Source organism: Varanus komodoensis, unplaced genomic scaffold, assembly GCF_004798865.1.
Source record: "Varanus komodoensis strain SLA01 unplaced genomic scaffold, ASM479886v1 scaffold16, whole genome shotgun sequence".
Classification (NCBI taxonomy): Eukaryota; Metazoa; Chordata; class Lepidosauria; order Squamata; family Varanidae; genus Varanus; species Varanus komodoensis.
The window spans coordinates 21,961,921-22,106,099 of NW_025335468.1; the positions used below are offsets into that span (position 1 = coordinate 21,961,921).

The 144,179-nt window shown below is 42.8% G+C and overlaps 1 protein-coding gene across 1 annotated transcript; it reads left to right on the plus strand.

Annotated features, from left to right (window-relative positions):
- Positions 1-56,484: 56,484 nt before the first annotated feature.
- On the plus strand, positions 56,485-58,479 carry KCNA4 (potassium voltage-gated channel subfamily A member 4). The gene has a single exon (XM_044425887.1). It carries the CDS (start codon positions 56,485-56,487, stop codon positions 58,477-58,479), a length of 1,995 nt encoding a protein of 664 aa, XP_044281822.1.
- The last annotated feature ends 85,700 nt before the right edge of the window (positions 58,480-144,179 follow it).

The window sequence follows — 144,179 nt, forward strand, 5'->3', positions numbered from 1 at the left end:
CATCTGTGGAGGTCTCTGCAAAAGACGTTGCCTCCAGGGCTGCTTCTTGAGATGGTCCAGAGAAGTTGCTTCCTGATCGTCATCCTTGAAGGTCCAGGACACCCTCTGAGCTGCAGAGTCCTGGAGTCCTGGCATAGGCCAAATTTGCCTACATAATGCCTGCTCAAACACCGATAAGCAGTGATGTTACTTTTTCACTGGCTGTGCATACCTAGCTCCTCATTAATGATCTTGGTGACAACCATGATCAGCAACTTTTATGGACTATTACAGTGCCATCTAGTGGTGAAGGCTGATGACATGCAACAAATAGTCCACTCTGGTTTTAATACCTCACAGGACACTTCCGGAAGCTTTTGTCCTGAAAGAATTCTACCACACATGGGATTTTACACCAGAATATGTGCTTGCATGAGTATTAGTATCTGGATCTCATCATCTTCCATTTAGGACCTTCCAATGTTTTTCCACTGCTTCTCTTTACCATGGTGGAAAAAATCGGTTAGTGTGGAAAGGCCAGAATAGTTCCCCAGTGTCTTCTGTTTGGTATTCTAGGAGCCTTCAGTCTGGAAGCCTGAGCTACCTTCATGCCCACTTTTTGCATTACCTGCTAAGGGTCTCTTTACATTTTACATAGCATACTTGCCTGTGATGGATTAAGACTTCAGCACACAGGGAAGGGAGAAAACCCTTAATTTGGGTCCTTTCTCAATAATGCTGTATCCCCTTTATGTTCTGAAAGCACAGCAGCTGCTGCTGCTCAGCTCCTGATTAGGGTCAAATAGCATTTTCCTGCATGGATCCATCAACTTGGAGCAGACTCAAAAGGCAATGCTTGATTATTCCCCCCACCCCCCTTCAAGCAGTAAGTAAAGGAAAATTCAGACTCAACCCAATCGTCTTGTGTTACCATCAGAAGTTTTTTTCAGTGGTCACATTTCTAGCTGTTACCAACACTGGGGTAAACTGAATGGCAGGCATGAAAATAGAACAAGTTAAATAAAAGCACACTGTTATATACAGTACAAGGAATCCTGTAGCTCTAAACAAACCAACCGACCAACTAACCCTTAAGTAATTGTGGCATATATGTTCAGGGGCGAGAGCCTATTTCTCAAATGTCCTTTTTGTACACTTCTATGAAAGTAGAAGTTTAATCTTGAAATTATGGAGAATTGGGCAGTAAAGAATTGGGAGATCCAGTGTGGTGTGGTGGTTATATGTATGGGACTGGGACCCAGGCGATCTGGGTTCTTGTCCCTGTTCAGCCATGGAGCCAACTGGGTGACTTTGGGTCAGTCACAGCCCAACCTACCTCACAGGGCTGTTGTGGGGATAAGCTTGAGAGGAGAAGGATTGTGTAAGCTGCCTTGATTTCCTTGGGAGGAAAACAGGGGGGTGGGGGCTATAAATATAATAAATAAAGCATTAATAATTACAAGAATTGCCCCAAACTTTGGGCACCTGTTTCATTTCTCATCTTTGGCAGGTAGGTATCTTCACTCCAGAATTATCATTTATTTTGCTGCTTGTATTTCTCTCTTATCTTTTACATTTTCTGCTCCATGCCTTCTTTTTCTATATTCTATCATTATTTGTTAAATGGTGAGAATCACTGTGAAATGTCTAGCTGCAAGATTAGCCTGATCTCACCCCACCACTCCAGATTATTAATTTCCTATCTGAATCAACACTTTATCAACTTTTCATGTTGCTGTTGCAGCTGTAATCCAAATTAAAATGCATGTGAATTTCCTCATGTGACGGAGACATTCTGGGAGTAAGAAGAAGGGTACTAGCAACACCTGTCAGATGTGGAGGATGTGTTGAAAACTCTTGCCTAGAGCTTTAGAACAACAGCTATTGGGCAGATAGCAGGAATGTCTGGTTTCTAAAATTGTGTGCAGTTGTATATCATGGTGACCCTTTGGAAACAACAAAATTTTGTTCCATATACTGATTCCCTAAAAGACTGACACCTCTGTAATAAAGTGAGAATGACTGTAGATTTAACTCCATCTTTGCTGTGGGGCAGTATAGAAATGAAACAACAACTTACAATGGTGAAAGGGACCAAACGAAAAAAAAAAAAATCCCACAAGTTTTATCACAGGTTGATTTGGAAACATGGATTACATTTCTGGTGCATTACATTTTTAGTAAAGTAAAACAGTAAATGTTTTTATAATATATTTTTAGTTTCTTAAAAAAAAAACTATTATTATGATTATTCTCTTTAGCTGCAGAGGCTCCCGAAATTGCATCTAGATCAGCATAATTCCTCCCTGATGCCTATGAGGAAATGGAGAAGAAAGAGGGGAAAAACCATCTACTATGTTACAAAACCAGAGATGGAAAGAAGTTTAGGAATGGGGAATTTTAGGGAAGGAGGAGCCCAAATCAGGTAGTCCTCAGAATTTGCTGTCAGAGTGGCAAAGCTTCTCCTCTCTACCTCTGTTGTAGCCTGAAGGAACAGTAAGTGAAATGGTTGTGCTTTGCTTCAGAATATGCCTGGATATCTCTAGGTTAGGTTAGAGAATATGGAAAATTCTCCATTTGAAATTCCTTCTGATCACAGAAGTACTTTTCCAAAGTTTCCTCCCCAAAACAAGTGTTTGTTAAACCACTTTAACACATATTTAATCCCCCACCGCCACTTTCCCTCTCCCCACATTCCCTTGTTACTGTGGTTTTAATCTGCATGTGTTTCATATTCATATGCTTTTATTCCTCCTGGAAGTACAAGCTCAAGTTTCATTTCTCCCCTCTCCCCTCTGATAGTCAGATGTTGCAGAATTGTGATTCTTCTAATAAACCTAAGGGAAACTGACAAAAGGCGGGCAGGGTGAACACTGAGACAGAATCCTGAGGCAGGTGAGTGGAAACACATTTGCAGAAGAAATCTGGAGGAATCACTTTGGCCATTAGTGACACGTGCAAATGCAGGAAGCACAAGCAAGTCATTAATGCCCAAATGGGAGCTTGTGCATCTCTCCTGCAGGAGATTTGGATATACCTTATGTTCCTCTCTGCAGGAGAGATGCACGTGTCCACGTTTCAGATGTTAATGAGATGTGCGGATAGAAGAAGCACAACAGGAAAGCAAGCAATTAAACAGAAGGGACCGTACAGTGCCGAACTCCCGCTGGCACTAAATAAAAGTTAAACTGCAGCATTAGTGTTCTCTTACTTCTAAATATGTAACAGCATGTCATTTATTACAAGAGCTTGGGAGAATATCCAAAATGAGTGGGAATTCAGAAATACATAAATTCTGCTATAAATAATAAACAGCAGATTCAGATGATTAGGGGCCTATAAAAATCATCTTAATGGCCGACAACCAGATGGAGTGTGTGCTGGTGGAGGTGGACTTACCCCCTTGCTGTGACAGCCCCTTCGGTGTCTTTACGTCACAGAGGGACATGGAATCTACAGAATGATGTGAGATGTGGTCCCACTGATGCTGTTCTGGGAAATTGGGCATAGGCACCTTCGGTGGTGATCTGTCTATCCTAGAAAGCCTGTCAAACTCACTGATAGCCCCACTGTATCCAGCATCATGGACACAGCCTTTCTTGCCTTCTTACCCAGGATTCCTTGGCCCGATCGTACAAAGATGGCAATTGGCTTTGCGTGGCAGAGAAGTGACTTTATCCCCTCACCTTCTGTCATGCGAGACAGGAGGCCGATTCGTACTGAAGGGTCGTTTGTAAGATCTGCTGCCCCTCCAGCAAAGTGCAGGGAGAAGAGCCTCTGCTAATTTGTGTATAAAAGTAAAAGCTTCGCCGTGAAGAAGAAGCTTCTCATACGTAACATCAGCTTGCGGTGCTGTGGTGGGACAAAGGCCTGTTCTTCTCCAAAGAAAGAGAATCGCCAGTCCTTACTCATGAGTGTAAAGACAGGTTCATGTCCATCACTGAGATAATGATCCCTTCGGTCGCCGTTGATTGAATGGCTCTGATAGAGGTGGGAATTGCACTGTGGATTAAAAGATCAAACGGCAGAGAACTCCCTTTTGCTATCTCTACAACAACCAACATGCATGCTGTCCTTACGGTTTTTCTTGCTCAGAAGTGGTCATTCCCAACTTCTAGAGATGATCATAAATGCTGAATGAGCTGCTTAGCTGAGCAGAAGTTTCAGTGATAGCATCTAATTCCCACCTCTGTCTGTGAAGTTATTTCTCTCTTAGAGACAGCAAACATGGTGAAGATCGTGCTGGCACAACAGTATCCGGGACAACATGGTTTCTGTTAACCCACAAATGCAACCGTGAGGCATCAGGAAAGCTTAGGTGGCTTTTTGTGTGTGTTCTTAGGGAGAAGGACAGTCTGAATTCCCAAGTTACTGAGAAGTGAAATCAGGTTTCAGAGTAGGGTTTAACTATTTGTAAAATGCATGGTATAAGACACAATTGTGGTATAAAGTGTCAACAAAAATGGATTTTCAAAATGGCATGCTATGGAGTAAAATATATCATAATTGTGACGTATTAATCAGGGTTTACAGCCATAAAATTGCAGTCTGCCCGTCCTCAGGGTCACCCGCATTAACTCTAACCGTCATCCTAAGCTTAGCTGCGCATCAGGTCTGTAATGAGAATATAATAAAAGATGATGTCTCATGCAGTGCCCGCTCGCTTGGGAAGACAGAACAGAAAGCGCAAACAAGAATGGGGAGTGGTATAAATGCTTCAGAGGACTGAAGATATAATGTTCATGTGATTTTCTTAAATGAAGTGTTTGATGCAACTTTGGAGTCTGCTGATGTTTACCTGCCTGGGCTTGGCTTGCTTTTAAATGAGGGTGTCTCAAACCCATCTGGTATAGATTCTGAAGCTAAACAAGACAGGGCAACATGGTAACTCACAACATTGTTGTTGTAAATATTATTAGATTTTGTGAAAAGGCCAGAGAGCTTTGGCTGTTGGGCAGTACAGAAAATAATTAAATACATAAAATTATACCTTGTCCATTTTTGCAAGGAGCCCAGGGTGGCTAGCAGCCCATATCAAATAGTACAACATGTAAACTCCATCAAAATCATCATGCTAAAATTACAAACATACTAACATACAAAAGAATAAAATAAAACAGATAAAACACATGTGTATATCCTCAGATTCTGTACAAATAGAAGAGAAATCTTTAGCTGGTGTCTGAGTGGCAAAAGTGTTGCCAGGAAGTTCCAAAGGTGGGGTGCCACCACTGAGAAGGCTCTGCCATGTATGGTTGCCTCAAGTATTACAGTCCTCAAAGGCACCAAATTATGATGAGCGTGGGGAGATGTCACCACAAAGACAATGGTTGCAGTAGCGTTTTTGTTAATGTTTATAGCTGCAAATATATTTTCTCTGCACCATGCTTCTACTTGCCGGATGACTTCTCACTGTGTTACTGAAACCCTCAACACACACACACACACACACGCACAAACACACACTAATGAGACATGTCTTGGCCAACATTGGAATGACTCTCTACTAATTCTATTCTCTTGTTTCTCCACAGATACCATGGACTGACTGTAGGTTTGTGCGATCACTCTCAAAAAACATGGAGGCATTCATCAAGGTCAACCGACTAAGCATACTACATTTCAAGCAAACAGATACTTCTTGACATCTTCGACAACTAAGAGTCAGACAAGTAGCCTCCTTAGCTGAGTTTTGCAGTGTATGAAACTGCATTCTGCATACCTTCCTCTGCATTTTTATTGCCTTTGTGTTTTGATGTTTTAATGGCATGTAATGATCTTATCTTGCGTTTTATCTTGTTTTAAATTGCTACAGAGAGTGCATGCATATGAAGGATGGGCTATACATTTTCACAGAACCCAACAAACAAGGGAACATTGGTCTTTACATATTGAATATTCTTAACATACAGGAAGCATGTACATCCTTGACACATGAGTGGCTTTTTGTGGCATGTCTGTCAATTGTTCTGTTTAATAGTTCCTTCAAAGATATAATTGGTATTGACACAAAACCAGCTGAGGCTTTTGCCTGTAGCGGCGACATGATTCCCTGTCAAAGTTATAGTAAGCCTCTGCCATTCAGGAGTTAATCTCATAACCTTTAGGTATATTGCAATGAAGGATTCAGGCTCTTCAGCTGTCACTGCTATGCAGTATTTGTTAGGTCTGTTGCAGAGCATGGCCATTAGAAGAAACAATGACTATCTTAAATGCACCTAGGATGGAGTAGGTCTGTCTGAACATAGTGAGATAGCAAAGTAAATAGCTAACGTCTTGTAAAAAGGGAATTAATTAATTAATTGCTGAATTAATTCTGCATCTGCAGCTTTTCATGTGAACTGTTCCTACAATTTGTGTGAGGGGGTCAGGTTTTGGGGTAGGTTGCGTTTAGATGAGGGTTGTGATCATTTCATTCCAGTGTGGTGCAGTGGTTAAAAGCGTGGGACTGGGACTCAGACAATCTGGGTTTGAGTCTCCGCTCAGCCATGAAGCCAACTGGGTGGCTTTGGGCCAGTCACAGACTCTCAGCCCAACCTACCTCACAGGGTTGTTGTTGTGGGGATAAGATGGAGGAGGAGAATGGTGTAAGCTGCCTTGAGCCCTTTGTAGGAAAAAGGCAGGATATAAATCGAAAAATAAATAAAAATAAATAAATAAATTGTATGGCCGTGTTGATCCAGATGTTGTTGTCAGTTTCCATTTGGGGCCCTGCTCTGTTTTCCCATGACTCCATTCAAGTTAAGAGAGGAGGGGAGAGTGGAATAACTCTGCAAAGTCTTTAGACTGGCAGTACTGTGAGCGTTCTGTCTGAAATGATGGCTAAAGTTTTAGGCCTACTTACAAGGGAGTAGATCTTACTGAATTCAGTGGAACTTCAGACTAGTTGTGCTACATTTTAAAACATTTTCTTTCTTCATTTTAATGTGGCTGAATGTGAAACTAGTTGTACTACATTTTTAAACATGTTCTTTCTTCATTTTAATGTGGCTGCATCAAATATAATGATGCATTGGGCCGAGATGGTTGAAGGTGATTAGAAAGTTACTTTTACATCTGCTTCTATGCCTTGTGTTAAATGAAAACCATTTGAAATGTTGTGCTCTTGGTATTTGACACTTCAGCAATTGACCCAAGTAGATTCTAATATGATGGATGTGAAATAAGGATGACAACTTCGAGCACATTTGTGCAGGGAAGTTACAGAAACTGAGCGAGTCAGGAGGGGTCTCCGGGCCATCTAGTCTGACCCCGGCCCCAGCCAGCTCCGCTCATGACATGCCCACCAGAAAGGAACCAAGAAGATAGGTTTCTTTCAGAAATAGATTGTGTTATGTACAGGGGATACCCTTGGCAAGCAAACCCTTTTCATATATTATGTGGACACTTATAAGATGGAGTTTGTTAACTTGTTAGCTGCTTTTTTTAGGCCATCCCTTATCGTAGTCTCAGGATAGTTTAACAATAAGACAAAATAGAATAAAACACAGCATCCTAGTCAAATGCTTAGCCAATCAACAATAAAGCCCATATTAAAACTGTCAAACCTTAAAACATTGGGAAAATAAAAAGGTTTTAGCCTGGCGCTGAAAACAATAAAGTGATGGCCCCAGGTGAACCTCTCCAGGGAGCGTATTCCACAATTGGGGTGCCACTGCAGAGAAGGCCCTTCTCCGGGTAATCACCCTCCTTCAAAGAGGGCTCCCAGAGAAGGATTTCCGCCCCAGATCTTAAGGGGCGAGAAGGCACATATGGAAGGAGATGCTCCAGGTAACAAAGCCCTAAGCCATTTAGGACTTCATAGGTCATCACCAGAACCTTAAATTGGGCCTGGACTTCAACTGGTAGCCAGTGTAGGTGGTAAAGGACCGGCTTTATATGTTCATACCTGCCGGTCCCTGTTAACAGACTGGAAGCTCTGTTCTGAACCAATTGAAGTATCCGCACCATCTTCAAGGGCAGCCCCACATAAAGTGCATTACAGCATGCCCCAGCTAGCCATAGAATCAGCCCTTCATCTTCTGGATTCTTACTGACTGGGGCATGCTGGGAGCTGGAAGTCTTCATTCCATCCAGACTTGCATAGTATTGCACCCTAAGCAACTTCTGCTTGTAACAACGATGAACGAGACTTGACAATTAGTTGACAATCATTTAGAAAAATGTACAAAGCTTATGTACTTCCTTGACGAGAAGCACCACTGTGAAATCTATGAAAACCTTTGGACTCTCTGCTCTGTGTACGAACCAATATTTTAAAATGGGCATCAAAGACTTTCTTGTTGTTGTACTGGAAGAAGAGATTTATACATATCTGGTTCAATTACAGAGATACTTGTTTTTTAATGAGTCCATGAGTCTACTGCAAATTGGTTGTGAACCTAGAATCCCATGGGGATTTTATATTTGTTATGGATGTAAGATTTGTATGGGTTTTACAATATTTTATATATTACGAGAAAGAATGGGAGTTAGTTATTCATTGACAAATATTTTTTCATTGTGGTATATCTAAAATCATTCCTTTTCAATAAAGCACCCAAAATTCTAAAAAAATTCCAAAAAATATCGTATGTATATACATACAGGATGTCCTAAAGCAATTCTCAGTGTTTATTCATATATTTGGACCTCAGTAGGGAAAACTTTTCCATTTGCTTTATATGTTTTCTTTTAACAGCAAGAAGCTTATTTGAATTTCTTCCTAAGGCCATCTGACTATCTATTGAAGTATAAACTTTTTAAAGGAAAACAATATCGAACACTTATTTTATTTTTGCAAGCATGCCACCTGTATATATTAAATCATGGATATTGTATCTAAAGAACAGACAGAAGGGCTGAATGCAAAAAAACAAGCCATGTGCCATCTGACTGATTTAGCTCTGTGAATTAGTTTTTCAAAGCAAAATCTTTGACTACTAGATTTATTTTCATCTTCATCCTATGTTCGAGGCTGTAGTTTATATTGGCAAGCTTGTAATTACATTTAAATTACCATGAGGTGATTGAAAGGAAAGTTGATTTTTGTCAATTTTGTACCATTAAAAGCTTAGACGAGGTAAACATTGGCTTGAATTCAGAATCAACACAATGTTCTCCTATGTGTCCACAGGAAACTGGAACTAGTAGCAGAATGTTGCATTATGATGGTTTTTTCTCCTCCCAGGAGGGACCCTAAGGACTGCCACTGGATGAAAGAAGCTGAAAAATCTCCATACATGAACAGAAATAACCTCACATTTCTCAGGATATACTTCAGATTTTATAGAGCATTTATTTATTTATCATGCAATTCATTACAAATTCATTTTAAGTGATGTCACTCATTTTAATTGACATCTCCTAGTAGAATAATTTTTGTTCATTTGCACAGAGTTCCAAAATATGTCCCAAATATATCCTACTATATTTCCCAAAATCATTAGTCTTAGACAATCCTGATAGAAATTATAACTCCACATCTCCAAAATGCACCTTTATTGCTCAGCTCTGGAGTTTGTAATTTCCTTGGTGTAAATTTCATGGGGTCATGGAGTGCTTCCAGATGAGGCTTTTATCATGCCACCCTCCTGCCTCATGGCATTCTACTGGGTGGGGATTATTTCTATATTATGTTGGCTTCTATTCATAGCCCTTCAGTGATTTTACTCTGCTTCTCTCATTGCCCTTCCTGCAGAAAAACCAAAAAAGGCAGATTTTCTGCACAAACAGTGCTAGGAGTTCCCCATTCTCAACATCTTTGATTTTTTATACTTGTATTCCAAGAATCAACAAGGATCAATGAGGAAAGACAGCTGAGCTTCTGGGAAAATCAAACCAACTAGATGCTGCCGGTCAAATTAAGCCCTACACTAGAGGCTGCTTTCCCCTAGTTCAAACAATTGGTTGTCCTGACAAACCAGAATTGAACTCTGGTATCTGATGCTGGCATACAACACAGTTAAAATTGGCCTTAGTTCCCAGTTTGCATCGAATGACAGTTCCAGGGACTGGACACTGGAAGGGCAATTCAAAATGCCTCTGGTCTTCTCCTTGTGGGGTGAGAAGAAGAGCGGTGAGAAGGAGCAAACTTGTACATGCCATGTGAAACTTGTGGTTGGCTTTGATTAGCCTAGGTCAGTGGTGGCGAACCTTTTAGAGACCGAGTGCCCAAACTGCAACCCAGAGCCCACTTATTTATCACAAAGTGCCCATAAAACCTGAATACTGAAGTTTTAGTTTAGAAAAGAAGTCCAACTCATACATTAACATCTTTTGTCTTAAAAGAAAAACACAATAACAGAGAGAAGGAGGCATGTTCACATGCAGCGCCCCCAAGTCAGGGGACGCCAGGCTTGCTTACGCCACCTGTTTGATGCCACCTCTTGCGCCGAGTTGTGGCTAATGAGTGATGGTGATGCCTGGCGCCATTACTCTTTCAGAATATGTGCCTGGGTGCTGGGGTGATGCTGGGGAGACTTGGCTTGCATGCCAACAGAGAGGGCTCTGTGTGCCCGCTGTGGCACGCGTGCCATAGGTTCGCCACCACTGGCCTAGGTTGTAGTCTGCATTTCGAGAGCATGCTTCTTCCCTTTTTCCTTTCCTGCAGATGAAGGTGAAAGGCAGCTAACTACAGCCCTTTACTGAATTAGGCTGGCCAGTCAGGACAATCCAGTGAGCAACAGAAAAATCATTCACAAGAAGCATCTATCCAGTTCATGATCCTGCTAATTTGTGGAGTAAGCTCTTGCCTATGTCAGAAGTTGATCTGAAACTGAATTCCCCTTCACCTTCTCCAAATGAAGCTGCCTGCACCCTAAGGGAGGTTTATACTGCTTGTGGGCCAGATAGCAGGAATTGCCAAATGGTACTTAATCGATTTGCTTATTTGATTTGATGATAAACCACTGGCCTTATAAAGTTACCACCTCCAGCTCAGTCCAGTGTCTTCCCCTAGACCAGAGGCAGGCTGGTTCTCACCAATTGCTTGTTAACCCTGCATCTTGTTAACCGTGGCAGTTCTGCTATGCTTTCCTCTCTGCCTTTTCCTCTAGTTCAGAGTCAGAGTCTGAAATCTCTAGCATGGAATTCTGTATTTGGAGAGAAGTGGCCCTATTCTTCACACTGTGTTTTAGCTCATTTCCCCTACTCATGCTTCTGCATCCAAATTATGTTCCGCTTCCTGATTGTGGCCCAGGTTCAGTCTGAATTATGTTGTGATGGGGGTGCTCAATTTATTGAGTGGATGTTCATGTTTCATGGTAGCAGACTTGTAAGTGCACGCAAGAGCTCTACCTTTTAGACAAGCAGAGCATGTCTGGAACCCTCGGAATCGCTGAGAATGGCAGAGACCACCAGATAACATCTTCCTGACAGTGAGGTCCTCCTGTTCTAAATTGCATTGTTTCTATGGTTGGAAGCCTTAATTCAAAAGATGCAAGGCTTACACTGGAGAGTTAGTAATATGGTGTAGTGGTTAGAGCTTTAAAATAAAATCAGAGGAACCCAAGTTCAAATTTGCACCAAAGAAGCTCACCAGATTCTCTCTCAGCCTAACCTTGCAGGGGTTTTGTGAAGATAAACTAACTGCATGAATAGCATGCTTTGAAGTCTTTGGGCCAAAGACAGAATATTACACTTATATATCCCCTTTTTATTTCCTCCAACGAATTCAAGGCACTGTACATGATTAAAAAACAAAGTGCTTGAAACTATCATTCAAGTAAAAAAATATTGGAAGTCTGATTTAAAGATCCGGTTGCCTTCTCAGGTAATTTGTACAAGCTTTTGTGGTGGGAGCTTACAGTATTTATTTATTTAAAACTTTTATACGCCATCCCCTCATAACTCAGCATCTCAGGACGGCTTACAATGTAGAATTAAAACAATAAAACAGTAACAAATACAGTAAAATTATAAAAAACCAAAACCAAAACAAAAAAGCGACTGTTAATGATAAAATTAATTTTTAAAATAGCCATTTAATAAAAAGGTTTTAACCTGGTGCCGAAAAGAATATAGACTTGGCATCAGGTGCACCTCTCCAGAGAGCGCATTCCATAATCTGGGCGCCATCCCAGAGAAGGCCCTGGTCCGGGTAGTTGTTCTTTTTATCTCCTTTAAAGAGGGCTCCCAGAGCAGAGCCTTTCCCACAGATCTTAAGGGGCTTGAGGGCATGTTAAGGGAAGAGGCGCTCCTTCAGGTATCCTGGTCCCAAGCCGTTCAGGGCTTTGTAGGTTAAAACCAGCACCTTGAATTGAGCCCAAACTTCAACTGGGAGCCAGTGAAGCTGGTAGAGGACCGGCATTATGTGAGAGTAATGGCTGGTCCCCATCAGCAGCCTGGCAGCTCTGTTCTGTACCAGCTGGAGTATCCGGACCATTTTCAAGGGCAGCCCCATGTAGAGTGTATTGCAGTAATCCAAGCGGGAAGTTACCAGAGAATATATCACTGTTGCTAGGGAGTGCTCATCCAGGTAAGGACGGAGCTGATGGATCAGTCGAAGTGGAAGGAAAGCACTCCTTGCCATCGCCACCAGCTGGAACTCCAGTGACAGCTCTGGGTCAAGGAGTACTCCCAAGCTGTGGACCCTGTCCTTTAGAGGGACTGCTACCCCATCCAGAACTGGGTCAAAATCACCTACCTGGAGACCCGCACCACCCAGCAACAGGACTTCTGTCTTATCTGGATTGAGGCTCAGTTTATCGGCCCTCATCCAGCCTATTATCTCGGCCAGGCACCAGTTCAGTACAGCCACTGCCTCACCTGGAGCAGATGTAAATGAGAGGTAGAGCTGGGTGTCATCAGCACACTGATGGCTCTGCAGCCCAAACCTCCTGATGACCTCTCCCAGCGGTTTCATGTAGCTGTTGAAGAGCATGGGGGACAAAACAGAGCCCTGCGGGACTCCGTGGCAAAGCTGCCATTGCGCAGAGCTATAGTGCCCCAGCACCACCTTCTGGAATTGGCTGTCCAGGTAGGAGTGGAGCCACTGCCACGCAGTGCCTCCTGCTCCCCAGCCAGCCAGCCTATCCAGAAGGATACCGTGGTCGATGGTATCGAAAGTTGCTGAGAGGTCTAGGAGAACCAACAGGGTTCATTAGGAAGGAGCAAATAGTTAAAGGCTGTTTATTAACAAGTCTGAACCTTTGGATGCTCTTTGCTCTCATCCATAGTGTAATCTTGCTTTTTTTCTCCTCCAAATCAGTGCTTAGAACACACAGGATGGACTTAAAATATCCCTGCGGTGTTTGTCAAAGGATTTAACATGACACCTGCTGTATGCATGCTTTCCTTTAACAGCATTCACTTTAATTTCTTCCTGAAGAAACAAGCAGTCACTGAAACATAATCTTTTTAAATGGGGAAAAACTACATTTGTTTTAATTTTGCAACCACCCTTACTGTTTGTATTAAATCATATATATCACCTTTATATATTGAATACAAATTGTGAGCTGCCTGCCATATGACTGATTCAACTTGGCAGCATTTGATTTTCAAACTGAACATGCTTGATGCCTGAGTTACACTGTCAGGGATCTATGCTTGATCTAAGAGGGCCACTGGTATATTAGGAGAGGATCACAGGAAGTGCACTGTCTGATTGGAGGTATATTATTATTATTATTATTATTATTATTATTATTATTATTATTATTATATTATTATAACATTTCTATGCCGCCCCTTGCTGAAGCCTCGGGGCGGCTTACAACACAATAAAATACATTGAAATACAATAGAACATAATAAATTACCACTAAATACAAAAATACAAAAAATACACTGAGATACAAACATAATAATATAAAATTAAAATTAACAGTATAAAATAAATAAATAAAGAATATAGGAGGAGAAAAGAGAAGGAAGAAGAAGTTGCCCTGGCCAGATCATATATTTTAACAATTAAAATGATGTTTAAATAAAAAGGTCTTTACCTGGCACCGAAAAACCAGTAATGACGGTGCCAGGCGGACCTCTTTGGGGAGAGAATTCCATAGGTTGGGCGCCACCGCAGAGAAAGCCCTCCTCCGAGTACTTACTCTCCTAATTTCTTTCATGGAGGGTTCCCGGAGAAGGGACTCTCCCGCAGATCTCAAGGGGCGGTCGGGCATATACGGACATAAGCGCTTGTTCAGGTAGCCAGGACCCAAGCCGTTTAGGGCTTTATAGGTCATAACCAACACCTTGAATTGGGCCCGGGCTTCAATGGGAAGCCAGTGAAGCTGACGGAGGACTGGAGTCATGTGAGCATAACGCCCCATCCCCGTCAGCAACCTGGCAGCTCTATTTTGCACCAACTGAAGTGTTCGGACCATCTTCAGGGGAAGCTCCACGTAAAGCGCGTTACAGAAGTCTAGTCGGGAAGTCACCAGCGCGTGTGTCACCGTCGCCAGGCAGTCGTACTCCAGGTAGGGGCGCAGCTGATTAATCAGCCGAAGCTGAAGGAAGGCGCTCTTCGCCACCGCTGTCACCTGAGCTTCCAAAGAAAGCTCCAGGTCGAGGAGTACTCCTAAGCTGCGGACCTTGTCCCTAAGAGGGAGTGTTGCACCATTCAGGATCAGGACAAATCCACCCTCTCCGAAGCCCAATCTGCCAACCAACAGGACCTCCGTCTTGTCTGGATTGAGTTTCAGTTTATTGGCCCTCATCCATTCCATTACCTCGGCCAAGCACCGCTTCAGCACAGCCATTGCCTCACCTTGATTAGTGGAAAATGAGAGGTAGAGCTGGGTATCATCAGCGTATTGATGATTCTGCAGCCCACACCTCCTGATGACCTCTCCCAGCAGTTTCATATAGATGTAATGTAATGGCTGATGGTCATATTTTACTAAGAGTTCAGAGAATCTTTTCTATGGATAATGGAAGTGCAAAGGAGTAGATAGCAAATTTCATGCATTCCTATTACTCTACCAGTAATAGAGCCAGTGTGGTGTAGTGGTTAAGAGCGTGGGACTGGACTCAGGTGATCTGGGTTCTAGTCCCTGCTCAGCCATGGAGCCAACTGGGTGACTTTGGGCCAGTCACAGACTCTCAGCCCAACCTACCTCACAGGGTTGTTGTTGTGGGGATAAGATGGAGGAGGAGGAGGATGTATGCTGCCTTGAGCCCTTTGTAGGAAAAAGGCAGGATATAAATGGATAAATAAATAAATAAATAAATAAAACCAATAAACATAGGCTTGGTGCAGGCAGAAGGCAGATCTGGATCTTTTGATGGATCCCTGGCTGATTTTGGTCACAGAAATGGCTGAATTAAGCAGACTGAACTCGGAAAGCAAAAGGTGTTGCAAAGTTTATTGAGACACAATAGCCCCTAGCTAAGCAGTTAGAATTAGTGGCACAGTAGATCAGGCCAGGCTGCTAGAAGAATGAAACCCTCACTACTACCAGTCAGCAGACTAGTTTTGGTATATGCAAGCTGAAAAGGAAATGTATTTAGCTCCACTGGGCTACTAGGCAATGCCAAACCCTTGACCTCTCTTTGTTTGCACCAAAGGCTCTGGTGCACCTGGAGCTGATAACAGGCTCTGCAACCTTACTGATCCTTATTATTGTACATACTAGCTGATCTGAAACTCTAAGGACAAATTAGCCCTGAGCTTGCAACTTTTCTGATGTGATCTCCTGCCATTGCTATTCCAGCAGATTTGCAGTAGATCAGCAATTTTTTTTTTTTTTTTTGATTGCCAACAGTTTAACGAGAACAGTAACAAAGTGACTCATCTCCACAGACAACATAGATCTAAATTATACTGTGGAAATGAAGAAAGCTTGAAGTAACTCAAGTCGATTTTTCTGTGGAGGAACAATGTACTCAGTTCAGTTCTTGTATTCAAAAGTGTTTCCTGGGCTTCTTTAATTTTAAGTATATGTCTTTTATAGCAGACCATAGCTGGCTGTTGATAGAGTTTGGGCTTCTTTAGCTTGAGCATGAGGAAAAAACAAAAGCAGGTCTCACAAGCCTCATGTCTGCTGATGCCCTGACACAGAAAATACTTGGAAAATACTGTGGTCCAATAGGCACACAGGCCTCCTCTGCTTTCAAAGTGTACTCAATTCATTTCAGGAGAGGCTTCAGTTCTGTGTGCGCTGATCTTTGTGCACGGTAACTGAAAATAAATGAGGCAGCCTCTAAGATCGCTGTGCTGGTGGGCATGTAAGAATCTTGATAGAAGCTCTTTCTCTGCTGGCTACCTTTTCCAAGGAATGCATGGGGGGAAAAGTGTGATGGTTCTTTTCCTATAGCATGGATGGTACTGGATATTGGAAGCATAAAGGAAAAGGTCACTCACTTTTATGGCCCTGCAAAATGAACCTCCTTGGTGGTGCTGGTGAGCTGCTTTGGCTTAATCTCGCACTGGGCTGTTAGATGCTTAATTTGGAACCCAGCACTTGAACTTTTGTTAAAGCTGAGCCTACTCTCTCTGACCTGTGACAACATGTCCTGGATACAGATGGACTTAATTTAGCAGCCACATAGCAGTGAAGTATTCTGAACTTACAGTAATCTTTAAAGAGCAAGGGGACAGAAAGGTTATTCCCTTATGCTATTTCCATTTCTTTATGCTGCAGTGCAAAGGAAGGTGAGAATGAAGGCCAGCATTTGACACCAAAGTGTTGGTAAATTACAGATTTTCTCCATTTGCTGATAAAAAAACACAGAGACAGGGCAGTTTTGCCTGGTCTACAGATATCAGAAAGGATTGTATTTATTTAACATATTGTACCCCATTCTTCAGCCAAGAAAGCTCCAGGAGAGGCTCACATAAAACCTGTAAAATGAATAATAATAAGCTAAAGTAATACTAAAAGGCAAAGACATCACCCTGCTGACAAAAGTGCGTATAGTCAAGGCTGATTTTCCCCATTGCAATGTATGGCTGTGAAAGCTGGACCATAAGGAAGGTTGAGCGCCAAAGAATTGAGGCCTTTGAATTGTGGTGCTGGAGGAGAGTCCTGCGAGTCCCTTGGACTGCAAGGAGATCAAATCAGTCAATCCTAAAGGAGACCAAACCTGACTGCTCTTTAGAAGGCCAGATCCTGAAGATGAAACTCAAATACGTTGGCCACCTAATAAGAAGGAAGGACTCACTGGAGAAGAGCCTAATGCTGGGAGCAATTGAAGGCAAAAGAAGAAGGGGGCGGCAGAGGATGAGGTGGCTAGATGGAGTCACTGAAGCAGTCGGTGTGAGCTTAAGTGGACTCCGGGGGATGGTGGAGGACAGAAAGGCCTGGAGGAGTGTTGTCCATGGGGTTGCGATGGGTCGGACACAACTTTGTGACTAACATAACAGAAACCCATAAAAAGGAATAAAATCAGAGTAGTGAATGGAAATAGATAACACCATTATGACCAAGATCTAGGATGCATTTATTTATAGATACATACTACTTGTAGACCATGCTGTAACAGAGTTCTCCAGGCAGATTGCAAGATAAGACCAGATGAAGAACAAATTCATGGCGGGGAAGCCTATTGAGGCTGCTCAGAAAAAGAGCCCCATGAGGGCTGCAGGCCTTCAGGGAGGAGATATTTCTTACATGGCCTGCTTGTGGGTTTCCCATAAGCATGGGTGGGAAGAAGAATTCTGGACCAAACAGACTTTTGATGTGATCCAACAGGGTTCTTCCTAAAGATAAAATAATTGCCATGAAAAGTCAGTCAAATACAGCAAATAGAATACTATAGAGTAAAAGAGGCAATGTTAACTCTGAGAACTGAGAAACGCAGTTCTCTAGCCTTAAAGAACTAAGAAAACAAAAACAAAGCATGGAAAGAACCGTTCACCCACCTAAAACAGGCCTGAGCAACTAAACAAATTAAAAAGCTGAATAATCCAAAGTTTTGGACTGGAACCACGATGCCCTAAGGTGGAGGATTTGAACTTGCTCACTTCCTGTTTCCATCCTAAATTTCCTCCTCCATGTAGATGTCCTGTGTTTTCTTCATTTGTTAAAAGAGAGAGAAGCCATTAGTTCTGATAGATTTCTTTTTCTAATCCCAGTCACGCATGTATGTGCATGCTTGTGAATTTCAGATGAAAATGGGAGAGGGGAAAGCTGAAGTCTTCCCCTCTTGCTGGAGAACCCGATCCAAATTTGGGCCATGTATGCATGTAGTAAAGTAAATAAGCAGTCACACGTAGCTCTGCTAGGCATGAGCTGATAAGCATTGTGTTTGGCCTTAGAATGTCAGCACCTCAAAAGAGCTCTGCTGGACCAGACCCATCTGCCTGGCATGCTGTTTCCACCAAGCCCGAGCCAATGGAAGGATTGCTCCGGATATCCCATTTCAGGACTGTAGAGGCTGGTGGACCAATTTCAATGGGTGAAATGTACTGCAAGCCCGTTGAAATGTGAAATGTGTCCCTATAACTACAGACAAGGAGAATGGGATTTCAGAGGAAGGTGGATCCACATAATGGAGCAGGGCGGGTAGGGGAGCAAATGACCCAGCTAGCTTGCCAGATCTAATTTTTCTCTCATAAAAGTTTGTTTCTTTGTAGTGATGGATTTTAGTGACAAGTCACATAGTGCAAGTAGTTCACTGGAATATAGTGCAGAATTAACTCTTCAGTGTCTTTGTTCCCAGGATAGTCACAGTCTCTCCCTCATGCTAATAAAGCCCTATCATAAAAGCACCTGACTCTCCTCCGGGCTATTTGTGAATCAGCTTTTGATGGTTATATTGTTATTAATACTCGCTTGACACTTGGGGAGTGTTTGACAGTGTTCACATCTGAAGCTTCCTAGAGAGTTTCACACTGAATCTTAAACTGATACCTTCTTGACTCGTGCTTCCCACATCCTTAGTGGCTGCCTTAGAGCAGGTTTGCCAGAGGCAAACAGAGTGGGGTTCCAGCGGACGCTCTTCCTGTTTGGCAATAAGCAAGTATAACAGCTTCCTCTTTGATCTGATGTTCATGTGAGCCAATCCCTCACTTACTGTACCTCAGGCCCACAAATTGTACAGTTCAAAAGTAAAATTTGGAATGGAGAGCCCTGGAGCAAGTTTTCTCCTTGGAGCAAAATAAAAAGGAAGAGTGGCGAGGGAACTTAGGAGAAGGAGGAAAGGAAGTTCTCTTTTTCTGTGGTTATACTTGGTTTGAGATCCCGGAAAATCTCAGTACCGTGCTCTGGGCTTCCCGTGTGCCCACAAAATGAGTAAACCACAATGCTTAAAGGCAGCCGCTCATATTGGTGATGCTGCTTTCTTCCCCACTTCAAACCTTTGCTTTTTGAGATCATGACAAATGTGCAAAAGATCAGAGGTTGAGCATCCAGTTCAGGAGGCCCTGAAGTGTCCCAAGCAGATCTTTTGAGCAGTGTGATTAGAGTATTCCTAAAGGAATGGAAGCTGGGTGAGAGAAAGTTTGTCCTGCTGTCAAAAGATGCAGTGGGTGATTGTTTCCAAGGGCAGCTCTAGGGCCTGGGTGCCCGTAATAGCAGCAACATGTCTGGACTTTGGAGACCTTTTGAAGCTTGCAAGGTCTGGACCTCCTGTTAATACCAAATTATCTGAGAGCTTGTGCCTCGTAAAGGAGTGTTATCCTTTTCTGCACCCACTGACTCCTAAAAGATCCTAGAGTCTGGGTGACTGGATGAAGATACCAGTCTTCTCTGACACAGAAGGAAAATTGAAGCCAGAGGACATGATGACCCCAACTCTACCAGGGTCGGGTGGCAATACAGGGCTAAAATTAGAGGTTTGATTAACCAAGGGGCAGAAGGAGGAAATGTAGGGTGGGAATGGGATGTGCAATGTATATTTGCAAATCTACACAAAAGAATCTGCAAGCAAACTCTAATCCCATGTGCATCTTAAATTAGTTGAGAGGCTGTTTTTACCTGTGGTATGACGGCAGCATCAAATAATTAATCAGCATCATCGTTTAAAAGCAATATCCTCAAAAATGGGTATAGCAATATGGTCAACGTGATAAGAATTTGGAAAGCAATTTGTAATTTGAAGGTATGCAAAAGCTCAATGGAACAATATAGAATTATTCTTGCAAACTATTCAGAATGTTACCTGTTCTAAATAGATTGCAAGAATAATCTATATTATTCCATCAAGCTTTTGCATACCTTCAGATTGCAAACTTGCAGCAAAATACCTAAAAGCCAAAAGTGCAAATGCAGCACAGGCCTCTTCTTCTCACTGCTCTGTTTACCACATGATCCAAAACGGCTGAGTTCAGCTTGGGAGTTTAGGCACTCCAGGAGCTCTGTGCTGAGCTCATACTTTACTCCTTTACTTTAACACAGCCTCCTGCTGGAATGACGGGGTGCTCCAATCACCTGCGGGGGGGGGGGTCACCCTTAATTTAGTCAGCAGATTCTCTTCAAGAAAGTTCTAATCAAAATCATCAAAATCCAAACTTTTATCTATATGCACAGTAGGCAGAGTCGCAAATCAAGGAGTCCACAGAACAGAGAAGCTACTGTAGAATGAGCCAGGGCATTGGTCCATAGCTCAGCCCAGGAGGCTGGGGCAGACTGGCCTCTGCTTCTCCCCTAGAATGCAGCTGTTCATCAACCCGAGTCAAGTGCAAAACTGCAGGTGAGGGGCAGAGTCAGATGGTACCTCGAGAGGTGGAGCTGATGTGTTCCCCATGGGCCGGAATCTACAAGTTAAAACCTACATCAGAGTGACCTCAGATGAGGGATGTCAGCATAACACTCTAAAATGAGGCACCGGAACTGTGTGAAGACTTGGGCCAAATGTTGACTGGAGCCCCTTTAATTTCCAAGGTGCTGCTCCTTGTGTATTATTTTCACACGCAGTAGCTGCTCTGTGATCATCCGTTACTGGAGACTGCGCAGTGTCTGCCCTGATTTTATAACGCGCCGTCAAGCCCCGTGGTGTTGTTAACTGTGGGAGGGGTTTGACAGGCAGCATGTGCTTTCTTGTGTGTTATAGCATGAGCGCACAGCACAAGCTACAGTGCTGTGTTACCACTGCAGGAGAAACAGGAGGTCATGTGTTTCAGGTTCCTTTTCTTTTCAAGATTGGCCAGTGTATGCAACCCCATCCAGCTGTGCAAGAACACCCTTAAAAATACTAAGTTTGTGTGGTTATCTGCAGCTGTGCAGCTGTGCATTAAAAGGGCTTCCAAGGGAGGTGGTTGAGGTCCCGTCAGTGAGGGTGTTCAAGGAAAGATTGGGCAATCACATGATGGGGGTCCCACGAGCGGAGATGGCTGGAGCTGGGTTCACACTAGATGGTCCAGGAGGCCTCTTCTGAGTCGCTTCGTTTCTATGTTTCTAAAATTTGGCTTCTTCTACTTCCTATCCTGCTGTCAAAGGAGAGGAAATGGATGACTTGTTCCTGTCTGCAACTTCTTTCCCCCACCTGAGATCAGGTGAAGGTGAGGCAGCATGGCAAGACAGGTTCTATAGGTTTGAAGCCCATTCCATTGGGAAGAACACCTTGAGGTCGTTCTGAACATGCATTAGTTGGGTCAGGAAAGGGGCTTACCACCATAATGCTGCACAAAATACTGTACAATGCTTTATTCTCAGGTGCTGGCAAACTGGTCTACAATTCCCATCAGCCCTAGGCAGCAGAGTTAATGGTATGAGATGTTGGAAGCTGTAGGCCAGAAACATATGGAAGACCAGAGGTTGACCATTCTGGCTTGGCCCTATATTCCCTTGATTTCATCTGGGTTTTTTGGGAAATGCAGAACATTGCAAATATGTGTTGAGGTTCAAACCTACCAATATTTAATGCAGCCTGAGAACTCACATTCTTTTGAGTGGTAAAACAAAACAAAAATTCTATGAAAATTAAATGAAAATACTAAGCTTGGGAACAAAAACCTGTGGCATTAATTGTGTACCTCCTTTGTGTTTTTCTCTAGGCAATGTTTGAACTTTAGAGGTAATATTTAGGCTTCAAGGGATAATTGGAAGGCAGCTTGCTTATGATTAATGTTCATGACACAGAAACAAATTTCCATCCATTGACAAAAGCCATATCCACCCTTCCTCTGTTTTTAATTATTTAATGGATCAGACCTTAGGCAAAGCAATGACACCTTCCAAATCCAGTACTGCTTTGCCTGGGGGTGCACAATACACGTAGAGCATGCTTTACTTGAAACCAAATATCCAAAGAGTGCGATAGCAAAAGGGAGATGTAATAGCTTACATTGTAAAATGTTTTGAGCGTATTACAAGGATTACTGCTAAGCTGACATGTATGTGTATGCATTTTCAGATCATTTCTGATACCCTTCTAAAATGCAAGCCAACTTTTGTTGATATTTTGTACATCTTTTTGAAAAGGTGCTGGATTTTTTTTTTACAAGAGAGAGGAAGAGGGAGCATGTTACTGGCTTTTCTGTGCAAAACATTTACCGGGTGTGCATCATTTCCCATCCCTGTTCATTTACAGATGCTCGGAAAAATCTCATAACCTTCCAGTATTTTGCTTCTGTGTCTAATCAGAACTTTTGGCAAGGTTCGTTCTCTGTCCCTCCCTCCCTCCCTCCCTCCCTTCCTTAGGAAAATATATTATTAGTCATGAAAGCAAGAGAGAGCATGATTTTCTCTTGCTTACATGTGCTATTCCACTATTCCAAACTGCCACCTAGAGGTCATGTAGCAGAAAAGCAGGAAAGGAAATGCTCCTCATGTGGTGATCAGATCTCAGTTCTGTGATGAAAGTGAAACTAGGTACAGTGGATTAGCAGTTTTGTGTAGAAAAGCGCACGGCGGCAGGCCTTTCACCACCCAACCTGCTGCGCTGCTCCTCCCTCACTGAAAGCTGAGAAAGACTTTCAGCAACAATGAGATGATCCAAAAGAAAGAAGGCTGTAGAGGGTGGCAAGTGGTTCCTAAGGCCTGATCCACTGTTCCTCATTATCTGCTGCCTCCTTCGAGTGTATTGATTCACTTCCTGGGAGGGCTGGCCCTGACGGTATCCACCGCTCCTTAAACCTGATTCAGGCATGGAGAGTTGACAAGCTGGGGTAGAATATAGGTAGGGATACATTATCCCATCATGTTCCACCTGGTAGGAAGACAAAAAAAGTCAGAATCTTAAACCACACGTCCGTGGCAAGATTATTTTTTTTAGAACTGCCTGAATGATGCATTGTTTTAGAATGAATCACTTCAAATTGCTTCAGCTAAGCAAATTATATCACATCATTATAAGGAATTATATGTGGGGCCTCTTAAAAGCAACTTAACACTGTGTTTCCTGAAATGATTCATCTAGTATGAAAAAGAATTTGCTTTCTATTTGAGAAGTACAAAATGAATGCCAGAAATGTATAAGGTGTTCATTGCTTTTCTGCTCTCAGATAGGGCTCTCCCTGTCTCGGTCAAAGCCAATGTCCCATATTCTTTCGCCCTTTAGTGACCTTATTGAGGAATATCACCTAAAATGGGGCCACAAGCAGTTTAGAGTCTTAATAGCTCTGGCATGGGCTACTGAAGGCAAGAGTGGGTTTAGTCCCCACCCAAGTTTTTACTTTTCCTGAGCATTGGCATTTTCTCCCTCGTACCAGAGTTAACTTAGGCTGCACCTGATCCCCTTGGTGCTCGATGCAAGCTAGAAAGCATAGTGCTGTTACAGCAGTAGACCTCCTGCTGGCATTTGGACCCTGGCAGGTGTGAGACCTTCTGGAGCTGGCGATAGTCTCCTGAGCAGTATAGTGCTGCATCAGGAGTTGCCAGCTTTCACTGCAGCCTTGCTGTTTCTCTGTTATACTGGATGGGCCCTCATCCCTCATGGACGAGCTCTCTGCATGCATCTTGCTGTCTCTGTGGAAGCGGGTGCACAATGTATCTCTGTGGCCAGAGCACATAGAAATTCACTGCAGTGCAGAAGTCTTCCATCACCCCCATTTCCCATTGCAGGGACAGGCATTTTTCGTATACAATAGTGCACAATCATCCACAGTTCCTAGACTAGTTCTGCTCTAGTTTTTCTCTAGGCCAGCCTTCCACAACCTTGTGCCTTCCAGACATGTTTGAACTGCAACAGCCAGAATTCCCAGACAATGGCCCTGGTGGATGGGAATTCTGGGAATTGCAGTCCAAATGCTTCTAAAGGCCACCAGGTTGAGGAAGGCTGCTCTCTGATGAGGACCTGAGTGTAAGAAAACCCCAACAATGAATTTGCAACGAGGCCTTCCTTTGAAAGAATGGCATCTGAACACCTTTGAAAGGCTTTCTTTCTGTAAGCTTTTTATTTTCTGATATATACTACACAGAGGCCCACATTTTGCAAACAAGGAACACTTCAGAGCCCTGGTGCGTGGAACAATGGGTCTCCGTTGTGTCATTTGGGACTCAGATGAGCAGGGGCAGCCTGCAGCCTGAGGAAAGTTATGTTCAACTAAAATAGTTAGTTTCAATGGAGCTACTTGACTCGGATTTCAAAGAAAGATAACCTGAGGGTACCTGCAGAGGGGAGTTAATTGCACAGACTGTATTAATCAAGTTTACCTTCCATCTCTTTTGCATGATGGCACTCAAAGCAGCAATGGCTTTCAACAGACCTGTTTGCCCAGCTTTCGTGGATTGCTACATTGTGCACCGTCAGACAAGGTCCATCTGCATTGTATCTCCTTTTTCAGAAGCTGCACTGGAGAAACATCACCCATCCCTTTATCGAGCTCCCAGCACCACTGCTGCCACTGGGAGAACTTCACCCATGCTGTTGCGAATGGAAGAAGCAACTATTCTCAGGAGCTTTCCAGGGTCAGCGTTCCACGGACTCTTTGGATGAGAACTGTGATGGCCGGGAAATGTGGAGTGTGGGAATCAGGGTGGTGGAGAAGGGTGAGGTTGTCCAGGAAGACCATGGGAACAGAGAGGGTTTGGAAGTGAACGGAGGGGACAAGGGAGAGGAGTAAAAGCCTGTTCTGGTCCTGGACCTGATGACGTGGTGTTGGCTTAGAAGGGCTACCCAATTAGAGGGCTTTTTCCAGGGGTGCAGGCCCAGAAGGGTGTAGTCCATGGTTACTGAAAAGGAGGGTTTTCAGAAGTAGTTTCTAGTTTGGGTTCAACAAATCACTTTGTTCATGCACAGAGGCTCATCTTCTTCGATTTTGCTTCACATAACTTCAAATGCAGAACTTCTTAGTGGAGTGAGTTCAATCCGTGAGCTGCTAGTTCTTGAGGACTAATGTTCAAGAGCAGTGGAATGAGGTGGAAATAAAGCTGTAGAATTCTGAAAAGATAAAATGAGCACCCCCTGATGCAGTGGAGGGACTAACATACCAAATGTTCCCTTGTATTAAACAGAAACAGAGGAAAGGTATAGAGTTGCTCTCTGTTTAACATGCTGGTCTTCTACTTGCAGAATTATTTTTATTATTAGTGTTATAATTATATCATCGTCATCATCCTTGGGGAAGATTTTAAAATGACATCCACTATTTTCATCAGTGTAATCGAGGCTTGAGTATACAGCAATCAAGTGTAAAGAAATCAGATTCTGCACATGGGTGTAAACGAGGACTTGGTGTAGAACTGCGTTTGTCTGTCATGTTGCTGCCCAAGAGCTACGTTCTGATGTTATTTTCCCATATGTCAGGCAACAGCAGTGATGAAATACGTGGCGACAACGATGGCTCAGTATTAAGAAAGATATATGACCATTCTGAAATTTGCCTTAGGAATTTCATTATCCCTATATAAGCCGAATGGACTGTTTTAGCCGGTTTTGTTCAGAAGGATCTGAGCCTACATCGACTTTTTATTTTCATTCTGTCATTCTGTATTTTATTCTGATCACTCCTGCTGCTGTTTGTTGTGCTCTTCCCTGTCAGTTTCTGTGCTGCTTTAAAGCCAGGGCGGGTGTCAGGGATGGATAAGCTTGTGCACCTGCCGAAGGCCCAGCAGGGGCCTGCCAAGACCCTCCGGGGCTTCGTCCTCCATTTGGTCAATGCAATTGGCTTGCTCTTGCCTTCTGGTCCGGGCAGTGGCTGTCGTTAGGAGAGGGAGCGGTTGATGCCACTGCTCACTTGCCCACGAGTTCCTGCCCGCCACGCAAGCGAGTGGTAGCAAGCATGAGAAAAGGGATGAGCAACAGGAGCATCTCCTGACAATGACAGCCAGAAGGCTGACTTGCAGAGGGAGGGAGGCCACTGAAGGTGTCTTGCACCAGAGTCCTCTTAACCCTGGAGCAAGCACCGGCTACAGCTATCCTAATTACTGCTAAGATAAGGGTTACCCCCCTTATCTTCCAACAATATTTCTAATGTTTTGACAACAAAATTTTCCATTTCCTGACATTGATTACTTGGTTCAACTTTAGCCACCTCCTCCCATAATGCCCAAGAGGGCTGCATCATCATCCCATCATTTGGCTTAAGGTGCAAGAGCACAAGTACTTGCGTTTGGATTAATGGCTAAAACATTAGCACAGTCACTGACGGCATATTGAAGAACACTCCATTTTTCAAAAGAGAAACAGACAGAGCGAGTCAGTCTCTCAGTACCATATACTTATGATACATATTATGCTGAGCTTAATGGGGTGCATATGATTATGCAAGAAACACTCTCAGGCACTGTGCTTCAGAGATCATTTGATAACAGACACACTCTGTGCTATAATGGAACAAAGAACACCAAAGCGTCTGGGACAGAAAAACGCGTAGCAGTGATGATGTATTTGCTGCGGCAAATCAAAACCGATGTCAGTGCATCAATTGACACAAAATTGAGATTACAGCAGGTAAAGGAAATCAGCATGCTTAGTATACTGAAATTTCTCGATATTGACATTATTGGTGAAATGTGGCTGAAACATTAGGGGACTGAGATATGCATGATAGGTTTTTTTTGAGTTCTGTGTATTTATATATTACTTTTTCTTGCAAAAGAAAATGATACAGTGAAAATACAATGCAATTAAAGAAAAACATACAATTAAAATCCTGCTATAATATAACAAACCAGTGCAGCCCACCACTGGGACCTTTAGATTCCTGCCAATTCATTTATGACAGGTACGTATCTGCTTCTATAGTCCACTTTGAGAGTCTTCGGAATAATTTGATGCAGAATTTAAATTGAATACATGCACGCATACATGCAGGCCATGCTGGATCAGAACAAGGGTCCATCTAGTCCATCTAGTCCAGCTTTTGGTCCACGCAGCTGCTTGTGGGAAACTCACAAGTATGACTTCAGTGGAACCAAATCTTCTTGCTCATGCTTCCCAGCAGCTGGTCCAACCCCCCTTTTAAAGATCTCTGAACTGGTGCCCAACTCTACATCTTATGGTAGCTTATTCCATAATTTAATGAGGCACTGCATGAAGAACTTCCTGAATCTCTCACCAATCAACTGGATGCGAAAAGAAGAGAAATACCTCCCTATCCATGCCTCCATTATGGAGAACAATATTTCCTGATGGCATTATATTGCTTTTATTAGCTCTATAGTGATTTCCCTTTTTGGTGTGGAGAGAACATTCCCTTAAAATACTGTGTGCTTCGTTCAGAAGCGCATTGTGTACTCGCTCTAGGGAATGATTGGAAACAAGTTAGTAGATTTTCCAAAGGATGGTAGCGGATCGCATGAAGATATTGCAGGCCAGGGCAGACAGAGACGCAGTCATGGTGTGCGAGAGGCAGCGAGCCTGTGGTGGTTGGGCATAAGAGAAGCAGAGCAAAGATCTCCTCTCCACTCGGTTATGCAGAGGGAGCTTGCCTCCGCTGTTCTTTCTCAGCAACCTACCCACAGGGTTATGGTGAGGGAAAAACGGGTGACCATGTACCCCTTCTTTTATTTTTTTTATCCATTATTAACATTGATACACCTCCTAATTTGCTAGAAAGAAACCAAGCGAGGTGAAGAACCATGTTAAACATTAACACTTTAACATGGCAAATAAAAGGGGCATTAAAACCAGACCGGGTTGGTGTAGAGGCTAGAATATTGGAGGGCATGTCAGAGATCCAGGTTCTAGTTGCCACCTGAGCTTTGGGCCCGTCACTGACCCTCAGCCTTGCCAACCTCACAGGATTCTGGTTATTGTGAGGATGAAATGGAAAGGAGGACCACTGTGTGGGTTGCCCTGGGTTTCTTGCAGGAGAGGGAAAGGGGGGATATCAGTGTAATAGTAAATGTAATAATTTAGCAATAAAAGGGAAATATAATTTAACAGGCTGGCTTCTACATTATCCTGCCCTGGAGAGTGGGGGACAGTTGTGGTTCTTGGGGGAGCAAGTCTGGCAGCACCATGGGAGAAAGCGCTTTCCTATGTGCCTAACAAAGGGGCCTCTCTTGAAGATCCTGCTGCTCAGCGAGGTTCATCCCCTTAGGCAGCCATTCCTGAGGCCCAGAGTGGATGCCGGTGACCTTCCAGATTCAAGCATTAAGGGGATCCTCTACAGGCCTGAAACTGTGGCAGTAAAGATTGCCTCTTCTCCCCTCTGCACAAGAGCTAGATAGCTAATATCAGCCATTTAAGTGTGGTGTTTTGGAGGAGGTGGAAAGAGGCTGATGTGGTACCAGGATATGGCATATCTTGGCGGTGCTGGTCTTCTCCCTTCCCTGCTTTCTGGAGCCACCCCATAAACTTCTTTGAGGTTGTTCAGGAGAGCTCAGAGATGTGAGCATGGTTCTTTCTACATCAGCTGTGAGCGGGGTGGAGCCAGGGGGAGGAGGGCTCTGAGTGCGGATCCCTAGGTCCAGGTTGGAGTTGTTTTTTGACATTAGATCTGGAAATCTGGAAAATCCTATGGCCCACCATTGCTGTGGTCATACATTAAAGGTTAAAACTACATCTTGAACTGAGCCTTGAAAACAATTGGCAAGCAGTGCAGTTCTTTCAAAATATGTGTAATATGGTCCCAGGACCATGACCTAGTTGGCCCTCTAGGTGTTGTTTTGCACTTTGGAGGAAGGGTGGGTGTACGTGGAACTGATAAATGATGTCACAGGATAAGTGGCCTAGAGTTAGAAAAGAAGTAGCAATAATCATATCTTAACAACCACCCACGTAATTTGAGTACTGTCCTACATTAGAACTGATTGCATAAATAAAAGCTAATTGCAACACCATTTTTTTTCCTTTAAGATTTTTCTTTAAACAAAAATATTAGATTCAGCATCTCCTGGTAATTTTTAGTTTAAGATTTGTTTGCTTGAAGATCTGTCATAGTAAAAAAAGGCTTTTGCCATGGTTACACAAGTTCCCATAGTAAAGAAACAAATCCTGTCATTCCAAAAAAAAAAAAAAGCTAGGTGCCAAAATTGGACTCCCATGAATGTTCGAAGATTAGGAAGGCTTGTGCCAGCACAGAAGTGCCCATCTGGCATTTGCAAAGAGTTGCTCTATCGTGATAGTAAAAGGGCGGATGGTGCTTGGGAGTGACAGAAGACAAACAGTGTAAGCAGTGCCATGAGTCAGAGCTGTCTATGGCTAATGCCAGCCAGGTTTTGATAGTATTCATAATCAAGTCACGAGACAGGTTGTGTGGTGTAGTGGTGACTAGGATGCTGCATGGAGAGGCTCAGATCCCTACTTGGTCCTAAAGTTTATCGTGTATGATTCTGGCTAGGCTGGCCATGTGTACTCTTTTACAGAGGACTGTCCTCTATTTGAAGGGCTGCCAGAGGATATTTTTTTTTAAATTTTGAAGGTGTCCTTCATTGGAAGGGCTGTCCCATCCAAGTCCAACATGGTGCTGGGGGAAAGCTTTGCAAATACCCTGGAGCAACAGGAAAAGGAACATGTAGGCCCTAGATCAAATCAAATGGAAGCAAAAATGATGAAACTGAAGCTGTCTTACTTCAGACACATTCTAAGAAGGCAGGACTCACTGGAGAAGATAAAAATGCTAGGGCAAGTTGAAAGCAGAAGACCAGATATGGGATGGCCTGATTCCATAGAGGAAGCCACAGCTTTAAATTGACAAAAGCTGAGCCAGGTTCAAGGACAGGACGTTCTGGAGAGCACTCATTCATAAGGGTGCCATAAGCTGGCATTCACTTGATGGCACACATCAAAAACAAAAGAGCTACACTGTGAAGTGTCCCCTTTTGCCCTGACTTTGGCCTTTTATGTAGGATTGTAGTGACACTTGCCAAATGTTTTATATGGGAGGAGGAAGAGATGGGTCATTTGAGAATTTGAACCAGACTGATGGCCCATATTGAAACAATTGACACAAAGTCCTCTTGTGCTGGTAGAAGAGCTAAATGAAAAAGAAGGGAAAGAAGGGACAGAAAAGAAGGGAATAAAACATCTAGAAGCCCAGCATTAATGCAGTACAATAGCATTAGTGCAATGTGATTTTCTTTCTTTGGGCACCAGGTGTGTTCTTTACTTAACTATTACTAATTAAGTGATCTGCCATTTGATGAGTCACACACTGAGCCAAGAGCATTCTTTCCAATTGTGATGCAGGCATGAAGATTTGTTTCCTTCAACAAGTGCCCACATCTACACGAACTCCCTATGAGTTCTTGTGCTTTGAGTGGGTCACATGTGTGATTCAGACTTAATTAATTCATGTGATTAGTTCTGATTTCATTTGGTTGCCTTTAATAATTGACTTAAACTTAATCAGAAGTTACAAACACAGATAATATATCCTTTAATTCACAGATACTTAACATGGAAGTGCACATCCTTGAACAGATGGACCACTTTACCATCCAGGTCATTTGGAATCACCATATACTTCACTAAGGCCATGGAGAAATATGCCATTCAGTCTTTAGAGAAGCACTATGGCATTAACTTGTCAAAAGCACCATGTTTAAGAAGCTGACAGTACAACCTGTTCAAATGATTGTGGATCATTTTACTATTAACATATCCAGTGTTTTAGTGATCTCACCATACAATGACTGGTTTTTTTAAAGTGCTTTGCTGCATAATTGTTGGTTATCTGAATCCAACCAAAGGTGCTAAATAATCTGATCCCATAATCTGAAAGTGTAATTCTATATGCATCTATGTACACATAGGCTTTATTAGGTCTAATGGGGCATACTCCCAGGTAAATTAATAGATTTCTTCCATCACTGTACATAACTATACAGTTATATAACGATACAGTGAGGTCTATGCAAATAGGTCTGCGTATGTTCAAGCCTGCAATTAAGGGGCCACTGGTCTTACTCAGTTGTACCTTTGGAAGGAGGATGGGCAGGTTAATGTCTGAAGGCATGCTGATCTTCCTCTTTTTCTGTTATAGAACAGGTTTCCTACTTTGGCAGGTGGTGCCTCTGTAGCTATCACCACCAGCTCAGCTTAAAAGTGGAACACTCTCCACACTTCATGGAGAGCATTTCCACCATAATACCCTATTCTTCAAGGTTACCTGAGATAGAAAGTGCAGAAGAGGCTAATTCTAGGTGGGGATGAGGGGAACTGTATTGCATTATATCTGGAGCTCATCAGTTGCCTCTTTTCCTGGTGACCCTTTGGTTCAACCAAAAGCCCAATGACAGCTGTGAGTGATATTGCTATTTAGTGATAGTAAGCAAAGTGAGTAGGCAATAATTGCCCCAATATATAAGATCATCCAAAGGATTACTTTGTTGAGGTAGCAGTTCATGCTTGACTATTTAGGTCTAAGTGCTGCAGATACATATACATAATCTGCATAATTGCCACAACTCACCATGGCTTATTTAAGCCAAAGTCATGCTGGCAACTGACTGGTGGGTGGTTTCCATGGCTTATTATGTCGTCCAAAGCCTTGAGTGTGGGTTGTTGTCAGAGTTAACAGACCATTCACTTCCCAAAGCAGCCTGTGGGTACCATCAGCCTACTCTTGCTGGGTTTCGATGATATGATAAGCCACATTGCCCATCTGCTGAGGTTGAATAGTCAAAATGGCTGCCAGCATGCATTTAAACCCACCATGGCTTAAATAAACCCCAGTGGGTTCCTGCAATCATGCAAATCAACCCATGAGCTCAACCCCAGCTCCAGTGCTGGTGAACTGAAACACGCCTCTGCTTCTTTCTGCATGCAGCCTGGACTAAGGAATAGCTGTGGCATGTAAAGGGGATTTTGGAGGGGTGAGTGGGAGAGGCAATTTTGCAATGGGAAAATGATAACTGAAGGGTTTACAGGAGCCAATTGGGTGACATGCCGATCAGCAGCCTGGAAGTTCATTCAAGGACCAGTGTCATACCATTAATGAGCTGTGCTGGAAAATAAACAAATAACCAGAGCAGGGCCTGCTTGGTCTTCTTGTACCCCCACTAATGTGATGTGCAAATCAGATTTGATCGGGACTGAATTACTTGAGGCAGAGGATGATCCAGCCTTGAGGAGACACCTAATTTATATTCTACTCAGGGGGAAGAGGCACACACCTTGAGTGATGCTCTGACCCTGACTCTCACATGCTTACATCTTTGATATTATGTAATGAAACACCATCCATCACGCCCAGTATTGTCAGGCACTATTCAGACAGCAATTAATCAATACAGCAGAACCTCCCACTGTAGACACCTTGTGGGAAGGGGGAGAATATAAACTGGCAGAGCTCTGTGGCAGAGATGAAACTGGTGCAGAGGGGGAGAATAAGCAAGTAGAGGCATAATAGAATGCCTCGTACATGAAGAAAGTGTCTGTCTAAAGCCTTGGGAAGCTAGTAATAAGACGACTCTTTATAATTGCCTGGTAACAATCTTGGCTAGAAATTCTGCAGTGTATGATTTGGTTTCTGCACTGTTTATGTCTTGTGAATGCCGTAATATAGTTCCACTAAAAATAGTTTCACAACTTGTTGCAATAACTGGGAACAAGCAGTGTTCAGATTCTGTCCTGGCACATAAAAAAGTGGAAATCTATTTTCAAATCTTCTGGCCTTCTTTCCTTTGCCTACTTGAGGAAAACCTACCTGCATCGCTACTTTATACAAACTCTGTAACTGAGGGTGATCTTTCATCTTATCCTATAAACCACTGGCAGGTACTTTGAAACTGTCAAATTCTCAAGCCTCCAGTCTGCTGGGGCTGATATTAATGGAAATCCTCTACATTCTTTGAATTGCAATGATAAGCCTGGGAGCTTCATCCTGTTTCGTATTACTTCAGAATGCAATATTCTTGGGCTCTGCATCTTGTTTACTTGTTCCCAAAGAGGAAAATAACAGACTGAAGATGGAAAAGAGAACATTTTGGATGCAAAAAGCAAGAAGTCCCTGGAAACCACAGACATATTGGGAATGTGAAAATCATATGCAGCACCTAAGTAATGGGACAACAGACAAATGATTCTGGGTAGAAATTAATTTTCATTTTTATGTAATCTCAGTGTTTAATTGCTTCAACTTGAAAACCTGTGATGAACTCTCACAATATTTTCTCTGTTACTTTCCTTTTGCCTCCTTTTTCTTTAGTTTTGTGATGTGAAACATCCAGTTCAAATCTGATTTCAGCCACAAATTTGCAAGCAACCATCTCAGACTCCAAAATGTGAGCATAATAATATTGGGCCATCTTAGTAGCATGATTTATATAATAGTTGTGAGGCACTGTGGGGAGTAAAATGTGCTAGATATGTGCATATTCTCCTCCTCTTCCTCCAATGGGATGCTTGTTTCCTGGTGTTACTACTGTACCTTGTGTCACAGTATTGTGAGTTAGACTTTCCCTTCCTTCCATTTGGTTCTGAAACTCAAGACAATCCTTTGAAATGGAGCCCTGTTATTGAAATTCCACTGTTAAGAGCACAGGGTAACTCTAAATAGACTTTTACCAGAGCTGAGAGGAGAAGCCTCTGCTCATATAAAGAGTGAAATCCAAACTGGAAACTTCTTCTCAGTTCCCGCCTCTTTGAGTAAGGCTGCTGACTCCACACTAAGGGGACTTTTACCATTGGAGAACAAGATCACGAGAGCAATGGAGCCCCTCCAGCTGAGCAGCTCTTCTCTCCTCACATCCCCTTCCTAGGTCAAGGAGTGGGTTTCTCATGTGCTGCCCCTCACCTCCTGGAGACCCTTCAGTCGCTTCCAAAGCAGGTGGACTCCCATGTTCACTGTGAGGAACTTCACTAGGCAACCGTGAAGGAGTGTCAAAGGGGTCCTTCTCCTCTTCCACTTCAGGACCTGGCAAAGGCTCCCCCCACTCAGCCTGCCATGAAAAAGAACCCGGCCTACGCGGAGATGTGGCCCATTGTGTTCTCATCCACTGCTTTCTCTCCTTTGACTGATATAACTCAGTTATTTCGTAGCCATAATAACATGGTCTATATACTGTATTTTCCACAGAAACATAGTACTCAAAGCTGCATGCATGACGTGTGCATAAACTCTTTCTCTCTCTTTCACACACACACACACACACACACACACACAGAGAGAGAGAGAGAAAATGAGAGAGAGAGAGAGAGAGAGAGAGAGAGAGAGAGAACCATCTGTGAAAACTAAGAGTTCACAACACTAATCATAATAGCTATTACACATTATTACATTGCACTTATATCCTTCTTTTTTCCCTCTTGTGAGGAACCTAATCATAAATGGCTCCATTTTTATCCTCACAACAACAAGCTGTGGGGTTGGTTAGGCTGAGAGTTAGTGACCGGCCCAAAGTCTCCCCGTGAGCCCCATGGCAGAGTAAGGACCTGAACCCAGATCTCTCCGGTCCTCAGTCCCAGCATTCAGACCAACTCACCACACTAGATCTCTCATTAGAATCAACAGTATAACATTGTTTGTTTGCTATTTCAGTGACATGTCATTGAAGGGAGGGCAAAATTTTAATAAGCATAAAACGTACCAAAGCAATAGGTCAATACCTAGTACTAAAAACATAATCATTATACCTACATTTAGGCACCCACTCAGTGATTCATCCCGCAAAACCTAATAATACTTATCCCACCTCTCTCTCTCTCTCCTCCCCTCCCCATGAAAGAGCAGCTCTTACATGCACTAATGATTCTTTCAACAGATGGAGCATCATGCACCCAATCACATGGTGGTGTCCCGCCAGACACACGTTGGGAATGATGATTGCGGCTGGAGTTGCATATGCACTGTGTAGGACCGGGAATACTGGGGGCTGAATCCAGTATCCGCTAGGGCAGGGGTCCCCAACCCCTGTTTGGAAGTGGGCTGCACAGTAGGAGGTGAGCAGCGGGTGGGTGAGCTAGCGAAGCTTCATCTGTATTTGCAGCTACTCTCCAGTGCTAGTTTCACCATCTCAGCTCCACCTCAGAGATCAGGCATTAGATTCTCATAGGAGCGTGAACCCTACTGTAAACTGTGCATGCGAGGGATCGAGGTTGCGTGCTCCTTCAGAGAATCTACAGCCTGATGGGCTAAGGTGGAGCTGTGGCAGCGAGTTGTATGATTACGTTATAATGCAATAATAACAGAAATAAAGTGCACAATAAATGTGACACACTTGAATCATCCCAAAACCATCCCCCCATGGGTCCATGGAAAAATTGTCTTCCACAAAACCGGTCCCTGGTGCCAAAAAGGTTGGGGACTGCTGTGCCAGGCGAAAGAGAAGGAAGTGTGGTATTTCTTGGCTGCACTTTTCACCTGCTCTAGACATGTGGGACACCCCTAAAAGAGCATGAAAGGTGGTGTGGAGAACTTCTGAATGGGTAGTGGGCAAAAATCATCCTCTCTCTCTTTTCCTTTAAGAAGGGCTTCCATTAGATCAAAGATATTTTTGTGAATGGAAGGACACCTTTTGATGAAGCCCCATGTCTCAGTGACCACTCTCTTTTTTATGCCCTTTCAGGGACTTTTAGATGGTGAACTGTCAAGATAGGACTTTCCATTCATATTGTTGCTAGTCCTCAAACCACAGGTTGTGGTGTAAACTGCCCAGAGAGCTTGAGATATTGGGTGCTATAGAGATGATGATGAAGATACTACCAATCATAGATAGATGGGTAGACAGAGAGAGAGACAGAGGTGAGTAAATGGGAAAATATTGTCTTTCATGCTCTATTTGAATTGGAATTCCACTTACTTTCTAGAATGTATTAGATTAGGACAGCTGAATCATGGCTGGATGGAAGATCTCTGGAATGAGTAATCTCCACTCCTGCCATGGGCAATGTTTGCCAGCCTTCTACATTTCCTTTGACTACATAAACATTTCAGGTATTGTTTGGGAAGGGTGATTGTTGCCTCCATGTTGCTCTGTTGATGCAACATCCAGGGTTGGCCCACAATGCTGGCCTAATAGTACAGACCGTGATGAAGCCGCATCAGCAGACCAATCCTTTCCTGAGACCTCTGCACTTCCTTAATGGTGCAGTGCCTTATCTGATCCAGATGTTAGCTTTAGGCAGAACTGAAGGCATACCTTTGCAGAAGTGACTGAGAACAAGTAAGAGCAGCTGAGCCTCTAGTAGTTTCCATGCTGCAGATAAAAATAGAAAGCAGGTATCTTTGCATCCAGCTAGCATATTGGATGCATGCCATTCCTCTTATTGGTTCAGAGAAGCAAACTGCTCGAAGTAGGTAGGAAAAGGATTACACAATCTCTACTCAGCTGCAGATCAACGTGCCAGATAATATTAGAACCTTTTGGTATGGTAAAAGGAGAGCTTATGTAGCAGGGAGCCTTCTCAGGAGGTGGGTAAGGATGCTGAAAAGACATTTTAAGAACATAAGAATATGGCACCCATGGTGCCCTTCAGTCTTCCCTTCCTGTTGATTGTTGTACAAGATTGTTTTATTGTTGAAGTAGTTGCACTAGTTATAGTTATTATTTTAATTGAGAGGCTGGAACATTGCAAAGAACATACTTGCCTCAAGTATTAGCATCTTGCTTTTACTTCCGAGAATGTCTTTGTGGGCCGAAGGCATTTTTGGAAGATTAAAATGGTGGGTGGTTGGAACCCAGCTCTTCCTCCTGCAACATGCCTTGCTAACCAAGAAAAAAAGACAAATGTAGGCTGTAGGTGATATAGAGCATCTTTGAATGCTTGAGAGTGGAGGTTGCATCTTGGGAAGCCAGAAGGAATAGCAGGGAGTGGGAGAGAATTTTGGCAGTGCTGTGTGTGTGTGTTTTGCCAGGGTTCCTCCCTCCTCCCTCCCTCCTTTGGTGTGCTGAATGTGTATGCATTTTGCCTGACTCGCTCTAGGTGTGTTTCCCTGAGCACCACTAGTTTGCCTTCTGTGAAATGAACTTTTTGTCTAGCATTGTGCAACAGATTTGGATGATGATTTGGAGTTTGAGACCCAGACTCCACTTCTACCACTGTGAGTGTTTTGTGACTACCTGCAACCACCAAGGCAGCCATTTTGTTTGCCATTTCAAAATTCCACCTTCTGGGGATGCCCTGAATAGCCCTTGACAGACCATCAGCATGGAGCCCATGTTCAGTTGCTCAACTGAACTGAAGTATATAGGAAAAATGCATTCAGGTTCTTTACCTGAGATCAAAATTGCTGCTACCCCCACTTCCCACCCCCAGCCTTCTATAATTCATTTTATTTATTTATTATTTATTAAAACATTTCTATGCCTCCCCTTGCCGAAGCCTGTATAATGTAGATGAGAACCCACTATACCAGGGATGGCCAGACTTGCTCAACAGAAGAGTCACATACGGTAAATGCCAGATGTTTGAGAGCTGCAAGACATGAACACACACACACACACACACACACACACACACACACACACACACACACATTTTAATTACTAACTAAGAAGCAGTTAAGTGCACAGAAAAGTGAGTCCCAGAATGATCTGTGGTAGCATTTCATCTCAAGGGGGATGAAGATACATTGGAGACTTGGCTTTTACAAATGTTTGGAAATGAAAGTTTATTCTATTGCTTAAATGACTTCTGACAAAGTCGCTCAACTAATCGATTAACATGTATTTCAGCTAATGCAATCCTACACACACCTACCTAGGAATAAGCTCTGCTGAACAGAGTAGGACTATTGCTGAGTAAACTTCTGTTTACTTTGCTTGACTTGCAAACAAAGTGATGTTCATGACCAAAAATGGCTAAAATGACTAAAACCCCTTTGAAGTGGGGCCTTTGTGTTTCCTTTTAGCTCTGTATATCAGAGGAACAGCCATGCACTGCCACCTTGGGAGCCTGGGTGCAAGACATTGTCTGGCAGCAGAAGCGAGTGGGAATCTCATCACCAGCTGCCATGCTGGAAGCTTTGGTGAGGACCCGATCCTGCCCTGGAGTGCAGCTGTTGTATGGTCCGTTCAGCTCCAGCAGGGTCCACAGAGGAAGCAGCCTGGTTTGGCACACTGGCCTCAGGATCAATTCCACATCTTGCCTGATCAGGTGTGCCCCATCCCGTCCTGTCCCTTCCCCACTCCATGCCAAAGGCAAATAGGGACATTACAGTGGGCTCTTTCAGCTCCTCTGTGAGTCGCAAAATAAACAAAGAGCACATGCAGTTCGTGAGCCTCTGTTTGGACACCCCTGCTAGATACACACACAGTTCCATGCTGTGGGTTTCTCTGAGAGTCTCCATCTCCTTCTTTCCCTCTGTCTTCCCACCTCTCTGGGATAAACTTGTGGAACTGTTCCAGGGCCAGGAGTGACTCCCATGGGCTGGTGGAGAAGAGAAAGTGTCCTCTTAGAAATTCAGCAAACAGCAGCAACTTGAAGTAGGAGATCCATCAATTGTTTTCTTGCTTCCATCCCTGCTCCTTCCCATAACTGATTTTTCTTGAACTTGCCCAGTAAAGTGGAGAAGAAATGCAATACTGCTCCCTCCTCCTCCCTCCCCTCCTCCCTTTTTAATAAAGCTTGGAATGTGCCCATTATCCCCTTGCTTCAAAAATTGAAGTGGACCAAAATCCATGTCTACCCAGAAGTAAATCCCATTATCATCAATGGTCTCACTCAGAAATAAATTTTATTGATTTCAATGGAGCTTAACTCTCAAGAAAGAGGGGCTGTACATGCTTTCTGGAATGGAGGACTGACCCAGCAGTGGAAAGATGGCAGTAGCACCACAAGCTCTCCCTGGTCTCTCGTCATCCCCTTCTCCTCCTCCTCCATGACTTTTGTGAGGAGCTGTGATTTCTTTTTCTTTTTCTAGACAATCCTCATTTGTTTGCTCCCTTGCATCTCAGCATAGATGAAAAACAAAGCCCATTTGCCTGTAGATACCACCTTTTAAACGACTCCTATTTGTTCCTGCAATTAGGTGTGTGACACAAGATTATGTTTTAAACCCAGTGGAAACTGTGCTATATTCATGTGTATGTGCCTCCTTTATGCAAATACATATTTTGCATGCATGCTGCAACATTCTCCTGAATGAACAGAAGGGGCTCTCGTGAACATGTGCAACAGTTGCATCCCTGTTGAGCGTGCGGAACAGTTCCACCCCTAGTGAACATGCTAGGAGTATAGGATCTACGTGTGGGTTCCCTGTGTGGTGAACCAGTACTTTGAGGACCTAGACCTGACCTAGACCTGACCTACATAGGCCAGCTGGTTGATCCTAAGCAGCTGCTGGTGGTGGTGGGTGTTGCACAGTTCAGTTGAACTTGCTTGCATTCCTGACTTACTCCATAGTTCTAACTTCTGCCTTTTAGCTCGCTCCAGAGTGCTATTCATGGCCCAGTCCTTATACAGCCCCACTTCAAGGATCCCTGAATGCTGAAGAAAGGAAGAGAAGGAGAATAGGATCCCGGATTGGAATCCAGCTCTTCTTCTTAGCCCTCCTGCCATGGCTAGGAAGGATAGAGCTCTTCTTCTGAACGGATAGATCGTGCCACCACTTCTGTTCAGTGAGGAAGAATGGCTTGTTCTCTTTCAGCCATAGGTTTGCTGGTAATAGGGAGGGGGAAAGGCGGTATAACAGGAAACAAAGATAAATGTTGGTCCAGTGTGGATGACTAGTGTTGCAAAAAAGTTCTAGGCAGAAAATAATATCCCATGGGAGTGGAATTGAGCTATAGGAGACCTTGCATATTTCATTCAAGCAGGAGGAGTAACTTCTGTGATGTGTTCAAATGGGGGATTGCACATTTTTCACTGTGACATGTACAACATGTTCACACAACTCAACTGGAGGAGAATTGCTTGGAGCAAATGCTTCTTTTCTCTCCCAGTTTCTGTATGATGGTTTAATTTGTCCTTAGAGCTGGCTTGCACAGTTCATAGTGCACCAAGACAAACATAGCCCATCAGCCAAGTGCATCAGCCTGTGAGCAGCTCACTATTCCAGTTTTTGCAGCTTACTTGGGATTGCAAACAATGTATAGTTAACAGCACAGGATTGGTTTTGTAAATCCCAGATGTGCATGTGAAGGCCTGGCTAATAAGCACATCTGGAACCTGACCTAATGCAAAGGTCTCCCAGACACCTGAAATTGAATGTCTTAGCACAGCTTTCTATTTGAAGTGGAGGCATGACTGAAATTGTAGCCTCAAAGGATTTGCAGAAACACAAGAAGGGTATTAACAGGTCAGATCAGTGGCCCATCAGATCTTCAGCCAGTGGCTTTAAACATTTTTCCATGCTGTTCTGTCAGCTGGCACTACTTGTTTTCTTTTCGCAGCAGACACACATGTGAATGCTCGCACCACAAGACAAACTCCATCAAAAGCATATTCTAATAGGCTTTTCTGATCCCCGTGCAGTCTCACTTTGCACACCCCTCTGCTCCTCCCGAGCTTTAATAGCTCTTTAGCCATGGCAGCTAATTTTGCTCAATCCTGCAGTAGGGTTGCATATGTCATTTGCATAATCCTTATTTCCTGCAATAGATTTTGCAATGCATTATACATGGGCTGCTTTTTGAAATGGTTTGGAAATTGCAGTTGATCTAGAATTGAAATGTAAGATTATTACATGTCAGGGAGTGATTTTACCACCTTCAGCTTGTCCATTACATGGTCTCCATTTTGTTTCTGGGCCCATTTTCAGTGGCCTCTTTTAATCATTAAACACTGAATATGTCATGAACAGAGCTGGCTGGAGTCAAGGATCAGACTAGATGGCTGGGAGACCTCTTCTGACTCTGTTTCTATGTTCTGTGTTTCTAGATAGCTCTGGATCAGGTTGACCAAAAGAGCACCTTAAAACTTGAGATCATATTTTGAGAGCTTCTGCCAAATGAAATGAGGTGGGTGGCCACTAGAGAGAACTTATAATGAAATAACCCTTTTTAGAATTCTTGGACCTGAAAGCAGATTCTGTCTTCAGATAGACAACACTTTCAATGGATGATGAGAGCCAGTGTGGTGTAGTGGTTAAGAGAATGGGACTGGGGCTCAGGCCCCGCTCAGCCATGGAGCCAACTGGGTGACTTTGGGCCAGTCACAGACTCTCAGCCCAACCTACCTCACAGGGTTGTTGTTGTGGGGATAAGATGGAGGAGGAGATGTAAGCTGCCTTGAGCCTTTTGTAGGAAAAAGGCAGGATATAAATCAATCAATCAATCAATAAAATGATTGTTCTCTGCCAGGCCTCCAGAGAAGGACTGTATTGAACAGTATACAAAAACTTTTAATAAATACTAATAAATTCTTGAAAGAATACCTGTTTACCCTGCATCTATACTGCTCTGAGATTTTGTAAGGACAGGGAGGAAACAAACGCACTGTAATAATAAGTAAATAACAAGACATTCACAACAGGTAACACTAACAACAAAGTTGCAAAGTTGCAAAGGTGTCATGGGTTTTTGCTAGCCTGGAGCAAAAAAGCTAAATTATGTGTGAGAAGATCTGCAGTATCTCTGCCTATGGATTTTGGTTTTGTCTTTGACTTCATTCTCTAAGGTTGTAGTGGTATACACACTTACCTGAGGAGTAAGTCCCACTGAATTCAATGGGACTTGCGTACTTTTGAGTAGACTTGTATTGTGCAGGTAGAAATGTCAAGGATACCAAAAATAATGCTTTTGACACTAAATACTCCATTGCCAAAGTTAATATTTACTAGCTGAATGAGGACCGGCCTTGTGTATCAGTATCACGTAGCACTTTTATAAGCTTAGCACACATAATTGAGAACCACTGTATGTAAAAGGGATTTGGTACATATAATTTTAGCCATCAGTCACAACTGTCATTGACATAATTATGTTGTTTAATGGGATTAAGATTAAAGTACAAATTTGCTACAGTACCTCTTTTACTTCCAATGGTAGTACTATTATTTTTACAGTGTGCTCAGTTTAGGCAACTTTAATAAAGTTTTAATTCATAGCATTCTCTTCTGCCATTATGCAATCTGAGAAACTGTTGAATTTGCTTGCAGGAGATTATACAGCCACAGAAAAGAAAGAAGGCTGATTTTTTAAAGAATTGCCTTAACAGATACCCTGATAAAATGCCCTGCTTGACTGCACCTTGATTTTCCAGGCCATTCAGATACAGCTTTCAATTGTTTATTATTTATTTCACTTATTTTCTATACCACCCCACAACAGAAGCTCTCTGGGTGGTTTACAAAAACCCATTAAAGCAGACAATAAAAACCCAATAAAAGCACCACAAAATCAGAAACACATTAGACAGTTTAAACCAGCTAAAAACAGACAATAGCAAAAATGACTCTGCTAAACTCCTGGGGCAGATAATTCCGGTCAGGCCCCTGAGTGGCCAAGTAAGTCATTAAAAGCCTCAGAGAAGAGGGCTATCTTAACCTGACCCATAAAAGAGGACAAGTTTGGCACCAGCCTGGCCTCACTGGGGAGGTTGTTCTATACACAGGGGCCCACCACTGAGAAAGCCCTTCCCCTTGTCGCCCCCTTGCATGCTTCCCTCAGAGTTGGCATTCTGAGGAAGGCCCCAGAGGTTAAGGCTAGTGTCTGAGTAGATCGAGGTTGGGAGAGCTGCTCTGACAGGTATTGAGGTCCCAAGCCATGTAAGGCTTTATAGGTTAAAACCAGCACCTTGAATTGGGACTGGAAGCATACAGGCAGCCAATGCAAATGGGGTAGAACTGGTCTTCCGTGTTTGGACAAACAGTTATTATGTTACAAACAGTTCCAGTTATTAATCTGTCTGCCACATCCTGCACTAGCTGTAGCTTCTGAACCATCTTCAAGGGCAGCCCCACGTAGAGTGCCTTGCAGTAATCTAGAGAATCCCAGGGCAGAGCTTACTGAAACCAGGCTATCCCTATCCAGATAGAGGTGCAACTGGACCACCAGGCAATGCTGGTAGAAGGTGCTGGGCCACCTGAGCCTCTAGTGACAAAGATGGATCAAGGAATCTATGCTTTTCACAGGGGTAGTTCTGAAAACTTGGCATGCCTCTGAGGGCCAGATCACTCCTGATGCTGAATGTGGTACTAGAAACAATGTCAGTTTAAATAATAGCAATATTAATTATAGACACAGGGAAGGGCATTTTCCTTAAGGACAGCAGCATGTAGTAGGTGGAGGTGAATGCATTCCTTCTCCAGACACTATCAGAAAAAAAATATCTTTCATCCTCTCTATCAGCTCTGGAGGGAAAATATTCCCACTGGAAAATTCGATAAAGAGTATGGATGGGCAATGCGTCTTCCAGATGGACATTGACTCCCATCATCTCTCACCATTGCCTATTCTGGCTAAGGCTGCTGGGGACTGTAGTTCAGTAACTTCTGGAGGGTCATACATTACCCACCTCTGCTATAAAAAGAACTGCAGCCTGATATTTGCTGTGTTTTACAGCAGTAATGGGCAGAAAGTAGCTTTCCAGATATAGTTGACTTGAGCTGGTAGAATTCTTGACCATTGGCCCTACACCCAAAAGCTCCTGGGAGCTGAAGTCCAACAATGCTGGAGATCTACTCTTCTGCCATTGGCAGTGGTTCTTTTTTGTTTTTATAGATCCAAAGACACTAAGTTCCTCTGTGGGTAAAGACTGTAAGGCTTTATTGGTAAAATGTTATACTAGCAGACTCAGAAAGAGGTGATCAAGAAGGCAGGTAGAGGGTATAATGCTTATGTCCCTTCTGTTATTGGGGCCCTTTTAAGAAATGAAAGTGGGGAAACTCTGGACAACATGCAGCGCCTTCTGCAGTTAGGTCTGTATCAAGGTTCTACTCTAGGGAAGGGTTTTTGGTGTTCACCATAACCGTATCTGCTCCCATTGAACAAGACAAAATGAACAATTTACACAAAACTAATTGGAAAATGCAACTATACAGGCACCTTGGACATTCTTGGGCAGCCATGCAGTGGTAAACTCTGCTTCCAGTTTGGTCAATATAGTGTTTGTATATAGTTCAGACTAGACCACATCTAGTTCAAGCTCACCCAAACAATGAGTAACAGCTATCTAAACAACTGGAGTATGGCCAAGGGATAACTGAGTGACCTTTTCAGCTCTCAACCACATTTAAATTGCACCCACGACTATTACAAAACAAAATTAACAAGCTTCTCACAGGAAACTAATAGACACTAGACAGTAGGAAACACCAGTATGCAGCAAACTCAGCCCTGATGGAAACGAAATTAAGAACAAGAATGGTTATATACAGAGAATGCCCAGACACAAGGATGGAATGGTCATACACCAATATCACACCATGATCACAATGGTCCTCCAGACTTTTCCGCTACATCTACTTTCTGTGCATCCCAGCTGGGGAAAACCTGAGAGAACTGTAGTTGAGCAGACCAAACAGCCTTCCCCAACCTGCTCCCCCCTGGATATTTTGGGGCCCCTGCCAGTCTGGCCAAGGGCCAGGCATTCTGCAAAATGTAGCCCAAAAATCTTGCTGGAAGAGGCTGTGACCAACTATTCAAAAGGTAATGCAGGTGAAATGGTGGTGTCTATTCGATGCTGCTGCTTGCTGACCTTCTAAGAGCCAGGCTAAGCATTTGTCCCATTACACACAGTGGAGCAATACATGATTAAGTTCTTTACTTTAGTGTAAGCATGCAAGTAAACATGGAGCAAATGTATGTGTGCATGCGTGTTGTAAGGAGGACGGCTTCCCCTCTCCATTTTTGTCCTGAAATTCCAGCTCCCTCCAACTGGGCCAGTGGGGTTTAAAAACATGTCTCCATTGTAACCATCACTCTGCTATGCAGGATTTGATGAACATTTCTTTGGCCCTAAGACTGAGGGCAGAGATAAAATAAACAGGAAGCTCACAGTGCTCTGAAGATATTGTCAGGTTTTTTTTTTAAATCATTAATGACTGTCTGTAGCTCATAAATGGATTGGATGCTGTTCTGCCATTCTTGGCTGGTTTTGCTTAGTTTCATGCCCAATTCCTGCTGCTGCTGCTACTGCTTCCTTTGCCTAGGAAACAAGGCATCCTGCAGCAGAATACCTGAGGAGTGCAACCTTTCATGTGGGGCAGAGAAGAGGGTTTAAGCATGTGGTCAGTGTAATTCCCATCAAGGTTTAAAAGCATTTGTTGTGATGATTTTTTGTTTGTCATATACCTCCTCATTGACATAGCAGTGCAGAAAAGTTTGGAACTACTGGGTTTATTTAAAAACACCACCACCAAGCATTTCTTAAGAAAGGAGTACTGAAACGGAAAGTTCTTTGTAATTGTTATTGCTGAACTGTTGTCCTAACTAAATTGGTGGCAAGAAAGTAACCATGACCTTTGGCCAAGGAATATTCTGTGAATGGGCAAAGAAACTCAGCCACAACCGAACTGTGAAAACATTGGTAAGAGGGTGCGAATTCTGTTTAGTATATCATCTAGTTGAGGCAATGCAATATTTCTGCCTGTGCCTTTATTCCCATCATCAGTAGGTCACAGATCTTTCTCAACTGTATCCTTTCATTTTTCTGGTTGTGGGCAATGCAGCACTGTGATGTTTAAACATGTTATCAGTGTCTGATGTTGAATCTACAACTCCCAGAAGAACGTTGATTGTGCATATTATGTCTTGCTAGCAAAGCACCACACATCTGTAATGTTGTTACATCGCTTTTTTGGGGGTGACTTCCATTATCAGAGTTGCTTTTTGGGACCTTGAAGATAGCAAGGGCTTGGTGGCAGAAGCACCATTTGTGGCACTACATTACCATTTTGAGAAATGGATTTAATTAAGATTGGATGTAGGTGACCCAACCTGGCAATTTAGCACTTGACTACCTTTAGCCAAGTCAGGTGGATTCTGTGACTCTGTAGAGTAATTTTAACTTTAAGGGGGAGGGATGTATACCGTTGCACATGTGCAAATGAACAGAATTCTCCTATAAAAATCAAATTCCAGTGATGATGGAATGAAACCCACGAAATGCAGGTGGAATGGATTTAAGAACTTTTGTACATCCCTATGTTCCACTGATGGCTGTTGGATCAAATAGAGGCTTCCATCGGTAGATGGGAAGGGGATTTTTGCCAAGAACTCATGTCCTCTGCACTTCTCCCACGCCATTGCTCATGCTATTCTGAAAGTCCCTTACTGCTTCAGAGCCTATAGACCCTGTGAGCTGGCCACAAGTATAGGTTTTTTTCCTAGGCATAACAATAAACAGTCTGAAGCACAGTGTATATGACTGGGCTCCCCAAACAGCAATTTAACCTGGTACTAATTGAGTACTTACATTCGCTTTTTCACTGGCAAAATATGCCTACTATTATCTTCACCCTGCTTCACCAGTGGCAATGGAAAGAACCTCAGCACCAAACCCCCCGTTCATTCATTTCATTCCTTTATTACCTTTCTCTAGCACACAATAGTCAAAGCTCTTTAGGCAGTTCACAATATGATCAAATGTAATATTAAAGTTTTAACTCACAAATATTTAAACAGTGCAAAACACTTAAAATTAAGATAATGGACAGGACCCAATTTAAAAAAGGAACAAACCCTGATATTAAAATGTCCCCTCATGCCATCAAATGCCTGGTAGTGGAGGAAATTTTGAACCTGGCACCCAAAAGTTGAGAGTATTTGTATCCAGGGGATCCCATAAACAGGAGGCACCACAGAAAAGGTCTTCCCCCCCATTGCCTTTCTCCAAGTCTTTCTCAGAGAAGACAATCAGCAGATGGACCATGATATTGATCAAAGTGAATGGATAGGTTTACAACTGCGAAAGGGGCTCCACTAGATATTGTGGTCCAGAGCCATACTGAGCCGCAAAGAGCAAAACCAACACCTTGAACTGGGCTTGAAAATATAGAGACAACAGGCATTATATTGGTGTTCTCAGTGTTTGGAGCACCCAGTGAGATTTGGTTCTCATGGCTTGGATTTGAGGAACATAGAGTTAGACTCATCCTTTCTGCCCATGTTGTGACCCTGAACCAGACTGCTTGGCTCCAGCTGGTCTTTAAGCCCACAAGTTTTGCTTTGTGTGTCTAAGAGCAGCTACAGGGGTGTAGTGTGGATTGGGGCTCTGGTATGGGGAAAAGATGTCGGGCTGCAGCTTGAAACAAAATAGAATGCCCACTGCAGTTGCCATTGCAAAAATAAAATTATGCTGGTAGAGCCAGCGAAAATTCTGAGAAGTGTTTTTCAGGCTTGGCTCTGAGAAGGGGATGCCTTCTATTGCATGTGGGAATGGGAGATAATCCTACCTGCATGGGTCACTTTGGAGGTCTTCTTTAGTGAAGCAGCTGTCAACTAAATGTTTCAGTCTGTAAGACATCATAGCTATCTTAATTAAAAAGGAAGGGCCACTGGAAAACATGTGGAAGCAAGAGTAAAGTGTGAAGGGAAAGATAATTAAATGAATGCACATAAGCTTTGCTGTCCAGCCCTAAAGCGATTAATTACAAAAACGGTTATTAAAGTTCTGGTAAATTGCAATTCCAGTATCATGAAGGAGTCTCATTGCTTCAAGCTTTCTGTTGTCTATGTCCCTGCAAGATTATACAACTCACCTTCCAGATCAGGCCATTATTTGCAATCAACCTGCCTCATTCATGAGAATTTATGGGGTGTTCACAGGTGTCATCTTCCATTTGTGTCTCTCTCATCTTCTTCTTCCATCTTTTTTTAAAATCACAGGACCTACATAAAGGAGAAGAGATAGAATCACTGCACAATATACATGCCACTGATTGCACAGGGAGCCACCTATTTGGGATGCCCCCCTAATCACAGATTATTTCATTTCCAGGAATCCTCGTTTGTCCGTCCACTGTCCTTAGCACCAGAGAGAAGTTTTTTTGCTGTACAGAATTACAAAGGTACAGAACAGCAAACAACAAGAGATGTGCTGGCTCGTGTCATTTGTAGTCATGAGTGAGACTGGTGTTGTGTCTCCAGGACAGGACTCTTGTCTTCTAGGGCACTTCTGCCCTCATGGACTGAACAGCTATCACTGCTTGTACCTAGGCTCTGGTTTAGAGATGGAGACAAAAACTTTACAGCCCTGCAAAGGAGATGTGTGGGAATGGTTAAGTGACACTATCTACCCATTTCATTCCCTGCCGTCCCCTTTTCCTTTTGCCTTGAATATTTTCCAGCGTCAGGGTCTTTTCCAATGAGTCCTTTCTATGTGACCAAAGTATTTGAGCTTCAGCTGCAGTATTTGTCCTTCTAAAGAGCAGTCAGGGTTGATTTCTTTTAGGATTGACTGATTTGCTTTCTTTGCAGTCCAAGGGACTTGCAGGAGTCTTCTCCAACACTGCAATTCAAAAGCGGCAATTCTTCGGCATTCAGCCTTCCTCATGGTCCAGCTCTCACAGCCATGCATTACAACTGGGAAAACCATAGCTTTGAATATACAAATCTTTCTCAGCATGGTGATGTCTCTGCTTTTTTTAGTATGCTGTCTAGATTTGCCATAGCTTTCCTCCCAAGGAAGAAGCAGCAACGTTAGGAACAGGTTCCTAAGCACTCATATTTTCCTCTTCATACCAATGGGATAATGTCAATGCAGTGGTAACCTCAAGTACAATTTTGAGGCAGAAGTCAAGATCCCCACTGGACAGAAGGAGCAGTAGAGTTCAGTAGGGCTGACTTATCCCATGTTGAAATAAGTGCAGTGATACCAATTACTATCTAAAGAGGGAGCCTCCCTACCACACCATTAGACTTTTAAGTCCTGTCTCAATAGTTATTTAATTGCACTAGTGAGCAAATATATGCACAAACCTGTAATGTGTGCAAATCATGGTTTGTAGTGTGGTAGCAAGCTAGCAAGGCATTCTTGCAAAGTTCCAGAGGAACTATCGGGCTTTGCTTCATACTGTTGTAAGAAAGCCCTGGAAGACTGAGTAAATCTGATTACAAAGTCAAGATGCTCTTTGTGAGCCCTCAGGCAGTTAACATGTGTGATTGTGACCAATGGCTTGGATCCAAATGTTGCTGGCATGAGGGTGATGCAGTTCTGTTCATGCAGGGTGTTGGTGTCCAATTTTGTCCCATTTCCCACCCCGCTTCATATGCTATGTTGAGCAAGGGGAAGAGACTTGTCTGGTTCTCAAGAGGAGTGACTTTTGATCAGGTGCAAAGGGCTGTAGCAGAAGAGGTGGGAGATGGAGGAAATCTCCATTGCATGAGCAGATATCTGCTTGTAGGTCTTGACTTGCAAGGTAGAGTCTGCAGGATTAGGACATAAATTAACATATGATTATGATTATGATCTACCAGTATAGGGCAGTTTCCACTAGGAATATGTTGACACTATGAAGTCTAGTTTGTTTCTTAAGGAAATTTGCACAGCCTGAGCCAATTTGGGTACTTTGTGCAAATATTTTATTTATTTAAAACTTTTCTATACTGTCTCATCACAGATGTCTTGGGACAGTTTACAACAGCATTAATAAAATAGAATAAAAATAGAAGTAAGAATAAAAGTAGCACAGATTCCAGTCTTTGGTGTAAAAACCACAACTTAAAATAATTTAACAATTAAAATATTGGGAGAATAAAAACGTTTTCACCTGACGCCGAAAGGAAAAAAGTGTTGGCACCAGGTGAACCTCTCTGGGGAGCATACGCCACAGCATTTTCCATAGCATGCTTTGTACAATTTACACAGATCAGAAGTCAGAAATGTCATTGTTCTAACCTAATTTACATCACAGGATTGCTGAAATGATGCTCTGTACTCTTCGGAGAAAGAGTGGATGTAAGCAAAATGATCGCTTTTAATCAGTAGCTATCTAATGTGCAAATTCAAACCTCATTCAATTTGCCTGGTTTTGTTCAGGTATAATTACTTCAAATCTTTATAGCATCTGTGAATATAAGCTGGGTGGGTATGTCCTAGAGCTGGAACAGAGGACATATGGCCTTCCATATGACAGGCTATAACTTTTATCATCTCTCACCATTAGCCATGATAGCTGTGGCTACGTTGGAGTTATTTTGTATTTTTCCAGACTGGCTAAAGTAAATCAATTGCATCTACAGGCATTTTTGATTTAAGCATGCTAGCCTTCCTGCTTTATTTTCGTCAACCTTGTACCATTGGTAAGAATGGCTAATTCTTCTATTTTGTTCATGCTGAGGACATTTTGGTATTAAGTTTGCCATTTGTACACCTACAAGGCTGTATGGTTGTCTGTCTGAAGTCTGATTGCCCTTTTATGAACACATAACAAATTGGAGACAGTTTGTACTGATTTTTCTTTCTAGGTGGAACTATACAAAATTGAGAGAATCTGAGGCTGCAGTTTTATATATGTCTATCCAGCAGTAAGCCCCACTGAGTTCAGTGGGATTTACTCCAAGCTAAATGGATATGCGAGAACTACCGAGATGTTCAACTTGGGTGTCAAAAGTTAATTTTTTAAATAACCTTTTAAAGCAAATATGAAATATTTCCTTGTGTATATTACTTTTTTGTGTAGCGGTCTAATTTGTAAAGTAATCATTCATTTGATTTGTCTAGTTTTATTTGATTATAATACTAACTTTAACACTGCATATTGAGGTAGGGAAATTCTTTCCGTCCAAAAGCTGAATTTGATTTCAGAGAAGCTCTTTGGAACAACATCCCAGTGGTGGGTAGGGCCAAAAAAGGAAAGGTACGGGCCAGAAATGCACAGAATGCCAGCATGTTGTAGCTTAAAGTTCTTGCTGCTAGCAATTAAGCTTTCAGAGAGACTTTTCAATCTATTGGAATGCAGGGAAGCCACCAAACCATCAATTCTTGGGGAACCGCCATGTGGGGAAGTCCTTTGGCTGAGGGGCCTTCTTCTATATTATCTACAAATGATGCGTGGGTATGCCCTTGAGCAAACGAGGGGAGTCAGCGGCCTTCCAGATATTGCTGGACTACATGCTATCTGGGGGCTGATAAGAACTGGAACCCTGAAAAATGATGTCATGACAATCTTCTTCAGCAGCAGTGGTTGTTAATGCAGCTGATGATACAATCAAATTGAGGGCACAACCCACAAAGCCAATCATTACAGTATCGTTGATGAGTTTTAAGCACACACTTAAGCAGAGCCAGTGTGGCCTGGTGGGTAGAGTGTTGGACCAGGAACCTGGGAGATCTGGGTTGTACTCTCTACTCAGCCATGAAGCTTACTGGGTGACCCTGGGCCACTTGCTCATTCTCAGCCTAATCCACCGCACAGGGTTGTTGTTAGAAGGATAAAAATGGAGTGGAGGAGAATTAAATAAGCCATTTTCATTTCCTTGCAAGAGGAAAAGGTGGAGTGTAAATGCAATATAAGGATGATGATGATGATGATGATGATGACAGTAATGCTAAATTTAATCAAATGCCCCTTTCCACTGAAATCTATGGGACTTAAAGGTTAAATATGGCTGGATCATGGCCAGCATGACTAAGAGGGGCCGGGATTTTCCAGCAGTCACCTCCATGGATGCATCAGGAAAAAGGGTGTTCTGTGAAGTCAGCCTTACTGTCTTTCTCCAGTCAGTTGTAGCATAATTTGTGGGTAGCAAAAGCCAAAAAGAAGAAGTCCAGTCATATTTGTATGCCATTCTTGGTTTTTTTTTTTTATGGATTAGCATCAATCAGGAAGTGTCACAATTTTGATTATTTTTAAGGCATGTTAGGCCTGGTGAGGTATTCTGTCTTTTGGCATTAGACCTTATTGGTTGGAAGCCAAGATTTAATGGAATGACTTTCTAATTATGAGCCTGGATATAGAAATTAATTTCCAGCACCTGTTTCCTGGGCTGTATAAGGAAAGGATGATGCTGAAAAATGGAGAAAGAGGGCTTCTGGATTCTGTATAGCACCAAGATCTGTTGCACTAGATTCTATTTCATGTAGCACTTAGATGCATGCTCAAAAGCAAATAATACACACACTGGTTTCAATCCATCACAGAGGCATAATGCCCATTACACTAATACTCAGTGGGACATTACTGTGTTCCCCCTTTGGACATAGCCCTGTGGATTCTGGCCATTGATATATCACACTTCAGTGTACAAAGCACGTAAACAGTGATGCTCTCAAGAGAAAGATGGGAAATACAATTCTTACCTTAAGGACAGCCATAGCTGCAATGCCCTGATCCATCTCCCATGGTTGCAGGACTATGGAGATCTGGAAAGAGGGGCACAGTCACACTGAAGAAGCATCCTGGGACCGGAGTTGAGGGCTGCCTTTGTCCAGCTATGCTAACCAATGGTTGTATGGGTTGGGAATCTTGGGACTTGCCACCAGGTAGGTGAAGGCAGGTTTCCACAGGATCTCATCCTACCTGTACAATCTCTATATTATATTTCCAGGAGTGCCGTGGGTTAGAGTGATGGGGAACTAGATCCATGTTGCTGCTCCAGCATAAGGGTCAGACCTGAGCATGAGAACCCTACTGGCTATCAGACTTTTTTAAAGCCCCCTTCAAAGTGTTGGTTCTGATTTAAATCCCCCAAGAGATGTTTTGGTGGCTGTAAACAGTGCAGAAAGCTTCACCTACTGGGTGCCATAGAAATCAGTTTATTAATTAAAATAACTACATCACCCGGGCCAGATGGTAAGATCATCTGTCAGTGAACTATCAGGCATATAAAGTGTGGTGATCACCCATGGCACCCAACCTGGACTTCTTCCCTAGAAACTACTTTATTTTTTGGCCAAAAAAGTAAAAAAAGGCAAACAAAAAGTCTTTGTTCTATTCTTTAAAGCCATTGGGTATTTCAATACATAGCTTGTTTTAAGTGTGATTAATCTTTTTGTATTGACATTTGCTTTTCATTTTCTGCACCTTATCATACTTATTTTCCATTGAAAACCACCCTGGGATAAAGAATATGAAGGGTAGTAGACAAATGTTATAAATCAGAGCTTTTAACCTTCCCTATCATTTACTTTCAGAATATATAAATTGCTGTATAATGTTTCACCCCCACAGCTGAGCTGTTACAGCTCAGATTGAAAGAAGGACTGGTTCATGTCTGACTTTTTCTTGTCCAATATTATGCAATACCCAATTTCACTCCTTCCTTCCTTCCTTCCTTCCTTCCTTCCTTCCTTCCTTCCTTCCTTCTTTTCTTTTCTTTTCTTTTCTTTTCTTTTCTTTTCTTTTCTTTTCTTTTCTTTTCTTTTCTTTCATGTCTTCTGAGATCTGGATAGCAGATAGTGTTGAAAGAAAGCCCGAGCCCTTCGGTTGCTTGGGTGGAAAGTTATATTAGAGTATCTATAATTCAGTTTTGGATATTTCTTTCAATAATTTATAGATTAATACCAAAAGTGAATGCCAAAGAAGGATGAGAGCTATGGGTGGTTGAGCGCAGCCGGGGAGAGGGGGGCGAGAGGAAAGAAAAGAGGCGTTCATGGAAATGCCGGCCACCAGGGGCTGATAGAGAGCTGGAAAATCTCGGGAATAAATCAGACCTAGCCCAGCCGTTTGTCCTTCGGTGGATACATAAACACAATCGAGAACTGGGCAGGAGACTTCTGCAAAGGAGAAGCCGGGAGAAGAACGGGGAGCGCGCGCGCGCGCGCGCGCAACAGGACTTGTTCGCCCCAGAATGTTGAGCTAATTCAGGCGCAGGGGGCGCTTGAGCGGGACGCGGAGAATCCCGAAAGGGACCCCCCCCCCCAAAAAAAACCCTTTATAGAGCATTAGAGAGTGAGCGAGAGCGAGCGAGCGAGAGAGATTATTTGTTTGTTTATTTTGGTGGGAAGGGTGGCGCAGAGCGGGAAAGAGCACAGTACCCATCCAAACCAGAACAAGTGGACGCTGCCCGTCGAGCGAGCGAGTTTGGACGCCGAGCTGTGCTGGGCTGCAGCCCCGGGGGTGCGTGAGCCCGCGGGGGGGGGGAACAGAAGGGGGGGCGGCGGGAGGGGGCCGAACCGCCACAAGGCAGCGCGGCGCATCTTCTTTGTCAAGAGCAACAGCCTGCTCGGTGCGAGGGATTATTGCGAACGGGAGATTTACAACAATTGCTCCGCGCGAACGGCCAGACTGGGAAAGCGCAACGAGCCGCGCTCGCCACAGCCATCGTCTGATCCCGCTCCTGACGAGATCCTCCGGCTCTGACTTCTCTCCGCCCCCCCCCCCCGGAGCCCCCCCCTCGTTTTTTTTTTTAAATACCTCTGCTGGAGCCTGGCTCCCCCCCCCCCCCCGCACTCAATGGCTGCATTTTCTCAAGCTCACAGCCGAAAGAAGTGATCGCTGCGTTTGCATCCCGAATTCGGTCACCAAACTCGGGCTCTCTCCACACGGGGGGCGTCCTCGCGTCGCGCAAGAAGAGGAAGCACTCGCTCCTCCGGCTGAAGCCCGACTTCTTTTCTTCCTCTTGAGCGCTACACCTGTGAAAACAGGTTGCTCGAAGAAAGCTCGTTCTCCCCGCCCCTTTGCCCCATGATCTCCATCTCTCTTTCCTTCTGCAGATCCAGACGGCTGCCTTTTCTCTGCCCACGGCGGTAAGTCGAACGGAATGTGTTGTCGCCCCTCCCTCCACTTGCATGATGCTTAGAGGTTTATTTAGATATGTGCTATAGCCCTCCTAAGAAGATTTGTCTCCGAAGCATGTTTTTAAATGCTAAGTGTGTGTGTGTTGGGGGTGGGGGGGGCATGCGAAAGCTTCATCGCCTTTGCTGCTTGACTCTTCCTCGTGTAACGCAGTCTCTTCTCTCGCCTATTTCCTCATCTCTGCCTTGTTCCGTAAAAGCTGCCATCATTCACGTTCAAATTTTGGAAAGTGCTGAGAGCATCCTTCGACCTAATCAGCTCCGAAGGTGTAACTCGCAAGCTGGTGGTCAGGGATGATTGTGTACTTTGTGCAATCTATGAGAAGGTGGTGTGTTGTCATGGATTCAGGGCAGAATTTGCATTGTTCCCTTTGATTCTATGTCTGTGTCCATTCATTTCGAACCAGGGTGAATTCCTCCAGATATTTGCTACCTAGCTGTGTGTACCCCTTGGTGATATTTACAGATCATTTTATACATGCCCACCAAAACAGCAGTGTTCTTTGATTCACAGACCATCAAGTCGCACATTGCAATGTAGATGCACGGTCAAATTCTCTCTGTAGTAATGAAAGCACTCTCCGAGAACAAGTATTTGAAGACAGAAATCATACACACCCATGCAGCCAGCGATGTTGTACTTGCACCTATTCTGCATCCATACCTTGCTAGGCACAAGTATCTGCCCATGCTTGTTATGTAATGCAAAGCTACCTGCATGCATTGTGGATTTGCATTCAAAATCCTCTCCCTCGTGATAAAAGAATTCTTGAGTGAGCTGTGGGTGTGTAGATGCCTGCATAGTCCTTTCACTATATCTATATATAGCCTGATGCACACAGACTCAGAAATTGTGTGTGCAGTGTGGGTGGCTGTACAAGGACTGAGGATGAGGAACAGGGCAAGTAAGCACAACTGAGCCCTTTGATATGAAATGCCATCGTTTACATCTCTGGATGATGACGCCCCCTTTTCTTTTCTCGCCCGCCCCTTTGTTTGTTTGTGTGCACGCATGTGTCTCAGGTTAAGTGCTTCTACTGCATAAGAATGACCAAAAGGTGATCAGCTCTCCAATGGGGAACTCAGAGCCAGCTTTTCAACCTCCTCCTCCTCCTCCTCCTCTTGCTACAGTGGCTGCTGCCCTCCTGGGTGAGGTTTTCTCAAGCTTAAGACATTGTTGACTGACTGGTGAAAGTGGGTGCATTTAGACCTCCTCACTGTGTAAATCAAGTAAAGATAGGAAGTTCCTTCAACTTTCTAAAAAGCCCTGTTCATCAGCAATCTCCTCGCTAGGCAGTTGAGACTACTGACTATCTTGCACTTGATTATTTTGAAGAACTCATGATCTGATACATTATATGTATATATATGAACAGCTCTTTGCCATACTTTGTGTAGGTGCAGTCCTTGCTTCCTTCAAAGTGTCCACGGAAGATCATGAACTCAGAGCTGTGGAATTTTCATAAACTACTGAAAAATACCTTAAGTGATGGGATGTCCAGTGTAAAAGGATGTAGTGGAGGAGAAGTTCCTGACCACCTTAGAAGGTCATTGACTCTACTGCTCCTCTGCAAGCAACCTTCAGTTATTTATGATAAATCCTCTGGCCAGTAAGAAATGGCATTCTCCCCTTTTGGAAACAGGCCCATGGAAAACACAGGCATACTAACGTGATGGGATAATGCTGTCAGGACCTCGATTCCCAAGCCACCATGGTCTCGTCCTTCTCATGCAGAACACCCAGTGATGCCTACTGAGAAAACTGACATTGCTTTCCCTTCCTGAAACTTCTAAACAAACCAAGACAACATGGAGGTTGCCATGGTAAGCGCAGATAGCTCTGGGTGCAACAGCCACCTGCCGTATGGATATGCAGCCCAAGCCAGAGCCAGAGAAAGAGAGCGACTGGCACAGTCCAGGGCAGCTGCAGCAGCAGCCGTAGCAGCAGCCACAGCAGCTGTGGAAACTGGGGCTTCTGGAGGAGGGGGAGGAGGAGGGCCTCATCATCACTACCATCAGGAGCAGAGTCGTGGAGCTTCCTCGTCTTCCTGTGGTGGGAACGCGTCACGGAGCAGCTACCATCCGAGCGGAAGGAGGAGGAAGCAAAGGAGGAAAAAGGTTCCCTGCCTTGGTGGCAGGGAGTTCGGTGCCTCTTTCCCTTGCTCTGAACTGCTGCCCCTTAGTGGCTCAGAGGAGAAGATCCTGAAGGATTTGAGTGAGGAGGACGAGGAAGAAGAAGAGGAAGAAGAGGATGGAGAGGACGAAGAAGACGAGGAAAGGAAGTTCTACTATAGTGATGATGTGGAAGATGAGTTCTCCTTTACAGACCAGCCCCCTGAAGACGGGGCTGGCCCAGGGGGCTATACTTCAGTCCGCTATAGTGAGTATGAGTGCTGTGAACGAGTTGTAATCAATGTGTCTGGCCTGCGATTTGAAACCCAGATGAAGACCTTGGCCCAGTTTCCTGAAACACTGCTGGGGGATCCAGCAAAGCGGGGAAGATACTTTGACCCACTCCGGAATGAGTATTTCTTTGACAGGAACCGGCCCAGCTTTGATGCAATTTTATACTACTATCAGTCTGGTGGGCGACTGAAGAGGCCAGTCAATGTACCGTTTGACATTTTCAGTGAGGAAGTGAAATTCTATGAACTTGGGGAGGAGGCCATGCTCAAGTTCCGAGAGGATGAAGGATTTGTCAAGGAAGAAGAGGACAAGGTACTGCCTGAAAACGAATTCAAGAAGCAAGTGTGGCTGCTATTTGAGTACCCTGAGAGCTCCAGCCCCGCTCGAATCATTGCCATAGTCTCCGTGTTGGTAATTTTGATCTCCATTGTCATCTTCTGTCTGGAGACGCTGCCAGAGTTCAGGGATGAAAAGGAGCTCATTTTGACCCACAGCTTGGAGAATGGTAACGAGACACTACAGCTGCAAGGTGAGGGGCATACCATCTTCAGTGACCCGTTTTTCATTGTTGAGACCGTCTGCATCATTTGGTTCTCCTTTGAGTTTACAGTCCGCTTCTTTGCCTGCCCCAGCAAAGCAGCCTTCTTCAAGAACATCATGAACATCATTGACATTGTTTCCATTTTGCCTTACTTCATCACCCTGGGTACCGACTTGGCCCAGCAGCAGGGCAGCAATGGCCAACAGGCCATGTCTTTTGCCATTCTGAGGATCATCCGGCTTGTCAGGGTGTTTCGTATCTTCAAGCTCTCCAGACACTCTAAGGGTTTGCAAATCCTGGGCCACACTCTCAGGGCAAGCATGAGGGAACTGGGTCTCCTAATCTTCTTCCTTTTCATTGGAGTCATTTTGTTTTCCAGTGCTGTTTATTTTGCAGAGGCCGATGAATCTGCCACCCATTTTCAAAGCATCCCTGATGCCTTTTGGTGGGCCGTTGTGACTATGACTACGGTTGGTTATGGGGACATGAAACCCATAACTGTGGGTGGGAAGATAGTTGGATCCCTGTGTGCCATTGCAGGCGTGTTAACCATTGCTTTACCAGTGCCAGTGATTGTCTCCAACTTTAACTATTTTTATCACAGAGAGACTGAGAATGATGAGCAGACCCAGCTGACGCAAAATGCAGTTAGCTGCCCATACCTTCCAACAATACTCAAGAAATTCCGAAGTTCATCATCTTGTTCCACAGAAGACAAATCAGAGTACTTGGAGATGGAGGAAGGGGTTAAAGAGTCTCTTTGTGTAAAGGAGAAAAAGTGTCAGGTCACAGGAAACGGCAATGAGACGGCAAAACAGAACTGTGTAAATGCAAAATCTGTGGAAACAGATGTTTAACTTTGACTGTTTCCAAACCCATTCATGCATTAAAGAGTGCATTGGTTAAAAAAATGAAATATGCAAACAGGAATCTAAACAAGCATATAGAAATATGCCATTTGCTGGTTAAACATGAATTACAAAGCATTAGTAAACTTGTATTTACATATCAAGTAAATGATAGTGGAGGGGGCTTTCCCTGAAGTAGTTTCAAAGTTTATATTTTTACTAGAATGCAGGTGTTTTGCACATGAGGGAGACAATTATACTTTTAAGGAGGGTGTGTTTGACTATCCGCCTCGCTCACTGCCCACTGGTAAAAGTTAGCATTTCAAGGTATTTACTATGTAAGAATCAATGAAGTTCAATAGCCATGTATTCATTTGTTGATGCTTTAAAAACAGCTTCCATAATTCAGTGGATTTCATAGTCTTTGATTTCAAAATGCTAAGGATTATTGTGGGGAAAGTTATTCTATTGAAAGTCCAAATTTAATCTTAAAATGCTAAAGATTGGTGATTTTTTTTTTTTAAAAAACCACACACAACACCCTGAATATTCAATTGTTGAAGAGGTTATGGAGCCCCTAAAATCATTTATTTTTATAAGTCTTTTGGAAACCTTGCAGAATTTGTTAAGTAATACATGGAATTGAAGTAAGAAAAATATTTAACATAGTCTGGATGTGGTGGAAAAGTGACTGGATTGCTTTTTTTGCACTACTTTAAATGCTGGAGATATTCAGACAGAGACTTCATACTGTGAATGTTTACTAATGTTCAATGACAATCATTGGAAGAGTGAATCCTGCATCTTTATTTTCTTGTATTATTCTTTGTGTGATGCTGATTGGCTAAGCAGCTAACTTTACATGAATTCCATAGTCTTTTAATTATGAATATCTGTTATCTGGGAAAAAGGGATTATGAAGTAAAATTTTATAATCATTTCCCCTCCTAAATTGATCTTTTTCAAGCCATTAATTTATTTAGTATGTTAAAGGGACAAAACCACATTCTTAATAAGGGTTGTTTAAGTGCATGTGTGCGTGCGTGTGTGTGTGTGCATGTATGCTTGGAGTGAATAGCAGGGAATGGTAATGAAATATAGCAATAGCCATGAATAATACAAAGCATGTTTGATGCAGAAAAGATTTTACAGGATCCTTGTAAAGGAAGTTATAATGTGTTGTATGTTTTTTACTACCTAATTTAACGTTCAGGGTCCATGAGTAATAGATGCACTTTGACACTGGTTAAATATTTCTATGTACTGGAAAGGGACTGAACTGGTACAGTAATTGGGATGAGCAATCTTTAGCTGGCAAGTGTGCTATTATTGGTTCAGTATTCCTCCCAAACCCCAGCATTTAATTGCAGCAGGCATCCTTCGATGTGGGTTGAAACAGATTGGAAAGTGTGAGCTTTGTAATAGACATGGTTAAAACCTAGGTATTAAAAGCCATTATATAGGAATTCACCCAATCTTACATTTGGGCCAGTACTCTAAGTTTTTCACCTCAAAATTCCCTTTACAGATGGGAGAAATGATGGCAGTGCTGTGAATCCACAAGGAGATGCAATTTGCATTCTAGAGCATGCTAAGCAAGTGTTCTTTTTCCAGAGCAATGCCGAATCCAGAATTACTGATGATGGGCCGCGTGAGTCGGGTTCAGTGCAGCATTCTTAGTGATGCAGATAATGTTGTTATATTTATCAAGGCACTCTGAGGCCTCGAGTTGGAAGTCTAAGAGACCAAGTCCACTGAGAAGCCCTTCATGAACTCATGCAACAGTGAGTCAGAAGGGTTGCATGGCCTCAGTGAAGGAAACAGTTGGGCATTCTACAAAGGAATGGCCAACATAAATTTCCTTTGGACAGAGAAAAGCACGATCAAACAAGTGAGTGATTTTCACTGTTTTTCAGTAGAAGCCACTGTGACTCCCAGCTTTGTCACTGAGGCTGCTGCCAACGCGGGTCCTTCTCTCACCCACACGTTCCATTTCCCCTTCACCTCCGGTGGCTGCGTGGTGAACCCATGCCGTGAGCCACTGCCGTTGCCCATTGCCGCTGGGCCTCCTACCTCATTCCAGCTCCTTGGCTGAGCGCTCTTTCATTCTCCGTGCCCCCAGCCACCTTGCAGCTGACAAGTCACAGGGTCCCTGGTTGCCAGCCGCCAAAGCCTTGTTCGGCAGGCAGCCCACCTCTGAAGCAAACACGGCAAAAGTTGCAGAACTTGAGTATGCCATGCGGAGGGGAGAGACAGAAGACCACACGCAAGCTGACTGGGAGCTGCCCTTCGCTCTTGAGTCTTCTTCGTAGTGAAGAAGGCTGCCCATTTCAGCCACACTTGCTCACAGTGACTAGAGTTTCTCATTCTAGTGACTCTTTTCTTCTTTTAAAAAGTGAGCCTCTGACCTTTCATTGTTTTGACAGGTTACTTAATTTTGAATACAAGTATTTACTATGGGTAGCAAATGCCATCTTAGAAGAGTTCTTCTACGCAGAAGGGAATAGCTCTTCTAAGATGGGGCCTATTACAGTATGTACACAGATGATGAAAAGCAAAGCAGGAAACCCCCACACCTCTTCAGACATGCTGTTTTAGCCCTATACAAGCTGTCATTAAGATTTGTTTCATGAAGTGATGATGTGGACAATGATAACAAAATAAAGAATTTGGCCAGGGATAGATCCTCTACTTTGGTTCTTGCAAATTCCAGCAATCTGATTTGTGTTAGACAAATTCTTTGGTGCTGGTGCACTGTGATTGAGGATAAGCCAGTAAAACCATGGTTGGATGTAGAGCTGAAACAAATATTCACAATATTAACAATCTGAATTCAAATTCTGAATGCAGAACTTTACCTCGAGATCTGAGTAGTCTAGATTTGTTATATCTCTTCACTGAGTCTTTTTTGGGCAAGCATAACATGTAGATCTCCTCCCCCCCCCCCCCGCACCCCAATACTGTCAAATGCTAAATGCCATTCAGTTCAGTTCATCTGTCAAATAATACTTCATACCAGGCATGACTTTATACCATCTAACTGGTATTGCCAAAGACTAAATACAATTACATTTCAGCTGTCACATGTTATGACAGAACAGTAGCTGCTGATATATATTAGCTCTTAAAGTACTGCCAGATATGACATATCGCATGCCTGCTATCCAGTAATGTCAGAAAGCAAATGTTGAAATCAAATACCATTGGATATTGAAATACAGATATCACATAATCCGTGTGTGGCAAATACCCAAAGAATATCTATTATTTTGCATCAAAATTTACAGAGGAAAAATCTGAGGAGACAATTGGAGGAAACTTGGTTTCAGTGCTAGTGCTTTGAAACGGGAAATTGCTTGTCCACTTTTTAGGTCAGTCACACGGAGCCATGTGTGATCATAGGATTGGCTTTCCATGTGTTGTGGATGGAAGTGGCAGGGGAAAGGGAAAACAAATTGTCCCCTTTCCTTTTTGCTATATGGACTCTTAGAGCCACCCGGCTGCTGTCTTAAAGATTTAGGGCACAATCCTATGCATGGCTGGACATGTTTAGCCAGCTATGCTGAGAATTGCAGGACACATATTCTGTCTAAACATGCCTAGGATCCTCCCCCCTATCCCATTGTGTGTGCTGTTTCTTCTCATGGACACTCCTCTCTCCTCCTCGCATATCCCGTTGAAGATTTCTGTGTCACTGGCAGCTCCTGGGAGCAGTGTGTCACTGTGCAAGGAGAAGGGTTCCCACTTAACTTCCCATCATAACTTACCTGTGGCATGCCCTCATGAAGCAATGGCCTCATCCAGAAGTCATTTCAGCTGGCATCTGTGCATCTGTCAGAACTGGAAGATGGACATTGAAGTGGGTGCTAATGGAGCTAAAGATTTCTCTCCACCGTGTTCAGGTTTTAGCAAGAAAACTATGGCAGAACTTCAGGCTTTTGTGTGGGGCTCTGGTGGGCCAGCTGAGCAGAACATACAGACTTTCTGAAGAAGTTTGAGTTGTCACAGCCTACTAGTTTCTAGGCAGCTAGTTTCTTAAAGTCAGCAGGAGAAATAGGCAGCTAGTTTCTTAAAGTCAGCAGGAGACAAGGTGGCTTCTCGTTTAGATCATGGAGGCACAATTTGCTTCCTACCTTTTCTGCAAGGAGCCCAGAGTGTTCTATATGATAGCATCCCAATTTAGTTTTTTAAAACTGATTTGAATATAGGAATAAAATGGTAAACAAAATTTGAGATAAATTGGCACAGGAATTCAGTGAAGGTTTGTGATGGAAATCTCTCATTAAGTTAAATGATATCCTTAAAAAACCTTATGAAGTAGAAAATTTTACTGCAGAGTTGAACCCAAGATCTCCCAGCTTCAAGTCTGATAAATTCTATTTGGTTACACTGCATCAAACCAAGAGTTATGAATTGCCACTCATAAGTAGGAGTGCTGTTGTATCACCTAAGAGAATCTAGAATATATATGCTCTGGTTTTCCTATTCTCTATTGGTTTACTAGGTTTATGCCATGTAACTGAGCTGCTAATGGGAAGGAATTCATGGGAGCCAGGGCCACGCAGTCTCCATCAATAAGGGGAGTCACAAGGGGCTGACCAAGGAATTTGCAAGGCTGTCATGGATGACAAAGTACAAATCAAGCACAATTTGAGTCAGGATAGCTATGCAGAGCCCTACTTAGCATTGAGCCTGTTCTGGCAGACATTGTGCATGGCATTGCATCCCTATTCATGGTTTTAGTGCTAAATTGTGCATCCAGGCACACAGGAAGGTTTAGTCTGGGCACAGGGCAATGCATATGGAGAAATGGAAGGTAACTGAAGCATGGTGAGACGATGGGAAATAGTTACTATAGAGAGATCCAGCATTTGAGAGATGTTATTAGTACAGCAAATGCCACGGCAAATGATGAAGATTGTAGGTAGAATGAGGCAAGGAGGAATAGAAATGTCTATATATACCTGCTTAGAAATAAGCCCCCACTGTCTTCAATGGAGCTTGCTCCCTAGTGGGTATGTATAGGAATGCAGCCTTAAGTCCAAGGGCATGGGAGTGAATTTGTTGACTTTTAAGCTTAAGGCAGCAGTCAGCGGAGATGCTCTGCATGAGCCAAAAAGGCTTGAGGTATGAAAACGAGGCAAGGGAAAACAAGATTCATAGAACTGTAATATTGTATGACTAGAAAGGATATGAAGTTTCTCTATTAGTCCATCATCTTGCCCTGAAAAAAATCCTTCTTAGCCAGCCTAGGTGAATAAGTGTCAAATGGATTATGGGGTGTTACAGGAGCAAATACAGTGCATCATGCCATGTGTTCCTGCAGGAGAAATTCAGGAAAACACAGCCTGTAATGGTCAGGCTGTTAACTGAAAATTCAGTGCAAAAGAAAACCCTATGTTTCAGTGTGACACATAGCCAATAACCTCAGATGTGTTTCCTGAACTGAGACTTCCTGTCCAGAGCAGATAACGTATCTGTGCATGTATACCTTGCCATCGCATCACTTGTTTACTTACTATACCCTGTTGGCTTCAAAATGCAGGTGAGAGATCAGGTGGAAGACTCCATTCACTTCCCAAACCTGCAAGCACCATGCACAGAAAGCTTTCACATGCAGGGAAGTTGGAACAGGTTTCCAACTTTCTTCTAAAGGCACAACTTAGTGGAAAGGTGGCATTATTTCTGAATCCGTGATAGGTACCTGGAAGTGTGGATTACATTCTTTGAAAACTTATTGAGTTAAAGTAGAGCAATATGACAATGTATCTATTGTGTTTGATCTGGAATAGTTATTTCAGGCAGGCAAGTAGTGCATTGACTTGTATGAACTTGCCTGGGTCTCAGTCTCAGAGGCCCTGCTTTCTGCCCCACCACTGATGTCAATCAGGGACAGGGCCTTTTCAGTGGTGGCACTGCACTTAGGGAATTCTCTCCTATGAAAACCTTGCCAAGGTAAACCAAGTGATGTACAGGTTTCAAATACTGAAGCAAGTAAAAGAAATACAACCAAAAAACAAACCCACAGAAATACCGGAATACAGCACTTCCAGGTCAATTCCAGGTGTCTTCAAGAGCTAATGTCAAAACTTCCCTGATTTGGGCTTCCCGATTCCTTCCTTTTCTTGGAACAGACAGTAGCTGCAGGGGACACATGAGGGGAACTGACCTAAGCATTTTTATTTTATGTTTGTTTGGTTGCATTGTTTGCTACATTTTTATTGTAAACTGCCTTGTGAGGGTTTGCCCTAAAAGGTCTGGGAGAAATAAACTAAAGTGCCCTCAAGTAAAGAGAAATACATGAAACAAATCTTTTTCAGATGTTTGAAGAGGAAAACATCTGAAACCATAGGGGAAGGGGTAGCATCACGGATGCTAGCAGGGCCCTTCTTCTTCTGCATGTTCATTATGCTGTATTTGGAGATCCTCTGTGTGTAAAGCTGAGCACAAGCAGCTCCCTACAAATGCTATAATGAAGGGATGGGCAAGCAGGCAACTGTGAGGTAGTTGTCCATGTCCTGGCAGGATGCTTTGTGGACCTCAATGGGATTTATTTCTGGGATCGTCCCTTTGTAAGCCACTTGTTGGTAAAAGGAAAAGTTCTGTGGCCAGGTCAGCGCAAGATTGTAAAGCAACTTTGATGGCATGTTCCACCCATGATCCGTTGTCAAAATGTTGTAAGAGCAGTGCTACAATCTGGCCAAACAGGACTGACATCTTTCTTTTGTAATTCACATACATAACTCATGCTTGTGAGCAGCAAGATGTCTCTTCTGTGCTTAGCTCGTGAATGCAAAGAACTGTCTTTATGTGGAATTTCAGTTTTTTGGGTAACAGAGGATGAACTTTCCATGGCTTTACTTGGTCTAAACTGTTCAGAATACCATATTTGGTCAACTTCATTAAAATTGTTATGCTGTTACTAAAATGTTCTTTCTCAAGGTTATTTAACACAGTTATCTTCTGGGGGGTGGGGACAATGTCCTTTTAAAAAAAACTATAGTATGGTTCCTAAAATTACAAACCAAATGTTTATCTGGGTTCTAAGAAGTGGTGACAGTAAGGTATATGCAGATATACCTCTTTGTTCACACTATGTTGGGTCAAGGGTTTTGTGGTATGTACTGAAAGTTGCACCACTAAAAATGTGAAATGAAACTTTATTTGCAGTGTTTTGTTAATATTCTAAATTAAAGGCACAATCCAGTCAGACTGAAATGGTACTTAATAAGCTTGATATTAATGAAACACTCCAAGTAGAATCTCATTTCACATTTTTAGTGGAGCATGTCTGAATGCATAGATTTCAGCACATGTTTAAGAAATCTCAGGCACATTGACTGCAGGACATTGGCCAGAAAATGGCTGACATTCATAGCTCCTGAATTTAGCATGGGGCAATATCAGGATGCCTAATGAATTCCCCAAGCCTTATCTTCTTCTTTTCTCCAGTTTTAGCCAAATTATGCCTCCTGTTGCTTTCTATCCCAGTAGCCAAGGTGGCCATTACAACTGGTGAGAAGTGCCAACCATCTGCCACCTACCCCTGTAGTTTGAGCATGGTTCCTTCATTTACACAAATGTATGTTTTATAAATGGTATGTTTGGAAGGCAGTGTAACTTGTCATAGGTTTGATTCACCAGTTCATGACTGGTAACTATTTCTGAAATGCACATTTCTTTTCTTTGTTATTGTTATGGTGGTGGCCCACATAATGTTGGTTTATGATAAAATAGTATAATATTGAAATAAACACAGCATTCATGAGATCTTGCCTGCAGCTTCAGAAGTGCTCCCTCTGAATGCACAGAAAGCCTACCAGATGCAGAAGACCATTGCGTGTTTAGCTTTCATTTGATGTTTTAAAAAGGAAGGAGAAAGTGGGCCTCTAACCCATATTTTCCTCGGACCAGAATGCTTATCCTATTTTAGTGAGAAAAAGCACGCACACACAAGTGCTCCTAGTCATATTATTTTTACCTCATTTGTGTGTTCCTGATGTGTGTGTCTTGATATAAGAATGTGGGTCATTATGCTGTCATGGAATTTGGGTTCCCAGGAACATGTAAAATTACCTGAATTATGGGAAGAGAGAACAGCTTTAATACTTTTCATTTTTGCACAATGTTTTTGAAATAAGCACCTGTGTGAAGATGTTTGATATACATAAAATAAATATTTCAGAACAGAAAGCAACAATTGAGAAAACACCATGTACTAAGAGTAATGACAACGTTTGCAGTTCAGAATGGTATCACAGACTAATACAAAGCTTTACATCTTCCTGCCATGCATGTATTAATGCTTACAAGTTCATGAAGAAGGTAATTAAAGCATTGTGTACTTGATTACGAATTAAATAATGATTTAATAGTCATTACATTAATTATTAAATACAGTTCATTATTCCTAATTCTCTTCTTCTAAAATTAGTATACAACATAGGCTCCCCCCTTGTTTTATTGGATAAAACTGTGACATAAAGCTTACATAAAATAACCTTTTAAATTTCTGTTCAAAATCTAGTAAAGCCTTCTCGCTGATGAAATGAAGGTAAGTGCTCTTGTCTCATTACTCGGTTTGTTGTGCTTATGCTGTGCTTATGCTTGCCAAATTCAATATACTCAGCCACCAAGTTATGAATTAGGATGGAAGCACTGTAGTGTTTTACACCAGGTAGGAACAGGGATGTGGGAGAAAATTCAGTCAGCACAAAGCCCTTTTAAACCCTTTTTATTTTCAATCAAAATATTCTATGCTTAATTCTCTAAGTGAAATTAATGGAAGATGCAATATTTTAATTGAATTTAGTTGGTTTCTTTTGTTTGAATGTATTCTGGGTTTAGAATGTGCTGGAACATAGAATGGTATTTAGCAAGTCTTCTTTTGCAAAAGAATACTTCTTGCAAAGTGATTGGAACTGCTCTGCTACTAGTAGAATGTAGCAAGAAGGAATGTGTTAGAAAATCTTTTAATGAGCCATTTTTAAAATAAATCGAGGGCTAACAACAATTATCTTCAGGTGCAATCCTACAAAAGCTGAGACAGAAAAATTTGAGACAGAAAAAAGACCTTCATCTCCCAGCATGCCCTGGGAGCTAAGGCACATTTTTGTCTCAATTTGTGTATGATTGTTCCTTTTGTGAATATTATTTAGAAAACTAAAGGAAGGTAGTATAATTGCACAAGGATGCCTGAGAGTTCTACTTTTAGAGCACAGCCATTTGTTTGAAGGAATTCTTTGAAGGACCTCCCTCACTGAGAGACTGGGATCTCTTCCTACCCTTTCAGAAAGTGAGAAAGAAACATGCAATGATGCAGTATCACCATTATTATTTTGAATTAAATAGAGGCATGCCAGAGAGAAAGAGGGACTTGTGCTTTTCCTGGTTATGCAGTTGCCTGGTGTGACTGGGGGAAAACGGATCTGTCAGCTTATCTGTGAGAATAGTAATACACGTGCAAATGATCCAGTGGCATAAAGTCAATGATGTTCCCTGTGAATTTACTCTCGGTTCCATGGGAGATCCTTGGATGGGGTATAACTAGCATGCATAAGCATTAATATTCTCCTTTTCTTGTTTTCTTCATATTGATACAGTTTCTCATGAAATCAGAGTGTCAATCAATGGCAGTTTCCCCACTGTACAAAGAAGCAGGAGTAAACGAAACCTTCCAAGGACAAGAGATTTAAACCAAAGGTACCTTTCATTTTCTGGACTGCAGCCTGCCCCCCTGCCTAAAAGACATGCTTGCCTGAAGTCGGAAAGGTTCCAGAAGAGTGGTGCAGCTCAGAGATATGTGGCTACAGATGAAATCAGAAGCTGTAGAAATGAGATCCTTGCTTCCAGAGAGTTCAGTGAAGCAGGGCTTGATTTTAGGGTTGACATGGGCTCTCTCCTGGTTGGCACAATGGGATATTTTACTCCATCCTGAAAACCAAAGGCATGTAAGACTCTAAGAATATTGCAGTGGAAGATCTGAGCCTTCTTTGAGATCACTGCATCAGTTTTGCATAAGAAGGCCACAATTTGCATATTTTAAAGCTGTAAGTTAAAACAGGCAAAAGAGTATTATCTATTTGTGTGTGTTTTTTTTCTTTCCCTTGTGCATTTATGAAATGTGAACTGCAAAACTCTAGTTAGAAAACATGTAGCATAAACTGAATGGATATGAAAAAGATGTTTGTTTGCATATTTAAGGAGTATGTCATATCAGGTTTTTATTATGTCCTGAATGACAAGCTTCTGACAAATATTATTCTCGCAACAATCCTTCCTCACTTCAAGTTATACAGTTAGTTTTATGTGGCAATTGAGGATTTAATTCTGGATCCATTTACTTCCATTACTATTTCTAGGCATGATTACGACCAAGGATATATAACTCAGACTAAAGACTAAAAGCCACAAATTGCACTTGAATAGAGGCCATTCACGATTTAAGGCTAGGGAGAAGCATTCCCCTTTGGCATACACAAGCCGAGCTTTGCATGTGGAACAGCTATATCCACTGGGCATGCAGCCCAAACAAGAGGGCTTCATGAGGAAGATCAAACTGTGCAAGGGAAACCTATGAAGACCTATGGCTACTTTTTTGCCTTTAATTCTGTGAATGGCAGATGCAGTTTTTATTCCTTATACTCACAGTCCTCTGGTTTGAGACTATAATCCTTTCAGTTCATGGGCATCTAATTTCAGAATGAGCATTGAACATTAGGCTTAGCGAATGATTGAATGAATGAATGAATGAATGTTTGAAGTGCAAGAATTTAGTATGATAATCATTTAGCAAAACCATCTCCCAATCAGAAGGTTAATATTTCATGTTGATCCTTATCATACATTGGTTGAAGTGAGCTGTGCCACAAATAAATCAATACTTCAGTTTTAAGCTGTTCTCTCTGCAACAGACTTAAAACAGCTACCCGTATAACATTTTGTTTGTACAGTTGTGGAATCAAAGGCCTGCAGGATAAACAGGGCCAATTTTCTGTCAAAATAGAATGATCTGTAAAGATTCTGAAAAACGGGGGAAAATAAAATCATACATCTTCAGGCTAGTATGATTTCAATATTTAGAAATTAAGGCTACAAAAACATTATGCAGGTTAGGATGCCAGACTGAGAAACCATAGAGACCCTGGGCATGTGTCTGCATTGCCAGCTTTCTTGAAAGTGGCATCATATGGCTTTTGTCCATCTGATGTTCAGCCCCTAGACTGTAACAAGAGTGATGATGGCTGCATTGCCTGCTTCTTTGCTGGATGGACAAGATGGTACTCAGCTGGCAGCTTAGGAGCATTAAAAAGCATTCTGGGAAGTGAGGCATTAGTGTCTATTTGGTGTCTCTTTGGGTGTTGTTCTTCCAAATGAAAAAAGAGAAATATAGATTCAAAGCCTCAGATACAACGAATAATGCATACTAGTGCTGTATCATGTGCCCATTATTCCATATGGATTAAAGATTTAATGTTCATCTTTGTGCAGCCCCACTCCCTTTTCAACTTGGCATACAGTGTCAGAGGGACAGAGGTTTTAAGTACGCTGCAGAGAGGTCAACTTAAAGGCAAATTATTGTCTATTTGTGGCATAAACATTTCTAAACTACGGACCATGTTGTCAGATGTGCAATAATATATAGTGTATGTGCATTGGTTGAAATGAATGTTTTTAGTGTAGTGAAGGTGCGCTGTTAACTGAGTTCCCAAAAAGAAAGGTTGCCAAACTTCTACAGTTTGGTCTTCTACAATTTGTAAGGACCATGGAGAGGGTGCGGAAACAGCCTCTGTATAACTGTTGATCTATTTTGCGACTGTAATATCCAGATCCCCTGAATCACATGGATAGTGATGTCCATGCCACTACCAGGAATGGGTGATGTTCGTGTGGAAGCGCTCCATGGCCCATACAGTGATGAGCATTTTTAGATGTTGCAGCTGCAGGAAGGGCCAACAGCCAGATCAAGGCTGGTTCAACTCTCCTTCACACGGTAAGCAAGTATGATCTGCAGATTGGACAATATGATGGGAAAGAGGGGGCAGACGTGGCCAGCAGGTGTTTGCAGCAGTGTCCATGGAGATGCTTGTCAAGGAGGAACAGGAGCTGTTGCTGCATGGCACTTGCAGTGGGAAGCAGCCATTTCTTGTTTCGGGACTTGTGATGGTGGACTGAGGTGGGGATTAAGATGGACTAAGGTGGCTGTGGTGCAGTTTCATAGAGTCATAAAATAGAGTTGGAAGGGGCCATGAACCCCATTGGGTCCAATTGCCTGCTGTTGCAAGACACCAGTTACCCCTTTCCATTCTGATGGCTGTACAGTTTTTGTTGAATATCTCTAGTGTGGGAGACCCCACCACCTCTCTAGGCAACTAGTTCCACTGCTGTATTGCTCTGACAGTGAGGAAGCTTTTTCTGATATTTAGCCTGAATCTGCGTTGTTGCAACTTTCTTGAGTGTGCGGGGAGTTACAGGGGATGAGTTGCCCTTTAAAGTCAGGGCAAGAATCTCAATGTATCAGAAGAATGACAAGCAGGAAGAGGAGCAAAATCAGGCAACAGAGGCCAGGTGTAGCTTCCTACACTCTGAGTGCTTTGAGATGAGGCTTTTTTCAAAGCATTGCCCTGCCTTATTCATGGAAGCCCACAAAGAGGACATGCTTTGTTTTCTTCCATTCATAACTGTGTTGTGTTGTCCCACCTCTTCTGCCTATTACTGTCACAGAAGAAAAGATCATTCCTTTTGGTTGTTTGTGGTTAGGAGTTCTTTGTCTGGAGGCACACTTTATGGACAACTTTGTAGCAAGGGTGAGCAATTGTGGCATTCAAGATGTTTGGACCTGCAACTTCTATCAGCTTTTGCCAGCCTACCCAACATGAGGAATAATAGGAACTGTAGGGCAAAACATCCTGAGGGCCACGAGTGGCCTACTGGCCCTTTGCAGTCTTCTCATTCTGGAAAAAGGGAGTAAATTCTTGTCCAGCATAATAAATGTTTAGCAAGCTTAGCCCATACATGTATGTTACCATATGTTTTGAAAACTATTTCTGCAGTTTCTTGCATTGTCTAAGCCCATGATCCCTTATGAAATGAATATAAATGTCCAGTGCTGAGTATTGTTAGATGGAACCATTCCTAGTAATGTTCTGAGATTTCAGTGTATGTATTAAATATTTGAAGCACACTTCAAATGTTTGGGGTGATGGAGAGATTAGCCCAAGCTTGATTAGCATATTAGAATATTCAAGCTAGTCTTGCCTCTAGGCTGTTTTGGTGCCAGTGTAATATTTTACTTTGGTCTTTCTTTGCTCTCCTGATAGAATCCATTTGTTTTTTCATAAGAGTGTTTAAGTTGGGGCTTATGTAATTGGAAAAGTTCCTTATAATTTGTTGCAGTTTGTTTGGAACATGGTAATGAAATGCCACAAGGCAAAACAGGTCTCTGTTGCTTAGAGATGAATATCATGATTCACAAAAGCTACAGCTTGTACTGAGAAAGCTTGCAAATAATGAATGACAAAAGTCTGGGGGAAGAGAAAAGGTTATGAATGGTAAGTTGAACTTTTCACTGAGCTTATCAGGTTCAGATCTCTCCCTGCTTGCATGGTTGATTCTGTGCGCTACTGAAAACCGTATGGATGTTATCGCCAATACTTTCTCAGCCTTCTTCATGCTTCCAACAATAAATCCGTTACATAACTATGTAGTCATGTGTTGATAAGAGTGGCATCTACCTTCCAGTAAGTTTTACTCATGGTGGCTGCCTCTGGTACAAGTGGATGCACACAATTCAAGTGCTGAGTCCACTGAGGGAGCCCCCTCATTGTGCTTTGTTCAAGTGCATCATCTCTCCCCGGTCTCTCTCAGGAAACTAATTCTGCACGTTGGCACCAAAGCTGGCCGTGCATTGCTCAGACTGGCCTGAACTGATGGCATGCAATCTCCCGTCTCTTTCCTCAGAATAGTTTGTCAACTATTTTGTTAACTGCCTCTGAAGTAGGTGGGTGTACATTAATTTAGTCTTGATCTATAGTGGACATCAAAAAAGGCAGGCAGGCAGTTCAGCTGAAGTCTGATGAGAATACAAGGACAATAAATAAAATCAGCACTTGATTGGTTGATTTGTTGTCTGTTGGAGTTCCATACACAGGAAGACTCTGCTGTGGGGAAAAAGTACCTTGATTCTTGAGTTTTGGAGGTACATTTTATAAGTACCATGTTTCGCCGAATATAAGACACTGTCTTATATTTTTTTTGGCCCCCAAAAACACACTAGGTCTTATTTTCGGGGTAGGCTTTATTTTATTTTTAATGTGTACAACAATCCACACTTATTCATGTACAACAGCATGAATACATGTACATTTGGTATCACTCTGCCTGTGACAGGAGCCAGCGCTATAGAGGAAGCATCAGCTTATGCGGCTCTGCTCCCTCCGCAGGCAGCGGAGGGAGCAGAGCTGCATAAGTATGTTTCCTCCACACAGTGCATTAAGTTAAAGTTAAGTTAAAAAATAAAGCTTAAAAAGGCTTTTTATGTTCTCCACTGGCCCTGGGAATAAACACAGCTAGGTCTTATTTTTGGGGTAGGTCTTATATTTGAGCAAGTATCAAAAGTAGTACTAGGTCTTATTTTCAGGGAAACACGGTATGTGTTAAAGTAATGTGAGTTGTACAAAACCCTGTCAGAAAAGGTAATCCTTAATGGGATTATACACAATGGCTATAGAATGCAAGATTCATTGGGGACAGGCACATTCCCCATGGCCTATCGGAGAGGATATGTAATGGCTGGAGAAATGCGCACTGTAACCTTTTCATGAACAGAGTATATGAACATTTCCCATCTATGTGGTATTGTGAATTAGCTGTTCAACTGACAGTACCTATAACATACAGATCCTTGGACTCTTTTGTTGTTGTCATGTGCTGTCAAGCCAGCTCTCTCACAGCTGTGAATGAATGTTCTCCCAAAATGTCCGGTCCTTGACGGCTCCACTGAGCTCTTGTAAACTTAAGGCTGTGGCTCCCTCTATGGAATGGATCCATTTCATAGCTGGTCTTCCTCTTCTTCTTCTGACTTCAGTTTTCTCTGGCATCATCTTCTTCAGAGATGTGCCAAAAAGTACGACAGCCTGTTTTGTCATTTTTACATCTAAGAAAAGCTTCAGCTTGATTTGATCTAGGAATGATTTGCTTGTCTTTCTGTTGGTCCAGGGTGTAACAATCAGCTGCCCCTGAGTTCCCACCTCCCAGCTGCTGGCAAGGTTTGCTTTCTCACCCTGCTTCCCTGGAGACCCCCCCCCCCCACACCAAATCCCAGGGCCAGACACTGGATTCAGCACATGACAACCCAAGCTTGGAGAAAAACAGGTTTATTAAAAGACCAGGCAAACAATACAGGGGTGGAGGGTCTTAAAACACTGTAATATACAATACATGTGCACAACAATGAGAATAGGGAAGGGAACAGGGAATGGGAGAGCAGCAGTTTCACTGGACTCACACTGTTTAGCTCCACCCTAGACCCCCAGGCTGGTTGGCATCCTTGCACTAAATAACAAAGGTCACTGTTCCTGCCACCAACACAGTATGCAATATCCAATGTAGCCTTCTTCCTTGTAGAATAGTACAGTGTGTGTGTGTGTGTGTGTGTGTGTGTGTGGGGAGGGTTCTTTGGCAGAGCCTCTGGCAGCAACAGGGAACCTCTCCACAAAAAGGAGCCTTGCTCAGTCCCAGCTTCCTGCGTTTTATCCCATTAGATCAACCAGATGACTCGTGGGGTGACGTCTCCTGACAGTATCCAGGGGAGAATGGTATACCCTTTAGACCTGCAATCTCTGGCCTTGCGGGGTATGGGTGCCTCTGTCCTTGGAAGTAATTTACAGTTGCTCAGGGCTTTTTGCATTCCAGGCGCTATCAGTACCCCGCCCCACCACCACCGCGGCTTTGGCACCTTGCTTTCCTTGAATCTCCACCTGGCTGGAACATTATCCGTTCCTTAGTAGAGGAGCTCTCAGTCTGTTGTCTGTTATACAAGGTATTTGCAAAGCTCTCCTTCAGCATCATGTTATGAATGTATCAATTTTCTTCCTGCCAGTTTTTTTCACTGACCAACTTTCACACCCTTACATGGTGACTGAGAATACAATAGTGAGAATGATCTTGGCCTTAGTCTCTAGTGAGACATCCTTATACTTGATGAACTGCCTAGTTCCTTCATTGCTGCCTTTCAAAGTTTCAGGCTTTGAATTTCTTGGTTGCAGCCTCTGTTTGAACTGATGTCTGAGCCAAGCATGTAAAAATTTACACAATCTCAATTTCTTCACTGTTGACAGTGAAGTACTGTAATTCTGTAGTCATGGTGTCTATTTTTTAAAGTTCAGCTGCAGTCCAGCTTCTGTCTTTTCTTTCACTTTCATCAGGAGTTTTTTCAACTCTGCCAGTAGTAGGGTATCATCTGTGTATCTTAAATTATTGATGTGTCTTCCACCAATTTTCACTCTTTCTTCCTCTAATCCTAATCCAGTTTTCTTTCTGAAATGTTTTGCATACATCTTGAAAGACACAGAGAAAAAAATGCATCCTTGGCCTATAGGAAACCATTCCATTTCTCCATATTCTGTCCTAACAGTAGCTTCTTGACTATGATACAGGTTATGCATCAGAATGATCAAGTGCTGATGCTCACCCATTTCTTTCAGAACCATCCCTACCTTCTTGTGAGCTACACAAAGGCTTTGTTGTAGTCTATAAAGCAAAGAGTGTGCATCTTCTGAAATTCTTTGGTGTGCTCCAGGAGCCAATGTAGATTTGCAATCGGATTTTCAGTACCTCTTCCCTTTGGGAATCCAGCTTGAGCATCAGGCTTTTCTCACTCAATACAGAGTAACCGTCTTTATTGCAACAGCTTAAGCATAACTTTGCTTATATGGGAAAATAGTTCAGTGCTGCTATAGCTGCTGCACTCCATTGTAACGCTTTGTGCAGGGACTGAAAAGTATATTTAATGTTGCAGTCTGTGGACCATTATTCTGTTTCTCATATTTGTTGGCATATTCTTGTTAGGATTCGGCCCAATTCATTTTCTGCACCTTGGAATAATTCTGCTGGTATCCTGTCTACTCTGAGTGCTTTGTTCCTTCCAATTTTGTTCTGAGCAGCTTTCATTTCACTTTTGAATATTACAGGTTCTTTTTATCTTTTTATCTCTTGTGTATAGTTCTTTTGAATATTGTTTCCAGATTCTCTTTATTTTACCTAGTCTGATAGTATGTTCCCCCATTGGACTTTCAGCATCCCTAATCTAGGTTTGAATTTCTCTTTGATTTCTTGGGTCGTCTAGAAGAGGTCTCTTGTTTTTCCTCTTTTGTTGTTCTCGTCTATTGCTTTGTACTGACCATTGGAATCATTCTTTTTGTCTCAGCAGGTTAGTCACTGAAAAGTTTGCAATGCAAAAGTTGCATTGATCTAACTTCTGTCACCTTTAGTTTTCATTTCTGGCCTGCCCATATCAGTTTTGACCCAATCAGGCTTTCTTTCTTTTTGCTTCAGGAATTCTCTTTTGTATTTTTACATAGTAATGTTTCTTCTTGGTCCCTTAGATACAATTTTTTATATTAACTATGAACAAGGCTAGTTAAAGGCAGCTTGTGTCTTGAGATAGTTATACATGGAATAAGGGTGCTTTGGATAAGCCAGGAACTGGCACAGAAATTAATAAATGAACACACACTTCAAAGTCTGTTATTAGCCATGCCTTTGAGGTCCTGGGCAGACATGTGGGTGGCGTGACTGACCTTGAATTTGGCTGTATAGAATTTTGCTATATAATATATGCAGCATATAAAGTGCATTGGTTCTGGTGGGGAGGAGAGGTGCTGAAGCTTCCACTGCCTACAGGTCTTTCTCCTGAACCTATTCATCTTGGCTGCTTTTTTCCTGATGGGGCTTAGTTCCAGTCACAGCCCCACAAGAGGAGACATAGGAGGGAAAGTGAAGTTTCAGGTGGCTTTCCTGTGCCTTCCTCCTCCTCCTCCTCCTCCTCCTAAGCTGATTCAGTTGCAATTACTATTGTGGTTTTGTGGTTTTAAGTGAATTTTTGTTTGTGTCTGTGTTTTCTTAAACGTTTGTTAACCACCCAGAAAGCACCTGCTATTTGGCGATATAAAAATGAAATAACTAAAGTCCTCTAAGTCCTCTAGAACAGGGGTTTAACACCCAAGTCTGTTGCTTTTATATCTAGTTTGTCCATTTGTGAATTATGATTTGGAAGACAAGAAGCAACTGGAAAAATCATCTTTGGGGTGTTTGCTTTTGCTTTGTCTGTGCTTTTGTCTGGGTAATATTCATAATTTTGAGGGGAGAAATGATTTACTTGGAATTTGTGAACACCTTCATATGGGCAAGAGAAACTGGAATGGTATTAGGCAGAGAACTGTATTTAGGCATTCCCAAAATGGGCTGGGTAAGCCTATGAGGAACGGGAGTGCGCTTTTCCTCTCCTTGGACTTACAGTTCTAGATTATCTGGCATTCTGGATAGTGTGGAGAACCTGGCATCATGACTGGCAGCAGGATTCTGCTGCAGAAAACCGCTCAGCATTTGCTTTTAAAGAACACTTGACTTTGCTGGTGATCTGACATGCTGCCTGAGCATGGGCCATTGACTAGGTTCAGGACAGATTACACTGTGGGAAGCAAAATTGAGTGTGGCTACCTGTAACCCTCTGGACTTAGACCATTATGGGCATCCAGTGGAAGGGGGAAGGCAAAGGTCCCCTCTGAGCTACGCTTACCTTGCACTATACTGAGATGGCTGATTCTGACCAGCTAAGAATTTAACCCTGGAGCCCAAGGAGAGTTTTAGGAACTGCCATGTATATCAGTGGCGCCTGTCTCCCCATCTCCCAGCCATCTCTGAGGCTGTTCTTGCAACTTCTGAGCCACAGCTGGCATGGTTCCAGCTCCAACCTTGGAGTGAGGTTCTGTGGTTGGATCAGGGACTCTGAATTTTCCAGTAGCCTCCTAGACTGGTCTAATGAATTATTCTCTATATGGAATAATTATTCTCGGTGCTTCTACACATGTTTACATAAATCAACAGTGGTGCAAATTAACAACAGACATGGTGAGGGAGAAGGAATGAGCATGCCACTTTGGTCTCCTCCCTCACTGTTCTTGTCCAAGAGGAGCAGTACTCCAGTCCAAGAAGATCGTCCTTATGGTTTTGGAATTCTAGACTATCAGAGTAGAGGAGCCTGTCCCTCTGTAGGTGGTAATTCCTAAAGTAGGTGTGACAAGAATGGAGAGGGATGAGGCAGATCTCAGGTGCTCATCTTCAGTTTCTGTTGTCATGTATGAATAATTATTCCAGCCAGAATAATGCTGGAACAGGGTTGTAGGAAAGCTCCATCTGGGCATCCAGAAAGAAACTTGCATCTATATGTGTCCAGGGACCAGACTGTCCCCACTCAGTCATGGAGCTAACTAGATGGCTTTGAACAGTCACAGACTCTCAGCCCAACCTCACAAGGTCGTTATTGTTGTTGTAAGGATAAGATTGAGAGGAGGAAGAGGAATATGTAAGTCACCTTGAGTTCCTTGAAAGAAAAAGGTGGGATATAAATATAACAAATAAACTAGGATCCAGGGTTAAACCCAGGAGTGGTGGCAAGCACATTTGCTTGCAATTTGCCTCCTGCTTGCAGCTTGTTTTTGTGGCTGTTGTTGCTTAGCTCTGGGACACCACAAAGGACTGGTGCTATTGCATTGTTTATGTCTGTGCAGCAGCTGTTTGCAGGTTTCAGGCACTCTGTAAAAGGCAATTGAAAACACCTTGGGTTAGATTTCCAGAGCTGCACAAAGTCATACCGAATGGTGAAATAACTTTAACACTCAGTTTCACACTCTGGAAATTTAAGGAGAGGCTATGTCGGAAATGTTTTTTTTAAATTTATTTTTCTTTTTAAATAACCAGCTCTTGGGCTGTGAACTCAAGAGATAAAATTTAGTTATTGTTTTTCAGGCAATCCAGTCTTTGTTTAGCAGAATTAAACTGGCAGCTGCTGAAAGAGGTTTTAAGGTGGCACTGGCAGGAGGGGATGAAACAACTAGTACATCACATTTTGATGAGAAAAATGCATTGTGTTGTTCTGATAAACCAAAACCTTCCTAAGCGATTATTCCTGCCAGGCATCAGTAACTAAGGTTGCAATCCTGTGCATATTTAGACAGAAAAAAGTTCTACAACTATCAGGATCTATCTGACAGCCAGGCTGTGGGATGCTGAGAGTTGTTTGCAAGACTTTTTTCTGTCTAAACATGCATAGATTGCATCCTCAAATCTCCAGGTAAGGTGGGAGTTGGCTTTTAATGTACATGTTATAGAACAAGACTTTTTGTCAAAAGAAAACACCTTGAACCTTAAGGGTACTCAGGTGGGGAACAAAACTGAACAAGTTGGCATGCAATTTGTTCATAAGAAGAGTAATATTCAATCCTGGAAAACCTTGGATTACTGATTAAATTATTGACTAAGAATGCAGGTTAGGGTCTCAGGTAAGGAAACTGATTTAGCCTTGTAGTTATTTGCCTGGTTTCCTCTCCTACTTTGTAGAGTTATGATGAAAGCTATGATTTTTGCTGAATGACACAGATAAAAACAGTTTTTTCTGCATATGATTCTGTCCAACAGATATAGTTGTGTGAAAGACACGATGTACTTAGCATCCTTACTTAGACTTCCTTGACATGGTAGCTATGCTGTTCTGGTGGTACACCTTGCTTGTGGGCCAAAGGCCTATAGTGAAATACCACCTAGAGTAGGGCAAATGCAAGTTCCATAACTTAAGTGACTTCAGAATGTAAAACTGCACATGCTCTGAATATTTCTTAATAGGATTGACTGATTGCTATTTAACTGCAAAACTGTCCCCACTGTAGCTGAGCTTTGCTTTTACATTAAATGTTGCATCTTCCATTAGCCACAGACTTTTACATTCAAGCCCCCGCATCCATAGCCTTGCTTATCACAGTAGAAGGCTATGCATACAGCAGGGTGGCTGTTAACACCCATTCAGTGAGTTCTTTTCTGTTCTGGGCATAGCTCAGCACAAAGGACAGCTTTATGATAAATCTGCATGAGCTCTTTTCACTTTCTATAATTCTTATTCCTAAAATGCCTTTTATTAATATTAACATTTATTGGAGGAAAACAGTGGCAACCAAAGTATTTCTCTGGGCATAGATCATTTGCGAAGAGCATTCCAAAGAATCTTGGGAACGATTTAGCACAGAACAGAACTAAATATCTTGGAATATTTGTCTAAGTACATAAGTACACGCTGCACCCATGGCTTAATTATTGCAGTGCTGTGTTTAACAGCTACATCTTTCCCTCCCATTTTTACTCTAGACTATGCTCGTGGTCTCTAGTTCAGATCAAGAGTTCAGCATGGGGAGTAGGAGTAATTTTAAGAGTTTGGTTTTTTAAAATGCATACATTTTGGTATGTCTTTTGTTTGGCAAATTGCTTCACAATCTTTGAAAATATGTGCATTTTGGTTATGTGTGCCGGTTGTTTTCCCCCTTGGCATAGCAGAAGCTACATCAGCATGGAAAGGATTGTATTTAAATGGAATACTTACTTTTCACACATACAGTTCTAAGCAAACGCTTCACTGCTCACACAGCCACATATCACCAGCTAGATTTTTGGGGGCATGGGCTGTCACTTCTTCTTCTGACCCTGAGAAGAAGCAGAGACTAGATCTGGTAGCCGTTGTAACCTGTGCCAACAAGCTACCAGACATGCTCTATTTGGTAACAGAGGTCCGTGCAGCTTACAGATATGGTATAAATAGCCTGTATTATCAAAGGGGAACCTAAAAACTGTTGTTTTCATGAGCTTTCGTTGTGCGAATGTTATTTTTGGGAGGTGGCATGTCTGCTACCAATCTGCAACTTGATGGTGTTGGTGGTGGTGGTGGTTGTTATTTGCTTAAGGGTAAGTGTCTAAACGGTAAAATAGCTTCATTTAATGCTTGCTGTTACTAAAGAATACTGAACGCCTCCCCTGCAGCTCATGGAATATTTCTGTGTTTAATTTCATGTTTCTAACATTACATGATATTGGTGTCACTGTGACATTTCTACCTGACCATTTTATGGATTTGCTATTACCTTTTGTATGACTGGAGAAAAGAACCCCCAAGAAACCTATTCTCTTGACATTTGCTTAATTCTGCAAATATTGATGCATGTTTTGTGCTAAACATGACTTCATCTCACAGCTGCCATGCAAATCAGCCAGTTATGTGGGCAGATCCTCAGTTAGTGTAGCAGATTGCACGACATCCCAGAAATATGAATTAATAATATTAATTGCTTCATTTTAGATACACCATTTAATTGAGTAAATACGGCAATTACCCTTTCCAGACCACATATAGCAATGTCAGCCTTGAGGTTTTTATGGTATGCTACACTTTCTGTTATAGCAGATGTTATTTAAAATGAGCAGGCAGGGAATCTTTACAAAATATTGTATCTTCTAAGTTACTCATCGCTAATGTACATATGTATAGGTGGGAGTACAGGCAGGCTTCTCAAAATGGGTTTGGATTCGTAGCTTTTGAGTACATATTAACAACGTTGCATTACCCAGTCTAGTGAGGTAATATAAAGTCGAACAAGCAGTATAGGATCCACAAGCATCAACAGCCATCTGTCCTTTTCTTCTAGCTGTAAATCCTTACATTGGGATTAATGATGCGCAGCACTTTCCTCTGTGTGCCTACTCAGTTTGCAAGTCCCACTGGATTCAGTGGGGCTTACTCCCTAGGAGGTATAACTTGGATTGCAGCCTGATAGTGAATCATATACTGTACAGACCGACATAGAAATAATTCCTATTTGGTTAAGTAACTGGGGTATAGGATAGGAACCTAAATGTACCATCATGGTTTCTCTTCCTTTGGGAGATTTGTAAAACAGTGTTTTACAATTGCTGCTGCAGTGCTATTTAGAGCAAGTTTAGGATCCATTCATGGAATTTGGTTTTCCAATATTTGTGCGTTTTTGTTTATTTAGATTTCATTCAGTGTGCCAGATTTCCGCCTGCTCTTAGGAAAAGTTGAATACAGGGCCTTTTCTACAGATGTTTAAGGCTTTCCCCTATCTTATTATCATAATGCAGTGTTGGCAAATAAAAGCCAGTCGGGCTCCATCCCGGAGAGAATTAGCTATTCAAAGGCTCTCTCAACAGCACCCCAAACTTGAACGAAAGAAAAGCCATGCTGAGCAGGTCAAAGGCCTAGCCAGCCCAGCATCCTTTTCACACATGGTGGAGAATTTGCTACCTGTGGAAAGCCCACCTTTAGGCCATGGGTGCAACAGCCCCTTCCTACTCATGTTCCCCAGCAGCGGATGTACATAGCTATACTGCCTCTGATCCTGCAAGAAGTCTGTAGCCTTCATGACCGGTAGCCATTGGCAGCTCTATCTTCTATGAATTTGTCTAATCCCCCTTTAAAGCCATCCAGGTTGGTTGTCATTATCATATTTTGTGGGAGCAAATTCTATCATCTCACTATGCACTTACACTGCTAATAATGTTGGTTAATTTTTATTTCTTCTTCAGTTTTTTGTGCACAATGTATATGATTTCAGCAAGAGTTTGTGGTGAACCTATAAAGTTTGTTTAGTAATAATGGTTTCAAAACAGGTACTGCTTCATGTCAACAAAAAGAGAAAGGGGGGGGGAGTTTAAATCACATAAATGACAACAGTTATTATTTGTCAGACAATGGTTATTATTTGTCAGACAATGGTTATTATTTGTCATTTGTTAATATCCTGTCCTATACTATAATATCCTTATATTCCCTAGGAATATAAAATGGTATAGGAAAAAACAAACAAACAAATATTTTATTACTTTGGTTTGTTAATTAATGTGGGTTGTACAATTAAAATTATCCAAGTTTGGAAACTGTGGAAACTGTGGCTCTGACAACTGATTTCTTCATGTGCAAAAAGGAAAGGAAAACAATTTTCTGTGAATTATTAAAAATTTGCTTTCCTTCAGAAGTACTACTTAATCTGGTCACCTCCCAATCTGTTGGATTACAATAACCATAATCCCCAAGCACCATGGGCACTGATGGAATGATAGAACCTGTAGCTCAATACATTTGAAGGGGACTGGATTGAAGAAGACAAATCGTTGATTCTGACTGGAAGCAGCAGACAGCAAAGAACTTTTGCTCCCTTGCTACTTGAGAAGATGTCACTGATGATATCAAAAATTTAACTGGAGACCTGAATAAAAACCATGTGCTCTACCTCTCAGCCATGAATCCTCTCCAAATTAATTTTAATTAATCCAACCGTATGTCATAGTATAAGGATGTCTATTTTGATGCAGATAGTATTTTTGCCATTATCAAAACAAATGAATGCACACACAAAACACACACAGTCTGAAGTCAGTTCTATCAACAGTGCTTTTAAATGAGCAAATTAAGTGAGGAATTAAATGTATTAGAACAAACGATGCTCTTATATTATATGAAGTAAAGTTAGAATCATTGCACACATCCGATTATAGTACGCAGTCCTTCTTACCTTAAGCAAACTAGACCAGTTCTGAAATTTTCCTGTCAGGTATGTCCCTGTCCCCTCACTCTTTTTATTAGCATGTGAAAACAGGAATGTCCACAGGAGCTATTTTCAAAGAGTGGAGAAAACTACTCGTATAGTTGGAGATGAAAGTAAGAACTGATGCTAACAGGAGACCTCACATCCCCACCATGTTAAAACTGCAATTTGGATTGCAAATCCCAAATGGACTGTTCATCTGTATTCTTTAAAAATGTATGAAACATAGGAATTGGAAGCTGATGGAAAGCAAGTGTTGGGCTGTCATTCTGTGCCTGGGATTGATTTCGAGGAAACAAGACTTGAGAGATCCATAGCTGTTGTCATTGAGCTGACCATACTGAGAGGCATGCAACTGCTCAGGCGCATGCGTTCTGCACATCGGCCATGGTCTAATTGACCACCCTTGATTCTTAGACTACACGTAGTCCTGGTTTTGTTCCCATTAGTTTGGGAAGCAGGTATGATAGGGGTCATTGCTTTGGATATCTACTGCGAATGGAATTTAGATTTTTGTCGGATCTGTGCCTGCACAAGAAAGATTAATTGATTGATTGAGATGGGCTCAACTGGGTTGAAAGAAGTAGAATTTCCCTTGTTAAAAGTTACCCAGTGGGCCAGGGATCCATGCTGAAGGAGGCAGGCTATGGTATGAGAGGAGGAAGGGATTCCCAAATCTGATGGAGCTTGTGGAAGCTGCTTCTGCCCATTCTGACTCAACCCTGCCCCACACCAAAGCCTACCTCTTTCAACAGGGGTCTCTGATCCTCTTCCTAGCATTTCTTTTGGAGCTGAAATGATCTTTTACTTGCAGTTATATAACTTTATTGGATAGTAACAGTAACCTTTAATGATGAATTATGTAGTGGGGCAAACTATTCCCATGTGCCCTTGTCAGAAAGTCACAGGAAATTATAAACAAGCATGCTTAAGATAATAAAAGATTTTTAGAAATGGGTAATCTGACCTATATGTACTTGTGTGAATTAGAACCACACACAGACACCTATTGTATAACTAAGGAACACTCTAGCGACATCAGTGAAAGAATAGCTTTGTTCTCACTTGTTTATTTATTTGTTTCATTGTTTTGTACCTTGCCTTTCTACCAACAAAGGCATTCAGGGCTGCTTACAGGGTCAATAAAAATAGGTAAAGCTAATACACTAAATTCAACAAAAATAAAAGAATTACCAACAGAATATCTAACAAACATAGTTATTGGTCAAAGTCTTATTTGAACAAAACAGTCAGACTGATGGCTAAAGGATAACAGAGAGGAGAGGAGACCCCTTTCTTGGGAGGAATTCCACACCCAGGGAGCAGCTATGAAAGGGCCTTCTTTCATGTCACTGGAGAGACTGAACATGCCTCGGCTGATGGGAGTCCCAAACGAAAGGTTTCTCCAAAAGAACTTACAAACTAGACAGGTTCATATCATATACCTTGGATTTCAAAACAGTCAACTTTGCCAAACTCAGGTCAATGATAAACAAAGTCCCATGGCAAGCCATTCTAAAGGAAAAAGAGCCCAAGAGGGTGGAATATCTAAAAAAGAGAAAAAAATGTTAAGGCACAAGTACAAATAATTCCATCAAGGAAAAACAGTAGTAGACAACAGGGGAAGCCCATATGGCTTCACAAAAGGTAAGAGATAATCTGAAAACAAAAAAGGACATGTATAGGAGGTAGAAGGAAGGCCAGGATACAAGGGAGGAATATAAGCAAGTATCAAGGAACTGCCGGGATGACGACAGGAAGGCGAAAGCAATGGATGGACTGAGGCTAGTGAGGGGAGCTAAAAACAACAACAACAAAAAGCCATTTTCATATACATCCAAATCAAAAGACAGATGAAAGAGAAGGGAGTTCAACTACTCACCATGGATGGAACAGTGATAACCGATGGCAAAGAAACGGCAGAGGTGCTCAACTCCTACTTTGGCTCAATCTTCTTCTTCAGAAAACAAAAAACAACAGAACAGAACAGAACTACAACCATCTTGATGAAGGTGCAGTATAAGCTGAAGGGACAGGATGGCAGCCCAAGACTGACAGGCAAATGGTCAAGGGTCTTCTAATTGGGATAAATGAGTTCAAATCTCCAGGGCCCAATGAACTTCATCCCAGAGTCGTAAAAGAGCTAGTGGAGGACCTTTCAGAACCACTATCACGTTTGAGAATTCATGGGATACAGGAGAAGTGCCAGATGACTGGAGAAAGGCTAATGTTGTCCTTAGCTACAAGAAAGGGGATGGTGGGGAAGATGAACTTGGGAACTATAGACCAGTTAGTCTGAAATCAATCCCTGGAAAAATTCTAGAGCAAATTATAAAACGAACAGTCTGCAAACACATTGAAGATAATGTAGTAATTACTAGAAGTCAACATGGATTTCATAAGAACAAATCCTGCCAGACTAATTAATTTCATTTTTTGACTGGATAACCTCCCAAATGGACTGTGTAGATACTGTAGACATAATCTATCTAGACCATGAGTCCTCAAAGTACAGCCAATGGGCCGGATCTGGCCTGCCATGCCCGGTGAGGCAGCAGCTTGCTCTCTCAGAGATCATTTTGGACTCATTTGGAGATGTCCGAGCAAGCAAGCCACCACCTCGCTGTGCATGCCCGCCTCCGCCGCTGCCTCACCAGCCCATGCCCATGCCCACTGCCGCTGCCTTTCAGCTGGCCCCCTGTTGAAAAAGTTTGAGGACCCCTGATCTAGACCTTAGCAAAGCCTTTGACAAAGCGCTCCACAACATCCCGATTACTAGACCAGCAAAATGTGGGCTAGATAGTGCAACCATTAGGTGGATCCACAATGGGCTGCAAAATTGGACTCAAAGAGTGCTCATCAGTGACACAGTCTCAAACTGGGGAGAGGTGACAAGTGGGGTGCCACAGGGGTCTGTCCTAGGGCCAGTCCTGTTCAACATTTTAATTAATGATTTAGAAGAGGAAGTACAAGGAAAGATAATTAAATTTTCAGATGACATAAAGCCTGGGTGGAATAGCAAATTCCCTGGAAGATAAAGAAAAGATACAGGGTGATCTTGAAGTTAGAACACTGGGCAGAGAACAACAGAATCAAATTCAATAGGGACAATGCCACGGCCTCCACTTAGGAACAAGAAACCAAATGCATGGCTACAAGATGAAGAATTCATGGCTCAACAATACCACAAATGGAAAGGATTTTGGGGTTGTTGTACAATGTGATAAAGCTGCAAAAAGCGCAAACACTGTTTTGGGCTGCATTAACAGAAGCATCACTTCCAAGTTCTGGTTTCACTATACTCAGTACTAGCCAGACGTCACCTGGAGTACTGTGTCCAGTTCTGGGCACCTTAGTTTAAAAAAGATTCAGAAAAGATAGAAAGGATGCAGAGGATGGCAACAAGAATGATTGAGGGACTGGAGGCAAAGCCCAGGCAGACAGATTGTGAGAACTAGGCACACTCAGCTGCAAAAACAGGAGACCGAGGGTGGTATGATAGCGCTCTAAAGGCAAAGGTTTTCCATAATGTTAAGTCCAGTCATGCCTGACTCTAGGGGATGGTGTTCATCTCCGTTTCCTAGCCGAGGGAGCCAGCGTTTGTCTGCAGACAGTCTCCGTGGTCATGTGGCCGGCATGACTGAACACCGAAGTGGCACCTTTTTATCTACTTGCATTTGCATGTTTTTGAACTGCAAGGTTGGCAGGAGCTGGGATGGAGCAACGGGAACTCACTCCGTTGTGCAGATTTGAACCAGCGACCTTTCGATCAACCAGCCCAGCAGCACAGCAGTTTAAACCACTGAGCCTACAGGTATCCAAAAGGCTGTCAGAAAGAGGGAGGACATTATGTTTTCTCATTCATTCCAGAGTGCAGGACACAGAATAATGGACTTAAGTTAAAAGAAACCTGATTTAGACTGGACAGCAGGAAGAATTTTCTTACTGTCAGAGCAGTGTGACAATGGAAGCTATTACCTGTGGAAGCTGAGGGGCCCCTCCCTCACTGGAGACATTCAAAAAGCTTTTGGACAGTCATCTGAATGGGATGGTGTAACTTAGTGCCCTGCAACAGCAGGGGGTTGGACCCAATGGCCTTCTGGCCCCTGCCAAGTCTACTATTCTATGATGCTATATGGGAGAAGACCATCTTTCTGGACATAGGGAAATAGCTGGTACTCTGAATTCTTCCTGGGAACATGCTTGTAGCCAGTGAAGCATCCCTAATGAGGGAGTCACATGCTCCCTGTAACCAGCCCTGTTCAATGGTCTAGCTCAGATGAAGTTTCTGAATAGTTTTTGAAGAACGTGCCACACATGGCACTGTACAGTAAGTTCAATTTGCTTGCCCTCATCCAGCAACCAACCAGCTTCTTTGGAATTTGATAGAATTAGATATAAAGTTGGGTATCATCGCTGAATCCCCAAAGTCTGGATAAGGTTTTGTAACAGTTTCAAGAATATGTTAAATAGCCTCAGTTGATTTGCCTGGCATGCTGAAGTGAATTGGAAAGTATTTTTGAAACATAATGCCTTGATGGTAGGCATGAAGTTTTAGTGTGTGTGACCAAGTTTATACATGTATATATGAACCCAATTGCCTGAGGAGTTGGCTGAGCTCTCAGATTGCCATGTGTCAGAAATACCTTCTAGCTATCTAGCCCAGCATTGAGCAAATGACTGGGTTAGATAACCTCAAGATCCCTTCCAACTCTTTGATTCTTTAGGGTAGAGAATGATATAATTAGTAAAAGAATTCACTGATTGCAACTTAATCTCACCTGGAAATTGCGAAAGAAAGAAGGCAAGGCAAGGCAAGGCAAGGCAAGGCAAGGCAAGGCAAGGCAAGGCAAGCCCCCAGATGATGGATCAGCCCATTCTTTGCCACCAGAATCCATAAGACAGTCACTGATCAACTTTTGATTCTCCATACTATTTTTTAAATTGTCCACTTCTAGGTAAAGTATAGCTTGGGGGAATTTGGGGTATTTCAGCTATTATTCTTAAAGGTTTTCACCTTGCTTGTGTTTGGAATAGTTTGTAACTAATGATTTATTTACTACTGTGCTCAAATGTACTTGCATGTTCCAATGTATAATGAAGCTGGGCAAAGGAGATGTCTAATGAGAGATTTTCCATTTCCTTCAAATCAAATTACAGCCAGCTGCAAGCTCCAGTTACTCCATTCTCTAAGGGCCCAGTCTTAAGCCAACTGTGACTCATCAAAAATTAGGAGTATCCTGAATTTGGCTAGATTGGACTATCATGTTCCATGCTAGGATGGATAAAACACCTAACTTAGAAATGTCACAGTTCAGAGTAATCTCATTGAAAGCACTGAAATCCTGACCATAGAAGATAAACCAAGCTGTGCAGTTGTATACATATCTGATACCAGTTGCCTTCTGAGACTCTTGCTCTTTGTCTTTAGGACATAATCAGTACAGGGACTGGCCCAGTTTGGATGTAATGGGAAACCAGTATCTCAATACATGGACAAATCTGCACCTATTGTGTGTTCTCCCTTTCCGCTCCTCTTTTGTTTACCAGCTTGCAGTAACAGAAGCTTTCACTTTTACACTAACTGCCCTTCCCTATGACATCAGAATCTGGACAACTGTGGTTTTTTTAAACTTTGGCTAGTGAGAACAAACCAGGATGTATAAAAGTTAGAAGGTGGAAGCTAATGGGATGCTGATCACCATGGTTTCCACTGCTGTGGACGTACACTACTCTTCATGTTTATAGGTTTTCTTTAATGGCATATGAATGTGTTGACAGGGGACATCCACCAGTAAATATGAATGCATCTTGAGTAAGACCTGCAGGAATGAAAGAGCGAACTGTCTCAGAACTGTCCAGCGACTCCTGTTCGTATCTGTGAGAATGGTGCTGGGAGGCTCAGGAGAAGCGTGGTGAAATGCTCTAACAGCCCAGTGCACTTGAGGTTGCTGCTTAATTTCATTGTGGTGTGTACTGAGTGTAGCTGAAAGTAAGCTTCTCTGAACTGAGTAGGGCTTACTTCTCAGAGAACTTGTATAGAAATGGAATGTCTTTCAGTCTGAGGGCCACAATTTTGGAGATGCTCGTGGGAGTTGCGTTCCAGTGGTAGCTGGAACTGAAGGCAAAAGGGACAAGGCCAAAAACCATAAATGCGAGTGTACTTTAGCTTAAAGTCCTTACTTCCAGTAACTTAGCCTTAGAAGAAGAATTTAGAATTGGAGGGAGGAACCTTACCAAAGACATGCCGGTCCTACATAGGTTGCTGTCTGGGCTCAGTTTAAAGTGCTCACAATAGCATGCAAAGCCCTAAACAGTTTGGGTCCAGCTTATCTGAGGGAGCGCCTTTCTCCATGTGAAGCAGCCCATTCACTGGCCTTTGTCAGAAGCCCTCCTAATGAATGAAGTGGGGAGATTGCAAGCAAGAGGGCTTTTTCAAGCACAGCATCCCAGCTCTGGAGTTAGTTTCTGCTGGAGATCTGGTTGGCATGTACTCTTCTGGTTTTTAGATGCCAGCTTAAGACATTCTTGTTCCACTGCTATTTTAATAGAAGAATTGCTGGTTTTAATGATGTTTTAAAGATTTAATATTATTAAATGCTGCTGCCTTCATGATTTTACTATAAATGCTGGATATTGACATTAATTATTTTTAATAGATTTATGTTTTATTTTCGGATCCCTTGTATAATATTCATTTTATTTATTATCTTATCTTATTTAATTTCGATAGTTTATGGATTGTTATTGTTCTTGGCCTCATTGTCATTGTGGAATTCATTGTGTTGCATATTGTATTGTTTATTATGTTGTATATATGGGTTTTATCATGATGTAAGCCACTCAGAGAGCCTACGGCTAGTGGGGTGGCATATAGAATGAATGAATGAATGAATGAATGAAATGAAGCCACCAAATAATAGGGGGGCAGGAGAAAGGGCATAGGGGCAAGGGAAGTGGCCGTACCTACCTGAGAAACATGGAGGGCCAGATTGGGAATTCTAGAATGCTCTGTCTGGCCCTTTGGCCTGAGCTGCTCCACACCTCCTGTCAGACAATGACTGCACTGCATGTGTCCCTTGTGATCTGGAATCCTACACAATCCAAATCATGGGGAATTCTACATGCACTGAGCTGCTGCCTTGTACAGACATGCCTCCAACACCTGGACAGCTGAGGGCAGGGTGGCCAGGATCATGACCATAGGACTGACCCCAGTCTTCCATCCCATGTGATCACTCAAGGCTCTGTTAGCTGAATAATCTTCACTTGCTGCCAGTGCCTCAGGAGATTTCTTTGGACCAGTATTAAACATGGGTTGCATATGATGATTCAGGGCTGGGTTTTGGACAACCATTTAGAAGAAATAAAGCCATATTCACCAAGTCCATTTTCATTTTTCACCTATAGAGCTGGCCCATTAATCCACTGCAGCACTTAACTGTCATAATGTAATAAGTGCTGAATTTTATATGATTTTTGGTAGTGTTGAATAGTTTGTCCTTTGCTGAAAAATTGCTACAATAAATCAGTATGAGTTTCAGGCTAGCTTTCAGTCTTTTAAGTCATTGAGCTTTCATTATTTCTCTAAGAACAGAAATGAACAATTTAATGGATCCATATGATGGAGGTGGGCTGCTATTACAGTGAATCAATGATGGTTTAGAGTGTACACGAAGCAATTTTATATTATACAATACCCCTCTTCTGACTGGAGAAGAGGGCTGAGTTGGTCATGAATTTGGCATGAGGTTTAGGGCCATTTCAAATAATTTCATAATGCACTTTTCTCTACATGGATTGAAAAGTGAATTTATTTTCTAATATGTGAACACCAACCCAGTTAGCGTACTGGCTGACAAGACTTCGTGTGTTATAAAATAAATGTTTTTCCCTTTGAAGTAATTCATAATCTCACATTCATTCTTTGTTCATTTCTTGCCTTTCTTCATGTGCCTTTCAACTTTTATCACTCTGCTTTAACTTGGCCATCTTGAAAAGTGTAGACATGCTACCAAATTTCATGGAAAATCACCTTGAGCACCATTTTTGGTGGAATGGTAGAATATAAATCAAATGAAATCATCATCATCATCTCATCATCATCATCAGAATTCCACTGAACTGATGGATAGACCAATGCCTCCATTCTGATCTGTCCAGACCTGTCCATTTCCTGAATTCTTCATGAAGAGTTTGGACACTTCTCAGCTTCTGAAAAGGCATTAAGTTGAATGGCCTGTATGGCACAATGATCCCGTTTCACTGTTCCTGTGAAATCATCTGGGAGGGTATTAAATGATAAGAGAAACCCTGCCTATGTTGTGTGAGCTGCAATCTGTGGTAGGATTCATTTGTAGTAGATTTAGTGCTACATGGGAACATTTAGGTTTTCTGTGTATGCCTGGTGGAGATTGGATTCTCTATGGGTTGACAGGGCAAAATCCACCAGCAAGGAGCATGAAATCTTTGCACTGTTGTGTGTTGTCTCCAATTTATGGAGATCCTATGAATGACAGCTCTCCAAAATGTCCTCTTCCTGGCAGCCTTGCCCAGTTCTTGTAAATTCAAGGCTTTCTTTAGAGTCCATCTTCACAGAGGTACATTTAATCTGTTGTCATCTGAAGACCTTGCCACTTTATTGATGTCTCCAGGTGAATTAAATAGCCATTGTACAACACTGATCCTTGAAGGACTCCAACATTTTGTCATTTTTCTTTCTGTCCAAAGAAAATTGTACATGCTGAAATAGTATCCTTAACCATGCACTGTAACCCATACACATGCCATGCTTGAACAGGATATGTATATATGGATATTTGATCTGTCTCTGTTGAAGTTTATTTATAGTAGATACATTTAAATTTATGCAGTTATATGGAGGTACATGATTTCCTTTTCTTTATTTAGATTTTGTTCAGTGAAGTTTGCAATAAAAATGTATTTTTAAACCCTGTGTACTGAAACCCCATTGATTTCAGTGAGTTGCAAGGCTTATGTAGACATTACAAACAAATGAATGTATTTGCACCAAGGGAATTGCTTTGCCTTGGGGATGCTGTTATATCCAAGAGAAAACAATTGGGCAGTGATTTTCAGCAAATAAAATTGAGAAAGAGGAGGTGAAGATGCCTGGCCCTGCCCAAGTCTTCTTCTCCAGCTTACTTTCCCTCCATGGGGTTCTGTTCATGAGTTTTGAGTTTAAACAAAGGTCTGGAACTTGATTTTGTGGAGACAGCCTAGGGTAGTGGAGAAAGAGTAGGCAAGAAAAGGGATAATCACTCCCTTTCTGCCACTTGCCTGCCAGAAATGACTTTCTCCTGTGGCTGACTTCCCACCTGAACAGCAGGTTTGGGGATTTAAATGCCTGCATATGTGTGCAAAATCAAGTTATGCCTTAACTATTTCTGGACTGCAATAATCATGTGGAAGCAGGCCCCAGATACTGTAGCAAAGCTTATTTTCAATCCTTCCTATTTACAGACCTGGATTGTTACAATGCATTCTACAGCTCAGTGCCTTCTTAGATGATGTTAATTAAATGGATGTTGCATATCTTTTCATTAATAGGGATTATGAAGTGAGAACCGAATACTGAAGGCAAAATCCTACATGAAAAGTTCTACCATTGCTAACTTTCTCTAGCTAGTCATGCTGGCTTAGGGATGCTGGGAAGTGTAGGACTCTTGCTATCCACACATGCATAAGACTGTGCCCTTACACGATTATTTCCTCACTATTTTTCCACCATCAAATATCTGCCCTTGACTGGAATGCACCAGTTATCGTTGCACCTGTATGATTTTAGATGGTGGCTAAGATATTCTGCTCCCCACCCACCAATAAGGCAAGAAGTTAGGAGAAGGCAGAAATAGTTAGGATCCCTGCTGAGAAAATTATTAATGCCTATTCAAGATTTGTAAATTTCAGAAAGGCAGATCTTTAAGAAAGGAGCTCTGTTATCAGGTTTATGTGCCACTTGGTAACCCCGGTCTGTTTTAAATTTCCTGATTTCAACAGGAGTGTGGTAGATCCCAGTCATGTCTGGTAGGGACCCAGCATTTGCCACTAGCCACTGCATCACATTGACCGGGTTCACACAACATAATAAACCTTCATGGCTTGTCGTGTTGTCTGACTGTAACCAGGGTGGTTAATAAACCATGCTGCTAGGTTCAGATAGCACAACAAGGCACCCCAGGATTTAAGCCACCATGGCTTATGGTGTTGTATGAACCTAGTTATCATCTTGATGTGCAGGTGTGGTGCACAAAAGATAGAATAATGTTTTATATTTAATATTCCTATTTGAATGTTTTTAGGATTTCCAGACAAGTTATGCTGGATCAGACTGAGGGTGCAGCTAGTTCTTTTTACTGAGACATGGTAGCTTATGGGAAAACCATCAATAGGTTTGGAGCACATTAGCACTTTCCTACTCACATTCACCAGCAACTGGTAGGGAGATACACTGCCTGAGATACTGGAGGTGGCATTTGGCCACCATGATGAGCAACCTTCTCCTCCATGAATTTTTCCAGTCCCATTTTAACTTCGTCCAAATTGGTGGCCATAGCTACTTTTTATGGAAGTGAATTCCATAGTTTAAGCCTGTGAGATGTGAAGATGTATTTCCTTTTATCTATCCTAACTGTCAGAAACTATCTTCATGGGCTCCTGGACTCTAACATTATGTGAGAAGGAGAAATTATCTCCATATCCACTTTCTCCATGCTGTCCTTAATTTTGGATACCTCTGTCATGCCTCCCTTTGTTTGCATTGTCTGAAGGTAAACAATCTCAGATGTTGTAAGCTTTCTTCACAGCAGGATTGCTCCAGTGCTTTGATCATCCTAGTTGCCCCTTTCTGCCCTTTCTTCAACTCCCAATATCCCCTTTCAGCCACAGTAATGAGTACCTTGGACCACAAGGCGATCAAACTAGTCAGTCCTAGACGAGATCAACCCTGACTGCTCTTTAGAAGGCCAGATACTGAAGATGAAACTCAAATACTTTGGCCACCTAATGAGAAGGAAGGACCCACTGGGGAAGACCCTAATGCTGGGAACAATAGCTGGAAAAAGAAGAAGGGGACGGCAGAGGATGAGGTGGCTGGATGGAGTCACTGAAGCAGTCGGCGTGAGCTTAAATGGACTCTGTGGGATGGTGGAGGAATCTTGTCCATGGGGTCGCAGTGGGTCAGACACAACTTCGCGACTAACAACAACAACCTTATACTGTCTTTTGCCCTCTTTTGGATTTTAGGGCAAAGTACACTATAGCAAAAGTACAGGGATAAAGTGGGAGTGAACCCCTTAAAAATCAGATCAAAATGCTTGGGCAGAACAGAAGAAGACACATCATTGTTTGGTGTTGTTTAGTGGTGGCCCCCTGGCTGTGGGATGGAATGCTGTTTCAGAGCATGGGTGCCACCACTGAAAAGGCTGAATGCAATATTCTGAATGGAAGAGGCAGCTGAAGGAAGGGCTTGGAAGAAGGTCTTAAAACATGGGTGGATTGATATGGGGAGCTCTCACTCCCAAATGCAAAGCAAACATCTGTCAGCACAAATATTAATCTTGTCAGCAAATGCAGTGCGTGAAGCAATAATCATGCTTATTATGGCTGTGAGGACCATGGATAGCTGTAGACTGGATTACTCAATGGCATTGACAGTTCTAAAGTTGGCTGTTTCAGTGGAAACTCGCCCTGTTTACTTTCCTTATTTAAATGTCATTCTGCAACTTTGCTTGTCAAGCCAGATCGCCTGTGACAGCACATTCGTGTGACTGGATCTAGTCCGCTTCAAGGTTGGGTCAGAAAAGACTGCAAGGGCTTGCCATGACTGCGGGCAACATTTCACTTGCAAACTGGGGATGCAGGGACACATGCAAAAGTGGGATAGATGAGCATATTTGCCAAAGCGTGCAGTTACTTTCCAAAGGCAACCTGCAAAGTCAGGAGATGCAGGTATTATTTGAGATATGAGACTGTACCTTTGTTAGGTACAGTCATGTTCCTTTGAACAGCTCCTTCCTGACAATATTTTTCTTGTTCCCATCCCTAAAAAGTCCTTTCCCCTGTTTGATCTCTATTTTCCCAGTCTGTGGTCTTGTTAGCACATACATGTATACACTCAATTCTTCACATTTCAGCCTCCTACCTCCATGCTCTGTAAGTTAAAGCTCTGAGAGTGGTGGGTGCCTCTTGATTTCAGGGTGCATTAATGTATAAGCTTTTACATGGACATAAAATTAGGGGCATAGAAGAATTTGTTTTCTGTCTGTAGTTTTTGTCTGTTTGAAATGTGTACTTTTCCCAGTAAAATGGGCTGAAAAATAGCTTGTTAAAAGAAAAAAAAAAGGAGTGATGCAAAATGTATTTTAAATGGATTTTCTTACAATCTAGGCAAGATCAAAAATCTGAGTGCTGGTCCCTTCCACCTGCTCTGTTCCTCGAGTGTCTGTCTGTATTAGTCCTATCATGCATTTTCTTTGTGCGTAAGCTCTATAGGCAAGGTGGGGGAGAAGGGACAAGCATGATCTCTAGTCCTCTCTGCTCCTTCCCTCACTGTGCTTGTCCATGAGGAGGGCTGCATCTATCTGGACAGAGTAGAGGATCCAGGACCTCTGTAGGAAGTAATTCACCACCAGTAGAGCGTGGGGCAGCTCTCAGGTGCTCATCTCCAGTTTCCACCATCACATACAAAGCTTACCTGCCGGAATAATGCTGGAAAAGGGGTGTAGTAAAGCTCTATCTGGGCATTCAGAAAGGGACTTGCATCTGTGTGTGATCAGGGAGCAGAGCAGGGCTGTGTGTTCCAAATGTTACACCTGGTCCATAGCAACTTGCAGGGCATTCAGAAATGTCTCCAGAGGGAGGCCTGCTTACCTACAGCTGTACCGGATTCCATACACTTGTATGCATGTGCCCCTCCTTGCTAGAGGGATTGAGAAATGCTTGAGAGGGCTGAGTCAGGATCTGTAGTATAGGGCAAGGGGGAGGGGAGGTTAGGAGTCATGGTCTGACTTCTGCTTGTATGAAAAAAAATCTTTTTTGAATGCTTGAATAGGACTTGAATGTTCCCAGAATGTATTCAGGCCAAACAAAGCAGAGCTAGGCATTTTCTTCCTCCTTCAAGTGTGGGTGTGGACCCCATTTGGATTAGAACCATGGAATGCTGGGTGGTTGGGTGGGTTTACACCTTCCTCAATTTCCTCCTGACATTCTAATTGTTGAAAAAGAGACAACCCTGTCACAAAGAATCTCACCCTCTCCTGGACTAGGGTATAATTTGGGTAAGAACGGGTGGAGAAAGGTCAATCCTTAACTTTTAAGAACTCACCTTGCCGAATGGGGTGTGCTTTTTGGCAGGATCACAAATGCATTAGATCCCCTCCCTAAAAGTGACTTGTTCCCATACGGCAATTCCAGCTTTTAGAGGACTCCATTGAGGTTTTTTTGTTTTGAAAATCTAATACCTGTGTAGGTATTCGGGTGGGCCTAGGGAGGAAACGCAGCTGGGGGAGAAGAAAAATGAGGATGTGAGTGAGAGAAGAGAAAGAGAAGATTGGCCACATGCAGAAGGAAGGGAATCAAAGAGGGAGGAAGGATGGGCGAAGTGAGGGATGGATTCTGAATGGGTGTGTCTGAGAGAAAGATAGACTGAAGGTTGAACTGGACCTCATCCACTTTAGACTCCAGCCGTGTCCTTTTGGCTCCAGTCCCACTCATCATTTACATGTGTCCCAGAAAGATTCCAAAGAGGGCAAGTGGCCTCGGTGGAAAAACACTCCCCACCTTTGTGTAGACTACTCTGAGCTGGGTGGATCAATGATGCGACTTCTTATAGGGCAGTCTCTTAAATTATGGGGCAGAAACAAAAATTGTGATGAACTTTGCTTTGTTAAACTGTTCCAGGTTCATTCAATATCAATGAATGAATCTTGCAACAATAAATATTAAACTGAATGCAGAAAAGATTGTTGTTACTTGTCATCAAGTAATCTTTGACTGACGGTGACTCTTCGGAAAGCCCTCTGAAATATCCTATCCACGAGAGCCCTGCTCAGCTCTTGAAAACTCAAGGCTGCAGGTTCTTTTATGGAGTTGTGCTATCTCATATTTGGTCTTCCTAATGCAAAAAAATAGTTATGGGAAATGTTACCAGGATACTTTTTGTTCCAAAAAGTGATATACAGTAGCCACTTTTCTTCCTATCTCTCACCAGAAAGCTCTGTTATAGTTTATGCATTTTGTTGAATGTGCAGTTCTAGAACATTAAAGACATTTAATTGTAGGAGCTGAGCCTTCACGGCGGCATTCCACAACAGATGGAGGACATTCTTTAAAATGAAAATGAAAGGGATGAACATCAGCAGTGCCTTCCCCCCTCTCCATACGATGTGAGAAGCATTTGCAAAATCTTTCCACCTGTCTATAGTTCATTTAGTTCTTTGCAACCTGAATTGTCCCTTCTTTATTACTGGAGTGCATTTTTAAAAGCATACAACGAAATAAGTAAAGGAGGCTATTTTCCTGATCGTAAGGCGACTTCTTCCCATGCGCCAAACGTGGTAAGAATATCACACCACTGATGATGGCAGAATAAAGCTAGTATACGGAAAGCATTCAACATAAAATCTGTCTGTTTTTAAGGTTCATGCATCTCTTAGGTCCTTACCACTCGGGGTCTTATGATGGCATTTAAAATGCTTTTGTTAGCCATTTCAGGGACATCTTCAGACATGTGCCAGGGTGAGTGAGAGGAAAAGCAAAGGCTTAGGAGTAAACATTAGGAAGAAATACAGAACTATGTATGCAGACTGTTGCAGCATATATCTGATTGCAGCCTTTCATCCTCAGGTTTGTGTCGTATTTGCAGCTGCCTTCAGAGTCTTCTTCTGTGCAACCAATTCTCTGACTTTACCTGGCTACAGTCACTCAAGTCTGGCAGCCTGTTTCTCCACAGGATATTCCAACATTGACCTCTTCCAGAGAAAATTACTGCGCATTAATGACACACACAAACTAATTTTATCAAAATGTTTGCTGATATACAAACACCTACCATTTAGGAATGTACCAAACCAAATGGAATGTTCCATCATGTTACAATTCAAAAATGCATGACAGAGAAGGAAAAGGAGATGGCTGCCTCTGGTTATACTTGCAGAAGGAGTTGGTTTTGTAAAGGAGGCTGGTGCTCTCCATCTTTTTTCCCTCCACTCAGTCTGTGGGATGGCTGCTTTTCATTCTGCCCAAATATTTCTGTTTCAAGGGAGGCAGATACAAATGGGTCTCTCTGTGTGTGCCTGTGTGTGGAAGTTGGAGTTGTCCCGTAGAAATGGGGTGGGGGGACATGGGGAGAAGGTGAGCAAAAGGATGAGGAAATGTCCATTGCAAACAAAGTAAAAAGTGCAATGGATTCCCCTCTTTCATTTTTGTTCTGCCCTTTAACTATATGCTTAGGATATAACAAAAGCATGCCTTACACACACACACACACACACACACACACAATTATGCTTTCAACCTTCATGTTTCTCATTTAATGCTAAAAAAAATCCATCCCACAATAAATGGATGTGAAAATGACATGCAAATACATCTAAATTTGGAATGTGATTGGCAAGTGATGCTTCGAACTTCAACTCTCCTAGGTACTTGAAGATCTTTGATTTAACACCTAGCTTGGTTTAGTTCTGTTTGGAAGGAGGGATTGCTAAAATTTTACACTGTTTTGCAGTGTTTAGGGTTGTTGACAAATACAAAGTTAGAACCAAACTAGCAAACTTATTAGATCCCAAGAGAGAAATAAAAGGTATTAGAACTCAGGTGCTTGCCCTTTCTGCCTCAATGTATTTCATGCCACCGAACAATTCTGTTCTCTCTTCCCTTTCCCATTAAACACGACCCCTTAAATTGGGGGTGGAGAAGCAGAAGGAGCTGATTCATCTCCTCTGTGCTCTGGTGATGTTTGCAGTTTCTGTACATTCCAAAGTATCAAGATGTGCTCTAGCACGTAGCTCCAGTTGGGCGATATCACCTGGGCTATGAAAGTTCCTTCCCTAAATCAAAACTTGGAATCAGGTCAAACCCACGGTGATGGCTCAGTTAGGGCAGGGATCATCTTGTGTTATCTTTGCTATCAGATCAAAGGCCTAGTAAGAGGCCAAAAGAGGTGAAAACCTGACCAACGGAGGACTGCCCCTCTGGAGACACTTTGCCAAAGGCACTTTCAGACCTGGCTAAACCGTAAGCTTTCCTCCTTATTAGTTCCTCTGCCTCTATATTTTGCTCAGGATATCCCCATTGACCTCTGTTTAGACCAAGATCCTGCTTGAACGTAACCACCACCAAGTATACCATCTGAGTAAACACACATTGGATTAAACAGTTAGAAAACCTTAGATTTGAATATCTCAGGTGTAAGAATACTGATTGTATTGAATTACAAAACTGTTAAGGTATTATAAGAAGTCTGCTTTAATCTTCCAGTTTAGCTTTTCCTTCCTTCCTTCCTTCCTTCCTTCCTTCCTTCCTTCCTTCCTTCCTTCTTTCTTTCTTTCTTTGTAGAAAATGGATTAGAGGTAGGTCAGATGTTTTGAACCACATATGCTACCTGTGTGAAGGCCACTATTGGTGTTGATAACAGGTATATCATCGATGTTGCTACACAAAGGACACCATAAAACATACGTCATATTTGCACACCAGTTTTGATGCTGCCATGTGTGCTACCATGCACTTGGTGTAAGGAACATATAAACATGACATTGACCTGGTTCACATGTAATGGCAGCATATTGTAGGACACTTGTCATGTGTGAGCCACTACCACTTGGCAAAATGAACCTTTGATTGGCCTGACTGGAGGTTGTTGAATGATATGTGAACTCAGACACTATGGCTTAGTCATGGGTTAAACAGCCCAGAGAGGTCAACTTTATTTTTTTTTCACTCTCAAGCCAAGCCTTCTTCAGAGAGGAAGTGCTGCAAAAAATTGGATCAGCTCAGGCTCTTAGCCTGATCCGAGGTGCCCCTTCCCTCCCTCGGGGGGGGGGGCGGGGGCGGGGGTGTTCTTCATGAGGTGGAGCCATCTGGGGGCCAGTGCAGGTGATGCCTGTTTTCAAGCAGACCAGAGAAGGAGGGAGGGGAGCAGCAGGCCCAGCTCCAGAGGCAAATTGTGCTTAAACCTTTGATGAGCGTGTATGAGTGTGCTTGGTTGTATGTGGGCCTGCCCTGTATGGCCTGTCCTGGTCTGGGCTGCTTTTTTGTGTGCTCCCGAGAATAACATGTCGTATTTTAATTATAATCATTATCATTGTTATGATTGTGATCAGCATTATTTGGTGTGTGCATGAATAAGGTGTTGTCTCTCTCTCTCTCTCTCACACACACACACTTTGTCTGCATGTGTATGTGTGAAAAGCAAAGGGTTATTTGTGTGTTTTTGCAAGGGCTCCTGCTGTCTTCCCAAAGGACATACACACCATCATTATTATTACATGCAAAGGGATGCCCAAACTTTCTCTTCAGAAATCCAGTCCCTATTCCTTGTAGTATCAGTATAATCTGGAATTTTGTACCGGGCTGATTCTGAGTAGGCCTGCTATGGCAGATCCTTTATGATGGATGTGCAAAGGCATAGCTTTCCGGATGCATTCAGAAATGGTTCCTGTGTTCCAAGGGCTGCTCTTTTCTGAGGCTCTCAGAATACCAGAGCTTATTTTCCTTGTCATCATAATCATTGTTATTATGGTTGTCTGGATTTTCTCCTCCCACTCATCCTCTTACAGTCACTTGATGCTCTGTAGCCTGGGAGCTGATGCTGGAACAGGAGAGTGTGGGTCCAAAAGAGTGCTTTGATGTGACTGCATAATACCCCCATTCCCCCTTGGCAGGTTTACTGCCTTCTGCAGTGTGCCTGTTGGGGATTCAAAGATGGCTCTGTGTCTTTGTGATCCACTGACCCTGCATCTGCTGACTAGTCCCCCACTCACTGCTCAGTCTGACCACCAGCCTTCCCAAGTGTAAACCACCGCCAAGGTGTAGCTGTTCGATCTAAGCCAAGTGCTTTGCCACATGTGAGCTCCCAAGAGATCCGAACTGTGTGTGGCAAAGGGTTTGCCATTGCATGCAGCAAGCTCTGCACTTAGGTAGCTAGAGTGCAAATAATATCGTTTAGAAAGCCCCCAGTGATAGCGAGGTGACAAAAGCAAAGGCAGAGTCAGAAGCTCCAAGTGTATTTGTGTACTTAGAGTAAAGCAGCTTGTTAAATCCAGACCCTTGGGGGAGCTGGACAATTAAAGAGCCGAGAGTCAGTGCATGATGCTGCCTTGGGCATGGGGATTTATATGCTGGTGTCTTTGTTTAGTAGGGGGAAATGATTTAAAATGAAAAGCTTCTTTGCAATTCTGTTTAGTTTTATCACTTCCCTCTCCCACTCATGCCTCTTGGCTAGTAGCAAGTATATACCTTCCTTGGATGTTGGACTATATTTTTAGGGGAAGGGAGAGAGCAACGTTGGCTGCTTAGAAGCAGCAAGTTAGATAACTGATTTTTTAAAACAACCTTTAGCTTTTTTGAGCTTTTTAATAAGTATGATTGTTTTGGTTTTTGGAACATATGGCTTCTACTATGTTAGCAAGCAACAAAGGTACCAAGATATTAAGGAACATGTGTCTGATACAAATTTATGTTATTTTAAAGACATTTTAACTTTATGGAAATGTTTCAGGAGGTGTGCTTCCTGTAAACATCCCAATACTGCACAGAGTAATTTGATTTTTGTGAGCCTGTTTAGTAGTTTAGGAAGTATGTATGTTTTAAGAATGTTCCCAAATATGCTTTTTAAACCATAAAATATGTAAAATAGAGTAACTGTGCTTATAGTTTTTCATAATGTGGCCACTTTGTTTGAAATTCAGTTGGGTGACAGACTACAATGAGTTATTGCAGTTTTGGTCTAAGCAGGTCAAGTGGCATTCAGTAAAAATAGGCAGTCTTGCATTGGTTGTGGATCTAATTGCATTATACTGGGACAGAACTGATTCAGCTTCTCTTTGGGCCCAAAGAAGTCTTTTGATAAAATTTATTGGCAATCAATTTTGCCCTGTTGAGAAAATTTGGTTTTCCTCCTGAATTTCAGAAATGGGTAAATTTTTTTTACCTTAGGGATACCCCTACATTTGCAATTAGGACCAAAGGTGTTCTGTCTGAGAAACAAACTTGAGAAAGATTCTAGACACGGATGACCTCTCTTTCCATTGATATTCTACCAATGTTTGGAATGTGCTTTTTGACAAAATTCTAAAATTCATGGATGTGGGCATAATGTGTTAGAATGCAAACTTTTATGCTGATGATCTGTTATTTACATCAGAACTTGACTTGTCTGTTCCAGCTTTGATACAGGTAGTAAATGATTCTGAATATTTATTGAGTTATTCTGTTAACTGAAAAATCTGTCAACAATTTTCAAGATGTAAAAAAGCTAAAAGTCATATTCTTTATGATTATCTAATTGTTTTAGTAGAAAAAATTCCTTTGTATTGAGTCAATCACTATTCAAGTTTAGTACAGTGACCACAATTCTGACCTTAGCAGTTGCTATGAAATAATTTTTTAAAAAACCTGCTAGCCTGCTTTGAGTATAACAGAGAGCAGGGGTTGCTGTCTGTTTGTGTTAAGGAAACCTGGTCTTCTGCTTTTGAAAAATACTGGTATATAATGTGGTTTTACAGAATAGAACATTTACTTCTCACATCGATGGCTGCTCAGGTGCCACTGAAATTCCAGCTGCAGTAGTTATTCCTCATGCTTTCAGTACTGTCCCAGAAGAATATCAGTTGCTTTAAACTGCAGAGGCAAACAGAATGGTTGAAGTTAGCAAATCAGGATAGGCCAAAATTACTTGTCACAGAAGATATGTATTCTTTGTATTCTTGTGGCGCCAGGCTAAAACCTTTTTATTTACCCATTATTTAAAAAGCTGATTAGGTTTTTAATGTGTGATTTTATTACTGGATGCTATGCTTCATTTTTATCCAGTTTTTATTGTAAGACAGTAGTAGTCAGACGGGATTAAAAAAAAAAAACCTTAAATAAATAAATAAATAAAGGATAAACCCCTGACTGGGGTGGGGAGGAGGAGAGGCCTAAAACGGCCATAGTGCTCCAACATGGATTGCAGCCATGCCAGGGGATATGTTAATGTCATTGCCAGGTCAGGGTATGTATCTGTTTTGTTTTAGGAAATTGGTACAGAGAAGTGTGCGTGAGAAAAAAAGACTTAAAAAAATACACTTGGCCAGCCCTGATCAAGAAAAACTAGTTCTGATCCAGAGCAACACACTTTTCTGGTTTAATGCTAATTTGCATAATTTGCATTATGTACATTTTAAAAAATGTACATATATGGCCACCTTCCTCTATTATCTATTTCTAACAAAACACAAGCATAGCAGCACTGCTACTGTGATTCAGTTTGAATCCCAGTATAACCCAGAATGTGCCCAGAATGATATTAGGATCCTTTTGCTTCTGGTTCAATAAAACTCCTTCAGAACTAACTGCTTTGCTTGAACAGAGTTCTTGTGTGTGTGTGTGTGTGTGTGTGTGTGTGTGAGAGAGAGAGAGAGAGAGAGAGAGAGAGAGAGAGAGAGAGAGAGAGAGAGAGAGAGAGAGACTGGAATAATATAAATGAATGAAAAATAACTATCTGCAGATGTCTGTTTTTTCAGTAGTGCAACTACTGAAATTAAAATTCTCCAAATCAGGTAAAGCTAGTTGCCACTAGGTCTCACTGTAAATTAATTGCAACAAATTATTGTTATTTATTGATTTTAAATTGTCCACCAGCACCCACATCCCAGGCTGGTTACAGTATTTAAAAATAAAGCAACAGAACCACAAAATGAGCTCAAATTCCAGTGAAACAATGGCTAAGAAATCAAGCGAAGCAGTAAAAGCAAGAACCCGAAGGGCACAATGCTGAAAGTTGCAGGACCTTTCCTGTCTAAATATGCACAGGATTGCACCATAGAAGGTCCTACCTACAACACACACTAAAAGAAAATCATTTAGTGTGTGTATGTGTACTTTAAAAAGCAGGCAATAAATGGAACTAGCCAGACCTCAGGACAATGTTATACCGTAATCTGAATGCTGCAGTTTAAATGGTACCGTTTTTTAGGGTGGCAACCGGTGCAATGTCAAATCAGATGATATTTCCCACCAAAAAAGAAGATGTACAAGCTAGCATACATTTTAAAATGCTAATTCTATAAGTACACATGCAAATTTAGACATTACTAATATAATTTAAATATAAATGCAACTAAACTTACCATAGTGACGAAATCTCAGCTCTACTTCTGACCTGCAGTATTAACAGTAGACTATACCGCAGGGCAGTCATTAATTACTCTCTCTAAGCATAGCTCCACAATCTTTGATAAGGGTATAAAAACAGTGGACTACATGCAGGGTTGTCATAAGCTATTCTCTAAGCTTATCCATCATTCTACAACAATTGTGCATCAGTGGCAACATTGCAGGACTGTTGAAAGCTACACTGCTCAACTCAACAGCAGTCAGTTATCTTTGGATAAAGAATATTCCTACCGGTCTGCATTGCATGGTTACTGCAAGCCACTGTCTCAGCTGCTGCCCGGTTGGCAATATTACCATGAGAATAAGCCACTGAATCCATGTTCGGCCTTCTCTGATCTACCATATGAGGATAATGGCTTCAGCATTCACATTGGAATGTCATTGGCAAAAGCTGTTCTTAAATCTGTAAAAACTCAATCAAAATAAAACTTTTCACACATAGCTTGTTTGATAGATAGATTGACTGATTGATTACACTTTTCAACAGGTTCTCTGACTGCTGTTTATTCTAATGTGCAACTGGAAATATTTTTGCAATTGTAAAAAATGCAATTGTGCAGTGGAAACCCAATTTTTGTGTACTTGGGAATCTGGTGGCATCTTTTTATTATTTTCCATTGGAAGAATTCTGGGAAGCACTTACAAACTGAGGATGGAGAGCGAGTCTGCACCAGATTCCTATGCAGTTGGAAGCAAGTGGTTGGAATAAACCCTTTAGAATATACAATTTTGTATAATTTTGTATGAATGAATATTTCATGTTTATAATATATTCATGTTTATAATGTGCCATATTTTTTCTAAAAGTTAAATAAATTAACACATTATAAATATGAATATACAGAATACAAAGGATATAAGAGTGAATGAACACAGTACATAATAAAATCAAGATAAAGCCAGGAGCGGAGAGGAAAAATACAGCAGCACTTAAAACCAAAGTAAAGCCAGCAGCAGAGCAAGTGCTATAAAGTTCAGGTTCAAAGAGCATGGATTACTCTCATTGTGGTATCTTTATTTTTCATTAGGGGAATGTTGCATTTACAGCTATGTTAATACCTCAGGCATGTTTAGCCCTATTCCCAATCTTCTCCAAAGGAAGAAGTGAAGGACACAGCACTTCCAACAATGGAAGCCATGAAAGTTTTGCTTTGCCGGAGACAGGAAGCAGCTATTGGCTAAGGCAGGGGTGTCCAAACTTTTTGCAAGGAGGGCCAGATTTGGTGAGGTGAAAATGTGTGGGGGCTGACCATGCAGCCTGACGTTCTTTGAACCATTAACATTAACTGCAGTGAACTATTTTATGAAAGACTAGACAAATAACTTAACTGCACTAATGTGAAGGGTGATACTGAGATCTCGACTGCATTATATAGGCCAGGTCTGGCTCAGAAACAGTGGTTTTGATGCACAAGATGTCACACAGGTGAAAGTCACTTAGTCTCATCCTCACGCGGTTCTTGTTAATGTTCATAACCAAGAATGTCTTCTCGCACAAGTATGTCGAACCAAACAGGCTCAGCATTTTCTTAGCAAATGTTCGAATCTCTTGGAACCTGTCATCCAGCTGGTGGTAAAAGTTGACAAGAGGGAGCTGTTGGTGCCGACTGCGACACTCGGCGTCACACTGCAGCTCAATGAGCTCCAGCTGCATGTGGTCTGGAGCGTCATCAGGGTCCACAGAAAAAGGAGATGAAAAAAGCATGATCTCCTTTTCAATAGCTGCAAAATCCCGAAAGTGCTGTTGAAACTCCTCAGCCAGAGATGAGATGTTTGCTTCATACCTCCTTATTTGTGCACTCATATTGTTCTGTGGAAAACTGGTCATTATTTCCTGCAGCGATGGGAAATGTGTGGTATTGGGCTGCGTTTGTGACAGGTGCCTTTGGAAAAGCAGCAGCTTGGTCCCAAAGGCTTTGATATGTGAATACAGTTGGCTTACCACTGCATTTTGCCCCTGAAGGGTCGTGTTCAGCACGTTCAGATGTCATGTTATGTCAACTAAAAATCCAAAATCAGCCAGCCAAACAGGATCAGATAACTCTGGCATCGGTTGTCCTTTTTTTTTGCCAAGAATTGTCCGATTTCCTCCCTAAGAGAGTAGAAGCGCTGCAGTGCAGATGCCCGACTGAGCCATCTTACCTCATTGTGATACACAACATCTCCGTATTCAGCCTGGATGTTAAGTAGAAACTGTTGTAACTTGCGGTGGTACAGGGCTTTGGAAATAGCCTTCATCACCGGTTTCATAACATCATCATATTTCAGATGTTTGGCACAGAGAACTTGTTGGTGAATAATACAGTGGAGTTTTATAGCTTTGCCTCCTTCTTCGCTGACTTTGTTACAGACTAGGGTTGATAATCCACTTCACTCACCAGCCATGGCAGGTGCGCCATTCGTAATATTCCCAGTGACTTTATTCCACGGTAGTTTCATGTCATCTACAGCGGAACAAACAGAAACAAATAAATATGTTCCTCTTGTTTGGTCCTTAAGGCTTTGGAGGTCAAGTAGCTCTTCACTCATGTTCATGTCATTGTCCACTCCTCTCAAAAAAATCAGTAACTGAGCAGTGTGAGATGCATCCGTGCTTTCATTGCAGGCTAACGAAAAAAAGTCAAACTCCACTCCTTTTGCCTCTGTCTCTTAATATCAGATGAAACGTCTTCAATTCTCCATAGCACAGTGTTACGAGCCAGGCAAACATTGGCAAACTCTTGCTTCTTCTCAGGACAAATTTTCTCCACCATTTTCATCACACAGTCTTTAAAAAATTCACCCTCAGTAAAAGGTTTGCAGTGCTTGGCAATCAGCGTTGCCACCTCGTAGCTTCATTTGACTCACGTGCTCTTGTGAAAAAGCGCTGCTGTGCCATTAAAGCAGCTTCCAGTTCCTTCAATTTTTCACTGTGTTCATTCCCAGTTAGCTTGTTGTAGTTAGCATGTTTCATCTGGTAGTGCCTCTTGAATTCCTTGAAAACAGCCACAGTCTCTTGGCAAATTAGGCACAGTTGTTTCATATTTCAGTGAAAAAATACTCCAATTTCCACTTGTCCTCGCTGTCAACTTTCCTCTTTTTAGTTACAGTTGCCATTTTAGAAATGGGCACACAAGCCTTGTGTCACAAGGGTCATGTGGCGAGAGTGCTAACTCAGGTCTACTGCCATCTTCTGGTGAAATATAACCACCAGCCTTGAAGGAGCAGGAGGCAGCAGGGGACAGCTGCAGGAACCGCTGTGCGGTGAAGGGAAAAACGCCAGCCGGCGGGGATGAGTGACAGGCTGAGCCGGCAGGGAGAAGAGGCTGCGGGCCGCTCGAAATGTGCAAATGGGCCGCAATTGGCCCCCGGGCCGGACTTTGGACATGCCTGGGCTAAGGTAAAAGAACAACAGCCGCTGGAGCTTCAAGGTTTCCAATGACACCCCCTTCTTACTACGTGGAGACTTCTTGCTCTCATCTCCCACTCCTCTCATACAGTAGAAAAGCATCCACCCCAAGGACCACACTGCAGGAAGTATGAGACTTGCAAAGGATGGTGAGAATGCAGAACTGCAAAAACAACCAAACAAGCCTCATGCTCAGGAACTAGAAGACTCCTGGATTTTTTAATGGACAACTATGGCGACTGGATGGAAATGAAAACAGAGGAAAGTCTGGGGCAAAAGAGGACACCTGGCCAGTTCCCCCCCACCCCTCATTCCTGATTATATTTAATTAGTATTCCACCTTTCTGCTAAAATATACTTGTGACAGCTAAGAAGAGTAAAACTACAGGTTGGAAAAAATTAAACCATAACATCAGAACATAATTTAAAAAACATCAATAAAGGACCCATGTAACATCGCTCAGTTAGAACTATCTGCAGCACCAGACCGGCTTATACATCAATAGGTTGCCAGAATAAAACTATATTTGCCCTTTGGTAGAAGGACAACAGAGAGGAGGGCAACTTAGACTCTCTTAGTTCCAAAGCAGATCCAAAGCCGGAGGATGGCTCCTCCTGTGTTCCCACTGAATTCACATCTGGTGGCATCAGGACTGGAAAAGGGCCTCCCCTGAAGATCTGGAAAGGTTCAGTCTACAGAGAAAGGAGGATCTTGGAAGCTGAGTTTGGTTGGCTTCCTTTAAATCTATAGTAGCCATGCCTTTAACCTTTTTTTGGTCTAGAGTAGGTGCGGGGCCCATGACCTGGATCTTAACAGCTCCCCTGCCCTACACACCAGTTTGGTTGTCCTGCACTTACACATTCCAGGGCAAAAATGAGTTACTGTTAGATACAGATTTAAAATAATTGTGCCCTGGCCCTTGGATAAGTCTTTAATGGCAAAAGCTGGCACCTTCAATTGAGCCCAGAATTGGAAAATGTAAGGCTGATTTGAATTCCCAGACTTCTCCAGCTAGTGGAACTTTTCCTACCTAAGCATGTGCAAAACCATAAAACTAACGTAATGTGATCCATCCTGTTGACCCCAGACAACCATCTGGGTGCAGGACTGTGGACCAAGAGAAGATTCCAGATTATCTCAAGGGTATCTCCATTTATGCTAACCCAAGCCACAGATAAAATTAGGAACAGACATTGTTGGCTACCACTGTCACCTGTTCCACTGGAATCTAATCACACCAGACTTTAAAGTGTACATAGAATTTTGAATAATACCATTCACAAATTGGTTAAGTTATGATTCCAAATATAATTAAAAGTAGAAAACCATGCACAAAAGCAGCAAGCTTTGTTTGCCTAACACTACATCAGTTTCCCATATTGCTGGTTTATTTATAGGAATACTACTACATTATTTTTATGCTTCTATTTATTTCTTTGTTACATGTCTATATCACCCAATAGCAGAAGCGTGTCTATGCCCTTGACCACATTTTATTCCTATTTTATTCCTTTACTATGAAAGCAAGTTAAGTATTTAATGTTGATGTGAGAGATTCCACAGTAATTATTGTCAGGTACTCTACATTTTATTTTTCTCTGTTGCTTTGTGTTGTAATGCTTTTCAGTATGAATAGAATTAGACTTTTCCCTGCACTTTTTAATTTAATATAATTTAATTTAATGTTCTTTTATTTATTATTTTATTTTATTTAAAACTTTTATATGCTGTCACCACATGCCTCAGCATCTCAGGATGGCTCACAATGTACAAATAAAAACAATAAACAATAACAAAATCCATAAAATTATATAAAAACAAAAAAGTGACAGTTAATGATAAAATATTAATTTTTAAAATAGCAAATAAAAGGGTTTTAACCTGGCACCGAAAAGAATATAAACTCGGCACCAGGCGCACCTCTTGAGGGAGCACATTCCATAATCTGGGCTCCACTGCAGAGAAGGCCCTGCTCCGGGTACTTGTTCTTTTTATCTCCTTTAAAGAGGGCTCCCTGAGCAAAGCCTCTTCCACAAATCTTAAGAGGCATGAGGGCATGTAAGGGAAGAGGCTTCCTTTTATGCTTCCTTTCAGGGCAAAGCCCTCCAAAGGGACTTATAAAAGATAATTAGCATTAGATAAATATCAGGATCATATCTTATTTGAAATCAGGATATAGTAAACACGTACGGAGGGCCCAAATTACTTCTGTATTCCTTCATCATCATTTCCATCACCCCCTATAGGAGTCGCTCCTTTATAAAGTCACCTGCCACATGGAGATGTCAATGGACGTGCATCAGTGGGACTAGTGCATCAGATGGCTTCTTATAGTAAGTATACCCTTACTTCAAATGCTGCACAGGACTTTAGATTCATGTGCATAGCAGCAACATCATGGATCCAATCCCTGTGTAGAATTCCTGGGCAGAATCTAATGGGGTGCTTATGCTCCTGGTAATTCTTTTACACCCCACCAATCTCAGTCCCCATCATGTGTGCAATGGTGATTTTGTGCATCCAGGGCCACCTGAAGCAAGCAGAAATGCTTGTTTCTGAAAGCAGATGCATTGGTGGAGTTCGCGAAAGAAAGCTTTGCTTTGCTGGACTATGTCCTTTGACAGACAAGGGTTTCTGCTCATTTGGAAGCTTCTAGGAAGGGCTAAATCTCCTTTGTGTAAGTGGTGGATCCTACTTTTGCAATGGAATTAGAAGACTTTCCACTTGTGGAAGAGAATTGACTGAAGGGCATTGGAGGATGTGTGTTTGAATGTCCCACTGAATTGCAGGCTCTCAGTAAACTTTGCTTTCCCCATCCATCTTTGGTCCATTCTGTTGCATCTGTCCACCAAAGCTGATTCCAGTGTTTATGTCTTTCTCCATCCTCAATTCACCTCCCTCTTTGAATAGCTCAGTACCTTAGCCTGGGGAACTTTATTCACACAGATGAAAAAAGGGAAAGCATTCACTTTCAGGTATAGTTTTCTTTAAAAGAAATTTGCACAGTACTAACTTTCAGGTACAGCCTTCTTCAAAAGCAAATTGGAATGGACCATTGGGTTTTAGTAACTAGAAACAAATGAGAGGGAAAGGCAATCAATTGATGGGGTCAGTAATATTTCTAGTTACTGGACATTTAAAAACTGGATGCATTTTAAATGGCTATAATGCTATTAAATGTTATGCCAATTTACTCCAGGCCTGTGCCTTCAAAAATCAAGCACCAAGCCTTTCATCATTTGCCAGAGGTGCTGATGCCAAGACTGCTTTCGAATCCAGAGCTGTCGGCTTTTATCATTTGGAAAGAGTCTTGTAATGACTCATTTAATGAGTTCCCAGCTTTTTGATATTCAGGTGCCAGTTTATGAATCTGCTGATAGCCACCCCCTGTTGCAGATCTACCATGTATTACAGTTTCTGGGAATCCCGTACATGCTGCCAAAACCATTGAGGAGATTTGGCAAACCGTTTAGCATCACAGTAGGACAATGTCACAGAATCGCATTTGTATTTTACACAAATCTTTGCATGGGCACCAGGGTGCTGGTTCTACAAGCACTTAACCATTGCTCTAGCCCTGCAGAGGTGCCAGTAAAATCTCTCCAGTCAGGTTTCTAGTTTAGCCCTGGATCATAGAGGAGGCATGCCTTGTATGAATACGAAGTGGTGTGCCATACGCCGTTGTTTAAAATGGTTCTTCCCTTAATTTAGACTATTTATTTATGTAATTTATGTGTATTTTAGTAGACTTGTACCCCACTTTTTTCTTACAGTGTACTCAAAGAGGCTTATGTCATTCTCCTTCTACTGCTGTCAGTCTTATCCCCACAACAACAACCCTGTGAGGTAGGTTGGGCTGAGAGTCTGTGACTGGCCTAAAGTCACCCAGCTGGCTCCATGGCTGAGCAGGGTCTCTCTTAAACACTACACCACACTGGCTCTCTAGACTAGCACATCTCCATGAACATTAGATATTAGTTTATTCCAGAGCTCTGGCTGGACACCCATCCAAAGACTCATCTGTGCTGCCAGTGTTTTTCTTTGCTGCAGAGTTCTGCAATGGGTCAGATATTTAGAAGGGGCCAGGTTTCTCAGGCAAGCAAGAAAGAAAGACCTCGGTACCACAGAATGATCTACATGGAGCTGGTGGCAAAGTGGCAAATCAAGGCTGGATCTTTAATAGGAGTTTGGTGTATTTGGGCTGGTTAGCTCCACCAGTGTCTTAAGGGAATCTGCAATTTAAGCTGCATAAATATGAAAGGGAGTGTGGCATGTGAGAGTCCTCATACTTGAGTTCTTCAGAGCCCAAAGATGGTAAAGTAATCTCTCTTGGGCTGAGGAGAGCCAGCCCCCCAGGTTTTTATGGTGTATTGGGTTCTGGAGAGGTGGAAGAGAAGAGCCTTCTGTTGGAATGGCCCTTACAGTAGGTGACAATAATAAAAACAGTCTATAAAAATCATACTCTTAAAAAATAAAAGCAAACTTAATACAGATTTTTTTTTAAAATCACCAAATCATAAACCTATCACTGATACTGAAAGTTAAACTTCTGAAAAACTAATCTGAAGTTGCAATTCACCCAGCTGAGGAGGTGCAATGATTCATTAGTCTATCTTGGTAAATAAGCTATGAATAAAATGAATACTTTTTTCACAAAATGGCTATGATTACAGAAATAGTCCATCGATTGCAGAATTTTTTTATGCAGGGGTGGGGGGGTGTCGGCATAGAGACAAAACAGACTGCAATTCCCAGTTGATAGACTATTTGGAAACTCCTAGAACCACAATAGATTTCCTACATCCGCACAGGTGTTAATGCCATACCAGCTTACCTGAGATATTGGAGAAATCCATTGAAAAAATAATTTCAATGAATGCATGATGGAACAAAAGGTGCCTGAGCGTCAGTGAAAGACAGACAAAATGGATTTAACAAAATCAATATATTGCTATTGGGAATAAGTTCCTTGAATGCATAGAACTCAAATCTACATCTGGGTAAATATGCATAGGGTTGTACTGCTTGTCACTACCTAATTTTTGCATATTTTAAAATATAGAGCACCTTCACACAATCAGTGCATAAAACCATGTACAGCAGTTGGTGTAAACCCATTGCACTGCAGTAGCATCCAGTGAGTAACTTCCACCCCTGCGGAAAGCTGAACTAATTAAGAATACTTATAATAATTATTCCTCTTATTGTGAGCATGTGTACTTGCAGGAAATGAGTTTCTTTTCCTCAATTAATACACATTTGAGAGGGATTTTTGCCATCTCATGATAAATAAAATAAAATAATGAAATAAAGAACAAAAATGTTGTGCTGTTTGGATTTTCCTAAACATCAATGAAATTAATATCTCTGCTTTCATGCTGGATTTCTTCAACAAGTGCTGCAAAAGGAGAACTGAAGATACATTTAAGGACAATGTCAGATCTGAAATGAATAAGATAATTTCTCAATGCTGATGTTACATCAGGTTCATTCTGTCTGTCTGTCTTTCTCTCTATCTCTCTTCATTGTAATGCTTAACTGACTTTCACAAGAGGAATAATTTATAGAAAATCCTTGTCATTTATAGTCACGACTATACTGAATTCATGTATCGATACATTGTACAGAATGTCAACACTTCATTTTACAAAGATAAGATCCTAGCTTTCATAATTAATGGAGAAATTTATGGAGACAATCAACTGGGAACGTGTGAGAATTGTCTGCAGAACTGTTGCCCTGTGGTTAGATGTTAGGGTGATCTTCATGTCACCTATCATTGTCATTCCCCTTTTGTTCTTCAAGACCGTCATCTGTCGGTGAAATTACAGTTGTGGCTGCATCATGACTGTCCGAGATTCCAGGCCTGTCCCTGTACACAGATTGGTTTGCCTGCCATGAAGCCAGTTGGTGCCAAGTCATCTCTTCTGGAGCATTAGTGTTGTAGGAAGACCTGAGGCTGCTGAAATGATGGCTCATACAGAGCCTTTTACTTGCTGCTTTTGTTGAAGCTGACCAGTAGTGGCAAGGCTCAGTTTAAACAGGCACTCTGCTTGGCTGTGACATTGGGGAATGAAGATTTATTTGCTGTCACTGTGGCTGATTAGTAGTTTGAAAAATCCAGCATGTCCCTATCCAGAGATACTTTCTGTCTGCTCTTTGGAGCTTGCCATCTAGTTCTCAGGGGAAATTGCTCAAATTTGCCATGACCCAGAAACCAGGACATTGCAACAGATTCTGAACATCAGTTTTGTCTTACATGGTTCTGTTCCCATAGGTGTGATAACCTGATGCTGCCAGAAGCCTGGGTGATTTGTGCTACCAGTAGATAAGTACCTCACAAAACTACATGCCCAGGTCACCTCTTAAGAACTTAGTTTGGGAAATGCTTGCAGTAGCCCATGAAAAACTGATCTAGGTTTATCTCAGTATGTGGTAGCAACCACAGCTTTACATGCCTAGAATTTAGTATCAACCAAGTGAAAACCACTATTTCTCCTGGGTTAAAATAGTTGATGGGTTCCCTCAACAAGATAAGCTGTGGTGACATATAAGCCAGGGGTGGCTTGTTGTATTGTCTGAACCTTGCAACATGGTCTGTTAACTACTCTGGTGTACCGTATCAGCCACGTTCTGAGGATCATGGAGTTCTTTTCTCTGCCCCTGTACATGCAGGGTTGTGCACCATGGAATTTGCCCAGTTATGCTCATGGCACATGACTTGCCATGTTCTCTGAAGCCATCAAGGTGCATGACTGGGTGGGGGGGGGGGTACTTCAGAACTATCCCAGAACCCTATGATAAGTCCTGGGCCCTGGGCCATTTGAAGTCATCCCTGTCACCTCACTTTATTCTGATGATGCAGCAAGCTGCATGCAGCAAGGGTAGTTCAAAAAATTGCAAGGCACATACCCAGTGCATGCAGGGATGCAGAAAGAAGTCACTGTAGCTTCTTTTCCCAAAGATCTTTCCAACCTGGCTATTGTGCAGTTGTTATGTGAATAGTAAACTTGCCAACAAAGCCCTCCTGAGTCAGCTCAGAAAAGAACATCAGGGTACCTGACCTCAAAAGAAAGATAAGCTTGACAAACTCCTCAATTCTTTCCTGGCTAGGATTAAAAATGTGAGCTGGAAAAGAGTGCCTGCCTTCTTTGGCCTCTTTGTTTCCCCCTATTGAATGTAATGGGGGAATGTGAGCCCATTGCATTCACTAGGTGGACATTTAGAAACTGTGGAATAAAAGCAGAGGGTGGTAGGGATCCCAGCCTATGTTTCTAACCTTGTGGTCTCTTGATTCTCTCCCGTTGACATGTAATAGAATCATACTGTTATATCGCAGGAAATAGACAGAGAGGGTTTTAAATTGATTCAAAAATGATCCTAAATATTTTTTGGGAGTGTGCATTTATAGAACATCTCAAAAACTCAGAGCTGACAAGGACACAGCCTTTGTTGTCCTATATGATGATTTACTGGGGAGAGGCAGTGGCCTTAGGGATTCTCCTAGATCTCTGCAGCTTAGCTGGGCCATCAGCTAACGCAGCAGATACTCCATGCTGTCTTTCTGAGGTATTTGTTTGAATTGGACAGGGGTGTACCATAGTGAACGTCTTCACATCTACTTGGCTGGCTGGCTGGCTTGACAAGGTGGTGTTTGGGGAATACAGCTTGGCCATATGGATTCTTCAGTGTGGGCCGCTGTAGGGGTCACATCCTTCGCTCCCCCAGTATTCAACATCTAAATGAAATAATTGACTGTGGTCATCTGAATTTTTGGAGTGAGCTATCATCAGTATGCCCCATTTCTCCTTGGTAAAGCTGTGGATGTGCAAGATTGATGTGTGGACCAAATGTGAGCTAATTAACTGAAATGCAATCAAGACAAGATGGAGATGCTGCTCACAGATGCTTGTTCTGACCGGATAGAGGATGCTTAACCTGTCCCAGATGGGGTGCATTCCCTGAAGGAGTTTGTTTATAGTTTGGGGGCTTTCCTGGGGTCACCTCAATCAGTTGAGGCTCAAGGGTCTTCAGGTGTCTTGGTTGGTGTTTGAGCTGCACACCTGATTGCCTGCAGATAACTTGGCTTCCATCATCTGTGCTCCACTAATCTCCATATTACAGCACTGCCCTGCGTTCTGGACTGGGCTGCCTTTCAGAAAGGTTCAGAGGCTACAACTTGTGAAATATGTGCTGGTTAAGTTGGTAACAGGGACAGGATGGTCCCATTTAGCACTAGTTCTGGCCACTTGTACCAGCTACTTGCCTGATTCAAGATGCTGGTTTTAATCTATGAAGCCTTACAGAGCTTGGGACTGCAATACCTGATGAAGCACCTTTCTTGACATGAACACACTCATATATTACATTTACATTAAGCACCTCCTCCAGGTACCTCCACTGAGGGAGGCTGAAAGGGCAGTGACAAGGGAGAAGGACTTCTTAGTGGTCCCCCCCCCCCCATAATGGAATGATCTTGTTGATGCCTATCTGGTGCCATCATTGATATCTTTTCAGCACCAGATCCCTGATTTGACTTATTACTGACTGCTTAAAATTGTTTCAGATACATGCATTTCTCTGTATACTGTTTACCTGCTTGTATATTTATGCACTTGATAATCTATTTTAGGGTACTAATCTATATAAAGTATCTGGAGAGCTTCAGCTATTTGGCTGTATAGAACTGTAATAAATGCATGAATGAAATGAATTATCCAGAGCGAATGGGGAGAGATTACCCATCTTTAGTCAATACTGACCTCTGAACTTTGAACCAGTCCTGAAATGTTGTGCTTCTGAATTAGAATTTTGTGTTTGGGAGTTCCAATCACTCCCTTTTTCTGTGAATGAAGGCTGGCAGGGATGGGGATGGGGGTGAGCATATGCCTAAGAGCTTTCTCTTACTACTGAGTTGGATTTACTGCCAGGTCTGAGTGACTGTTGGATAATTTGGCCTTCTAATATGGCTTCTACCTCTGCCTTCTCTCTATTAATGATTAGCAGTTGTCTTCATCCCAGATCTTAACAGTAGTCTGGTTTTTATTTCCCCTTTCCATGCAGGCTGTTTGGCATTCTGCCAGAGCAGCTTGTCTGCCTGCAGCTTTCCATTTGCTTCCTTGAATGCCTGTCTTCAAATGGCTGAGCACTTCACACATGCTCAGTCCTAGGACCAGGACAGCCAGCCCTTCACTGTAAGTGAACAGCTGCTTAATGTATCAGGAGATGAAGCGTGTCTCCAGTAGTAAAGGCAGAAGACTCACATTTGAAGGGTCTGGATCTGTTCCACAAGATGCCTGCACATCAAGCAGTTCCATTTTTGTTTACCTTACAGACTGGTTTTAATCAATGGAGTGGGGTTTTGGTCTTCAGCTTGCAAGGTCATCTTTCAAGTATAAAGGGTTCATGATGAATAAGGGACACCTTTTCCAACATTTGGCCTATTCAAGTAGCATATTTAATTCACCTAAAACCATTTTAAACAGACAGTTATAAATGTCACAGATTATATATTTTAATGTCTGCTGGAAAGCACCAACATTTTAATGTTGTCTGGAAAATAATATGATTGCCAGCAAAGAAAGGAAAAGAAAAGCCTCTAAGCACTTTATTATGCTAAGCCCTTAACATTTCAGATACTTTTTGTTATGGGCTTCAAATAATAATTGCATTTATTGGCTAAGGAAATGTCATCCAGTCCCTGAATGTAAGGTTTTGTTGTGTTGTTTTGATGGTGATTTTTTACTGGCAGATCTCTGCCGAAGGTTTTTGATTGCACAGAAACATCAGTCCCAGCCAGAAGTTTGGAAAAAGGAGGATTTGGAAAACAAGTATTAGAAGGATTGCTTCAGGATGGAATGGCCACAGTGGAACTCTCACCAGTAGAGTAAACTAGCTGTTGGGTGAAAGTCCAAATGCTGGGGAAGAGCAATGCTTCCTGAGTGATGCCACTACCCTTTTCTAATGTCACAGAGAGTCCCATCTTTGTTGTCAGAGAGTGGGAAAGAGTAGATTGAATCTAAATTCATAGAAGCTACATTTTCTATGGGTAAGTCTATGGCAAGACTCAAGTCTCCTTTGCCACCCAACAACACTGCAGAGGGGCAGCTGAAAAAAGACTGCGTGGAAAATGCTGAGCTTGGAAAACTCATGGGTAGTGACATGGAACACCCAGGAAATTCTCAGAATGTCAAGATCCCCACTTCCCTCATTCTTCAGAGTATCCCAGGTGAGATGGCAGAATGTGTGGGAAACAGATAGGTGGGGGGCTGAAGCAAACTGGCCAAGTGATAAAGTAATCATCACTTTGGAGGGGGAAAGGAAGTCCATCACTTTGGACTAGGAAGGAAAGGAAGAGAATGGCCAAGACTAACTGAGCTCCATATTGGCTATTGTTGAATGCAGTAGCAAATGAGGCTTAGTGAGTCTGGTGTACCTGATGTCATCTCAGACATGGCCATCAGTCTTCTGTGCTAGTCCTTTTGTTGCGACGGTGGAGATTCTTCTCATACACCAGGACAACACAACAGTTTTTGTATCATTGAAGGCTGAAGCGCCAGCCTCAAGTCTATCTTGTCAATGAGAGTCCTGTGCTCTCTTAGTCCTTGTGATGCCCTTTATCAGTCATGGTTACAGATCAGTCTATCACTGAGACTGAATTCTTAAGTATCTCTCCAGCTGGCAGTATACTCTTATTGTAGCCTGTTTGTGGCTCTACTTGGGTCATTCAAATGGAACTGAATAATCTTTAAGATGGAGTTAGGCTCACATCCAACACCTTGAAAAACATGTCCTGGGCACCACCACAAATTGTCAAGTGTGCAATATTGACAGTGTCCCCATCTCTGGATTTTTACTTGTCTCCGAATTCTCATTTTTCTCCCCTCTCCTCCCCAGCCAGTTTTGGGCAGGGCATGTTTTCCTCACTTCAGTTAACTCATTCCAGATCACAGGGTAACTGGCATCACTCAAGCTCACATTCTGTAATGTAAGTTACCCATAAGTACTCATAGTCCTACAGACTTGTCCTTTTAGGACAATGTCAGAAACTGTCTAGCCTAAAAACTATTTTATTCTATAAGTCAAAATATCCCCAGGGCTGAAGAGGTCCTGCCTGATCTCCACAAGAATATTTGATGGGCTACTTTCATGATCTCAAACAAAGGCGCACACCACACGCACACACACACACACACACACACACACACACACACACACAGAGGCAGAAGGCTTATATTCACCAGTTGCTGGGGAGGTTGGGCAGAAGGACGCTGTTGCCTTCATGTCTTGCTTGCAGGATCCTGTGGGCAGCTGGCTGGCTGCGGTGAGAACCAAAATTAAGAATTCTTCGTTACCCTGTCCTTACACATTACAGCCACGTTTTCAATAGGTTGTGGTGGCAGCAGGGTTGGTATGTGTTTTCTGCCAGTAGGCAATTTGCGTGGAATGTCTTCTGTCTTGGCCTGATTTTGAGAAGGAAGGCCAGCTTTCGATGGTGTTTTATCTTTTCTGTGAACTCTGTGGTCTAAATTCACTTCTGAGATAGAATTTCAGCTCGGTTAAGATAAATAATATTGAGGGTTATGACACGCCTTCTGGGCAAGCAGCCAAAGATAAAATTTCTATGACTTAACCAATCAGACATAGCTTGTTTCTGAGAATATATATGAAATGCTTTGTTACAGAAGCTGTTCACTTTGAGTAGATTGGCTAATAATTCTTGGGTCACCAACTGCAAGTACCACAAAAGAGGGTGTGTGTGTGTGAGAGAGAGAGAACGAGAGAGAGAGAGACCTGCAGTATGTGCTACAGTTTGAATTAAGTGTTTACTCCCAAGCTGCATGTGCCACAAAAGTTATAATATGCGTTTAATGAACCCTATAGTGGCAAAACACCATATTCTGTCCTTTAGGGGGAGTGCAACCCCATCCAGAACAATGCAGATATAATTCCCTGGGCTAAGGCTCCCCCCGTCAGTGGCACCTCCATCTTTCTGGATTAAGTTTCAATTTATTAGCCCTCATCCCATCCATCACTCTGCCCAGGCACTGGTTTAGAGTCACTGCTGCCTTAGATGTGGACATGAGGAAGAACTGAGTGTCATGGGCATCAAGAGGGCTCTGGCAATGTTAAGTCCCATCTGTGGGCCCCAGATGGAAGTGTTCTGGCAGACTGGTGATAGCCTTCCTCCTCTCAGGGCTCCTCTCACCAGCTTGTGAGCTGAGAGGGGTGATGAGCCAAGTTCTCAGCACATCCAGTCGTTGTTGGTGGGAGAGTGAGTGAATGGCAGAGGCAGCAGCAGTGACAGAATCTGGTGCGTTGGGCAGGTGGGCAGTGGACAGCTCTGGCTTTGCTGCTTCTGTTGATGCAGGTTTCTCCCCAAAAATCCTTGTCCCCCAAATCCTTCCCTTTCAGTTATTCTGAGGACTTGCACCCTCAGGAAGGCTCCCACTGGTGCAGGGCCAGTAGGCGAGAGCTATGCAATCCCTCTAGCTGGGCAGCTTATCTTTCCTGATGCCTCATCCTATGGTCAGGGATGGGGCAAGGCAATGGTTCTTCCTCCTTCCATTCTTGGACCCCTCTCATGTCTTCCAGAACATCACTACTATCTTGATTGGCTTGGACACCTGTGGACAGCAACCTTGAGGGCCCCTCGATGGCCTCCACCTCTCCTGGAGATTCCAAATCTCCCACCACCGAATCTTCAAGATCTCCTCCAGAATCTACGTCATGGTGATTCTGGGATGCCCACCAGGAGTGGTGGTCAGGTTCACTGACTACAGTCTGCTTGATCTGCACCTGTCAGACAAGCAGGTGATAGCAAAGAGGAGGAGCTGGAGCAGGTAGTGACAATGGAGAGAGAGGCCCCAACAAATTTCCCCCCCACTCCACTTTTCATGCTGAAACAAAGACAGCAGAAGATGTTGCACATCTTGCCCACCCTTCCGGCAGTGGTTTACTCTGTTAAGTCTAATTTGCTTCCTTTGTTCACCCTCCTCCCAACCTATCAAGATGCTTATTTTGTAAATGTTGATTAATTGGTTCTAACTAACCTCTTTCACTCATATCTTCCATTCGCCTGATTTAATTTATTTAGCGTATCATTTAAACCAATTTGCTCAGTGTGAGTGCAACAAAATATTGCCCAGATGCTTCTGCACTGCATCAGGTATTTAAATAATCAATAAATGGGCTTATTTCTGTTTGGGCCACTGGTTTAGTAGCTTTAGGTGAGATCAATTCAGAAAGACTATTCTCCACTTAACCATTAATATACTTTGATGGTGGCATCTTCATTGAACTGCATTGTCTGTCTCATGATCAGTCGCAAAATCTTAGCTTTTAGAAACTCAGCTATACAGTAGCAAAATCTTAGCTTTTGCAGCATTTATCAAGAACAGATCATGAGGACAGGTTCATTAGGGAGGAGTCTATCACTGGTCGCTAGCCTTGCTGTCGGTGTGCTTCCTCCTTCACCAGAGGTGGCACGCCTGCCTGCCTGCCTGCCTGCCTGCCTGAGTACACCAGTTGCTGAGGAGCTTGGGCAGGAGGTGGTCTTGCTCCCATCCTGCTTGAGGGATACAGTGGGCAGATGTTTGCCACTGTGTGGACCCTTGGTCTGATCCAGCAGGACTTTCCATATGTTCTGGTGTTATCAGAATTCCTATTTCAAGCCTCAATGTTTTATAAAAGACCTTGGGTCATGGTGATTGTGAGGAAAGGTTGAGATGTCTGACAGCAATGTGTTCTTTAAATCCATAGAAGTGCATGAACCATTTTTTCTTTCTTCCTCTTCACTCCACCTCTGAACTGTGAGAGACTTTGTCGTGTAAAGGTTAAGGACTCTTTCATGCATGAAAGTACAGCTCTACCTAGCTCATATTCACAGATACACATGCGTGCGCGCACACAACTTGATGGTTGCAACATCACACAATGACTTTTACACCTTCCTGACATCACTTCAAAATGCAGTGCTTTTCACTGGTGTCAGTTCTCACATTGCTCTAATGATCATACGTTATTTATTTATCACATTCCTATACTGCTCAATAGCCAAGCCTCTCTGGATGGTTCATGAACTGTGCTGTAAATGTAGGTAAATCAAGATGTGTACACACACACACACTGAATTCAGACTTGATGACTTGCAGATGAATGTGCAACTCCATTCCGCTTAGAAGTGTGGTGTTTTGGCTGATGCAAGGTCTATGATGCTCTTTCAGTGACAACACCTTCTTCCATGCAAGACATTGCTTGATGGTGAAGCTATCAAATGGTGAACTTACCTGCACTAACCATAGCTTAGCCATGTGTAATTCAGAAAAAAATGGGCAAAAAAAAAAAAAAAAAAATCACCAGAGAACCTGACATTTGCCACTTTGACTTCCATGATTGAAGAAAGGTAGGATATAAATACAATGAACAAACAAGTAAACAGACACCTCACGCTGAGGAGTGACTCCCATCACAGGTAGGCATTCTTCTCTTTTAGTATATAATAGCAAGGCATAATGAAGTTTATCTTGGAATCCCCAGATCCCCTTTGTATTGCTAGCACTTTGGCTCCTACAAGGCATTTCTCTCTCTCTCTCTCTCTTTAATTGTCTGCCAGCCAATGTCAGACCTATTGTGGGAAGAAGATGTGCATTTAAATTGACAATGTGAGTGATTTGCAACAGGCCTATGCTTTAATAATGCCAAGACTGAAGAGTATTAATTAGGGGACTAATCTGGAGTGCTAAAGATAATTAAAACAAAGTGATTTGCCACAGAGTTCTTTAGAAGCTTAAGACTGATGTCTTGCCATTTTGTTCCAGGTCAGAGGGCAGCAGATATGCTGGTTGCTCTAGTTTGTCTTCAAATTTGTCTGCAGGTTGGGGCCGCCCACCACCACTGGTTGTTGGGGACTCCCTGCTGAAGGGCACTGAGGTGACGCTGTGCCGCCCCAACCTGGAGACAAGGGAGGTTTGCTGCCTGCCGGGCGCACGCATCTGGCATGTGAAGGACAGAGTGGAGCGTCTTGTTCGCTCCGGGGGTCACCAGCCGCTCCTGGTGATCCTTGTGGGCACAAACGATGTGGCCAGGCAGGGTGTGGTTGGGACCACCAGGGACTTTGAGGCCTTGGGGAAGAGGGAACTCAGGGAGCTAAAGGCCCAAGTGGCCTTCTCGTCGATCTTACCGGTCCGAGGATTTGGGCAAGGAAGGGACAGGAGGGTCTCCGAGGTAAATGACTGGCTTAGGGTGTGGTGCCAGAAGGAACGCTTCGGGTTCCTCGACCACGGCACCTGGTTTCTTGCCAATGGACTTCTGGCAAGGCCTGGGTTACACTTCACGAGGATGGGGAAAAGGTCCTTTGGAGATGCTCTAGCGAGCTTCATCTGGAAGACTTTAAACTGAGCTGGAGGGGGGCGGGAGTTTAGGCCTCCCAGTAACGTGTCTGCACTGGACAAGTGTGGGGAGAGGATCAGGGCTCTGGGAGCAGGGTTTTATAGGTACTGCAGGGACTGACAGGACTCCTACAGAGAAGGGCCAGGTATCAGGGAGGATGGGAGGAAGGAGGAGACTGGGAACTCCAAGGAAAGGAAGTGATGGGAAGGAGCTGAGGTGCATGTACACCAATGCTAGGAGCATGGGTAATAAGCAGGAAGAGCTTGAAGCTGTCCTGGGAATTGGAGGGTATGTCCTGGTGAGAATCACAGAAACTTGGTGGGATGAAAGGCACTGGAATGTGAACATAGAGGGGTATCATCTTTTTAGAAAGGACAGGAAGGGAAAGAGGAGTGGGGGCGTGGCTTTATATGTCAGTGAAGGGATAGGATGCAGTGAGATAGAATGCAGCACAGATGGGGATTCGGCAGAGGCAGTCTGGGTGAAACTTAGGGGTTTTGACAGGGAAAGGGACCTGACAGTGGGGGTATGTTATCGCCCTCCTGGTCAACTTGAGACCCTAGATGATGTCCTGACAGGCCAGAGTCTAAGGATGTCTCGGGGGAGAGACACAGTAATTATGGGAGATTTCAATCTCCTGGATATTAGTTGGGAGACTCACTCGGCGGTGACAGCCAGGTCATGTCGCTTCCTAGAGGCTACAGAGGGAGGGTTTTTCACACAGAGGGTCCGAGAGGTGACAAGGGGAGGGAAACATCCTTGACTTGGTCTTGACCAATAGAGAGGAGCTGATAGATGAGGTACAGATCAGGGGAGCTCTGGATGCAAGTGATCACTCCATCCTTTGCTTTGAGATCAGGGGACTGGGGATGTGCAGCAGGTCGAGCACTAGAAGCTGGTACTTCAGGAGAGCCAACTTTGGCTAACTGAAGGCCAGACTGGGGAAAGTCTCCTGGGATAGGTTACTGGAAGGTAAGCGATTTGAGGAGGGGTGGATGGCACTCAAAAGGGAGGTTTTGGAGGCGCAAGTCTTGATGATACCTCTAGTCAGTAAGGTGGGGAGGCGGAGGAGAGTGCCGCCATGGATGCAAAAGGAGGTGGTTAGAGGGATTAGATGAAAGAGGAACCTCTGTAGGAAATGGGTACTGGGGCAAATAGACAAAAGGGTATACTGGGAGGAGGAGGCCCGTTGCAGAAGGATTCTTCGCAAGGCTAAGGCTAATTACGAGCTGAGACTTGCCAAGAATATCAAGAGCAACAAAAAGGGCTTCTTTCAGCATGTAAATCAGAAGAGGAAGGGGAGACAAGTGGTGGGACCACTAAATAAGGAGGAAGGGGATCCAGTGACTGATATGAGGGAACAGGCACAGATGCTAAATGACTATTTTGCCTCTGTGTTCTCCCCAAAGCTGAACGGGGGAGATTCACATAGGAAATTAGATGAGGCCGGGGACTTAGGGGCACAGATTAGAGTCACCCCCCCTTGAAGTCAAGGGGCTCCTCAGGGCATTGGACATTGCAAAGGTGCCAGGCTCTGACAGGTTACACCCGAGAGTACTTAGAGAGTTGGCAGGGGTTCTCTCACACCCGCTGGCCTCCATTTTTGAGGCCTCGTGGAGAACGGGTGAAGTTCCAGAGGACTGGAGGGTGGCATCAGTGGTCCCAATTTTCAAAAAGGGTAGTAGAAGGGACATGGGGAATTATATACCTGTTAGCCTTACGTCCATTGTAGGAAAAACAATGGAAAGCCTCATAATAGACAGAGATCTAGTGATGCTAGATAGGGAAGGGAGGCTGACAGCCACACAACACGGCTTCCACAAAAACAGGTCCTGCCAGACAAACCATGTGGAATTCTATGACAAGGTTTCGCGATGGCTAGATGGAGGGGATGCAGTGGATGTGGGATACCTGGATTTCAGCAAGGCCTTTGACAAAGTGCCCCATGATATCCTGGTGGAGAAACTGAGGAGTTTTGGGATACACCAAAGCACTGTCCGGTGGATTAGGGCATGGTTGACTGACCGAAAGCCGAAGGTAACCATTAGTGGGGAATCATTGGGATAGTGGCCAGTGACAAGCGGGGTCCCCCAGGGCTCTGTCCTGGGACCGATCCTGTTTAATCTTTTCATAAATGACATGGAAGAAGGGGTGAACAATCTGCTGATCAAATTTGCAGATGACACTAAAACTGGAGCAGTGGGCACAACTGAGGAGCAGGTAGTCCAGATCCAAAAGGATCTGGACAGACTATGGAAGTGGGCAGGAGACAACAGGATGGCGTTCAATGTGGATAAGTGCAAGGTCTTGCACTTGGGGCATAGGAATAGGTGTCATAAGTACAGGTTAGGTGACAAGTGGCTGGAGAGCAGCACTTTTGAAAGGGACCTGGGGGTACTGATTGACTGCAGGCTAAACATGAGTCAGCAGTGTGATGCGGTGGTCAAGAGAGCAAACGCCACCCTTGGTAGGATAGCCAGAAGTGTGGCTTCTAGACCGAGAGAGGTATTACTGCCACTCTACATGACTCTGGTGTGCCCGCAACTGGAGTATTGTGCTCAGTTTTGGGTCCCTCATTACAGAAAGGATATAGCCAGGTTAGAGTTAGTGCAGGGTAGGGCCACAAGGTTGGTGGCCGGTTTGCAGGGGATGGGGTATGAGGCGAGACTGAGGGAACTGGGTCTCTTCAGCCTGGAGAAGAGGAGACTCAGAGGGGATATGTTGGCGACATACAGGTACGTGAGGGGATGTCACATGGAGATGGGTAGAGATCTGTTCTCCCCTGCAGAAGAAGGCAGGACGCACTCCAACGGAGCAAAGCTCAGGGAACAAAGGTTCAATTTGGATGCCAGGAAGCACTTCCTGACAGTCAGGACCCCAAGGGTGTGGAATGGGCTTCCACGAGAGGTCGTTGTGGCCCCATCGGTGAGGGTGTTCAAAGATGGGCTGGACAGGCACATGGTGGGCATGTCGTGAGCGGAGCTGGCTGGAGCCGGGCGTCAGACTAGATGACCTGGGAGGCCCCTTCTGACTCACTCTGTTTCTATGTTTCCATGTTTCTAAATTTATTTAAACTTAATTTATTATTATTATTATTATTAATTATTATTATTATTATTATTATAACATTTCTATGCCGCCCCTTGCCGAAGCCTCGGGGCGGCTTACAACACAATAAAATACATTGAAATACAATAGAACATAATAAATTATCATTAAATACAAAAATACAAAAAATGCACTGAGTTTCAAACAAAATAATATAAAATTAAAAATAACAGTATAAAATATGTAAATAAATAATATAGGAGGAGAAAAGAGAAGGAAGAAGAAGTTGCCCTGGCCAGATCATATATTTTAACAATTAAAATGATGTTTAAATAAAAAGGTCTTTACCTGGCGCCGAAAAACCAGTAACGACGGTGCCAGGCGGACCTCTTTGGGGAGTGAATTCCATAGGTTGGGCGCCACCGCAGAGAAAGCCCTCCTCCGAGTACTTACTCTCCTAATTTCTTTCATGGAGGGTTCCCGGAGAAGGGACTCTCCCGCAGATCTCAAAGGGCGGTCGGGCATATACGGACGTAAGCGCTCGTTCAGGTAGCCAGGACCCAAGCCGTTTAGGGCTTTATAGGTCATAATCAACACCTTGAATTGGGCCCGGGCTTCAATGGGAAGCCGGTGAAGCTGACGGAGGACTGGAGTCATGTGAGTATAACGCCCCGTCCCCGTCAGCAACCTGGCAGCTCTATTTTGCACCAATTGAAGTGTTCGGACCGTCTTCAGGGGAAGCCCCATGTAAAGCGCGTTACAGAAGTCTAGGCGGGAAGTCACCAGCGCGTGTGTCACCGTCGCCAGGCAGTCGTACTCCAGGTAGGGGCGCAGCTGATTAATAACTTACTTTTCCACCAAAGGGAAAAAAGAAAGAAAGAAATGGTACCCAAGATGACTAAGAACATCACATTCTCATCTGGAATTCTTCTCTCTGTCCATTTGGTGTTTGGGGAATTTCAGTGGTAAAAGAAATGCACTTTGCATTTGCTCACAGATGTACATATTTAATACGGTTCAGCACTGAAAAATAGATACTGATGCAGTGTCCTTAGCACAAATTAAGCCCTGGAGTATTCTCCAGACAAGGAATACTTCTGCATTGCTTCTTTGACCATCTAGTGGAACTCTTCCTTAGTATACCTTTAAGAAAATGAAAAACTAGTCCAGAATTAGATGCATTCTCATTACTTGACTGGAAACTATAGCTGTCATTTTGGGATCCCAGGCAGCAAAAAGGGGAGTGGGGAGTGGGGAGTGGTAGCGATGTCACTAGCCCCAGCAAAGTGATTATAGCATCATATGTATTGTGCCCTTAAGAATAAACAGGAATGTTCTAGGAATGATGATGTCATCATCTCTTTTAAACTTTTATGCCATTCCCAGCAGGTGACACACGATTCCATAGCAAGACAATATATCAAAATATTAATTCTCTTCCTCCTGTTACGAATCATTTGTCATGATGCCCTTTTGTTGTGAAAGTACACAGAGCAGTTTCTGAGGTGCATTTAAAGTACTGCTACCCCTGGACGTTTTGGGGTGGAGAGGATAACCATCTCAAAAAACTAATACATGCATGTGTGTGCATGCGCGCGCGCGCGCGCGCACACACACACACACACACACACACAGACACCTGCCTTATCCACACATTCAATGACAAATGCTTTTTTTCTTTTTAAAGCCTACAACCCTTCTTTACTGCTCAGTGTGTCAGCCTGGCTTCACCTTAATCCATTTAAGTAATGCCACTCTCTTGTAGATTCCAGATAAACCACTATCCTTTTGAACTTGTGAATGTCCTCTGCACGTTTGTTGGCATGGAGTTCCTTGCTTAATGGAGTTCAAATCTCTCCCAAACAGCTTGCTTCATTCCCTTTGTTAATTTAATTCAAAGTATTTGATAAGGCAGATCTTCAGTTGGAACTAACTTGCAACTGTAAGGCAACAGCATTCAATATAACGTCAATTCTCTGATGCAGAATGTTTTTTCTTCTCTTCCTGCTCTGTGTAGTTTGAATCCTTTCTAAGGCTCCGTAATGTCATTGGCTTGGATTCAGAATCACTGATTGGTCACTAAATAATTGTTCTAGCAGTAGAAAGATGTTGCCGGAGAAATGGGACTCACCTCTTCCCTGTTGTCCCCCATGTGCCCTCCAAATCTGCTTGCGAGGATTGAGGGACAATTCTGGATCTAACTAGTTTTTTAGCTCTTAAAAAACCCTCACCTTCGCAGTTGCACAAACTGTTTATAATCTCCCCTTATCCTCTATCCATGTATTTCATCTTTTCCTCCTTATGTGAAGGTAGGGAACAATATTTATTTTCTTAGGTTTCACCTCCAATGTTTAAAAAGTTTGAAATATATGTGACACATTCAGTTCAAATGGATGTAAACTGAGATGTCTGATAACATAATTCTAAATTAATCCAGCTGTTCAAACAAAACATTGCAATATTATCTCACCAAGTGGAAAATAGAAGGTATTTTATAAGAAGTCCATCCATTGGTCAGTCTCTCTTGGTATTCTTTATACTAAGTGGAAGCAGCTCTACAAGCTCACGGGGAGAAGACTTTACTAGAGCTATTTTGAGATGCCAGTACTTGATCCCAGGGCCTTTAGCATGCAGGGCATGCACTCTGCCACTGAGTTGAAGCCTCCCCCTAGTCCTGACCACAATAATAGTTCTGTCCTCCGATTTAACTTTGGTCTGCACAACCCTAATTTCCTAGGAGAGCTGCAACCAAATGTGGTATGATGGCTTCCAAGTTTATTGATTAGTGTCTGCTCCAATTTAACTCCATTGTCACTATAAAGTGTCAAAGCCATATAGCAGAGGTCATGCCATGCTAAGAATGTTTATCCAGAAGAGAATTCCACTGAGTTAAATTAAACTTGTACCTCATTAAGCACACTCAGAATTGTGGTCTAAAAACCAGAGCTACCCTGGGCTGCAAAATGTTGAAAGGAAGAACATGTCTGTAGCATGCAAACGTTGTCTCATTCCATAGTGGAGTATATGATTTTGTAAAGATCATTTTGTTAGCAAAATAATGACTTGGCTCAATAGAAGGCAAATGTCCTGCATCTGAAGGAGTTAATGCAAAAGCTTCTGCAATAGATGAGGAATACATGGCAAGCCACATGTTGTTGAATCACAGACTCCACCATCCCTCATCACTGGCTATTTTGTCTAGGGCTTATGGGAGTTGCAGTCTATCAGCATCTGGATGGCCAGATGTTCCTTACTTCTACCTTATGATGTAACAAAATTATTAGTCTTAAAGGCACTGCTAGAGTTTTTTTTCTTTTAGCTTCATCTGAGTTTGCAGCTGTTACACTGTAGAACACCGATACACAAACGGGGCAATTTCACTTGCTTTCCAAGGGAGGTGTGTATCTACACAGCAAACATTCATATGCAATAGCTCAGCACATCCCATCTGAAGCTTTTCTCTGAGCTTCCCCATCTGCATGCTGAACTGCTACACTTAAAGGCCGCTGCCCCGATGAGCAACTTTTAAATACCTTCTCTGTGTTAATACTTTTGTGTGTATCTGCTCAGCTACCTGGGACTCTCAGAGACTGAGAAGGCAATGCAACCTCTATTGTATAATAAACAGGTTATCTTGTCTCAGTGGGAGATGGGAAACTTGCAGGTTAGGCTCTGTCTAAATAAAATAACACTGTATACTAGAAGAAATAATTGACTCTTTGACCTTGGTCGACATACACATAATGGATGCTGGGGGCACTGCCAGTGGTTTAGTGTGGTCAGAGATTTATCCTACTTTATGCATGATCAAGTAGCCCTTTCAAGGGCAGTGGGCTTTTTTGCAGCATACATAACCATGCCATGCAAAGTAAAGCACGTGAATGGCTGGCTGCAAAATATGAGAGCCCTTTGTGTCTCATGATGGTCTTGACAGGCCTGTTCAAATTTATCTATGCGACTGTATCACACACTTATAGAGAATGAAGAGTTCTCTATCATCCTGGAAATGGCCAATGGTGCTTTTGAAACTGGCCACAAGTGAGAGATAGAATTAGATAGAGGCAAATAATCCATCAACACATTCCAGTCTGGGATGGGTAAGTGAACAGTGCTGGAGGTTCCTAAGATTCTTCAGATATCAGCTAACACAGTGGTTCTCCTTGTATTCACATTTGCAATCACTGTTTGCAGAAACTGGATAAACCAAACAGAAACTGGATAAACCAAAGAGCTATCAAACATGAAAGATGCACAAGCAATTTCTGAATCGTTACAAATTTCCAAAGTTGCACACCTTTCCCCCTTAAATTATGGACAATTTAAAATGTGTTGGTGCTGCTAGGCCCCCATTTGAGCAGCCTTCATCTGCGAATTGGCTGGATTCACCTGAGTGCAGGGATGCCCCGGCTCTCAGGAGAGGCCAAGTCAGCAGACTATGAACCAGGCGCACTGGCAGAGGAAGAAGAAGGGTCCTTGAGGGGAGTCTTCCTCCTTCCTAGAAAGACTCAGAATCAGAGTCAGACATGGAGAGCTGATGGAGAGCCCCAAGAATTCTGGTGTTTGGAAAGACAAACACAGTTTTTGCCTCTCAGGTGGGAAGCCAGTCCAGGCCTGTGTAATGTGCTTTTGTTGTTAGTTATGTCCGACCCATCGCAACCCCATGGACAACCTTCCTCCAGGCCTTCCTGTCCTCCACCATCCCCCGGAGTCCACTCAAGCTCACACTAACTGCTTCAGTGACTCCATCTAGCCACCTCATTCTCTGCCGTCCTCTTCTTCTTTTGCCGTCAATTGTTCCCAGCATTAGGCTCTTCTCCAGGGAGTCCTTCCTTCTCATTAGGTGGCCAAAGTATTTGAGTTTCATCTTCAGTATCTGGCCTTCTAAAGAGCGTTCAGGGTTGATCTCCTCTAGGACTGACCGGTTTGATCACCTTGCAGTCCAAGAGACTTGCAGGAGTCTTCTCCAGCACCACAATTCAAAGGCTTCAATTCTCTGATGCTCAGCCTTCCTTATGGTCCAGCTTTCACAACCATATATTGCAATGGGGAAAACCATACCCTTGACTATACACACTTTTGTCGGCAGGGTGATGTCTCTGCTTTTTAGTATGCTGTCTAGGTTTGCCATAGCTTTCCTCCCAAGGAGCAAGTGTCTTTTAATTGCTTGGCTGCAGTCCCCATATGCAGTGATCTTGGAGCACAGGAAAACAAAATCTGTCACTACCTCCATTTCTTCCCCATCTATTTGCCAGGAAATGATAGGACCGGATGCCATGATCTTCGTTTTCTTAATGTTGAGTTCAAGTCAACTTTTGCACTCTTCTCTTTCATCCACATCAAGAGGCTCTTTAGTTCCTCTTCATTTTCTACCATTAGGGTGGTATGATCTGCATATTTGAGGTTGTTGATATTTTTCCTGGCAATCTTAATTCCAACTTGTGATTCATCTAGCCCCGCCTTTCTCATGATGTGCTCTGCATATAAGTTAAATAGGCAGGGCGACAGTATACAGCCTTGCTGAACTCCTTTTTCAATTTTGAACCAGTCAGTGGTTCCGTGTCCAGTTCTCACTGTTGCTTCTTGACCTGCAAATAGGTTTCTCAAGAGACAAATAAGATGGCCTGGTATCCCATCTCTTTAAGAACTTGCCACAATTTGTGATCCACACAATCAAAGGCTTTAGCATAGTCAATGAAGCAGAAGTCAATGTTTTTCTGGAACTCCCTAGCCTTCTCCATGATCCAGCGTATGTTGGCTATTCGATCTCTAGTTCCTCTCCCTCTTCGAAACCCTGCCTGTACTGTGCTACAGTCAAATAAAAGGCTCACCAGCATGTTGAAGCATTTCTTGGTACCTTGTCTTCTGCCCTGTAGATCATGTTACTGAGACCTAGCCTTTCTTGTCTTGACTGGATTGGACTGGACTGGGCTGCGCATGGCCTTTTACCAAGCCCTTCAAATGGTTTGCAAAATGCAACACAATTCTCATATATCTCCATTCTTTTGGAGTTCTCTTCTTTTTCTCTCTTCTTTTAACCTTCACCCCATGCCACCTGGCTTTTGCATGGCAGCCAATTATCTTATCAGTAGAACTATTCTCCAAGGACTAAGGGTATTTTTTGATAAAATGAAGTTTTAAGTGTGATTATCATTACATACTGTATTTGTTTTTTGGATGTCCTCCAAATTCTTCAAATGCTTATTTGCTCCTGTAAAGGAACAATTTGAACCTGGTGGGGAAGGCCGTTGGAATGCACAAGTTGGACCCGGGAGGTAAAATCTTAAGGGTACTCTTCTTCCCTTGTTGCTTCCATTCTAGAAGGATCAAGTGTTGGGGGTGGGGGGCAGGGAGGAGAGTTTGGCCATCTGGGAAATGCTACTATCCCAGGGGGTCAAATCTGGCCTGCTTCCCTGAGGTTCAACACTGCCAGTGTCCTGTTAGCTCCTGAGAACAAAGAGGCAACCCTGTTGTTTTGCTCACATGGGTTTTTGCCATTAATAATGTGTCTTAGAGTGCTCAGCACTAGATGACCCTGATTGTTCTGCTCTCATGTCCATAAATTGCTTCATGCAAAGAAATGCCTTGCTTACTCAAGGAAAAAAGAAAAGAAACACAGAAGAAAAATTCTAACCTAGCACCCTCCTTGGTAAGTGAACCCCCAGTATGAAGTACTATGATACAGGCCCAGCCATGTCACTTCAGTGAAAATTAAGTTTGAGCAAGGTCTTCAGAGAGGCTGTCCCTCACACATACTGTGAGAGGGCCCAATGCTGTGTCACATGCCTTCCTGCACTTTTGGCCTATTTCTGTCCTGCTGGTGTCGCACAGATAGTTTATTTATAACCTTCCTTTTTTCTGTTGTGAGAAACCCAAGGTGACTCATGTAATCTCCTCCACCTTTTCTCAATTTTATCCTCACAACAACCCTGTGAGGTAAGTTAGGCTGAGAATGAAAGTTATCCAGTGAGCTTCATGGCTGACTGGGACTGGAACCCAGTTCTCCCCAGTCCTGTCCAACACTCTAAGCACTATGCCATGCTGGTCATTTGTCTTGTTTACCAGACATTCATTTGTCATCCTAAAGATGCTTGAAACTCCTATTAATATTTGCTCTTTCATTTTCTGCTTCACAAAAGGATGCTGACAGGACACTTACATTTTGCCAGTTGAGGACATGAGGAGAACCCTGCTGGATCAGGTCAAGGGTGCATATCCAGTTTCCACAATGACCACCCAAATGCCTCTGGAAATAGAACAAGCAGGACATAAAGTTATGAGCCTTTTCCCATTGTGCTCCAAGAATCTGGTATTCAGACATTTACTCACTGTGTGACAAATAGAAATTTAATGACAACCATAGCTTGAAAAAAAATTACATATAGATAAATCTCTCTCTCTCTCTCACACACACACACACACACCCCCCTACTTATCGGTCAATCAATCATCATCAATCAGACACAAGGTCTGTACTAGTACTGCACTGTATTGCTTTAGTTTTCAATCAACACTGGTTTTAGTTTCCAATCAACTTTAGCTTTAGTTTCTAATCAGCACTGTCTAGAACTCTACCTGAGACTCTGAGTGGACAATACAAAGCTAGATGAAACAATCATTTGATTCATTAGAGGGCCACTTCATGTGACTCACTATAGGCCAGTTTCATGTTGTTCCCCATATCAACATCATCATCAGCTCCACCATAACGGTGGTTGCGTGTGCTTCAGCCAGTGCCAGAGCCCACAATTTGCAGAATGATGCTTTGACTCATTGCAACTCTGAAATGAGTGGACATTCCACAATCATTTATAGCTAACATCTAAATAACAGGTGGCAATGGAACCGGTGCTTCAGTTCTGTAGTATTCAGATGACATTGCTTGAAAATTAATATGTGTGCCGTTAAAGACAGTATATTTACCACTGTATTTAGCTGGAAGACATTTCAAAGGGTCACTTGCATATTGATTTAAATGCTGGCCTTTTTCCAGCCTGCCAGCCAAACTAAAGTGTCAGTGTTATGAGATCATGGGATGGGTTCAACACAATCTTTCCAAGGACAGAAAGTCTGCTCTAATTAGCGCAAGGCTTTAGATCCAGCTGAGCTTTTCTGCTGGCTGAATGGAGGAGGAGGAGGAGGAGGAGGAAGAGGCAGTCCTATCACTGTCCCTTGTCCTCCCAAACCTGGCAAGCGTTGAAAAATATCTCAGCAGCTTCCTTCCTTGCAGCTGGCAGGAAAGATCACAGAGAAAGCATGGTGCTATAATTGCCAATCCAGTAGGAAGATTTTAAAGTACATTGTACATCAAGGCAATGCCTATTCCTTTGTTAATATTAACAGGACTCCCTACAATTAATATCCCTTAATACTATTAATTAAATTTAACATACAATGATTAATTCATAATTTATATTTGCTTCTATCATAGAATTACCTTCTGGAAGCTATTATATGACGTACAATCTAGAGAGTGCCAGAACTGGTGGTGCAGGGGTGTCGGGAATAAGAAGGATGGGGGTCCATGGGCAATCATTCCAATGGACTGCTGGCTACATTCCAGATGATAATTTGGAATCAGAAAGTGAAGCATATTTCAGTGAGATTTGGTAGGATGGGCAAGGGCAAGATTCTGAGAGGTAGGAGAAGCGGGAGATGATTATCCCCAGGCCAGGTGCTTTGCTGAGCCAGGCATTTCCTAGGAACAGCCAAGATGTACAGCCAGTGGGAGCGGTCTCTGAGGATGAGGGATTCTCAGGCATAAACCAGAGCCCTCCTGCCCTTGACCCCCTGGCAAGGCATCTGCAGAGACAGAAGTCTCAACTGAATGAGCAGCATGTGGAGAGGAGGTATGCTCACCTTCAGAGAGCCCCTCCTGAGGGGATGGGGCCCAGGCATGTTCACAAGGAGAGTTCCTGGAGGTAAAGGCTAGATAGGGTTCAACAAACCACTCTGGATATGCTCAGAGATCTGTTCTGGGTGATTTGTACTTGGCAGCTAGAAAGGAAAGGAAAGGAATAGAAAGGAAAGGAAAAGCCTGTGGCTGATGATCGTTTGGAGGAGGAACCTCAGCTCATGACAAGGAGGGCCTTTGAAGGGTGAATTAATTAGGTCATGGGCTAGACTGTCCATGACTGAGGTTGTCCATAAATCATCATTGTCACTTGTGCAGGACAAGTGTAAGGACTGAATGAAAAAGTGATTGAGATTTACTTTTCCCCTTTAAATGTCCAGGGTAGTTCACAGCATGAGAATATATAACCAGTGGAATCAAGGCTTGCTCATAGTAAAAGTAACGCTATGAAATCAGTCTCATCAATTTCAGTGGATTTTCTCTAAGAATGAGCAGACTGTAAATGAACCTTGTATGTGTGTATGCAAAACAGTTATAGGCCACTCCTAGCATGAAAATGCAGGTTAGTTTTATTAGATCCAGATACAAGAGCAAGTCGTCTTTTGAAACAGTACTTAACCAAAAAGAGGGGGCAAAAGGTAGATATGGATAAAGAGATGAACCCCTAAATCTCAGCTTGCAGTTTCTGTAGACAGCAATCAAGTTATGTAGATAATCTGGGGGAAATATCTAGTTTTCTCCCCCAAATAAAGACACTTAAGTTGCTAGTGTTCCTAAAAACATCTGCATGATATAATAAGGTCTCAGAATCTCTTCTTAAAAGGGGATAGAAAGTTATATCTTGAGATTTATATTATGTACACCCATCAGACATCAATTGTGATGTATACACTACTCAGCACTGTCACACAGTGTAATTTTAGCAAAAAAATGTTTTGCCTAAGTAGAAACAGATAATTAAAAAAACCCTGTTGTATTCTCAGCCTTTCATTTGTGGGCTGGACCTTGGAAAGATAAATTAAACTGTAATTTCTTTCTTTTGTACAAATGTCCATAGGCGGAGGGTGGTATTCATTTATAGCAGATTCATTAATTTCCCACTTATATTTATTTGAATGTTGTTTAAATGTTTAAATGTTGCTTATAAGGCAGCTCCACAGGCTGAGATGGAATACGAAATTAAGGCCTGTTCATTCTACAGCTCAATGTCCTCCTTCTATTGTTTGGAAACCCAGCAGGATGGAGGAGAAAATGACTGCAAAGCAGCAGCTCCCACTGCTCAAATGTTTTCCAAAACAAAAGCTACTGCTACTTAGGGGTGTTGGAGAAGCCCACAACAGACTCAAATGAACTTCCTTGCATTTGTCCCATGGCTTCTACAATAGACCAGATTTTCCTCTGCAGTTTCTGTGAACTCGAGGACCATTTTTTAAAAACTTTTTGTAATTTCATTCATTCATTCATTCAATTTGTATACCACCTCACTAGCCATAGGCTCCCTGGGCAGCTCACATGATTAAAATCTGTACAAAATAACCGAATAGAAGACACACATGACAGTGCACAATCAGTGTCAGAAACTATAAAATTGTAAAACTATTAAAATTCAATAAAACAAAAACACACAAAATAAAAATAAATACAATATATACATCTAACTCAGAACTAAAACTAAAACTATTAAAATCAGCCATATCAAAATCTAGCATTAACATAGATTGGCAGCAATGCATCAACATAAAACAAGATTAAAACATCAATCAAAACAAAAAGTCACCTATATGATTTTCCAACCAACCAGGAGGGGCAAGGATTAAGTGCACAGGTCATAGGCCAAACTACACAACACTTGTGTCTTCAGTTGGCACCTAAAAGCCAGAAGGGTAGGTGCCAACTATATCTCCCATGGAATCAAGTTCCAAAGTGTGGACGCTATGCTTGAAAAATCTCTCCTTGAAAAATGCCCCCCCCCCCCCGCCTTCATTGGCAGGAGGAACTGCAGTGACTGGGCTGGTATATATGGCACTCTTTTAGATAATCTGGTCCCAAGCTGTTTAGGGCTTAATATGTTATTGTAAGCGCTTTGAATTGGCCCTGGTTGGCAACTAACAGCCAGTGTGGCCTAAGTAGGACTGGCGTGATATGCTCATGAGTGCCGTTCTAGTAAGCAGGTGTGCCACGTGATAAGTTGCAGGCTCCAAAACATTTTCAAAAGCAGCCGCAAGTAGTGTGCATTACAGTAATTCAAGTGGGAGGCAACCAGCACATAGATGATCGTAGCAAGGCTCCACCTGTCCAAGTAGGGATGCAGCTGATAGGTCACCTAAAGCTGATAAAAAGTGCTGCTGGAAACTGAGTCCACCTGGGCCACCATGGATAGCTCAGGATCAGGAGCTCGGGATTAGCAACCTCCTGGACCCAAACTCAAGTACCCTATATGATTAGTGGGGAATTGTCAGGATGGTGTCCAGTGACATGTGGGGTCCCCCATGGCTCTGTCCTGGGACCGATCCTGTTTAATCTTTTCATAAATGACATGGAAGAAGGGGTGAACAGTCTGCTGATCAAATTCGCAGATGATACTAAAACTGGAGCAGTGGCCACAACTGAAGAACAGGTACTGCAGATCCAAAAGGATCTGGACAGACTATGGAAGTGGGCAGGAGACAACAGGATGGCTTCAATGTGGATAAGTGCAAAGTCTTGCACTTGGGGCATAGGAATGGGTGTTGTAAGTACAGTGGCAAGTGGCTGGAGAGCAGCACTTGTGAAAGGGACCTTGGGGTACTGGTTGACTGCAGGCTAAACATGAGTCAGCAGTGTGATGCGGTGGTCAAGAGGGCGAACGCCACCCTAGGTTGCATAGCCAGAAGTGTGGCTTCTAGAGCGAGAGAGGTATTACTACCACTCTATATGACTCTGGTGTGCCCACAACTGGAGTATTGTGCTCAGTTTTGGGCCCCTCATTACAGAAAGGATATAGCCAGGTTAGAGTCAGTGCAGCGTAGGGCCGCAAGGTTGGTGGCCGGTTTGCAGGGGATGGGGTATGAGGCGAGACTGAGGGAACTGGGTCTCTTCAGCCTGGAGAAGAGGAGACTCAGAGGGGATCTGTTGGCAACATACAGGTACATGAGGGGATGTCACATGGAGATGGGTAGAGATCTGTTCTCCCCTGTAGAGGAAGGCAGGACACACTCCAACGGAGCAAAGCTCAGGGAGCCAAGGTTCCATTTGGATGCCAGGAAGCACTACCTGACCGTTAGGACCCTGAGGGTGTGGAATGGGCTTCCACGAGAGGTGGTTGAGGCCCCATCGGTGAGGATGTTCAAAGATAGACTGGACATGCACATGGTGGGCATGTCATGAGCAGAGCCAGGTGGTGCCGGGGGTCAGACTAGATGGCCCAGGAGACCCCTTCTGACTCGCTCTGTTTCTGTGTTTCTATGTTTCTATTTTCCAACCAACCAGGAGGGGTAAGAATCAAGTAAGCAGATCATAAACCAAGCAGATCCAAGCACCCTGTCCACAACATCAGGCCACAAGAGCTGAAACTCATCCAGCGGAATGGAACAAAACAGTGCACTGGGCACCTCCTCTGATGGAACCAGAATAACTGGAATCCGAGTCTCTACACAGCCAAGCAATTTTATCCTCAAAGTGTTGCACAAATTCCTGACAGTGGGCCTCTGAGGAGTCATTCAGGTCTCCTTTGAGGCCAGCAGGCAAAAGGCCCTGGGCCACCTGGAAAAGCTCTGCTGGGCAACACGATGAAGATGTGATGCTGGAAGCAGTAAAGCACTTTCTCGCTGCCTTCACTGCCATGAAATAGGCTTGATAATAGGCACTAAGCCATGTTTGGTTAGATTCATTTTGAGTTCTCCTGCACCTTTGTTCTAGCCATCTTCTCCCTTGCTTCATCGCTCTCAGCATTGACGTATACGAAGGAGCCAGGGCTCTGTGAGACAGGGGAGGGTGCTGGGAGCGATCGTGTCAATCAGCCAGGCTATCTCTGAATTCCACAGAGTGACAGGGGTGCCTACCATGCCAGATGGAAAATCCCTCAATGCTGCCGGGAGTCCAATTGGGTCCATTAGCCTCCAGGGGCAGATGAACTTAATGGGTCCTGCACTTCTGCAGAGGGGGAAAGGGGCCATTAGTTCAAACCTCAAGAGGAAACGATCTGACCATGACAGAGGGGTTAACATTAACCCCCCAATTTCCAGGTCACCATCAGTCAAGAAGATCAGGTCTAGAGTGTAACCTCTCATATACATTGTGCTGGTGGCATGTTGAGACAGCCCCATGGTTGTCATAGCTGCCATGAAGTCCTGAGCTGCTCCAGATAAGGCAGCCTCCACATTGATGTTGAGGTGCCCCAGGACCAACATCCTGGGGTCCTCAATACCAGGTGAGAGACTACCTCAGGCAGCTCAGACAGGGAAGCTGCTGGGCTGCAGGGTGAACGGTATACCAGCAGATCCCTAATCTGTCTCGATTGCCCAGTGCAAGGTAAAGACACTCCAGGCCTGCACCTGAGTGAAGAGGAAGCCTCAAGAGGGAGAGGGGATCATGATGAAGAATGGCCCTCAAGGCGATGCTGGTGCTGTGCTGAGTATCCAGGCGGACAAAACTGGGACAGCCTCCCCCCCCACAGCCTTGTCTGCCCAGGCCTCAATAATACATGCCAGGTTGTCCCCCTGATCCACAATTAAATCATGGATCAGTGAAGTTTTATTGTGGGCTGACCTGGCATTAAGTAACAGTACCACAAGGCCTGAGGGCAAGCTGACATGGTCACCAGGAATTCTCCTGCTACCCTCGTAGGGCAGGGGTCCTTCAAACTTTTTGAATAGGGGGCCAGTTGAAAGCCTGCAGTGACCATTGCGGGGCAGTGAGGTGGCGGTGCCTGGGGGCATGGGCCGGTGAGGTGCTGTTGGGCACGCGCGTGGCAGCATCGGGCATATGCGTGGCAGCATCGGGCACGTGTGTCAGTGGCTTACTCGCTTGGAGATCTCCCAGTGAGTCCAAAACCATCTCCAAGCGAGCAAGCCTTCACTTCTCTGCCCGTGCAGTAAGTGGACGCGTGGGCGGCGAACAGCGGCACGGGCCAGATGGATGTCCATGGCAGGCTGGATCCATCCCACGGGCTGTAGTTTGAGGACCCATGCGCTAGGGGAAGGACTAGAAGAGGGGAGAGCAGTTAGTCATCTGTTCCCTCATCTTCCAGGCTGGCCTGTCCAACCCCCAACACTGTATCTTCCCTTACCCAAAATCACTGGGATTGGAGTACCTACACAATATGTTATGCATATATTGTCAGAGAAGAATGAAGAAATAAGAAAAAGCAACCATGGTATAAATTTTCCCCATATGCTAAAGTATAAAAATATGCACTGTGGGAAAATGTACCTGTCTGGGGGAGATTTGTGCAAAATCTGATTCCATCAATGAGTGAACAATGAAATGATCCACAAAATGCAGACTGGATGGATTTTTCAAGGTCTGCATATCCTTGAAACCTCAGTGGCTGTCAAATGTCTCCTCCTTCCACCTTGGCAGGACCCTTGTGCCCCATGGAGGTGGCAATGATGAAGACTCTTGCATTTTGCGGGGGATGCAAAACACAGCAGTACTTTCTGCTGTGTACGGGATGGGATGGCTGGGTAGTCTTCCATCTTCATTTCTTTGCCTTAAATTTAATGGCAAAATCATGCCACAAGGTAGAAGCCATTTAAACTTGGAAGCTCAAAGGCTTTGGGAGCAGTGTCATGAGGAAGGGCTATTGTACTGTTCCCTTTATGCTTCTCTCCATTCCCTTCTGAAGCACTGTGATTAGAAGGAAAAGCATTTTCTGGTAGGATGCTACAGCTGTTAGTCGAGAAACTATATTCTTTCCCCCTGCCCTGCCCTTCCCCTCTTTCTATTCCTGAAGAGCCTGAAGACATTTGTGGAAGGCTCAGAAATGTATCACATTGGTCAGAAAGAATAACAACACTTTGGATCTGAACCATCTCAATCGATCGAATGAGCCCACTTTGCCTCAGACTGCTTAGGCTTGGAGTCAGTTCATATTCAGAAGTGGCTCAATTATCTCTGAAGCAGATCTGTTTGCTTTTGACGCATGAGAATTGTGTAGACCACCTCCACACACATTTGTGCGCTGTCCTACCTTTCAAGCCTTTCTCAGTTTCAAAATGCACAGTAATAGAAGCAGCATTACCTTGCTCACCGGCTCTGATGTTTTCTTCAGCAAAATAGTTCATTTGACAAGCAAGCTGTTGCCCTATTCAGCCGTGTAATCTTCTGAAGAGATTTTAGATATGAACCTGGGTGGAACGCACAGCAGTGGCTCAGTCTAAGAGTTGCAAGGGCATAAATCATGGTGGCAAATTAGCATGACAGAACAAAGGTCAAAACCTCCTGGAAAAAATAGCACAGGCAGCCCAGGGCATCTTCCTTGTCTGGACAGATGCAATCTACAACCAGGCCCTAGCAGGAATAAGCTCCATATAGTTCCCATGCAGGATATGAATGCAAAGAGCTAGGCTCTTAGCAATTCTTACTGCTGTTTGGGAAAAGGTGAAAAAGCAATGGGTGCCTGTTTAGCTAAATGAGGATCTTTGCTTGTCTTCATTTAAATTCCTTGATTGGGAATGCTGAACTTTGCTTGTATCTTTGAACATCATGTTGAGCATGTCTCTTTCACTCTGTATGTGTGTGTGTGTGTCTTGCACCCATATTCCTGGGGCTCCACAGAAGGACAATCAGTTCCCATTTTTCTTTCACTCCATCTTCTTTCATGTTGGCATGTGGAAGCAGCCACACAATTACACGATGGGAATTGTGAGGCCTGTGCAGGCCTTCCCCATTGCCATGGAGCTCTCGCTATTTGCCAGTTCTTTATTCCATTTGAGGCAGACAATCCTGGGACCTTATTTTCACTTTCTGTGGAAAGCTTGTATTTAAACAAGCTTTTCCTGAATGGCCAGCCATAGTTTTTATTGGTTTGAGTTAACTTTAAATATTTTTATTCTTTCATTTTTTTATCACTGTTCACAGCTCTGGAACCATTTGTAGATATAGAATGAATTATGAATCACCATCTTCATAAAAATTCCTTCCTTCCTGCAACTGAAATTTGAGGGTGGGGTAGCAGGGTGGCAGGCTTAGTTTATTTTTATCAAATAGATGAGGGTTGTTTTGACCTCTCTTAACATTTAAGCATCCTCATTGGCACTCACAGCCCTGTACCTTTCTGGCCCACTTCCAAGGGAGGCATGCCTAGAGGCATAAATCCAGCCAGTGTCATTTCTATGGGCCTTGTGAGCCATGAGGCCTTTAGGGAGCCCTCATTCCTACCACAAGTGGTGGCAAAGTAATTTAAAAGTTAAGGAAAACAAACAGAAGACTTTTTGGCTGCCTCATAAACAAAACATAAAAAATTGGCAGAAATTCTTTAGTGCCTAAAAGCAGTAACACTCCCCACCCCCAACCACCAAGAGGTGGGTGGCAGTTTCAGTCTAGCTCTAATAAAAATGCATTTTTAAAAGAGTTAAATTGCCCTGAGAATTCAGATGGCTTGGCTCTTGTGCATGCTTTGCTCATGAGGACAGAGATGCTTTAATGCAAAAGAGAACATTTGTTGTGAGACTATAAATGGTTTGATGCAAAAGGGGTACAATTTAGATCATCTAAATTAAATAGTTCAAAGTACGAGAGACGTTCAATGTATTCTCGGTGTCGGGTTGATTTGCTATTGATGTGGGTAATTTAAATATTTCATTAGCTAATAACGCTATCTGAGGGTATACATGCAAAATTTCAAATAAGTGTGATCATTAGTTCCCTAGTAATCCTCAGTGAAAGACGACCATAATGACAGACACAACAATGTTGAAGAAAATCGAGCACCACGCTGTGATTAAGTTTCTTACAAAACAAGAAAAAAGTCAAAAAATCATGGTGGCCGTTTACCAGGACTCTGCACCTTCATTATCTACTGTTCAAAAGTGGTCAAGTGAATTTAAAAGGGGCAGAGAAAGCATTGAAGACAACCCTTGCTCGGGTGGGCTGGTTAATGCCACTACGAAAGAAAATGTGAAAAAAATTGAGAAACTTGTATTGGAAGATGCCCGAATAAAAATCAAAATGTTAGCAGAGATGACAAACCTATCCGTTGGTACCATATTTACTATTTTGCATGACCATCTTAACCTTTCAAAGGTCTGTGCAAGATGGGTGCCGCAAATGCTCATGGCGCCTCAGAAACAAGTGCGAGTTGAGTGCTGTAGGGAGTTTTTAGAGCTCTGTGGTGAAGATCCATCAAGTATTTTCGACTGGATTGTTACTGGAGATGAAACTTGGGTTCATCATTATGACCCTGAAAGTAAGCAGGAGTCCATGCAGTGGCATAAAAAAGGTGCTGACCCTCTGAAGAAATTCAAAGTCACTCCATCGGCCGGAAAAACCAGTATTTTGGGACTCAAAGGGAATTTTATTGATCGAGTACATGAAAAAAGGTGAAACCATAAACACAGCATCTTACGCAACCACTCTGCATAATTCAAGAGAAGCAATTAAAGAAAAAAGGCGGGGAAAACTGACCGCAGGTGTGTTGCTTCTTCACAACAATGTGCCCGTTCACACGGTGTGTGTGTCGAAGGCTACTGTGCGAGACTGTGGTTTCGAAGAAATAAACCACCCACCCTATAGCCTGGGCCTTGCCCCCAGTAACTACTACCTATTCCTGAATTTAAAAAAAGATCTTCGTGGAAAGCAATTTTCCGACAATGAAGAGCTCAAGGCAGCAATTAACGCACATTTTTTAGACGAGGAGGAAGGGTATTTTTTACAGGGAATTGAAAAGTTAATTTCTAGATGCAATAAGTATATTGAAGTTATGGGGGATTACATTGAAAAATAAAAATTATTTCAATTTATTATTCCTTTTTCTTCATGCTGATACTGAGAATA

Coding starts and splice junctions, on each gene's coding strand:
- KCNA4 (XM_044425887.1), top strand. CDS start 56,485: ATGGAGGTTGCCATGGTAAGCGCAGATAGCTCTGGGTGCAACAGCCAC.